Source organism: Copadichromis virginalis, linkage group LG22 (assembly GCF_057382275.1).
Source record: "Copadichromis virginalis isolate Kocher_CV1m ecotype Utaka linkage group LG22, C_Virginalis_male_GT1.1, whole genome shotgun sequence".
Classification (NCBI taxonomy): Eukaryota; Metazoa; Chordata; class Actinopteri; order Cichliformes; family Cichlidae; genus Copadichromis; species Copadichromis virginalis.
Window position 1 is genome coordinate 7,715,229 of NC_140638.1, and position 123,428 is coordinate 7,838,656.

The window sequence follows — 123,428 nt, forward strand, 5'->3', positions numbered from 1 at the left end:
TGTGATGGATCATGACACATCTAAAACCTGCAGGACACCGGCCTTCGAGGCCTGGAGTTCGAGACCTCTGCCATAGAGGGCAGATGGTTGTGGGTGGATGGCGGAGCACCAACTGGACACCAACAATTTAAATGGAACAAATAGTGAATATACTGGACTATGAACAGCTCATGGCCAGAAGTGTTGGTTTAAATCATCCTTCACAGAACTATTTGTGAAAAACCAGCAGTAACTGGACAACTTAAATCTATGTGCCTGAAACTGAGTTCAGCCTGTAAAATATGAGCAACATTTGCTTAACAAAGTACATATGGCTGCTGTGTGTGCTAAACGCAAACGCACACACATTACATTATCACACCAACATTCTCTTTGCGAAATATGTTCGTATGGCTATGTTTAGATATGTTTTCTCAAATTTAAGATCAATGTTTGTGTTGTTTTTCATCTAACAGTTATGTTAAAACACCAGCTCATCCAATCAACAGTTCTTTTTTTTCTGCCTCGACCTGCTCACTTCTTATTTGAAACACTTGTGTTGTTTTTTAATAGCAATCTGAGAGAACTCAGATGTTTTGTATGTGAGAAGGCAGCACACTAGACCACCGGGCACACATCTCAACAACAAATCAACAACTTTGCCTTAGTTAATAACAGCAGTTACTCTTGTAGGAGGAACAAGACGATCGATGATGCCTCCTCCATCCGCTTTAGTTTAGGGAAGTTGTTGTTTTTAAAAGCTGTGAAACATGAAGTTGTCATCTAGTACTTATTACAAGCCTACGGTAAGGTGTAAGGAAAGAATTAGAATGAGGACCAGTGATTATCTACATCTATATTAAATGCATAGCAATGGAATAAATAACAAAAAGAGTTTATCTGAGTAATTTATCAATATTTTGTTCTGTTTTTGTGATTCAGAGACATTTGGACGAACACTGCAGTCAGGATTTTGAAGCCTCAGCATGATGAGCCATCCACAGAGCTACATAGAAGGTAAGACCAGTAACCCCTTAAAATCGTATGAAATCATTGCCAGAAAGTTCATTTAACCATCTGACAAATTTGTTTAAAAAAAATTCCATGTATGATTTTTAATTTGCATCATATTTGCTATACCTCGCTAGCCGTGACAGAATAAGGTTTGTATACTGAAATAGAACAACATTAACTGTACATAACCTAAAAATATTCCAAGCCCACGTTAATTCTTTACTCATCCACTCATTCTCTTATAAGGTGAGGGACAAGGGGCGCCAGTCATTCTTTAATCATATCAATTTATTTTAGTCCTTGCAGTTATCAAAAATGTAAAGATTCGAAGTAATTGTTCTCAGAGAGGATGAATCAAAATTTACAAATATGCAAGAAAGAAAAAGACGATAAACTGTTAAGTGTTTAAAAGGTGTGAAAAAGGAAGTAACCAAGACCAAATACAAAGAGGAACTGACCATAAGGACGTGTGACATGTAAACATGTTTTAACATGGGTGATATTCACGTATGGGATGTTTCCTGTTGGAGGAAAGCATCTTAATCAACTTAACTGTTCTTGCATTGACAATCTACTATAATACAGTGTACTATTATAGTAGTACTATAGTATTATATTTTGAGAAAATTTTAAAAACTGTTATAACAGATGAATACACACTTTTCTGAAGGCTCACATCTGTTTCTCCTCTAAATGTTCATCAGGTGAAACTGACTCTTGGCATGCAAAATCAAGCACATGGTCAAAGGTCAAGGCAGAGAGAGTGGCACTGCTGGTTCTCTGTCTTCTGCTCACAGCTGCTGTTCTCATTATTTATCGTCTCAGTGAGTTTGCGAGTGAGTTTTTATTTTATTTTATTTTTTATTTTTACATTTTCTATGAATCAGGTGAGGTGCATATTGTACACTGGCCAAGCCATCATGTCACTTCAGTGTTTTAGCAGCAAATTAAAGATTATGTGTTTATCTTTTTCAGGGCTTTTGTTCTTTGTAATCCTTGTTAATTTACAAAATCTTTGTTTCTCTTATTTTTTAACTCAGCGTTTGAAAACACGAAAATCAGAGAATCACTGAAAAAACTGGAAGAGCTCAGAATGAACTGTCAAAATGTTCTTACAGGTAAGCAAATAAAGATGATATGCTGTGATATTTGGCTATGCTTGGATTGTTCTGCTGGCACATAGCTGAGTATGAGCCAAGCTTGCCTAGTTTGTTTTTTTTTTTTTTTTACCTGATACAAAGAATGTAGTTGTTTTTTTTTTACATTCAAGCATCAGAAAAAACTAGTCCTGATTAAATTAAAGTTAATTATTAGTTATCCTTTAGAGAGAGTCTCTGTTAGAATAATCATGCAGGACGGTGCACCCTACCTTTCCGAAATCCCAAATGATAAATACATTTGGATGAATTTGGTCTTTGACACATTTGCATCCTTATAGATATATATGAACAGTGATTTTTTTTTTGCCATGTGACTGAAATTGTTGCTGTAATCTCTTCGAAGATGGCTCATTTTATAAATGTGAAGAAGGCTGGGAGAAACATGGAGGAAAGTGCTATTACTTCTCCATCAGTCAATTATCCTGGAAACAGAGCAGAGATGAGTGTAGAGCTAAAGGAGGAGACCTGGTTAAGATAGACAGCAGGGAGGAGCAGGTATGAAACACTAGTCGTGTTTCCACATGTTTCAGCACAGAACTGTCAGATAAGGTAATTTTCTTCATCTTTTTGTGATCAGGCATTCCTGGAGAGAAGAGTGAGAGAACTAATGAAAGAAGGTGAGGACAAGTTCTGGATCGGACTGACAGACTCAGCAGTAGAGGGCAGATGGTTGTGGGTGGACGGATCACTACTGGATGAAAGGTTTGATTGTTGTGAAAAAATAAAAATAAAAAAATTCAATTTCCAGAATTAATATTCCCAGTTTTTACTTCTTTCTGTTCTTCATCTTTTAGTTTGAAGTTTTGGGCTGGCAAAGAGCCAAACAACGTGACAGAGGGAGATCCTGATGGAGAGAACTGTGTGAGGATGGGAGAAGAATTTGAAAATAAAGATCTGAAGTGTTGGTTTGATCAGTCCTGCTTAAAGCCTCAAAGAAGTATTTGTGAGAAAGCAGGAGTAACTGCAACTTAAATGTATATCTTTCTGAAATACAGTTCACCATGTTGAACACCAGAGTGGAGTGATGCAATTTTTTAAAAGAATTGTTGCAAACAGACAAACAGACAAAAAAAGAGTATGATTAAATAAATGAAAGTAAAAAAAATTGTATCTGGTATCTTCCTTACTGCTCTCATTATTTTTGTACAACGAATGTGAGAGCTCCTGTGAAATTTTCAATATTTTTTTCAATTATAAATTGTCCCAATTTTTACAACTTTTAAGCAATGAAAAAAAATCCACCACATTTTGGATTTCACTGAATATATAAATATGCAAAATAGCTATTGAAGGAATTATTAATTATTATAACATTTAAAGCAGAATGGAAGAAATGTTAAGTGTTAAAACGGAGTAAGTAATAGATATCATTGAAAAAGAAGTGGAATTGACCATTACAGTGTACATTACAGTTTTTTTTAACCATTTCAAACTATTTACAGAACAATCAGCTGTTCTGCATTCAATAAGATGCCACACAAATTATTTGTGCCACTCCAAAAAAATTATTTCTGTCCACTATAAAGGAGAACATCACAGCCTGATACCTGCAGGTCTGACAGCAGCAGGTGTATCATTCCTTTTTCTACCTGGAGACAGCAGTCGTCTCATTGTGCTGACACACAACACAAAACTATCCACAACACTACACAAGACAAAACATTAACTACACACTCCAAACACGCTAAACGTCTCAAATCTCTCACATCTCAATACTCGCTCTCTCTCTTTTTCTGCTGTCTCTCTCTCTCTCTCGCCGTCACTCCTAAAACTTCCCCCTCTACCTAAACAACCAAATGTTATGTTGCCATATCATTTTTCAATTTGTCGATATTGTACATTTTTCCACCAACACGAAAGGGTTTTTTTGTTTTTCTTTGTTATTTTTAATTTTCCTAGTATTTGCACTCATAAGAACCATGGGAACCCTCAGAAACCTTGAATTGAAGCTGGAAACTAAAAAAAAACCCTCTCCTATAGGTAAGAATATGGAGCTCATACACTGCAGCATTATATTAACCTTGAACTGTGTGACCATCAGTGAAATTTAATCTTCTGAGACACAGCTATTATTATTATTATTATTATTATTATTATTATTATTAAATGCACATTTTCACTCCTGCTGTCTCCAACTCCTAAAATATGAACAGTAAATTCTTATTTGCTGCAACCCCTCAAAGTTGAGCCCTTTCTAAGATGTGAAGAAGGCTGGGAGCAACACAGAGAAACCTGCTATTATTTATCGACCAGGAAGTTGTCCTGGAGCAAGAGCAGAGACGATTGCAGAGCTGAAAGGGGAGACCTGGTTAAGATAGACAGCACGGAGGAGCAGGTATAAAACGTTGCCGCAGGTTCATGTTTTCTGATTCTTACATTTTTGTCATCTTGGCACAGAAAACACAGAGTAATTTTAATCAAAATTTCCCTTTAGGAATTCCTGGTTGAAAAAATAAGATACAAAATGCTGGATTTGGAGGACAAGTTCTGGATCGGACTAACAGACTCAGCATCTTAGGGCACATGGTTGTGGACGGATGGCTCACTATGAATTCTGGGATAGGTTGGACCACGAAGGATATTTACCTCGCCTTGTTTCTTGTGTTTTGGTATCAGCCGCAATAAAGGCTCGTTTTTGGTTTATTCAAGTTACTTGCCACGTTCCATTTTGTCAGCATTTAAATCCATTATTCACTCTTCACAAAATCAGCTTCAGCCTGGCTGTTCAAATATTTTGTTTTTTTACTTCCTCACATGCATACCTAGACTGTAAAAACAAACAAACTGTACTGCCCTGCACACTGAAAACTAACAGCTAAGGAGGATCAAGTGACAGCAAGTGATCCTTACAGTGGCCTATGCAACAAGTTGGATGTGACACGGTTTCACAGCACTCTGAGAGTTTGGAGAAGGTGGCCAAACAAGACACCATAAGCAGATGTTCCAATTCGGACATATTATATAATCATGGGAGTTGAGCAGGTTGTGTGGCCAGTGTATTGTTGACATAAAGCTGATAAGTCAGCCTCTAAAACATCCTGAACAGCAGGTAACGTGGCGAGAGACAAGATCAAGCTACAGGTAAGAGTTTAGAACTGCTTCTTGCTTTCTGCTCAAATTAAAAGTCTACAGTGTAACGCTTTCCTTGTTCTAATCCAATCAGAATAACATGTGCTCTAAAATCCATTTGTGACCCTCTGATTTACTAAGATGGATCCAAACTCATAATTCCCAGATGAGTTAGATCATGTCGTTACTGTTTTTAGTTGTGCTAAATGTTTTATAATGTGAAGACAACAGAAAACATTTTGCTTTGAAAAATTGTAATGATGGTCAGTGTAATCAGGTAAAGACCCAAAAACTGGATAAAAAATGAATTCATGAAGAATATTTTCAATAGTCTTCAATTTATCACTTAGATCTATTTAAACAGTTAAATTGTTTCCCATATTTTTTGCTCCCACTGTATGTTTTAATAATAATCTGATCACATTATGTGGTGAATTAACCCTTTTCATTTGTAGTATTTCACATGACTGAGTTCATTTTATTACCACATCGCGTTAAACATTTTCCTTAAATTAATCTGCTGCCTTTTTATTTTCCTACATAAAATATTAATTACAAATACTATTTTAGACCCTGAACTGGTTAACGTTTTTTTTTTTTGTTGTTGTTGTTGTAATTTTTACATAGAGATTCTTGAGCTTTTCATCCTTTCATCAGTGTCGGTCACATTTATGGAAAAGATCCCATTCATGAAGCATGCAATAACACCAAAGTGAACAGAAACACAGTCCAAACAACACCAGCTGTTAGCACACGAATCTTTTCGCACACATTACCTTGAAACCTGAGGGCTCAGTCAGTGAATGATACTGTGAGCTTTTTGGCACCGACAGTAAGGACATGTATGTGCACAAAGTATTGCAGCTTTTGCCTGATGTTTGATCTGATGTTAGGTATTTGTGATTTTATATACTTTTTTGTTATGTTGACTGTAAAGGTTGTAAAGGTTGTAATGGTGGCTTATTTTGCTGTTTCCAGGCTAGTGGAAGTGGATCACTCAGTTTTACTTTTACCAATAGATGCATTTAATTTTAAGAGTGGAGTCTACTGTGAAGTAGTTATGAGAGAAGTAAAGGAGAAGAGAGTTGACATGGTTATAAAATCTGTGCAGGGAGGAGGGTTTGAGTAAACAGGTGGGATAACAATACAATGTGCTTGACAAACCACTCAATGACCCTGGAGCACTGCATTAAAAACATACAGTTGTTTAGTGAAAATGTCTGTACAGACTCGGGAACACCGTTCACTGCAATGTCCACAGAGAATATATATGTAGACAATGCTGAGGATTGCATAAATGTGTTCCAATATAAAATAGACCCTCATAAGGCTGACTGTGTCGATCCAGGTATCCTGGCTAAAATGTAAATCTACTTTTCCTTCTCCACAGCCTCCAGCAAAGCCATGGACTCTAGTGTGCCTCTCGTCCTTTTGCTGCTCATGTGCAGTTCAATCATGGTCGAAGCCCAACTCAAGGTGTATGATCTGCGAGCGACTGATCTTCCCACCGTTGTCCTGTTAACCACAGATGCCTATGTCAAGGTGTCCTCTGGTTTTACTTCTCTGGGTAAAACATCTGTTCGCTACAATGACGCGAACCCCTGGTGGGAAGAGGAATTCTCGTATTTCAACATTAAGGAAAATGACACACTGACCCTTAAGGTTTATGACTTGGACTTGGTCTTTGATGATTTGCTGGGAGTCTGCAAAAGGAAGCTGAAGGTGGGAACCTATCAGCATGACTGCTTCCTGACCAAAGGCGGGACTCTCCATTACACTTATACTCTTGGTTGAAACAGTCAGTAGGCATGCAGAGATTTGTATGACATCTGATGTCCATAGGCAGCCTTCATTTACCACAGCTTAACAATGTAGACTGTTATAGTAGATCTGAAATCCATTTTCAGGGTTTTGATCATCCTCACATTAACCCAAAATACTAAACCTCTTAAAACCTGTAAAGTTTTTCTACTACACTTCAGTCCTTGCTGCCCTGTTTCACCAATTGAAATAAAGTTTCTTGCAATGAAAACATGAAAAAATAAAAGAATGACTAAGCAAATATTCAGAGAATGTCTGACATGTATGATTTAATAAAAGAAACATATTGAGAATATTGTGACTGACAAACAGATTTTTGAAGAGATTAAATATTTCTATCCATTTGAATTAAAAAGAAGTTGTGTTGAAATTAATGTTTATATGAGAATAAGCCTATGGTTACTAGGATAAATTGAATGAAACATGAAGTGACTGTATGTTCATATACATACATGGAATTAATAATAAGTCACTTTAAGAATGCCTGACCATCGGTTTGTGCCTTGAAGCTCAAGCAAACTTGTGCAACAGGGAAATGATCAAAAACACAGCAACAAATCCACCTCTGAATGGTTAAAAAAAACAAATTCTGGAGTGAAACATCAAAGCCCCCAGTCCCCTCTGAGGTTCCAGAAACTGGGACAATCCTTTTTGTCCTTTTTATGGCTTTATAGTGGGAGTAAGGGCGCCCTCCGTTTGCGAGGTGCGCCTGCTGCTTGCGGCACAGGGAGGAGAGGGCGGGGCGGTCCAGAGGGAGTCTTCGCCCAGGGCGCCAAACAGGTTAGGACCGCCACTGCGTGACATTTCTTCTCATTGTGTTTGTTATTTTTCATATTCCAATGAAGGCTTTAAGTGTTTCAGAGTGATCACATACAAGAAAATAAACCTTCACAATAAAACAGGAAATGATAAGACACGCATACTAAACAGATACGGAAAGATGCACACTAAATCTATCTGTGATATCAGGATTCACCATGGTAACAGGTAAAAATAGAGCAGCACCATCGTTTTAATCCAGTGAATATGTTTCATTGTTGACTGTGATGTTTATCTTCAACAGAGAGATGAAAATAGTCATTGTCCTGTTGCATGACTTAAATTGGGCCAAGCTTTTATGTTGTAATAAAAAACAAAACGTCATGAATCGCAAAATGAAAAGCCAGCCAAGAAACACCAGAAACCATTAAATAGTAAAGACTGGCCCTGGATATGCAAGCTGTCCAGGCTGCCCAAGTTGCAAATGATACTCGTGATACCGAGGTTACAGTGAGGCTGGGGCTGCACGAGGCCCACATTCAACTCTGGAGGCTGGGGTTAAGGTTCTTGCCTGAGTGATGGGTGCAGGATGATCAGCATGCTCATGATGTTCTACATTTTGAGAATACACAGGATTTCCAAGGAACTCAAAATTCTCTCAAAATGATGATCTTGATTCTCAGCCAGCTGTGGAATGGGTTTCACTGACTGCTTCTGAACCAAATATCACAACCAAGCAACTATAAAACCCAGCAAGTCAAAGGGAAATTATTAAAAATACATATGTGTGGCAGTTTGGTCTGCAGCTCGGCTACAAGGGAGGGGCAGTCCAGTGTGTTCAGGGGCAGTGATAGGGGAGGCTGGCCGAGACAGCCGGGATCCATCATTTTAATCATGCCTGCCCTATTTCAGTATTTCAGTAGCTGCTGGGGCCCAGAGAAGGAGTTGGATTTTGAGCAGCTGACTGTGAGGGTGAAAAGTGACATCAGCAGCCAGTAAGAGGAAGAGTGAATGAGCAACAGAGACAGTGACAGTGATAGCAAGACACAGACTACCAGTCAAAGGTTTGGACACGCACTCATTTGATGGTTTTTCTTTATTTTCATGAATATTTACATTTTAGATTCTCACTGAAGGCATCAAAACTATAAATGATCACATATGTATTGAACAAAAAAGTGTGAAATAACTCAAAATGTTTCATATTTTAGATTCTTCAAAATAGTCACCCTTTGCTTTGATTCCTGCTTTGCGCACTCTTGGCATTCTCTCAGTGGTCACCTGAAATTGTTTCCCAGAGATGCTGAGCACCTGTTGGCCCTTTTCCTTCACTCTGCCGTCCATCTCATCCCAAAACATCTTGATTGGGTTTAGGTCAGGTGACTGTGGAGGCCAGGCCATCGGGTGCAGCACTCCATTACTTCTTGGTCAAATGCAGCCTGGGGGTGTGTTTGGGGTCATTGTCCTGTTGAAAAATAAACGATGGTCCAACTAAGCGCAAACCAGCTGGGCAGCTATTTGACCATGATTCACACAGTCCCCTCTGAACAGTTGATGTAGAGCTATGTCTGCTACTGTAACGCCGTGTGGCATTTATCTGGGCTCTAATCTGAGGTTCTGTTAACTTGGGATTTCTGAGGCTGGTGACTCAGATGAATTTATCCTCAGCAGCAGAGGTGATTCTTGGTCTTCCTTTCCTCATGTGAACCAGTTTCGTCCTAACACTTGATGAGTTTTGCAACTGCACTTGGGGACACATTCAAAGTTTTAGCAATTTTCTGGACTAACTGACCTTCAGTTCATAAAGTAATGAAGGACTGTTGTTTCTCTTTACATAGCTGATTGGTTCTTGCCATAATATGAATTCTAACAGTTGTCAAATAGGGCTGTCACCTCTGCTGCCCTAGTTCACAAACTGCAGCTTGTTTAAAATGCTGCTGCGCGTCTCTTAACTGGGACTGGTAGGTTTGAGTCTATTACTCCAGTTCTTTCCGACATGCACTGGCTCCCATTAAATATTGTATTGATTTTAAAATCTTATTGATCACTTTTAAAATCATAAATAATACCGTGCCCAGCTATCTTACTGATCTCCTCAGCCTTTATACCCCTAGGAGAGCGCTTAGATCAGTAGGCCAAATGCTCCTGGTGGGACCTAGATCTCTGCTTAAGACCAGAAGTGACCGCACATTCGCCTCTGTTGCACCCTACCTCTGGAATAATCTCCCTCGAGCTATTCGCGCGTCTGATCCAATTCAATCTTTTAAATCTCAATTAAAAACGTGTTTATTTAGCCTAGCCTTCCCGGCTGCCTAGAGCCCGCATTTGTAAGTGTACTGCATTTTATCGTTTTGCTCTGATTAATGTTTATAATGATTTAACCTTCAGCCTTTTGGCTTGTGCCTACTGTGTGCCTGCTGTGCCTGTTGTATTATTGGTTAGTTATGTCTCCCACCTGTCAGTGTATTTGTACCTGTTATTGCTCTTAATTGGTTCTGTGAAGCACTTTGGCATACCTCTTGTTTTTAAATGTGATATACAAATAAAATTGTATTGTTGTATTGTGTACTAGCTTGACTTTTTCCACAAGACAAGTGATGTTCCCAACCCCATTAAGAAGGCAAGAAATTCCACAAATGAACCCTGACAAGGCACACCTGTGAAGTGAAACCATTTCAGGTGACTACATCATGAAGCTCACTGAGAGAAGGCAAAGGGTTTGCAGCGCAGTCAACAAAGCAAAGGGTGTCTACATTCACGAATCTAAAATATAAAACACATTTAGACTTATTTATCATTTTTTTCTTTGCTACATAATTCCATATATCTTGCTTCATATATCTGATGTCTTCCGTTTGTTTCTACTATGTAGAAAGTAGTAAAAATATAGAAAAAACATTAAATGAGAAGCTGTGTTCAAACTTTTGGCTGTCAGTGTATATCTATATGGTAACGTGTGGATTTTAAATCATTTAATATGCATCTGTTAATCCTACAACTTCAGCTGCTTGAGTTGAATAGTAAGTAAGTAAGTAAAATTTATTTATGTAGCACTTTTTAAGACAAGAAACTATAACAAAGTGCTTCACATGAAAATGTAAAAGCATATCAAACAAACAATATAACAATATAAAGGTGGCACATGGTTGTGGACGGATGGCTCACTATGAATTCTGGGATAGGTTGGACCACGAAGGATATTTACCTCGCCTTGTTTCTTGTGTTTTGGTATCAGCTGCAATAAAGGCTCGTTTTTTGGTTTACTCAAGTTATTTTCCACGTCCCATTTTGTCAGCATTTAAATCCATTATTCACTCTTCACAAAATCAGCTTCTGCCTGGCTGTTACAAATTTTTGTCTTTTTTACTTCCTCACATGCATACCTAGACTGTAAAAACAAACAAACTGTACTGCCCTGCACACTGAAAACTAACAGCTAAGGAGGATCAAGTGACAACAGTGGCCTATGCAACAAGTTGGATGTGACACGGTTTCACAGCACTCAGAGTTTGGAGAAGGTGGCCAAACAAGACACCATAAGCAGATGTTCCAATTCGGACATATTATATAATCATGGGAGTTGAGCAGGTTGTGTGGCCAGTGTATTGTTGACATAAAGCTGATAAGTCAGCCTCTAAAACATCCTGAACAGCAGGTAACGTGGCGAGAGACAAGACCAAGCTACAGGTAAGAGTTTAGAACTGCTTCTTGCTTTCTGCTCAAATTAAAAGTCTACAGTGTAACGCTTTCCTTGTTCTAATCCAATCAGAATAACATGTGCTCTAAAAGCCATTTGTGACCCTCTGATTTACTAAGATGGATCCAAACTCATAATTTCCAGATGAGTTAGATCAGGAGTTCCCAACCCCCGGGCTGGTACCGGTCCGTGAGTAGTTTGGTACCGGGCCGCGAGAGTTGAGGCTCAGATGTGAAATGTATAGTTTTCAGGGTTTTTATCGGTTTTCAGCGTTATTTTGTTATCATTTTTATCGTTTACTTGGTTTTCCTGGGTCTTTTCACGTGTGTTATGAATAAATCTTCTTTTTTTTGGTACCAGTACTAGTTTTATTTTGTTGTATTTATCCGCGACACCTTAAAGGCCGGTCCGTGAAAATATTGTCGGGCATAAACCGGTCCGTGACGCAAAAAAGGTTGGAGACCGCTGAGTTAGATCATGTTGTTACTGTTTTTAGTTATGCTAAATGTTTTATAATGTGAAGACAACAGAAAACATTTTGCTTTGAAAAAGCTTTTTTCCTATAACACACAGAATTGACTGTGAATAGGCAATAAGACATGTTACACATAGCATGAAAAATCCTAAAGAACTTTCCTGAAACCCAAAGAATACCTGAACTGTGCCCATGGAAAATTCACTCAATATTCAAAATATTGTTTAATATTAAATAACAAAGGAATAAGCTTCTTTCTTTTGGGGGATCAGGACTATACATAGCATTTCTACAGGTCTCTGATTTGTCAAACCTTTTTTTCCTGTTTAATGTTAGGTATTTGTGATTTTATATACTTTTTTGTTATGTTGACTGTAAAGGTTGTAAAGGTTGTAATGGTGGCTTACTTTGCTGTTTCCAAACTACTGGCTAGTGGAAGTGGATCACTCAGTTTTACTGTTACCAATAGATGTGTGACGTATGCTATGCACAGATACACCCACACACAGGTTGTTATCATCAGATTCCACATTTATTGAGAGTGTCCACAGAATTATAACAGAACACCGTCTGACAGCGGTCGGTTCCCGCAGCGTCTTCCTCCTCCGCTCCTCTCCACCTCACTATATAAAAGGAAGGAAAACCACCATCAGTCCAAATCGCCATCAGCTGTTCTCACCAGCACCGCCCCGTTGAGCTCACTGCACCACTTCTCCCCTGCAGCCGCACCCCGGACCACACCTCCGCCACAAGATGCATTTAATTTTAAGAGTGGAGTCTACTGTGAAGTAGTTATGAGAGAAGTAAAGGAGAAGAGAGTTGATATGGAGCACTGCATTAAAAACATACACAGTTGTTTAGTGAAAATGTCTGTACAGACTCAGGAACACTGTTCACTGCAATGTCCACAGAGAATATATATGTAGACAATGCTGAGGATTGCATAAACGTGTTCCAATATAAAATAGACCCTCACAAGGCTGACTGTGTCGATCCAGGTATCCTGGTTAAAATGTAAATCTACTTTTCCTTCTCCACAGCCTCCAGCAAAGCCATGGACTCTAGCGTGCCCCTCGTCCTTTTGCTGCTCATGTGCAGTTCAATCATGGTCGAAGCCCAACTCAAGGTGTATGATCTGCGAGCGACTGATCTTCCCACCGTTGTCCTGTTAACCACAGATGCCTATGTCAAGGTGTCCTCTGGTTTTACTTCTCTGGGTAAAACATCTGTACGCTACAATGACGCGAACCCCTGGTGGGAAGAGGAATTCTCCTATTTCAACATTAAGGAAAATGACACGCTGACCCTCAAGGTTTATGACGTAGACTTGGTCTTTGATGATTTGCTGGGAGTCTGCAAAAGGAAGCTGAAGGTGGGAACCTATCAGCATGACTGCTTCCTGACCAAAGGCGGGACTCTCCATTACACTTATACGCTTGGTTGAAACAGTCAGTAGGCATGCAGAGATTTGTATGACATCTGATGTCCATAGGCAGCCTTCATTTACCACAGCTTAACAATGTAGACTGTTATAGTAGATCTGAAATCCATTTTCAAGGTTTTGATCATGCTCACATTAACCAAAAATATTAAACCTCTTAAAACCTGTAAAGTTTTTCTACTACACTTCAGTCCTTGCTGCCCTGTTTCACCAATTGAAATAAAGTTTCTTGCAATGAAAACATGAAAAAATAAAAGAATGACTAAGCAAATATTCAGAGAATGTCTGACATGTATGATTTAATAAAAGAAACATATTGAGAATATTGTGACTGACAAACAGATTTTTGAAGAGATTAAATATTTCTATCCATTTGAATTAAAAAGAAGTTGTGTTGAAATTAATGTTTATATGAAAATAAGCCTATGGTTACTAGGATAAATTGAATGAAACATGAAGTGACTGTATGTTCATATACATACATGGAATTAATAATAAGTCACTTTAAGAATGCCTGACCATCGGTTTGTGCCTTGAAGCTCAAGCAAACTTGTGCAACAGGGAAATGATCAAAAACACAGCAACAAATCCACCTCTGAATGGTTAAAAAAACAAATTCTGGAGTGAAACATCAAAGCCCCCAGTCCCCTCTGAGGTTCCAGAAACTGGGACAATCCTTTTTGTCCTTTTTATGGCTTTATAGTGGGAGTAAGGGCGCCCTCCGTTTGCGAGGTGCGCCTGCTGCTTGCGGCACAGGGAGGAGAGGGCGGGGCGGTCCAGAGGGAGTCTTCGCCCAGGGCGCCAAACAGGTTAGGACCGCCACTGCGTGACATTTCTTCTCATTGTGTTTGTTATTTTTCATATTCCAATGAAGGCTTTAAGTGTTTCAGAGTGATCACATACAAGAAAATAAACCTTCACAATAAAACAGGAAATGATAAGACACGCATACTAAACAGATACGGAAAGATGCACACTAAATCTATCTGTGATATCAGGATTCACCATGGTAACAGGTAAAAATAGAGCAGCACCATCGTTTTAATCCAGTGAATGTTTCATTGTTGACTGTGATGTTTATCTTCAACAGAGAGATGAAAATAGTCATTGTCCTGTTGCATGACTTAAATTGGGCCAAGCTTTTATGTTGTAATAAAAAACAAAACGTCATGAATCGCAAAATGAAAAGCCAGCCAAGAAACACCAGAAACCATTAAATAGTAAAGACTGGCCCTGGATATGCAAGCTGTCCAGGCTGCCCAAGTTGCAAATGATACTCGTGATACCGAGGTTACAGTGAGGCTGGGGCTGCACGAGGCCCACATTCAACTCTGGAGGCTGGGGTTAAGGTTCTTGCCTGAGTGATGGGTGCAGGATGATCAGCATGCTCATGATGTTCTACATTTTGAGAATACACAGGATTTCCAAGGAACTCAAAATTCTCTCAAAATGATGATCTTGATTCTCAGCCAGCTGTGGAATGGGTTTCACTGACTGCTTCTGAACCAAATATCACAACCAAACAACTATAAAACCCAGCAAGTCAAAGGGAAATTATTAAAAATACATATGTGTGGCAGTTTGGTCTGCAGCTCGGCTACAAGGGAGGGGCAGTCCAGTGTGTTCAGGGGCAGTGATAGGGGAGGCTGGCCGAGACAGCCGGGATCCATCATTTTAATCATGCCTGCCCTATTTCAGTATTTCAGTAGCTGCTGGGGCCCAAAGAAGGAGTTGGATTTTGAGCAGCTGACTGTGAGGGTGAAAAGTGACATCAGCAGCCAGTAAGAGGAAGAGTGAATGAGCAACAGAGACAGTGACAGTGATAGCAAGACACAGACTACCAGTCAAAGGTTTGGACACGCACTCATTTGATGGTTTTTCTTTATTTTCATGAATATTTACATTTTAGATTCTCACTGAAGGCATCAAAACTATAAATGATCACATATGTATTGAACAAAAAAGTGTGAAATAACTCAAAATGTTTCATATTTTAGATTCTTCAAAATAGTCACCCTTTGCTTTGATTCCTGCGTTGCACACTCTTGGCATTCTCTCAGTGGTCACCTGAAATGGTTTCCCAGAGATGCTGAGCACCTGTTGGCCCTTTTCCTTCACTCTGCCGTCCATCTCATCCCAAAACATCTTGATTGGGTTTAGGTCAGGTGACTGTGGAGGCCAGGCCATCGGGTGCAGCACTCCATTACTTCTTGGTCAAATGCACAGCCTGGGGGTGTGTTTGGGGTCATTGTCCTGTTGAAAAATAAATGATGGTCCAACTAAACGCAAACCAGCTGGGCAGCTATTTGACCATGATTCACACAGTCCCCTCTGAACAGTTGATGTAGAGCTATGTCTGCTACTGTAACGCCGTGTGGCATTTATCTGGGCTCTAATCTGAGGTTCTGTTAACTTGGGATTTCTGAGGCTGGTGACTCAGATGAATTTATCCTCAGCAGCAGAGGTGATTCTTGGTCTTCCTTTCCTCATGTGAACCAGTTTCGTCCTAACACTTGATGATTTTTGCAACTGTACTTGGGGACACATTCAAAGTTTTAGCAATTTTCTGGACTAACTGACCTTCAGTTCATAAAGCAATGAAGGACTGTTGTTTCTCTTTACATAGCTGATTGGTTCTTGCCATAATATGAATTCTAACAGTTGTCAAATAGGGCTGTCACCTCTGCTGCCCTAGTTCACAAACTGCAGCTTGTTCAAAATGCTGCTGCGCGTCTCTTAACTGGGACTGGTAGGTTTGAGTCTACTACTCCAGTTCTTTCTGACATGCACTGGCTATTAAATATTGTATTGATTTTAAAATCTTATTGATCACTTTTAAAATCATAAATAATACCGTGCCCAGCTATCTTACTGATCTCCTCAGCCTTTATACCCCTAGGAGAGCGCTTAGATCAGTAGGCCAAATGCTCCTGGTGGGACCTAGATCTCGGCTTAAGACCAGAAGTGACCGCACATTTGCCTCTGTTGCACCCTACCTCTCGAATAATCTCCCTCAAGCTATTCGAGTGTCTGATCCAATTCAATCTTTTAAATCTCAATTAAAAACGTGTTTATTTAGCCTAGCCTTCCCGGCTGCCTAGAGCCCGCATTTGTAAGTGTACTGCATTTTATCGTTTTGCTCTGATTAATGTTTATAATGATTTAACCTTCAGCCTTTTGGCTTGTGCCTACTGTGTCTGTTGTATTATTGGTTAGTTATGTCTCCCACCTGTCAGTGTATTTGTACCTGTTATTGCTCTTAATTGGTTCTATGAAGCACTTTGGCATACCTCTTGTTTTAAATGTGATATACAAATAAAATTGTATTGTATTGTGTACTAGCTTGACTTTTTCCACAAGACAAGTGATGGTCCCAACCCCATTAAGAAGGCAAGAAATTCCACAAATGAACCCTGACAAGGCACACCTGTGAAGTGAAAACCATTTCAGGTGACTACATCATGAAGCTCACTGAGAGAAGGCAAAGGGTGTCTACATTCACGAATCTAAAATATAAAACACATTTAGACTTATTTATCATTTTTTTCTTTGTTACATAATTCCATATATCTTGCTTCATATATCTGATGTCTTCCGTTTGTTTCTACTATGTAGAAAGTAGTAAAAATATAGAAAAAACATTAAATGAGAAGCTGTGTTCAAACTTTTGACTGTTAGTGTATATCTATATAAGGTAAGTTGTGGATTTTAAATCATTTAATATGCATCTGTTAATCCTACAACTTCAGCTGCTTGAGTTGAATAGTAAGTAAGTAAGTAAAATTTATTTATATAGCACTTTTTAAGACAAGAAACTATAACAAAGTGCTTCACATGAAAATGTAAAAGCATATCAAACAAACAATTTAACAATATAAAGGTGGCACATGGTTGTGGACGGATGGCTCACTATGAATTCTGGGATAGGTTGGACCACGAAGGATATTTACCTCGCCTTGTTTCTTGTGTTTTGGTATCAGCCACAATAAAGGCTCGTTTTTGGTTTACTCAAGTTATTTTCCACGTCCCATTTTGTCAGCATTTAAATCCATTATTCACTCTTCACAAAATCAGCTTCTGCCTGGCTGTTACAAATTTGTCTTTTTTACTTCCTCACATGCATACCTAGACTGTAAAAACAAACAAACTGTACTGCCCTGCACACTGAAAACTAACAGCTAAGGAGGATCAAGTGACAACAGTGGCCAGTGTCACGTCTAACAAGTTGGATGTGACACGGTTTCACAGCACTCAGAGTTTGGAGAAGGTGGCCAAACAAGACACCATAAGCAGATGTTCCAATTCGGACATATTATATAATCATGGGAGTTGAGCAGGTTGTGTGGCCAGTGTATTGTTGACATAAAGCTGATAAGTCAGCCTCTAAAACATCCTGAACAGCAGGTAACGTGGCGAGAGACAAGACCAAGCTACAGGTAAGAGTTTAGAACTGCTTCTTGCTTTCTGCTCAAATTAGAAGTCTACAGTGTAACGTTTTCCTTGTTCTAATCCAATCAGAATAACATGTGCTCTAAAAGCCATTTGTGACCCTCTGATTTACTAAGATGGATCTAAACTCATAATTCCCAGATGAGTTAGATCAGCAGTTCCCAACCCCCGGGCCGGTACCGGTCCGTGAGTAGTTTGGTACCGGGCCGCGAGAGTTGAGGCTCAGATGTGAAATGTATAGTTTTCAGGGTTTTTATCGGTTTTCAGCGTTATTTTGTTATCGTTTTTATCGTTTACTTGGTTTTCCTGGGTCTTTTCATGTGTGTTATGAATACATTTTCTTTTTTTCAGTACCGGTACTAGTTTTATTTTGTTGTATTTATCCGCGACACCTTAAAGGCCGGTCCATGAAAATATTGTCGGGCATAAACCGGTCTGTGGCGCAAAAAAGGTTGGAGACCGCTGAGTTAGATCATGTTGTTACTGTTTTTAGTTATGCTAAATGTTTTATAATGTGAAGACAACAGAAAACATTTTGCTTTGAAAAAGCTTTTTTCCTATAACACACAGAATTGACTGTGAATAGGCAAGAAGACATGTTACACATAGCATGAAAAATCCTAAAGAACTTTCCTGAAACCCAAAGAATACCTGAACTGTGCCCATGGAAAATTCACTCAATATTCAAAATATTGTTTAATATTAAATAACAAAGGAATAAGCTTCTTTCTTTGGGGGATCAGGACTATACATAGCATTTCTACAGGTCTCTGATTTGTCAAACCTTTTTTTCCTGTTTAATGTTAGGTATTTGTGATTTTATATACTTTTTTGTTATGTTGACTGTAAAGGTTGTAAAGGTTGTAATGGTGGCTTACTTTGCTGTTTCCAAACTACTGGCTAGTGGAAGTGGATCACTCAGTTTTACTGTTACCAATAGATGTATGACGTATGCTATGCACAGATACACCCACACACAGGTTGTTATCATCAGATTCCACATTTATTGAGAGTGTCCACGGAATTATAACAGAACACCGTCTGACAGCGGTCGGTTCCCGCAGCGTCTTCCTCCTCCGCTCCTCTCCACCTCACTATATAAAAGGAAGGAAAACCACCATCAGTCCAAATCGCCATCAGCTGTTCTCACCAGCACCGCCCCGTTGAGCTCACTGCACCACTTCTCCCCTGCAGCCGCGCCCCGGACCACACCTCCGCCACAAGATGCATTTAATTTTAAGAGTGGAGTCTACTGTGAAGTAGTTATGAGAGAAGTAAAGGAGAAGAGAGTTGATATGGAGCACTGCATTAAAAACATACACAGTTGTTTAGTGAAAATGTCTGTACAGACTCAGGAACACCGTTCACTGCAATGTCCACAGAGAATATATATCGTTAGCTTCATAGCATAATTGCCTAAGTCATTTGACTAAGTCAATGACTTAGGCACTTATGCTATGAAGCTAACGATATGTAGACAATGCTGAGGATTGCATAAATGTGTTCCAATATAAAATAGACCCTCACAAGGCTGACTGTGTCGATCCAGGTATCCTGGCTAAAATTTTAAAGCTCTATTGTTCCTTCTCCACAGCCTCCAGCAAAGCCATGGACTCTAGCGTGCCCCTCGTCCTTTTGCTGCTCATGTGCAGTTCAATCATGGTCGAAGCCCAACTCAAGGTGTATGATCTGCGAGCGACTGATCTTCCCACCGTTGTCCTGTTAACCACAGATGCCTATGTCACAGTGTCCTCTGGTTCTACTTCTCTGGGTAAAACATCTGTTCGCTACAATGACCCGAACCCCTGGTGGGAAGAGGAATTCTCCTATTTCTACACTGAGGAAAATGACACGCTGACCCTCGAGGTTTATGACGTAGACTTGGTCTTTGATGATCAGCTGGGAGTCTGCCAAAGGCAGCTCAAGGTGGGAACCTATCAGCATGACTGCTTCCTGACCAAAGGCGGGACTCTCCATTACACTTATACTCTTGGTTGAAACAGTCAGTAGGCATGCAGAGATTTGTATGACATCTGATGTCCATAGGTAGCCTTCATTTACCACAGCTTAACAATGTAGACTGTTATAGTAGAGCTGAAATCCATTTTCAGGGTTTTGATCATGCTCACATTAACCAAAAATATTAAACCTCTTAAAACCTGTAAAGCTTCTTTTACTACACTTCAGTCTTTGCTGCCTTGTTTCACCAATTGAAATAAAGTTTCTTGCAATGAAAACATAAAAACAATAAAAGAATGACTAAGCAAATATTCAGAGAATGTCTGACATGTCTCACCTGCTCTTGTTCCCTCTCTGCTCCTCTCTTACCCTCTTTGTGCTGACAATCAAGCCAAACACCAACATCATCAAATATACAGTTGAAACCAGATATTTACACACTCTTCAGATAAAAACACAAACACTTTTTTAATTGTAACATCACATCAGACTGTTTATTTTTTTTACATTAATAAATATTTTAAGAAATTGTTAAAATTAAGAGTAAAGAGAGAAATTGTCTGTATTACCCAAATTGTATTCACAATTGAGCCACACTTATGGAGCTCCACAATTCTTTTCCTGGTGTTTTGGTTGACATCTCTTGATTTTCCCATGTCAAAGAAACAGGCTCTGTGTTTTGCCTTATATGCATCCACAGGTGTGCCACCAATTTACTCACATGGACTCTACTAACCTATCAGAAGCTTCTTAAGCTCAGAATGGAATCGTCTGGAGTTTCTTATTAATTAACAATAAACTTATTGTAGATGTACTCCTAAATTTGATGAAAGTGATTAAAATAGACAGCTCTTTCTCTCGTTATTCTGACATTTAACTAATTCAAATGATATTTCAATATTTATTTATCTTAAAACAAAACAAGTTTACTCTAAATTGATGTTTAACAGTAACAGTAAAAAAAAAAGTGTATGTAAATATCTGGTTTCAACTGTGAATATACTGCTGTGTGCTGAAAATGCTCTTGTTTTGCATAGAAATATACTAAACAACATACAAAGCATAATATATAAAATAACATCTACCTGAGTTTTTTCTTGAAAGAAGCCCCTTATGTCCATTGTTGTGTTCATCAGTACATACCTGAAACCGATTTAGAGAGCTTTATTTAGCCGTGGAGGGTAATAACTGAAAATATGAAATAAACACACATGTAGGCCTAAGCTAAGACTCTCTAAAAAACAGTATTGTTGTTGTTCGGCTTTTCATTTCGCCATTTGTTGATTCACTCAAAGAGCAAGTAACGTAATATGGGTCAAGTGATCAGTTTGATATCAATCTTTTGTGATAAACCGTCGTATTTACATTATTTGTCCAGTACGGATGATTTGCTTCCTGGTCAAACTGAAGCTCTCCTCTGTCTCCCTGGCTGCACATTTCCAACAGCACACTCGCAGGCAGTAGCTCCCCCCGCCCCCTCGCTTAGTCGCCTAGTGCCCAAGCTCGGATCATACCAAAATTAGGGGGAATTTACGCACAGTCGTAAATTCCCATAGTGTGCGCAATGTGCTTCGAATATTGTGTGTAGTTTTCGTTTTATACAGTTGTCAGTCAGGCATCTAACTATGAAACAAATTACACTCCAAAACAGTCAGAGCTGAAGAGAAACTGAGGGTTGTTCTTATTTTCTTCAATCAGTGACGAATAGTGAGATGTTCTGGCTTTGTGGAGGGCTTTCTTATAAAGCAGCAAACTATTTCTCCAGGCTAAATGATGATCCTCTAAATTTGTGACACGCCATTTCCTCTCCAGCTTACGAGTCATCTGCTTTAGGGTACGTGTTTGAGAATTATACCACGGAGTCAGGTACTTCTGATTAGAGACCTTAGTTTTCACAGGAGCTACAGTATCCAGAGTCATACGTAGTGAGGAGGTGAAATTATTAACAAGATAATTGACCTCTGTTGGGGTAGCGTTCAGATAGCTGCTCTGCTCTATGTTGGTACAGGGCATTGAAGATGATAACAGTGGGTGGATTATATTCTTAAACTTAGTTACAGCGCTTTCAGAAAGACATCTACTTTGATAAAGTCTACTCTCCACTGCTGTGTAATCAATTATTGTAAATGTTATCAGGAAATGATCAGACAGGAGAGGGTTTTCAGGAAACACTGTTAAATGTTCAGTTTCTATGCCGTATGTTAACACAAGATCTAGAGTGTGATTAAAGTGGTGGGTGGGTTCTTTTACATTTTGAGAGAAACCAGTTGAGTCTAATAACAGATTAAATGCCATGTTGAGGCTGTCATTTTTAGAATCTACATGGATGTTAAAATCACCCACAATAATCATCCTGCTGCAACCAGGTTTCTGTAAGGCAGAGTGAATCGATTTGTTGATCAATTGATCACCTAATATTTAATAATCTACATTTCACTGTTTTACTCTTTGGTTCAGATGTGGATACTTTATTGTTCTTTCTTTGTAATTGTTTATGTTTAAGTTGTTTGTTGCTGGTTTTTAGTTTGTTTTTGTCTGTTTGGGAGCTGGCACAGTCTCTATGGAGATGGGTTTTTGGGGGGGTAGCAGGAAGAGAGAAGCTGCAGAGAGGCGTGTAAGACTGCAACTCTGCTTCATAGTATCTCTATGAACAATATTTTTCTGTCGCGGTCTCTAAGTACACATCCCTGTCTTATGGTGTGCCACAAGGTTCTGTGCTGGGGCCCTTATTGTTTTTAACATATCTACTTCCTCTCCAGCATGTTTTGAGCCCTTTGAGGACATTTGCTACTACTGCTACGCAGATGACATCCAGTTATATATTTCTTTTGAACCTGAAGATGTTTCTAAGCTGCAGATTCTAAATGTGTGCTTAGAATCCATCAAAGGCTGGATCGCTGACAACTTCCTCCAACTTAATGAAGAAAAGACTGAAGTCCTTGTATGTGCTCCGGACAGACATGTACCTAACATAATAAATGCTCTTGGTGTCATGGTCCTGGGTCGTGCGACCCGGTGTTTTGTGTTTAGTCTATTTTGATGTTTATTGATTGTTTAGGTTCATTAAGGTAGTCCAGCCATTTGTATATATCACCCTTGCATTACGTCTCCCTTGCCCTTCGTGTGTTTATGTCTGTGCGTCTTGTACTGTCAAGTTCATGCTGTCAGTATTGTCACCTCCCCCTGTACTACGTCTCCCCGGTTCGTGTCTCATGTTTCCTGTTTTACTTTGAAGGCCTGCATTCACTGTCAGTGTATTCAGTTTCACTCCTCCTGTCCTGTCGTTAAGTTCATGTGTGTCAGCTGCGTTCCCATGTGTGGCCACTTCCCCTGATCATCCCTCATGTGTATTTAGTCTCTGTGTTTCTTACAGTCTGTGTCGCGTCGTCTGTGTTCCCACCCTCCGTGTTTCCATGCCTGGTCTGTTGTCTTCCAAGCCATAGCCTCACCATCGTTTGTTCCCAGTTTAGGTTTCTGTTTAGCCACGTTATCCCTGCTGTATTTGTACACCTTGTTTTCAGCCATATTAAAGGCTCGCCTTCTGTTAAAGCTCACTCCCGTCTGCTCACTTGTGTACGCACCTGGGTCCATTACACGCATTCTCCACTCGGTCCGTCACAGCGGACCGTGACACTTAGTCCTCTTTCAACATTTGTGAAATCGTCTATCGGGAACCTCGGGGTAACCTTTGATTCTGCTCTTACTCTGGATGTTCACATCAAATCTCTGGTTCTTTCCTGCTTCTATCATTTAAGAAACATCTCTAAATTGAGCCCTATAGTATCTCATACTGAACTGGAGATTGTTATTCATGCATTCATTTCATCACGATTGGACTACTGTAATTCACTGTTTACATGTCTAAACAAAAACTCCCTGGAGCGTCTGCAGGTTGTCCAAAATGCTGCTGCAAGGCTTCTGACAAAAACATCTAAGTAGTCCAATGTGACACTGTTGCTTATACAGCTGCACTGGCTCCCCGTTGAATTTAGAGTCCATTTTAAGGTACTCGTTCTGACATTTAAAGCTCTTCAAGGACAAGCACAAGCGTACATCATTGAACTTTTACAGCCCTATGTCCCTAGTAGGTCCCTGAGGCCTTGTGAACAGGGCCTACTTGTTATTCAGCATACAAGGCTGTAAACCAAGGGTGGTAGAGCTTTTGCCACTGTGGCCGCCAGACTGTGGAACTCTCTTCCTCGGAATTCAAGATCTGCAGACTCAGTGGTCACTTATAAAAAAACAACTAAAAACACATCTTTTTAGAATTGCATTTTATTAACTTCTGTTTTTGTTTTATACTTTGGGAAGCAGTTTGAGATCTTTTATCTAGAAATGTGCTATATAAATAAAATTGTACTTACACCAGAAGAGGGCAGCATGCCCATCTGTTTTAAAGAAATATCTTACTATGAAACTTGACACATACCTCTTCATCAAAACTCAAGACACTGTAGTAGAAGATTTAGACATGACAATCTCTGACGAAACATGTGCCTCCATATTCAAACACGTAAACACAACATCATTATGTGCCCGCCCTGGTTTAATCCAGTTTGCAGTGGTGCAAAGAACCCATTTCTCAAAATCCAGATTAACTTGTATCTATCCTAAATTCTCTCCATATTGTTTGTGACAGATGCAAAACTGCTGAAGCCTCACTGATCCACATGTGCTGGTCTTGTCTCTTGTCCCAGTCTCTTTCAGTTTAGAGAAAGTGTGTGAATGTGGCATGTTGTACAGAGCACTTTGAGTAATCTGGGAAGACTAGAAAAGTGCTATATAAGAGTCAGTCCATTCATTGAGTTTCATCATGTTACTTTTGCATGTTCTGGCACATATTGTTATGACATGGCTTGATTAAAGTACACAATAGGCTTACATCTGGGCAGCACAGAACAGTGTGTCTACAACTGGTCCGTGGCTGCACACAACTTACACATGGCCCACATACCGCAAAGAATGACGGCCCTTTGGTGGCCAAGATTAGGTTTGCCAGAGGTAGTCCACACATGGGCCAACACAGAACCACCAGTGTGTCTGCAAGTGGCCTTGTGCTGGCCCATGTGTGGGGCCACATCTGGCAAACCAGATCTGGGCCACCAAAGGGCTGTCAATCTTTGCGGTATGTGGGCCTTGTGTAAGCACATTGTGTGGGCCAGATCTAGGCCATACCAATTTTGCTAAGTGGGAAGTGTTGGGCTAACTACCCCAAATGTACAGATCATATGTAACCCTTTTCTTCTCTTTCTGTTTATATGTATGAAGAAAAAACTCTTAATAAAAATACATTGTTTAAAGAAATATCTCACTATGGCTCTAAATACTACAAAAACTTTCTGCTGGTTGTCAAATGATTTATAAAAAGTTAATGTTTACAGGACTGCAGTTCTTACAATGGAGAGACAGTTTTAACATGGCGTCACGAACGGTCCACAGATCTGCATTTTAGGTTATTCTATTACTCTAAACTGCCTGCATTCTTATTTGTAGTGTAAGTAGACTGAGTGGTTTGTAAGATTAGAAAAGCTCTGTGTACATGCCAGTGTTATAACTTAAAATAACGTAAAACTAAAACCAATGATATCATTTGACTATAGAAAAAAAGAGAGAACTCAATTAGCTTTGAAAGTTTCAAGCATTTAAGGCAAAGGTCAACAGCAGAACAAACTGAGGAACTGTTGCTAACTATGTGTGTGTGTGTGTGTGTGTGTGTGTGTGTGTGTGTGTGTGTGTGTGTGTGTGTGTGTGTTTGTTTTTTTTAAATTTGTTATCGGATGCAACAAGTCTTGTGCTTCCTGTCTGGTTGGTTTTAATTTCTGTGTCTGGCAGCTTCATGTTGTAGAGTTATTTATGTTGTTGTGTCCACTTTCTGCACTTGAATATTGTAGAACATCTGACCAATGTTGTTCATTAATGCTGCTTTAATATACCTGTTCCGTATTAGTATGCTGCGCATGCACGCAGTGAGACGGGGCAAGAGAAAAGGGACCCGCCCCCTGGAATGTGATGACTAACGTGTAATGGTTGCTTTGTTTCGAAGTAAATGATGCTCGATGATATTCACGAACCCTGAGTCATTATTAAACAACAAACATGGTGTCAGAAGTTGTGGTTCGGTCATCTACTCCAGCACTGCTGACGGAGTGGTAAGACTAAAGTTTTCCCAACACTTTACGGACGAAGCAAGCAAGTAACCAGCTAGCGTTGCTAGGCTATCGTAGCAAGAGACTATTAAACGTCAACGACCATGTCGGACGGATTCCGTAGACCAGACCCATTGGTGTTTTGTGGAAACATCGCCGAGAAGTGGCGTATTTTGAGCAGGAATATGACATATTTATAGCCGCTGCTCATTCCGATAAGGATGCTCGGACCAGAGCGTTCATCCTGCTAAACCTAGCCGGCTCTGAAGCCATCGAGCGGGAGCGCGCATTCGTTTATACACCCGCTGCGCACGCGGGGGAAGGAGAACACAGACGACTGGTGACCGAAGCAGAATCGAGAGAAGACCCGGAATGTCTAAAGCGCAAATTTCGTGAACTCTGTAATCCCCAAACAAACATAACAATGGAAAGGCACAAGTTTAACACCAGAAACCAACGGCCAGATGAAACAATTGAGTCTTATGTGAGTGACTTAAAAAGTAAGGCAGGCAGTTGTAAATTTGGCCAGCTTAAAGACGAGCTCATCAGAGAGACTCGTTTGTGGCATAAACAGCGACAGCATGAGAAAGCAATTGCTGCGCGACAGCGACTTAACTTTGAGCAAAGCAATTGTAATGTGCCAGATATTCGAGCAGACAGATCGACATACGAAAGCTCTAGCGGCTCCAAAGCAAATGGCAGCAAAGGTCGACACTTTGCATCACACAATAAAGAAAAAACATCCACACAAAGTCAAGACAAAGACAGGCAATGTACGGCGTGCAACGCATCCAGAACATAGGCTCGCTCACGCAATCACAAACTGTAACAACTGCGGGGGCAGCCACGAGGCAAAAAGGGACAAATGCCCAGCATATGGCCAGCAATGCCATAAGTGCCAAAAATGGAATCATTTCCAGAAATGCTGCAAGTCATCACAAACACGGCAATTCAAAAAGAGACCCGTAAACCACATTGAAATGCAGGCGCACGGCAGCGATGAAGAAATGTTCTATGTGAATGGAATTGACATAGACACTATAAATCCCTGCTTTCCATACAAAAATGACATTTTCACCACGGTGCATATTAATGGAAAACCCTTAGAGCTCAAAGTGGACACTGGCGCCAAATGTAATGTCATGCCAGCTAACCTTTTTGAACAACTGAGACATGATGAAAAACTCATGCCATCACGAAACACTAAACTGGTGGCATATGGGGGAGAGGAAATCCAAACAGCTGGCACAGCAACACTCTCATGCCACTCTGCAGGCAAGGACTACCCTCTGCAGTTCTTCATAGTGAAACGAGACGTACAACCCCTACTTGGCTTACCAGACTCACTTCACTTACAATTAATCACACTAAACAAAGAAGTCCACCACGTGACTAAGGAAGTGGAAAGCACCTTTTCAGAACAGATCTTCTCAGAGTATTCAGACCTCTTCGAAGGTAAACTTCCGGTTACCTATTCCATGAAAATAGACCCAGAAGTCACACCAGTAATAAAGCCAGCACGCAAAATACCGGTTCCAATGCTAGGTTAGAGCAGAATTAACCCGTATGGTCGAGTTGGGTGTGATCACCCCTGTCACAGAGCCAACAGAATGGGTGTCGTCCATGGTGGCGACCCACAAGAAAAATTCAGATGAGATCAGACTCTGCATCGATCCAAGAGACTTGAATAAAGCACTAAAACGCCCACATCATCCTATGCGTACTATAGAGGAGATAGCCGCCCAAATGCCTAACTCCAAAGTCTTTTCCGTCTTGGATGCGAAATGCTCCTTTTGGCAGATAACACTTGACCACCAATCATCCATGCTCACAACTTTCAGCTCACCGTTTGGCAGATTCCGCTTTCTAAGAATGCCATATGGAATAAACTCAGCCAGTGAGGTGTTCCAGCGTGCAATGGAGCAGATCTTTGCTGGATACCCCTGTGCTATCATTGTCGACGACATACTCATCGGTGGAAGAGATATGAAAGAGCATGAACACAATCTCAGAAAAGTACTCGATCGTGCAAGGGAAGTCAAGCTGAGACTTAACCCCCTGAAGTGCAAATTCAGTCTCAAAGAAGCCTGCTACGTTGGCCACGTCTTCACAAGCGAGGGCTTGAAGCCGGACCCAGCAAAGACCAAAGCAATTGAAGAGATGCCCACACCTGAAAACGTCACAGCTCTCCAACGCTTCTTAGGGATGATTAATTACCTAGGAAAGTTCATTCCTAATTTCAGCGAGCTTTCAGCCCCACTTCGGGAGCTAACGTGCAAAGACGTACAGTGGTGTTGGCTCAAGCAGCATCAAGATGCATTCGATGCTTTAAAACGAAGCCTGACCAGTCCTCCTACCCTCAGATACTACGACGTAAAGAAACCCGTCACGCTAACGTGTGACGCATCGCAGTATGGACTCGGGGCTGCATGCCTCCAAGAAGGCGCCCCGATTGCCTACTCATCTCGTACTCTGACACAGACAGAAACGCGCTATGCACAGATTGAGAAGGAGCTTCTTGCAGTCGTATTTGGTTGTTCCAAGTTTAATGATTACATCTATGGGAAACAAATCCAAATTGAAACTGATCATCAGCCATTAGTCACTATCTTGAACAAGCCAATACATTCAGCTCCAGCCAGACTGCAACGCATGATGCTTAGGCTACAAAAGTACAACTTTCAGATAGTGTACAAAAAAGGCTCGCAGATGTACCTCGCCGACACTTTATCCCGTGCTCCCACACCCTCGACGGATCAGAACAGTGATGAAACAGCTGACTACGAGATCATGTCGATCCAGCAAATCTCTTCTTACAGGCTGATGCAGCTAAAGGAACACACTGCCTCAGATCCAGAGCTACAGAAACTGAGCACTGTCATAATGAGAGGATGGCCTTGCAGACAAACTCAGCTGCCCACAGAACTTCGTCAATACCACCCATATCGAGACGAACTCACTCTGGAAGATGGCATTGTCATGAAAGGGCTGAAAACAGTGATTCCCAAATCTTTGCAAAAAGATTATATCGTCATCCTCCACAGAGGGCACCCAGGCATGGAAGCTACCAAACGCAGGGCCCGTGGCATTGTGTTTTGGCCCACAATGACAGCAGATATTGAGCAAGAAACAGCTGCGTGTCCAGTGTGCAACAGCACAAGGCCACATCAACAGAAAGAGCCGTTAAAGCTACATCCAGTGCCGGACCTACCCTGGTCAACCGTCGCCACCGACATCTTCGAGTGGAACGGTCAACATCACCTGGTTGTAGTCGACTCTTACTCAGGTTGGGTCGAAGTAGACCTGCTTCCAGACCTAACCGCCAACACTGTCATCACAAAGCTCAAAAGACACTTTTCTGTCCATGGCAGCCCGCACAAAGTAATATCAGACAACGGCACTCAGTTCACCAGCCAACGCTTTGCAGACTTTGCTTCAGCATGGGACTTTGTTCATGTGACAAGTAGCCCAGAATACCTGCAGGCCAATGGATTGGCTGAACGTGCGGTTCGCAGTGCAAAGCAATTGATGGAAAGATCAAAGAGAGATGGAACGGATGTCTTCCTTAACCTACTCAATCTCCGCAACGTGCCACGTGACAACACACTAGGTTCCCCAGCTGAAAGGCTGATGTCAAGACAGACGCGCACGACCCTACCCGTGTGTAGACGTCTGCTCGTTCCCAGCCCCAAAAGCAACAAAACAGTTAAAACAAACCTACTTCACAAGCGCCAGGCACAAAAGAGATACTATGACAAGTCCAGCAGACCCCTCTGCCCCCTCATGCCAGGTGAGGTTGTGCGGATGCAAACGCGTCAAGGACATGACTCCTTAGGAACCATCAAGGAAGCCTGCAAAGAGCCCAGATCGTACATCGTCCAGTCAGGAGCTGGAGAGTACAGGCGAAACCGCAGACATATCCTCCCAGTCTCTGAACCGCCACCACCACACGGAGATTCCCGTGATGATTACACCGCAGCCCAACCACCAACCACTGACTCCCCACAGCACATCCAAGAACCCGTGACACACACCGACGAACAAACACATAGCCACACGCAACACTTCACACAAGCCCCAGTCCAGTCCCCCTGTCGCCCGGCACGTGATGCTTACATCACACGATATGGGAGAGTCTGCAAACCAAACCCCAAGTATGAACACTAAGGCATAAGAGATGGACTGTAACACGAAAGAAAAAAAAAAGTGGACAGTACACGTGATGTGATGTCAGCAAAGTTAAATGCTCACCGTGTCCTTACCAATGACACAGTTCAAGGTGTGAAGTAATTCGTTAATGTTTAGGCTAGAATGTTATGATATGGACATGTTGTTAATGTGTTATTGCTAAAGGTGTTGTTAGCAGTTTATACAGCCATAAGCTAAAGAGAGGGGATGTAGAACATCTGACCAATGTTGTTCATTAATGCTGCTTTAATATACCTGTTCCGTATTAGTATGCTGCGCATGCACGCAGTGAGACGGGGCAAGAGAAAAGGGACCCGCCCCCTGGAATGTGATGACTAACGTGTAATGGTTGCTTTGTTTCGAAGTAAATGATGCTCGATGATATTCACGAACCCTGAGTCATTATTAAACGACAAACAAATATGCTGGATTTTTGTGGCTGAATGGATCAGTGGGAGATTGTGTCAAGATACCAGTGTGTGTCAGACCATTTTGTTAGTAATGAAAGCTGAGCCCAAGATCAAGGTGGTGGACAGGACTCTTTCTGTTTCCATTAGACAGAGTCAGCCTGAAACGTCTGTGACACGAGACCAACACTGGACAATGTGAAAATTTCTTGTCATAGGAATTCATTTTGGATTATGTCTGTTTGTGAATTTAAGAGACCGGAAATCATTTTGTGGCAGGAGGTTTTTAAAGCCCTCCTCTTCTTTCTGTTTGACAGGAAATGCTTTCTATTTTGAATCTTGTGAAAAGTTTCTTTCAGACTCACTGAAAGTCACACAACAGTAAAATGTCTGAAGCTGGAGTACTATACTCTGATGTGAAGTTTACAAGAGAGAAGAAAGCTAATGGTGAGTTTATCTCATCATTGGAGAAAATCTCCTAAAAATTGTTATTTTTCTTTTTTTTGCCTGCATTTAATCACCAGGCTTCATCACTTTGAGCAGAAATCTGGTTTCATATTTTTGTTACAGTTGTCATTTCCTCGTTGCCTGACACCACTTACTCTGAAGTAACAATCTCAAAGACTCAGCGGTCCACAACAGAGTCACTTGGTAAGTATGGAGCAGTAATGATAGATTTTCTTGATTGCATAGTTATATCTTGTGTTATATAATACGCATATGCAGATTGCAGACTGTGTGTGTGTGTGTGTGTGTGTGTGTGTGTGTGTGTGTGTGTTTTTGCAGTATTGCACAGCAAATCCAGCATGTCCAAATTAACACTGTCGGATTTGATTTCAACACTATTAAAGTGTCTATATGGGTCCACACCAGAGAGTGTTAATTTAACTCTTTTTGGAGAGTTGGTACCTTAACTCTGATTTAGTGTTAAACACCAAATCTGTCTGGAGTTGATAATTTAACACTTGGTGTTAAGAGTTTATATATTAACTCTCAAAGAGTATTTTAGTTTAACTACGTAAGAGTTATCTTCTAATTAATTCTAAAAAGCGGGAATTTTACTGTTCTGAACTTCTAGAAATTTCTTTTGGAAATAAACATTTACTAAAAAGACGCAATGTTTTTTGAAAAACATTTATTCTGAACTGTGCACCACAATTTCAAAACATTTTCTGAAAGATGTAACAGTATACATGTTCTCACTTTCATTAGAATTGTGTTTATCAAAAGGTCTGACATAGATGAGCTGGTAAATGCAAATAACAGCATTCTCATCACTTATTTCTTCAATACAATATGCTTGTCCTTCATTCATCCCTTTGTGAAACTTCAACGTACTTCTGCTGTCCCCCATATTCCATCTTCACAAGCATATCCTGTGCGGAGATTGAATAAAAATTAGTTGACACTAATTAATGGCATAAATAATCCAGTAATCAATTGCAGCACAGTAAAAAAAAAAAAAAAGAAAAAGGAATCCTCTTTGAGCCATTACTTGTGTAAAGTATTTTCCCAAAAGACAAAGACACAGGCAACAGTTAATACTGAACTAAATGTAAAACCTCAACCTTTTTAATTTTTACCTAAACCGTGTGCACAAAACTCTGGAGGGATCTATGCTAACGTAGAATCCAGTCAGGACGTCTGCTACTGCTGTTTGCTAGTTTTTTGTTTTTTTTTTATGGGCGATCGTTTTCAGGCTTCAAGTAGCACCATTATACCAACATTTCACATTCTACACATTGTTTTAGGTGTATTTGACCAAAAGTTTGACTGAAAATTCACATGCAAGCTTTTTTCAAGGCTGTGGTATTTGCCCGCAAACAATACCTTTCAGCTAGCTAAAACAGAATATTATGCTATCACCGAGCAACATGGCTAATGCCTTTCACACAGCTTTGTCTCAACTCCAAAGAGCCACAGAAGTAAAAGGTAATAGAAATAATTGAAACAATCTTTGAAAAAATGACTTACCAAGCATGGCAAACAACTCAAATATGTAGAGCAAAATGTTCTGAAACGGCTTCACTTCAGCTTCGATTGGAGCCTATGGTGCTGTGGGCGGAGTCTGTGAATTTACTCTGTTGGTGTCATAGCTCCTGTAGGAGTTCAGAGTTAAGAGGTCAAGAGTTACCGTAATGTTTCCATTGTAACACCTCCAGATTTGACAGAGAAACACTCATTTTTAACACTCGATTTTAACTACTATCATTTTACACCTCAGAGTTACATTAAAAGAATGTGACTCTACTTAGAGTAAAATTAACTCTACTTTTGCAAGAAGACTATTAACACCAAAACATTTAACACTTTTGAATTTGCTGTGTGCTTTCAATCAGAGTTAATTAATAGAGTGAAGTAGTGTGACTTTACCGAAAAAAGAAACCCAGTCAAAATGTTTTTCACCTGTCAAAATACAATATCTCAGAAAAATATTGGTCAATCACTCTTTGAAAAATAAATAAAAATCTTTTTCACCACTAACACTAAGACATCAAATTCTTTCTACTTTCATCAAAACCTTGAGGACGGACTGTGTTCAGACACAATCATGAAATGTGGCTCTAAATAAATAAATAACTAGAACTGAAATTAAGAAAAGTAAAATGTGAGATATGATAATTCAATTCAATTCAATTTTATTTATATAGCGCCAAATCACAACAAAAGTCGCCTCAAGGCGCTTCATAATGGTGATAAATGTTAAACTACATGCATCAGACAACTGAACAAAGATAATGCAGTACAGTAAAGTCATACAACATATGTAGTGGTGAATTTCTATTCATATAGTTCATACTTGTTTCTAATTAGCAAGTGTGAAAGAGAAGTCGACATTTAAAAAAAGAAAAGAAGAGGAAATTGCTCTGAGGAGTGAGATCTGGCTTAGCGTGTGGGTGGGTGTCTCTGTGTGCCCATGTCTGCAATTTATTTTGCATTTTAAAAAATGTTGATCATATCTGCTTCACACTTGCTTATATTTTTTTTACTGAACCTAGAGACTTTCTTTAATAATCAGATTTCACAGTTTAATCTATTTTGCACTGACATTTGAACAAGGCTGTAAACATGGGGAATGGCTTTCTTTTGAAACAAGCCTCAAACAGTCATTTGAGGAACATTTTTGCTGTTCACTAATGTGTCAGCGGGTGACTTCTTGTTAAAGTGCCAAACCACTGTGGTCACTGTTCTTTTTCTCCTTATAGTAGCTGATGTTTACTTATAATTTTTCAAACATGTTGAAAGGTCATCGTTGTCTTAAATCAGTATGATTATTTTATATGTGTGGTTTGTATAAACTATACATTTATTAACTTTTTCCACATCTCTATAACATTTCTTTCTCTGCTAACTTTTCAGAGGGGTACCAACAAGATGTGTTGAGCAAAAGGTCAAAGGTCACCACAGAGAGATTGGCCTTGCTGGTTGTCAGTGGTCTACTGGCTGCTGCCGTCATTGGTCTTGTTGTTACTGGTGAGTGGATGCGATGCTAGTTCTTCTTACTAGTAAATACACATGGTGTATAATTTATAACTAGCCTTTATAATGTGGGTTTTTTTCCAACTTTTCTTTTTACTTTTTAAGAGCTGTTTTTGTAAAATTGTGAACATTTTGAAAGAATTCAAAAAGAATCTGTCTTATTTAAGTAAAACAAAAACAAAAATGACACAGAATAATTTGTATTTTTCTTTTTTAATCAGTGTTTGACAACATAAGATTGAAGCAAATGTTCAAAAAACAAGATGATCTCCAAAACAGAAATGAAAGTGGAAACACAAATGTCTCAGGTAAACGTATGTGAATGTTCTCAGTGATCTAGGCCATTGTAGTTGAAGGAGCTTGGATGTAAGCATTAGAGACTCCAACGTTGCAACGCTGGATTAAACTTTTGGACTGCTGATTGACTCGCCCTCTATAGTGTACACATTGTTTAAAAAGGTTGGCCTCCTGCTGCCTCCAAATCACACAAACATGAACAGTGATTTCATCCACCTGACTTAAGTCGTTGCTGTAATCTCTTCAAAGATCAAGCATGTTATAAATGTGAAGAAGGCTGGGAGCAACATGGAGGAAAGTGCTATTACTTCTCCATCAGTCAATCATCCTGGAACAAGAGCAGAGATGAGTGTAGAGCTAAAAGAGGAGACCTGGTTAAGATAGACAGCAGGGAGGAGCAGGTATGAAACACTTTTCACGTTCTCAAATGTTTTAGCACATCTTTATATTTCACCTTCTCATCACAGAAATTATAACAAGGTAATTTTAATCTTCTTTTACTGATCAGACTTTCCTGAACAGAAGACTGAGAGATGTAATGACTGAAGCTGAGGACAAGTTCTGGATCGGACTGACAGACTCAGCAGTAGAGGGCAGATGGTTGTGGGTGGATGGGTCACAACTAAATCAAAGGTTTGATTGTTGTGAAAATATATTTGTTAATTTCCTGTATTAAACTTTCACTGAACCAGTTCTGTCTGTTCTTCATATCTTAGTTTGACGTTTTGGAGGATGAAGGAGCCAGACAATTGGAACGGGACACATGGAGAACATCCTGATGGAGAGGACTGTGTGAGGATGGGAGAAAAAAGTGAAGCTGGTAGTCTGGAGTGGTGGTTTGATGCATTTTGCTCAAAGCCTCACAGAAGTATTTGTAAGAAAGCAGGAGTAAGGGGAAAGTTTAAAAAGGTATGTGACTGAAATTCAGTTCAGTCTAATAAACACCAGAGTGGAATGATGCGGTTTATTTTTAAGTTGTCTCACAAACAGAATAAAATCAACATATTAAAATAAAATTTGAGTAATATTTTGCATCTGATATTTTTCCTTTTTGAATTGTTTAATATATACAAGAAATGTGGGAGCACCTGCACAACTTGAAGGAATTATAACATCCCAAAACTTTTTTGATACCCCTGAAATATATGTTATAAGGAAATATATTTGTTGCAAGGAAATAATATTTAGATATTAACTATATACGTATTTTTATTTTGTTACTTTCTTTCTTGGAGTCCATTTTACAGTTAATCTATAGTAAGGGCTATAATTTTGGACAACTACACTGTTTTTCTGTTTGTTTGTTTGTTTGTTTTTTGCCTCCATACACCGCCACAATGAACTATTAAGATGTGAGCAAAGAAAAAGTCAAAAATCATAAATCCAAGTAGCGGGTCTACAATGTGATTATTTTCCTGGTAATTGTTGTGGAAAATTTAACAATAACCTGCAACACATCCAGTGAGCTTGATTTGAAGTGAGCTTAATAAACACATTGCAATGTGTTTATTAAACCACACCAGGACCATCTCTGAATTGTGGCTGAAGGATATAAAAAAAACAACAACAGCAATAGAATAATATTAAACACAAAGTGAACCCGTCTTCCTTCATTAAATAGGTTCTTTTAGATGTTAAGGAGGAATTGACTTAACCAGGCTGGCGGAGAATGAAGACAACCGGACACCTGCTGCAGATGGGGAATCAGTGAACTTTTATTGAGACAGAGACAATCTCTCAACACAGCTCACATCAGGAGATTCCTAATATTTGCTGTGAGGATGGGTATATATTCTCTAAAACTTACAGGAGGGGGTTGTGAGGAAAGTGCTGCATTAGCAGAAAAACAACTCCATAAAAGGAAATCGGCCTTGGGTGTTCTAGTCTCTTCGCTTGCAGATATCTTGCACCTGCAGGATGAGGCGATCGCTTCTTATCGCTCTCAAGGCCAAAGTCGTGAGCACATTTTTATTACACAGTTGCACAGTAACTTTAAAGCTGAACAATATTTAAAGCTGAATAATGTTTGATCAGATTATATTTTCTTCAAATCCCCCTTTTGACCCATCTTAAATGGGTCAACACACAAAAATAAGTAACATTCAAAGGAACACAGAGACGTGTCGAAGCCTGGCTCGAAAAACTCCTCGGGTCTTATCATTTGTCTTTATCTGTCATTGCAGATGAGGAGAAAAGAGTCCAGGCACCACCCTGCCCAGGGGTCGGCTGCAAGCAGTCTCGGTTCCCGACGAAAGCAGTAACAGCTGTCCTGCACACAAGGATACACGAGTCAGTGCAACCAGGGTAGTGACACAAAATTAACAGTACAGTTCCTGTAACCCAGCAACCAAAAAGCATAAGTAATGATAAAAATGTGGAGAGTACAGAGTATACTATAATAATGAGAGATGTAAACGTGAAAATGTGAAAGAATAAATCAACCGTAAAATAAACCCAGAACGGTAACTGCTAAGGACATTCAAAAGTGAATATGGTAAAACGTGAGGAAGGGGTGTGGAAAAAAACAATTTATATCCAGTGGTGGGAGTACACATTCGCTCAGGCTTAAGTCCGGAGACCCTGAGAACATCGCTTAACCCTCACAACCCGACCAGACACAGTTCAACCAGATATATCCTTCAAGAGGAGGTGGGTGAGGGAAACAATTAATAACAAGTCTAATACAAAACACCACAGAGAAACAACCATTCTAAAAGCATTTAAACAAGAGAAAGACGATAATGTTCGTCACCCTCACGATCAGAGTTTTCATCATCCGTTGGCGAGGAGGTGGGAAGTTGACTAGCCAATAAAGGCATCTGCCGGGCGAGATCCTTATCCTCAGGAGTGAGAGCTGTAACAATCAGTCTCTGGAAGAGGGATCGAATGCATGGAATACAACAGCAACCGCAGGTGACTAGGATAGCAACAAAAACTGAGATGGAAACTAGGATGGAAGCTACAAGGGCCTTATATTTGCCAAACATGTTAAGCCAAGAGTCCCACATGGCAGTATCAACGCCCGAGTGTGCCTTCATTTTAACAGTAAGAGCTGTGAGACCAGTAATAGCTTTAGTGAGGGAACCATCAGGAGCTGTGTTATTGGGGATATAGGTACAGCACTCCTGACCAAAAAGGCTGCAGACTCCGCCTCTTTCTGCGAGGAGAAAATCCGTTGCGACCCTGTTTTGGAAAGCCATTAGGGAAGTGGCAGATAACTGTGCATGCACAGCTTCAAAACCATCTCGAGTGTAATTAGCCAACAGTTGCACATTAAAGTGAATGTAGTTAATTCTGTCTACATTCGCATTTATTTCAACCATCCAAAGTATCGAGGCCCATCCTGCTTTCACCTGGTCTCGCAGTTTATATTCATCGGGGACCCCACGGGGTATACCTACAGCATCAATATAGGTTGGATTATGAGCTGAACCTGGGATTAGAGAACGTTTAGAGCGGCGTTCAGAGGAGGATGGGAGGCCAACTTCGTGTACTTCTATAGAGAGATCTACTGGAGTGACTAAAACAGGTAAAATAAGGGTTATGAGAGCGCAAAGACCTGACGCATCCCGAGGGAAACCATCATATAGCTTGTTATTGCCACACCACCACCACAAATCAGCCCTAGCCGTAGGTCGGCTCGTTTCTTTCTAAATGGATCGGGCGTGGGCAAAACTGGAGAGGAAGTGGTGGGCAAGACCCTAGGGGCTACATTTGTCAGATTGGGACTGTCAGAAGGGGGCGAAGCTTTTGAACTTGAAGGTGTCAGAAGTGTCGGGGGCCCTTCACAGATCAGGATTATGCCAATGGGAATGAGACCCAGGGCCAGGAAGCAAACAAAGACGCAACATCTTTGCCTGCCTGTCATTTCAGGGGGAAAGGGCCAAGACATGTTTACTTAGCTTGGATGTCTTCTAATAGAGGATGATGGGGCACAGAAAGGTGGTCCAGTTCCCCCCACCTCGCCAAGGGCGTGTTCTAGGAGTTAAAGAGCAACAAAAAGTATCAGTGACACAACTTTAAATGAGCTTTCAGCGGTTAAAACTATTGCAATGTAAAATGTAAATCTTAAAAACTCAAGCCAATATAAAAGCAAAGTCATAAAAGATGTTAAAAATAGAAAAAATAAAAATGTTTAGTTCAGTATGAAGAACACCCCCTTTTGTAACCAGCCGGCTTGTAGGTTGAGTTTTGGCTCCCTCAAGTGGTTGGTGATGCTGTTGCAGCTCCTTCTGACAGGTCCTTCTGCACCTCTCTCAAGGTTCTTCCTGGTTCGGTGGCAGCAGCGCACTGTGTGTAATGAAACCAGGTGTCACCTTTCCCTTCGAGCCTGACAGCGTGGGAGGTCCGCTCTGTTATGCGGTAAGGGCCTGTCCAGCGAGGCTCAGCCCACTTTCTCTTTGTGACTTTCAGGAGGACGTAGTCCATTCCAGGTGTAGCCGCCTCTTTCAGCTCTTGCTGGTTTCTTTCAGCGACCTGTGAGGAATACTGGGCAACAAAACTGCGGAGCATGTTATAATATGTCCTCGGATCGAGGTCTGAATCAGCTTCATCCGACATTAACAGGCGAGAGGAGGGGCCAGGAAAAGGCCTGCCATGCTCCAACTCAAATGGAGTGTAACCAGAGGTTTGATTTACTGAGCATCTTATGGACATTAATGCAAGAGGCAATGCCTTAACCCAATCTAATTTGGTCTGTGCACAGATTTTAGCCAATTTAGTTTTTAGAGTTTGATTCATCCTTTCCACTTTCCCCTGGGACTGGGGGTGGTAAACTGAGCCAAACTTATGTTTCAAACCTAATGCGGCTTCAACCCTCTGCAGATCGTGGTTCCTGAAATGTGAACCATTGTCCGACCTTATGACCTCGGGAAACCCATGCTGTGGTATATAATGATTAATCAGACACTTCACCACAGTTCTACTGTTTTCACTTGCTGTCGGCCAGGCTTCTGGCCAACCTGAAAATGCATCCACAGCCACCAGCAGGTACCTGTAACTACCTACTCTGTCCACCATGTCTGTGTAATCAATGATTATTTCTTTCCCTGGGCAAAGTGGGATGGGGAAGTACCCTGCTATTGGCTTGAAGGCGGGCTTGATTCCAAATTGGTTGCACTCCTTACAGGTTTTAACCATGTATTTTGTCATGTCTTTTAGATAAGGGTGCCACCAGGCGGCTAAGTTCCTCATCATTTGTGCAGGTCCCACATGCCCCACTCCATGTGCCTCTTCCATTGCTGTCTGTCTGACCCCTGGCGGTAGAATGGGCCTTCCATCTGGGCCACGCCAAACATCTGTGTTTGTGGCCCCTCTTGTTACCCATAATGATTTTTCCTGGGGGCTGGCTTTGTCCTGTAACTCTCTGATTGTGGCTAGGCCTAGTTGTATGGGTGGTCTTTCTGGAGGGGGTGTAGCTTCTGGGTCCATTACCACAATCAGGGAGGGTAAGTAACCAGCTGTCTGCTTAGCTACTAAGTCGGCCTGTTTGTTACCTAATGCCACTAAGTCCAATCCGGCACTGTGTCCTTTGCATTTTACCACTGCCACCTTAACAGGTAACAACAGTGCTTCCGCTAATTCCCTCATTTCTATCTCATGTTTAATAGGCTTTCCGCTGGCTGTCAAAAAACCAGCTCTTAGCCACTGCTTGAGCTCCACATGCACTGCTCCCACAGCATAAGCTGAATCACTGTATATATTCACTTTCTGTCCCTTTCCCATCCTTAAGGCTTCAATCACCGCTCTCAGTTCAGCTCTCTGTGCAGACTGTTGTCCTGTCAACTGCTCTGCTTTCACTGTTTTCCATCTCATGTCTGTCTGTTCCACTATTGCCCATGCAGCCTTCAACATTCCACTTTCAGTTCTGAAACAACATCCATCTGTGAACCAATCTTTTTCTGCATCCATTAGAGGTTCTGCCTGCAAATCTGGCCTGATTTTCTCCTGTACCTGCACAACCTCTTCACACATATGTGGTTCCCCCGATCCCATGTGATCAGCCATGTTTATGCCTTCATGTGAGTAGGTGATGTGTGGTGCTTCCAAAATGGTACTGAGGCGTCTCTGCCTGAGTGAAGTGAGTGTGAAGGCCTGTGAGGAGACGTAGGCCACCACACTGTGTGATGTCAAAATTTTTAGTGGGTGGTTCATCACTATGTGTGCTGTTTTCTGAATGATTTTTGCAAGTCCAGAAACGTGTTGTGTGCACGGTGGGTGGCGTTTTTCAGTGTTGTCAAGCATTACGCTTACATATGTCAACACTTTTCTCTCTCCCCCTTTTTTCTGGAACAGGATACCATTGATATGGGTTCCAGTTCCAGAAACATCAAGATGAAAAGGCAAAGCATAATCTGGCACAGCAAGGTCAGAGGCGACAGAAAGCTGTTGTTTTAACTTTATAAACGCCTGTTCTGTTTCTGTAGTCCATGAGAGGGGAGCAGAGAGGTTTCTCATGCCTTGTTCATTTACCAAAGCGCGCAAAGGGGAAGTAAGGCCAACATAGTCTGGGACATAGGTCCTGCTGTAACCAGTCAGGCCCAAAAATGACAACATGTCTTTTACAGTTAGAGGTTTTGGATGGTGCAAAATGGAGTTCCTGTGTTCTGGGGACAAGGAAATACCGGACTGTGAGACCATGCGGCCTAGAAAAGAAACCTGTTTTCTTGCAATCTGTAGTTTGTTTTTGCTCACTTTAAAACCTGTGTTGGCCAGGTGGTGAAGTACCACTCTGGTGGCCTCCAAACAGATGTCAGCCGTGGGGGCAGACAGCAAAAGGTCATCCACATATTGTATTAACATACAGTCAGATGGTAGTGGGCTGGTTTGTAAAAGTTCTTTCAAACACTGATTAAACAGTCCTGGGGAGAGGGCAAATCCCTGTGGTAAGCGAGTGTAACGCCATTGTCGGCCTCTAAATGTAAATGAGAAAATGTCACGCAGTGACTCACGAAGTGGGAGGCAGAAAAAGGCATTAGCCAAGTCAATGCAGGTGAACCAGGCATGAGATGGTGGGAGGTTGGTCAAGGCAACATAAGGATTAGGCACAGGCAAAGTAGGAGTGCCAAGTAAGGCATTAATCCTTCTCAAATCATGTGCCATTCTGAACTTCCCCGTGCCTTTTTTCTCAACGGGTAGGATGGGCGTGTTCCACTTAGAGCAGGAGGGCTCCAAGACACCGGCAGTGACCAAACCAGAAATTGTTTCTGCAATCCCAGCCTCAGCCTCCGGTCTGTGTGGGTACTGAGGCTGCCACAAAGGGGTAGCAGATGACAGTTGAAAAGAGACTGGCTCCACATCAACTAAACCTACATCTGTGGGTCCAAGGGACCACAAACAATCTGGAAGAGAGTCGAGTAAAGGCGCAGCATCACAGTGGTCTGTGTGTTCTCTGCCATGTGACCCGCTGACCACTCTATGTTGCAGTGTTGAGGAATTAAAGCAATCATTTAAAATTTGGTATGTGTTGGTAGATGGAGAAAACAAAACCTGTGGGAGTTTTGTAGGTGTCCAGTCAGTGGCCGCAAGGGAACGTTTAACCATTCCACCCAGCTCCTTAGCCTGGTGTCCAGGATGTAAGGCCAGTGACACATGGGGAGCTGCCTCATCAGACATCATGTACCACTGTAATTGATCTGTTGTAAAAGTAACCGCTGCTGCCACTCCCTCCGGTGCCGCAAAAATGCACGACATGTTCAGAGACCAAGCCCGCCCCTCACACTGCTCTTGGAACATGTGCTGGTACCAGGTGGTGTCATGCCTGTCATAAAACAGTGTAACATGAGGTGGGTCAGGGGGAGGGACATAAGGATGTAGGAGTGAGAGCCACGGCCGCCATTGCTGAAAAGCAGTACAAACTCCTGGTTCAGCAGGTGTTTCAACTTCCAATAATGCCCAGTAGATGTCAGCAGAGTCCGTCAAACAGGAGGAGGGTTGCAGCAGAAACTGACCACCTCCCTCTGGCCCATCAGAGCAGGGAATTACAACCCCACTAGGGAGAGTCACAGTTAGGCCTTGTGAAGAGCAGAGTATTGTGGCTCCTAATTTAATCAACAAGTCTCTTCCCAGTAAATTCACAGGCGCCTGTTTTGAACAAACATAGCTGTGTAACAAGGTCTGATCTCCAACCTTTGTGGGTAGGGGCACGGTGTAAGGCAGAGTTTTAGGTTCCCCAGATATGCCCACCACTGTAATCACTCTGTCAGTAAGTCTTTCACGAGCAACATCCTTAATGGTGGAGTACGTAGCTCCAGTGTCCACTAAAAAGCTGCTTCTTCTTCTATCTACAGTTATGGACAGCATAGGGTCCGCCGTTGTCCCTTCACCGTCCTGGGCAGTCTGTGGGGTGTCCTATAGCTGGGGACCACCCTCGTAGTACTCCCACCCCATCACAGGCATCTGTGGGGCCGGGGGCACTTCAACTAAAGCACCACGAGGTCCACCTCTGTGGCCAGGATGCTGATAGGGCCCACCACGGGCTCCCCTGCCTCTTCCAGCAGCCGGGTTCAAAGGGCACGCTTTAGCCCAGTGTCCAGGTTGTCCACACCGGAAACAAACATACATCTGGCCTCCCCTACCACCTCCCATCTGACCCCTTCCCCTGAAACCACCTCTGTTTCCTCCAAATGGGGAACCTCTCTGCCCATAAGGGGCCGGGGAGTGATAAGCACCATACTGGGGGGGCTGTGGATCAGTTGGCCATGGGTTCGGATACAAATCAGGGGCAACTGGACCAGGAGGGGGAGCCGCAGCGGCCACAAGCTGCTTTTTAGGCTTGTCACCTTTTCCACCCAGGTCGTTTTTAGCTTTCTGCAGCTGAACCTTCAACAGTTGCAACTGTAAATCTTCGACGCTCTCCGCTTTATCATCAGACTTAATCTGCACTTTGTTAAGATTAAAAATCAAATGTTTCTTCCAGATTGCAAAGTCACAGTCCTGCAAATCAGGATTATCCTCCATTTTCTGGCTTACTGACTCCGGAATGCCCCTCAGCACCGCCCTTCTAAACCACATGCTCTGTGAACAAGTCCTACTGGGGTGATGACCTGTATGGTTCACCCAGTCTTCAACAGCCTGATTTAGATAATGGGTGGGATTTTGCTTTCCCTCCCATTTAAATTTCTGTAAGGTGCCTTGATTTTTGGGTGGGAATTGTTTGCGCAGGGCCGGTCCAATAAACCTCAAGGCCTGCATTAGTGGCACCTCGTTCTCATGCGTGGTAGTACCCGCATTTTGTTCCAGGTCCGCTGCCTGAGATCGGGATGTGCACCTAGTTATAATAGCTCTAAAATCTCCCAGTGCGAGGTCCTGTCCAGCTGTGTATTTATCCAAACCAGCCAACCAGGCATTCCCTCCCTCCATTATGTCAGGGAGTTTGTCCACTAGGGCCTGGACATCTCCGAATGAATAAGGTTGATACACTGGTCTACGTTGCGCTTTAGTCTGGACCAGGGGAAACATGCCTGGAGGCTGAGGCACAGGGCCCTTAGATCTAGTCTGATATCTTAAACTGGGAGGGGTAGAGGGGGGTGTATTGTTAAGGTCACTGAGTTCATCATCAGTATCCTCAGTTTTTCCCCCGCCTGGTGGGGTAGCAGTGTCAGCAAAAACGTGGGCTAAACTCATCTGTGTTTCCGGATCCTGACGGCCCACCAAAGACATGGTAACTGTGACATTTGGTGAAGTGCCAGGCTCAGTTTTTGCAGTAGCGGTCAGATCTCCCTTAACAGCGACAGGAGTGCTGGCAAAGGGGTTGGACCGGGAAAGAGGGGCTGACGCAACACGATTATTCACCTGGACCACTGACCTATGTTCATTTAAGCAGCTGCGTAATGCTGCTTCTAGATCAGTTAATTGTTGTTCAGTGGGTTCCTGTCTGTTCATTCGAACCGCAAATGGTGCGCTCGCAAATGGGTCAGTTAGGCCCTCAGATCCGGTTCCAAAACAATGGGACATAGAAGAGGGGGCTCTACTACTAGCTGAGGATGTCGCCGACAGAGAGGAGCTTCCTGGGCAAAAATGCTTGGTATCTATGGGAGTTGGAGCTACGGGCGGTTCTTCTCCAATAGTCATTATTCCACCAGAGATATTAAGTACCGGATATATGCCTGCTGAGGGAGGAGTTGAGGCAGAATAGGGAGGTGGCTGAGACCTATTTTTCTTCATGTGTGGTTTTGCAGTTTCCCATAAACACACCCAGTGATTAAATTTAGCTTTGCGGCCTGCGTGCTTATCTGCTTCCTTTCTGTGTCTCACCCCGCTCATCACACCTGCACCTGCTGCTGCTGAGTTGGCTTCTTCCTCTTTCTCTTTTGCCTGCATAGCCTTATTCTGCCAAATTATTCCCCGATTACCACTACTCCCCTCGTCCTTTCCCTTTTCTTTCATTAACCTTTCAGCTGTTTTCCTCAATGACTCTTTCTGCTTTTTTGCTTCTTTAGGCTGGTGTGTGGAGTTGATGACTGTCTCAACACATGTTAATTGTTCTCCCAATGTGCTAAGAATAACACCGGGACCCCAACCATCATCATTAGTTTCTCGATCTAATTCTCCATCCATTTTACTGTCAATGGAGGAGTGTTCTTTTATTGATTTTAAAGGAGAATTTGGGCCAGCTGGGTTTCTGCCTCTGTTAGGCACTAACAGCTGGGGCGCTGCTTTAAAGGTGAGTCAGCACTGAAATATCCCTTCAGGTGTTACCAAGCTTCTACCAAACCGGAGTCTGGCGGGTAACCTTGCCTAGAGCTTCCTGATAGGGGTGCTAGTTGGTTGTCACCTTGTTCACACGTCTCATTCACACTTCATACATTACCTGCAGTCACTCATTACCCTCCTTATGTATGTAATAAATGTGTAAAAAAAAATTCTATGTGTGGTGTATTATTTTAACCAAAAGAGGAACCTAGTTCCTTTAATTGTGTAATCTGTGAACAACGGAGAACCAAACTGTCCTGCCCAGTGTTCCACAGCAAGCATTCAGCGTGTATTTATGTGTGTCCAATATCAAACAGAACATCAAAACATTTAAAACACTAAAATCATCGGGGTTTTAAGAAGAGATCCGTTTTCTCCTATTGATCAAAGGGACCCCTCCTTTGGACTCCAACCAGTACTTCTCCTTTTTAAGTTTTAGAGGATCTTTTCTAATAAAGTCCTCTGGGCCTTCCTAACCCTTCTGTAGTTTAGAGAATATTACTAAAAAATATTCTCAAGGCCTTTAACCTTTTAATTTGTTTAGAAAGGCGTTACTAATAAACCCTTTCAAGGTCCCAGACCTGCACTGAGGTATTTATCCGACACCGGAGAGCAACCCGTCGGCTGCAACCGTGGTCAGACCTCAGTTCACTCTTATCTTTATTCACTTATTCACTTATTTCTTATTCACTTATCTCTTATTCACTTGTCTGATTCTCAACAAGCCTTAAGTAAGCCAGACAATTTTGGTTATGAATTACTAGGAGTTTGGACACTAAGTATTTTTATAATGTTCAATATAGCAGAAATAAAAGGTCTGCTTACCTTGTTTTTGTGTGCACACAGCTTTTGTCCAAACTCCGTTCACTCAGACCACGGCCGATGTCCTCCCATCCGTTCCAGTTGACCTGGAGCGGATCCTGTTCCGTGACGCCAATTGAAGGATATAAAAAAAACAACAACAGCAATAGAATAATATTAAACACAAAGTGAACCCGTCTTCCTTCATTAAATAGGTTCTTTTAGATGTTAAGGAGGAATTGACTTAACCAGGCTGGCGGAGAATGAAGACAACCGGACACCTGCTGCAGATGGGGAATCAGTGAACTTTTATTGAGACAGAGACAATCTCTCAACACAGCTCACATCAGGAGATTCCTAATATTTGCTGTGAGGATGGGTATATATTCTCTAAAACTTACAGGAGGGGGTTGTGAGGAAAGTGCTGCATTAGCAGAAAAACAACTCCATAAAAGGAAATCGGCCTTGGGTGTTCTAGTCTCTTCGCTTGCAGATATCTTGCACCTGCAGGATGAGGCGATCGCTTCTTATCGCTCTCAAGGCCAAAGTCGTGAGCACATTTTTATTACACAGTTGCACAGTAACTTTAAAGCTGAACAATATTTAAAGCTGAATAATGTTTGATCAGATTATATTTTCTTCATGGCCACCGCCCTTACATCTTATATACGCAGACACAGACACTCTTAAACAAAGAACATTCCACAGCAGATCAACTATTAGCAGATCCTTAACTGTTCAGTCTAAGAAAAGCTCCGACCAACCATCACCTCATCTGCAACAGGATGTCCAGAGCCCTGAGTCTGATGTGGAGGTGCAATAAAACTTGAGCCCCACTTACGATCACATTCCACATGCATACAAACTGGTGACAGGAGTGCTCTTACTATACTAAAGTGATATGGTTGAAATATGTGATTAATACATGAGAAAAGAAATCTGCCACGACATTACTTTCTTGGTTGCCAGAACTGAATCTTCAGATGATTTCTTCTGCACATTGAAAAAACCAGAGGAAGAAATAAACTGAATATTCCTATGCACCCGTCTCTCCTCCTCTCTGGACATCCAATAACCATTGCTGACCTGATGTCCAGCCACATCTTATCATACCTCACTTTTTCTCGTCAAAACTGTGTTTGTCAGCCACTGTATACTCAATGTAATTTCTCTTATTAAGTCACACATTTGCTTAGTCATGCTCTTTTGTTGCAAGAAACTTTATTTCAATTGGTGAAACAGGCAGCAAGTACTGAAGTCTAGTAGAAAGAGTTTACAGACTTTAAGACGTTTGATTTTTTGGTTAATGTGAGCATGATCAAAACCCTGAAAATGGATTTCAGCTCTACTATAACAGTCTACATTGTTAAGCTGTGGTAAATGAAGGCTGCCTATGGACATCAGATGTCATACAAATCTCTGCATGCCTACTGATTGTTTCAACCAAGAGTATAAGTGTAATGGAGAGTCCCGCCTTTGGTCAGGAAGCAGTCATGCTGATAGGTTCCCACCTTGAGCTGCCTTTGGCAGACTCCCAGCTGATCATCAAAGACCAAGTCCAAGTCATAAACCTCGAGAGTCAGCGTGTCATTTTCCTCAGCATAGAAGTAGGAGAATTCCTCATTCCACCAGGGGTTCGCGTCATTGTAGCGAACAGATGTTTTACCCAGAGAAGTAGAACCACAGGACACCGTGACATAGGCATCTGTGGTTAATAGGATAACGGTGGGAAGATTGCTGGCTCGCAGATCATACACCTTGAGTTGGGCTTCGACCATGATTGAACTGCACATCAGCAGCAAAAGGACGAGGGGCACACTAGAGTCCATGGCTTTGCTGGAGGCTGTGGAGAAGGAAAAGTAGATTTACATTTTAGCCAGGATACCTGGATCGACACAGTCAGCCTTGTGAGGATCTATTTTATATTGGATGGAACACATTTATGCAATCCTCAGCATTGTCTACATATCCTCTGTGGATATTGCAGTGAACGGTGTTCCTGAGTCTGTACAGATTTTTTCACTACACAACTTAAATTGCTAAGCTCATCTGCTTAGCAATTTAATTAAAAACTTTTAAATACATTATTTTTTCATAGTATAATCTTCACGTGCTTTATCCGAAGCACACTTTCTGTGTACTCACTACCTAATTTATAGCCAAAGTATTCACTCACTGTGTTTAGCTTAGCTTAGCTTGTAGCCGACTCGTTAACACCATGGCTACTTCACCTGTCCCTCCTGCACATTGTGTCAGATGTTTAGTTACTCCTCAACCTCCTTTAACAGTAATGATACTTGTAACAAATGTAGCATATTTGCAGCTCTGGAGGCCAGGATTACTGAATTGGAGACTCGGCTTCGCACCCTTCATTCACCCGTAGCTAGCCAGGCCCCTGTAGCTGGTGCAGCCGAAGATAGCATAGGCCCCGCTAGCTGTTCCCCGGCAGACCTCAAGCAGCTGGGGAAAGAGGGTGGCTGGGTGACGGTGAGGAGGAACATAGTCCTAAACAGAAGCCCCAGGTACACCACCAACTTGTTCATGTGTCTAACTGTTTTTCCCCACTCGGCAACACACCCGCCGGGGGTCAAACTCTGGTAATTGGGGATTCTGTTCTCAGACATGTGAAGCTAGAGACACTGGCAACCATAGTCAATTGTCTTCCAGGGGCCAGAGCAGGCGACATTGAAGGAAATGTAAAACTGCTGGCTAAGGGTAAACGTAAATTCGGTAAAATCATAATTCACGTCGGCAGTAATGACACCCGGTTACGCCAATCGGAGGTCACTAAAATCAATATTGAATCGGTGTGCAACTTTGCCAAAACAATGTCGGACTCTGTAGTTTTCTCTGGTCCCCTCCCCAATCAGACCAGGAGTGACATGTTTAGCCGCATGTTCTCCTTAAATTGCTGGCTGTCTGAGTGGTGTCCCAGAAACGATGTGGGCTTCATAGATAATTGGCAAACCTTCTAGAGGAAACCTGGTCTTGTTAGGAGAGACGACATCCATCCCACTTTGGATGGAGCAGCTCTCATTTCTAGAAATATGGACAAATTTATTAAACCCCCCAAAATATGACTATCCAGAGTTGGGACCAGGAAGCAGAGTTGCAGTCTTACACGCCTCTCTGCAGCTTCTCTCCTCCTGCTACCCCCCCAAAAACCCATCTCCATAGAGACTGTGTCAGCTCCCAAACAGACAGAAAACAAACTAAAAACCAGCAACAAACAACTTAAACATAAACAATTACAAAGAAAGAACAATACAGTATCCACATCTGAACCAAAGAGTAAAACAGTGAAATGTGGATTATTAAATATTAGGTCTCTCTCCTCCAAGTCTCTGTTAGTACATGACTTAATAATTGATCAACAAATTGATTTACTCTGCCTTACAGAAACCTGGTTGCAGCAGGATGATTATGTTAGTTTAAATGAATCAACACCCACGAGTCATTCTAACTACCAGAAACCTCGATGCACAGGCCGAGGGGGCGGTGTGGCAGCAATTTTTCACACCAGCCTATTAATTAACGAAAGACCAAGACAGGCTTTTAATTCATTTGAAAGCCTGATGCTTAACCTTGTCCACCCCAGCTGTAAAACTCATTGTCAAAATTGACTGAATTTTCCATGTGCATATGTGTAACATGTCATCGGCTTTGTGTGCTATATGGAAAAAACAACAACAACAGTATTGGACAAAGTATTCCAGGACAAAAGCTGGAATACTTTGTGCATCTACAGGTCATCATTGTTAGTGCCAAAAAGTTCACAGTATCATTTGCTGAGCCCTCAGGTTTCAAGGAAATGTGTGTGAAAAGATTAGTCTGCTAACAGCTGGTGTTGTTTGGACGGTGTTTCTGTTCACCTTGGTGTTATCACATGCTTTATTAATGGGGTCTTTTCCATAAATGTGACCAACACTGATGACAAGCATCTCTATGCTCTAAAACAAACAAACAAAAAAAAAAAAAACAGTTAACCAGTTCAGGGTTGCAAGGGTCTCAAACATAATATTTTCTATTAGAATGCTGAGTTTAAAAAGAACAAGGCAGCAGATTATCTTTTATATTTTCCTCAAATTAATGTGGTAACAAAATGAACTCAGGCATATGAAATAGTACAAATGAAAAGAGTTGATTCACCACACAATGTGATCAGATTATTATTAAAACACAGGAAGTGTGAGCAAAATTATGGGAAACAAATTTAAAGGTTTAAATAGATCTAGATGATAAATTGAAGACAAAAAGATCTTCATTTTATAATATTCTACTATCATTACAATTTAATAAAATTAAAAAACATTTTTCAAAGCGACATTTTTTGTTGTCTTCACATTATAAAACATCTAGCTTAGGCAACAACAGTAACAGCATGATCTTTTTTTTCTTTTTTATTCTCTTTTATCTTTTCTTTCAAAAGAGAGCTGTTTAAAGGTTTAAAGTTTTTCTCCTAAATAGAAATCATTACAGAATGCCTAGTCCTACTTAAAATCCCATTCATTTTTCTTTTCTTTTATCATCTACTCGAACTAAGGAAAACGTTTGACTAACTCAAAGACAATTTCCACGCCTCCCCTGCCTGTCTGCAGAGGCAGTTTTGAATTTAGGAGCGGCAAGATGGCAGCGGCAAACCCTGGCGATTCTCCGGTAAGTATATTGTTTTTTTTATCTTCAAGTTTGTCTTTTGAAACGTTAATTTTATTTAAATCCGTTGCTCACGTATAAAGTACACAGACGGGGTCTTTGCTCAACTCGTCTGAGGCGTGTCTCACTAAGCGCTACATGCTAGCATCTCGCTAACCGAGCTACCCTTTACATGCTGTGCTTTAGAAAATAGGATACTCGGTACAAAACCATACTCCGCAGATATTGATAGATAGACGAACACTGCAAATATAATGTTGGAAACGAGAACGGCCAGACCATCTTGATTGAATGTAACTTCGCTCCACACAAGTTTTGTGGTGGACATATTCATATTGGTATCTAATAAATGATTAATTCTTAGATTTTATTGAATGTTAATTTATAAATTGTTTCTGTCTTTATGTGTTTGTTTCCGATTATGCAAGATGAAATTATTCAGTCAGCAAGACACTTGCTGCAGTTGCTGACATTCCAACCGAACTGCTGCTGTGATGAATCAGAATACAAGGTACTTTAGCAAGACTTATGAGTTAATGCTACATTTAACTAAAATGCTATATTTTTTGTGTCCAATATTGTCTCCATATGATTTTGTTTTTTTGCAACATCTTGCAGAGAACAGAGTCAAGGTGGCCAGGGTACCAGCTTGGTCAACCCTGAAAGACCATCCGTTCATCAAGAAATGACCAGGTGAAAAAGTCATAAACTAAACGCATGAGCATGGAATTTAGGATGCAACTTTATATCTTACCTGCTCTACACTCAGGGCTTGAATTACAACAACAGTCAATCACATTAAAAAAAAAATACTTTTGGTAGTTCTGTGTCTCTGTCTCTCTCCTCCAAACCCAGATGGCTGCTGGTACTGAACCGGGTTCTGGTTCTGCTGGAGGTTTCTTCTTGTTAAAGGGGAGTTTTTCCTCTGCACTGTCACTTCATGCTGCTCAGTGTGAGGGATTGTTGAGGTTGAGTCCATATGTCCTGGGAACAACTGCTGGGCAATGACACCATGCAGTCTTCTGGGATTCCTTAGATACAAAACCTGTGAACTGCACTTGTCCTTGGTCTCCACAGCTCACCTTTATACAGTTTTTTTTTTTTTTTTTTTTTTTTTTTTTTTTTTGCAGAGGGAAGAAATTTTCCTTTTTGACTGAAGTGTGTGGCTTGTGTATTGTGTTTTTGTGATGTTAAAGACTTGTTGCTGTCTACAACATAGAAAGTGGAGTTACAATCTCACCAGCGATTAGAGCATTGTCTGTATGAGATGGTTGTGTGCTAAAATCGTAGTAGATCATCAGTGTGTGAAATAGTTATTCCCCGTTCTGGTGCTCAGTGTCAACGTCAGCGGGTTGTTTTGAGTTGCTGCTGTGTGACTGGCTAATTAGATTTTTGCTTTAACATACAGCTATACCTAATAAAGTGGCTACTAAGTCAATCAGTCAATGGCCACAAAGTCATCAGATCTGACAGATGTGTAGTAGAAAAACAAGCAGTTGACATTTTAGAAGAATAAATACATTTACATATTACAGAAGTATAAAAAAAAGAAAACTATTAATGCTCCCGAACCTTGTCAGTAAATGCAACATTTGTTTTAAACATTACTGCACTGTAAGTGTGTCCTATGGCACGTGTGTACTCATGTACTTACGTCCTTGTAGCCGTCTGCAGATGGACCTTTGTTGTACACGATTTTTCTTATTATTTTTTTCTATTTTTAGTTTTCTAATATATAATATCTCAATTTCACATTTGTGCTGCTGTAATAAGTGAATTTCCCCAATGTGGGATTAAATAAAGTCCATGTCTATGTAACAGCATGATCTAACTCATCTGATTATTATTAGTTTGGATCCATCTTATCTTTGATGCACAAACTTCTTTTACAGCGCAGGCTACTCTGATTGGATTAGAACAATGAAAACCTTGTAATGTACACTTTTAATTTGAGAAAAAAGCAATAAGGCAGTTCTAAACTCTTACCTGTAGCTCGATCTTGTCTCTCACCACATTACCTGCTGTTAGGGACGTTTTAGAGGCTGACTTATCAGCTTTATGTCAACAATACAATGGCCACACAACCTGCTCCACTCTCACCATTATATAATATGAATCTTACAGGAATAAAAAAAAATTATATTCTCATATTTTTGAGCACTTCTTTGTATTTTTTTCCAGTACAGAAGTGTCATAATTCTGCTTCCTTTTGACCCAGCATTTTGAGTTTGTTATATCCTAGTGATGTTTTGGTTTATGTTCACGTGTATTTATAGTCTTATTCTATTTTTGCATTTCTTTTAGTCCCTGTTCAGTTCTTGGATTATTAGGTTTTATTATTATCATGTTCTCCTGTTTACATGTTTGCTGTGTCTAGTTGTGTTTCCCCTGTGGCGTCATGATAATTTGCTTCAGCTGTGTTCTTATAATTTCCCAGTCTAGTTTTGATATTCCTGGAGAGAAGACTAAGAGACATAATATATTGTGTGGAAGTGTAGAAGCAACACACATCCATCCAAGGTACAGTCTGAAAAAAAGAGCAATGAAGATTATGAATAAAACCACTTCAAGAGAACCATCAAATCTGCTTTTTTAGTAAAATTAATATTTTCAAATTTAAGGATTTGGTCAACCTCAAAACTGCACAATGTACAAAACAGCAAACATCTTTTCAGTAAATGACACTTCCATTTTTTTGTTGTTGCGCCCTCTCATATATACGAGGGGCAGTTGAAGATATTGACATTGATGTGGTGGTAATTCAACTGCAAGGTGAAGAGAAGAGAGCTTTAAATAGATCTGAGTGATCATTATCAAACAATAACAAGACTGCAAAATGAACCTGCATGTGTTTTTACACACACAGTGTGGAGGAGGTTTAGTCACTTTGTGGTTTCAGTAGAAGTTGTGACGAAGGAAACCACAGATAGAAAAAAAAAAAAAAGACAACAGCTCTCTAAGGTTGAAGTGTGGCAAATTTGCTTCTCTTTTGTGAAACGTTTCCCTTCATTAAAAAAAAGAAAAAGGAAATTGCCACCACAAAGGTTTAAGCAACGACACAGTATGTACTTTTAAAGCTGAAAAAAGTGGAAAAGGAAATACTTATGAGTGTAGACATTAATTAAATAGCTCTCAATACTACAAAGATATATTTTTTATGTTTATCCGAACTGTTATGGGAAGCAGGGCACTGATTACTGTTAATCTCCACAGACTCAAGAAGTCAATTTTCACAGCTATAGGCCAATTATGAGTTGATACTGTTGATATTTTTATTCATTGATTTAGCACACAACTAGGCTAGGTTATGTAGATCCTTTTCTCTTTACTTATGTTGGTAAAATGATCATTGAAGCTACTGCAGTTTTGCCTGACAACATTTTTATGACAGCTATATTTGCCTGTACTTTCATATATATCATAATACATTGACACTCAATTCTCTGTCTAGAGAACACTGGTTAGCTAATGCTGTTGTCAAGTACCCTATCACTAGCAAACAAACAGCAAGCCAAACGATTAATTCATATATGAAATTCCAATGTTACATGAAAATATGTATAATGCTTACCGGCTATTAAAGAAAAGTATCTTGAAATCCAAAGAATTCAAATTGCTGGATCAGCGGATAGAGGCGGTTTCTCACAAGTGCAGTAGTTTTTTAGTTTTTTTTTTCTTTTAAGGCGTTTTTTTCCCGAAGTTGCAAAAGTTTGACGTCACAACAATGAGCTCCATCACTTGCAATGTTGAATCTGGAACAACATTAATTATGACGATGTGGGAACAACACCAACATGAGGATATCAGATCATGTGGTAACTTCAGGTTTAACCCTTTTTTCTGTGTGAAGGTAGTTAACTTCTTCCTGGAATAGATTTAATTGTAATTGCGGTTTTCTTTTGTTCTGCTTTTTAGCTTAAAAGAGGAATGTTTGAATACTCAAAAGATTTTTTTAATCAAGTTCTGAATACAGCCAAGAAGAATATGCTACTAATGCAAATTCAGCTACAACCTTTGTGAGGCATCTGCTCACAGCAGTCTTCCCTGTGGAAATACTGCTAGTGAGCAATCTTCGAGGGGGAAAACGAGGCAGAGGAGATGCACGTTTACCGCTCGACAAAAATAAATTGGATGCCATCTACAGTAAGTTTTTAGCTTTTTATGGCATGTTTTCGCAGTTGTCCACACTTCTGGCATTTAAAGATAACAAAGGACCAATGAAAAACAAGGGCCACACATATGAAGAATATCTTCTTAACATTTATGCATATATTATTGTTGATGAAGAAAGGCCTCCACCAAATAGAGGATTCTAGTTGATCTTTTTTGAGTTATATCCAGATGAATGAATGGTCTTTTCGTGACATACTATTGTAGGCCTTAGATTTCTCTGGTGTTTCATTTCCTTTATGGTGCATTTTGTTTGTCCAACTTCAAAGTAACAAATGATGGTAGATAAGTATTTTACATTCTGAATGTTCTTGCATTGGATGTATTTCAGTGACTGCGTTTACATGCAGCCGATAACCCATTCAAAACTGGAATGTTAGCAATAACCCGGTCACACATGGCTTTAAAATACTGGCAAAAATCCAAATATAAGTTTTGGAGTTACCAAATATTTTGGTGAGAAAAGGGTCATGTAAAACCTCTATCGGCATATCGCCATCAAAATGAAAATGGATTTGTGTTTTGCACATGTTCTATTCCCACGGAATCCTGGTCTTTTGAGTAGAGGAACTTTGCGTATGTGCCGTCTGGCTCTCTGTGACTCTCTCATCTCATGCATGTGAATGAGTTATTCCGAATGTTTCAGAAACCTGAATAGTGAGCCTCACTCAACCATAACCTGAATATTGGCTGTATGTAAATGTAGTCAATGTAGTGAACCTCTCCATGCATCGTCTGCAAATTTCAAAGCTGGCACCATTAGATATTAAGACTGATTAATGCAGGATCATTGCACTATTGTTTAAGATCATTGGGTTCTTTTACACTACTAATTCAGTTCTTGTCATCACCCCCCCCCTGCATTTTTGTACATATACAGTGGGGCAAAAAAGTATTTAGTCAGCCACCGGTTGTGCAAGTTCCCCCACTTAAAATGATGACAGAGGTCAGTAATTTGCACCAAAGGTACACTTCAACTGTGAGAGACAGAATGTGAAAAAAAAATCCATGAATCCACATGGTAGGATTTGTAAAGAATTTATTCGTAAATTAGGGTGGAAAATAAGTATTTGGTCACCTCAAACAAGGAAAATCTCTGGCTCTCACAGACCTGTAACGTCTTCTGTAAGAAGCTTTTCTGTCCCCCACTTGTTACCTGTATGAATGGCACCTGTTTGAACCCATCATCTGTATAAAAGACACCTGTCCACAGCCTCAAACAGTCAGACTCCAAACTCCGCCATGGCCAAGACCAAAGAGCTTTCGAAGGACACCAGGAAAAGTATTGTAGACCTGCACCAGACTGGGAAGAGTGAATCTACAATAGGCAAGCAGCTTGGTGTGAAAAAATCAACTGTGGGAGCAATCATCAGAAAATGGAAGACATACAAGACCACTGATAATCTCCCTCGATCTGGGGCTCCACGCAAGATCTCATCCCGTGGGGTCAGAATGATCATGAGAACGGTGAGCAAAGATCCCAGAACCACACGGGGGGACCTGGTGAATGACCTGCAGAGAGCTGGGACCAAAGTAACAAAGGTCACCATCAGTAACACACTACAACGGCAGGGAATCAAATCCCGCAGTGCCAGACGTGTTCCGCTGCTGAAGCCAGTGCATGTCCAGGCCCGTCTGAAGTTTGCCAGAGAGCACATGGATGATACAGCAGAGGATTGGGAGAATGTCATGTGGTCAGATGAAACCAAAGTAGAACTTTTTGGTATAAACTCAACTCGTCGTGTTTGGAGGAAGAAGAATACTGAGTTGCATCCCAAGAACACCATACCTACTGTGAAGCATGGGGGTGGAAACATCATGCTATGGGGCTGTTTTTCTGCCAAGGGGACAGGACGACTGATCCGTGTTAAGGACAGAATGAATGGGGCCATGTATCGTGAGATTTTGAGCCAAAACCTCCTTCCATCAGTGAGAACTTTGAAGATGAAACGAGGCTGGCTCTTCCAACATGACAATGATCCAAAACACACCACCCGGGCAACAAAGGAGTGGCTCCGTAAGAAGCATTTGAAAGTCCTGGAGTGGCCTAGCAAGTCTCCAGACCTCAACCCCATAGAAAATCTGTGGCGGGAGTTGAAAGTCCGTGTTGCTCGGCGACAGCCCCAAAACATCACTGCTCTCGAGAAGATCTGCATGGAGGAATGGGCCAAAATACCAGCTACTGTGTGTGCAAACCTGGTAAAGACCTATAGTAAACGTTTGACCTCTGTTATTGCCAACAAAGGTTATGTTACAAAGTATTGAGTTGTATTTTTGTTATTGACCAAATACTTATTTTCCACCCTGATTTACGAATAAATTCTTTACAAATCCTACCATGTGGATTCATGGATTTTTTTTTTTCCACATTCTGTCTCTCACAGTTGAAGTGTACCTCTGGTGCAAATTACTGACCTCTGTCATCATTTTAGGTGGGGGAACTTGCACAATCGGTGGCTGACTAAATACTTTTTTGCCCCACTGTATATAGGTGCAACCCTTGAGAAGTGGCCTGGGACCCATCCTTCCAGCATTGGTACTACAATCAATGCCAAGATCACAGAACTCCGGGCCAGAAATAAAAATGTCTCTGTCACAGCATCCCCATAACTTGACTTTCAATGTCTCGTTTGGCATGTTATTATAATGCCAATTCATGTTTTATCTATTAAAGATAGATTGTTTGTTTTGTTTTTTAAGTGGGCAGGTTTTTTGCCCTCCAAAGTTTTACTTATGTTAGCAGGTAAAAGTTCCACAAATTTGCAGCAAAAAGGTATGCAGCTTAGCATGCTCTTTAAACAATAGAGCTTAGATTTGGTTAAATATTTCTGTGAAATATCAGTATGTGACTGTTATATCAGAATAATAAAAGTTAATTGAATTTAAAGATTGCCCAGTATTCATGTTTTTTGTTTTTGTTTTCTTCAGTATTACAATACATTGACTGCCGACCTGTCAAAGAAAGTTATGTTGGCTTACGAGTTTGTCTTTGCATTGCTAGTTTTTAACTGATGTTGGTCAAGCAGGGGCAAATGATACTGTTGTCTTTTTCATATGTGAGATTTTTTTTTCTAGTAATGTTAATTTGTATAAAATTAATAATTAAGTTTATAGGTTTTTTATGAGATGAGATTTAAGAATTCTTAGAAGAAAAATGTAAAAAAAAAAAAAAAAATAGTTTACCATAAAAATGTATTGAAAAGAGAAAACATATGTAATCTAACATATTCTTAGAATATATGTATTAAAAGCATTTAAAAAAAAAGAGATTATTGCCCTGCAAACTACATTTACTTTACATATAAAAAAAATGTATCTAACAGATTTTGTTCATATATGTAAAGCATATGTCTTTATGACAAATGTACTAAAAAACTATGCAAAAAATTATATGGAACATCTATGGAATACATACTTTGACATGTACTTTCCTTATATAACTTATGTGATCCTCTTTATTATCATGTATGAAAGTAATCCGAAAGTGGCCACTTTCAGGAGTAAATCATACAAACCTTATATGATTCACTATATATGGAGCAAATTAAAGCTGATGCAAATCTTTTCTAAGTTTTTTCTATTTCTTTAACATATGGGTATGTTCCGACAGTGACAGTTCAGCAGAAAGTACAAGTATGAGAAAAAGTAAGAGGAAATTACACAACTAAAAATATAAACCCATCTCTCAGGAACATACAAAGAGAAGCTGTCTTAAAAGGCACTCTCAGAGAACGGATGCAAGTTCTATAACAGCAACTACTACTAGAGATAGTTTTGAATCACGTGATTTTGAAGAGCCCTTGTCTGGGTTAAATAAACCTGGAGAAACCATCTCAGCTGTAGATCTGTTATGGTCATGACACTTCAACAAAAAAAACCCAAACAAAAAACATGGTGGTGGACTGTACAAGAAAAACATTTTATTGTTGTTTTTGCTTTAAACCATAGATCAAAATGGCACGCCATTTGGGATCCAAACAAAGATAAACCCAAAGTGTTGAGAGCAATCAAATTCCCCAAGGAATCCAAAGAGCCAAGATTGCAGTTTACTTTACTGACTAACAAAGGTAACCGGGCCCATAATAATCGTGTGCTTGAAAAAGGAAAAGGTCTAGTGATACCACCTCAACAATGTTGTGCATTAGTGAAGGCCAGTGACTACCTAACTGAGAATTACCTGAAGAGAAAATCCCTTTGGAGGTATATGTAAAGATGTCATCTGAACGAAATAATCAAAGCCATGAAGCCTGGAACATCCAGGGTACAGTCTATTTGTTAATATGCTGAACCACTCCCAAGTGGTGTAAATGAATGGTTTTGGAAACTGGTCCTTGATAAGACTGGCGATGAGATCACCAATGTTGTCCACAGTGAGAAAAACATACTGAAACTTGGGGAACACCTCTTCAGTAAGCTTTGACACGATGTTGCAAAACATGAATCACAGGGCGACCGAGGCTCAGGGGATAGTAAAGGTATAGTAATCATTCCCAACTATTTTCAGTTGAAGATGATAAAGGATTCAGAAAGTTTATTCATGCAGGCCTATATGACAGAGAATGTGCATCTTCTTTTTGTTTTCATATTTTAATTTATATTTAAAATATTTTTTGTGTTCACTGTAAATTTGTTTAAAAGGAAAAAGCTGAAAATTTAAAAAGTTATAATGTGAAATGTAAATAGTTGGTTTTTGTATTGTATGATTTACTTATTACATTTTATGTGGAGTGAATAAATAAAAGTATATTTACGGTGGCCCCTAGAGACAAAGCACATACAAACTCCAAAGCACGTGAAAACTCTATAGCACGTACAAACCACAACATTAGTGCTCCAGGATGCTAGGATGCTAGGATGCTTTTTAATTATTTGAATATATAGGACTGCTTGTGTATAAGTACACAAACAATACACATATGCTTTCAATTGTGTAATTTAAGTGATCTAGGTAGCTCTGTTTTGGAAGTTCAGTTAACTCTAGAAATATATTTTGGACTTTGTACGTGCTTTGTCTCTAGGTGCAACCGTAAATATTTATATATAAACATATATAAATAAAACTCCTTTTTTACATTAGTAATTCCTGTTGTGCATAATTTTATATTGTTGTTAATAATAAATTAATTAAAGTAACAAAACAACCCGAAGAGCTGGTTGGGAGCCGAAAGAGCGGGCTCTTTTTAGTGAGCCGAGCCGAAAGAGCCGGTCTTCTAAAAAGAGCCGGAAATCCCATCACTAATGTGGACGGAGATATTTTTTTCAAAACTCCACTTGTGGACAGAATGTTTTTTTATTTTAACTAAAACGGACAATCTGTTTTCAAAAATACCCGTGTACGTGTGGACGTAGCCTTAAATAACAGAAAAACAAACTATCTTTATGGCGTGATTATTTTACACGGTTTTTTCCCCCTGTGTAATAATATTCAACATTGCTATCAATACATTTTTCAAAAAAAATGCCTCTGTGCAAAATGGGTTTAAAAACATAACTGTGGGATACTGTTTGTCCGTGATTTGGACAGCCCACGAACTGATGCCAAGAGTGTGCAAAGCAGTAATCAGAGGAAAAAGGTATCCATTTTGAAGAATCTAAAATATTAAATGTGTTTTGAGTCATTTCAGACTTGTTTACTACAGAATTCCATATTTCATTCGTTCATCTACAATGAACATAGGCATGAAAATAAAGAAAAACAATTAAATGTGAAGGTGTGTCCAAACCTTTGACTGGTAGTGTATGTGTATGATTCCTGATACATCAGAGATAAGAATGAACTGTTTTAGTTTGCTTTTAAAAACACAAATAGCAAATATTAGTTTTAAAGTCATCTGAAAAATTGGTTTACAGGTGAATCTCTGGATTACAGAAGAAATGCACTAATGTTGGAGAGCAAAAGGACCCACATCCAGTTGATGGTAATCTGTTAAATTAGGGGAAATATGTCTGGGGACATTCTGCAGGTTTTAGATCTCACCCTGGGTCAACACACCTGAATCAAATCATTAGTTCGTTACCAGGCCTCTGGAGAACTTCAAGACATTTTGAGAAGGTAATTTAGTCATTTAAATCAGCTGTGTTGGTCAAGGACAAATCTAAAACCTGCTGCTTAGTTTTCTGTCTTCATTTATGTTGGAAGTGATAGCAGAGCTGTACGTTTTAATTTTTTCAGATTGGACCTAGATTACTCCACGAGGCTCCTGACTACGGTAGCCATAATGCTCCGACAATCCATCAAGTGCAGCTTTGTAGCTTACCAAAGTCCTACTAAAAGATTTGACAGATTTGAGCGCCATATACCTCATAAAATCGGTTCGAGGTCAGTAAGCACAACTAATTCATACATAAAGCGTACAAGATTATAAGGCACACTGTAGATTTTTTTTTGAAAATTAAAAGGATTTTAAGTGCGCCTTGTAATGGGAAAAATACGGTACTTAAATTTACAACACAGCAGAATCAAATGGTTGAATCACCTCTTAAGCATGCCATCAAGTTTGGCAAAGGCCCAGCAACAGGCCATTTATTTGATCAGGTGTGTCAGAACAAGGATGCATCTAAAAGCTGTAGGACATTAGAGCAGGGTTTTCCAGCTCCAGTACTCTAGAGGTTGTGGTCTTCCAAACAAAAGGATTCTCATTCAAACATCAAGGTTGCGATGTGTCTTAAAGGTCTAAGTGCTTGCTAGTGATGTGTGGATCGATACTGAAATATCGATTCCTCCGATACCAGTCATTTATGTTCTAGAATCAATTCTCACATTAAAATATCAATATTTTAATAATTTAGGGTAAAATTGTAGTTTATCATTAACAGGAACACAGTGGAAAGAAGGGTTAGGATCAACCCTAAGTAAAGTCTCTGTGGTCTCAAATTGTAAAAATTCCAAAAAATAATTTAGAATTCTTAAAGACTGCAAAGCTTTTCTTCATTCAGTGATGTAGTTTTGTGCTGTTAGGGTTGAAGTTTTAGTTGGCTACACAAGTGAAAAAGTCTCACTCAGGTACATGGTTATAATAAAAATAATAATAAAAAGTAGGCCTTTCAACATAGTTTTTTATCCTGTTTTCCCCATTAGGTATGCTGGATTAAAAGACACCACTGATGGCAGAGGGTGAGGTGAATCACAGAGACTCACGGGTAAACTCCTCAATGATTTTTACATATTTCCTATAAATCATAAAACAGTCTCTCTGAGATGAACTACACTGCCAAAAGTATTCAGTCACACATCTAAATAATTGAATTCAGGTGTTTCAGTCACTTCCATGGCCAAAGGTTTTATAAAATCAAGCACAGGTATGCAAACTGCTTCTACAAACAGTGGTGAAAGAATGGATTGCTCTCAGGAGCTCAGTGAAGTCCAGTTTGGTTCTGTGATAACTCCTTACGCTTTCCATATGCCCCTGTCACGTGGCGTGTGCTAACCATTTCAAAGCAAGAGCCATAAAAAGCATGTAGCAAATTTGTTGTGGAAGAACTTGGGAAGCCTGTACAGGATTGTAATATGATCTGATACAACACTTTTCAGGTGAATTGGGGGACAGACTGCAAGCCAGGCCTTTTTGTCCAACGTTAGTGTGTGATCTCACAAATGTGAGAAAAGTGAATGCGTTTGGCATATAGTGTACGTAGTCCTAGCAGAACATGAAATGAAATGCTTTTAATTTGTTCTCTAAGAACAAACAGACCCCAGGGTGAATTTTGAAAATAATCTATTTATTCACTGCTATCTGGCATTTACGTGACATGAACACCAGGGCCTTGTTTAAGAAAAACTTCAAAATCAGAGTAACTATCCGAACATGTAAATCAAAACCAGCACCTCCATTTTGGCGCTGATCTATTCGTCTTGGGCTAAAGAATATGAATGTATATATGTTAGTACTGACCAAGAAGGTCATTTTAAGGAAGAGCAAATAAAGAGCGATTTTAATGTCATTGCTCCACATGTGCATCTGCTAAAAACCTAAAAGTTCAAATCTGTGAATTTGTTCACAGATTTGTTTTTTGTTTAAAATAGCAACATTAAGCTAAACAGGAAACTCACAGAAACATACAACCAGACACACAGACGACCCAATACTGAATAGAGGAAGACAAAGGACTTAAATAAACAAAAGGATAATGAGAGGCTGAGGAACAGATGGGAACACAGCTGGGACAAATCAGACCTAAGGAGACAAGGGGAAGCAAAATTAGACATACTGCACACAGGACAGGGACTTTCACAATAAAACAGGAAACAATGTGGAACATAGACATGACAACACAAGCTTGACAATTAGAACATGGAACACGCAGACATGAAATACCTGAGGAGACAAAGAACACAGGAAGAGACTGAAGCATGGGCATAATAGAAAGTAAAATACAGAGGAAAAGACAGACTATATAGGCGACAGGAAAAGACTCGTAAATCGTGGAGACATGGATGAAACAAAATCCTAATTAAATAATACTGCAAGAACTATATATTATGTTAAACTAACGTAAGAAAAATTAAAAAAAAACTAAATAAACTCAAAACACTGGGTCACAGACCCAGGATTATGACAATTCCAGCATTAGATGACTACAATGACTCTATCTACTGTTTTAAGCTAAACATAATGGTTTAAATTGACTCAGAGTTTCTTTCCTCATCTCTGAATTAACAGGTAGGCATAATTTGTTAAGTGAAAGTGCCAGGTTCATGTGAATCATCTTTAGATTCATCCTGTGTGGGTCTGCTATCATGTGTCCCATCCTCTCCAGATGCTGCCGCCATCTGTTTTAAGAGAAGACAACAATATGTCTATCAATTTTTGATAGATTGTGGAAGCACTGAAACTGAGGATGAATTTCACCTCTCTTTGTGGCACAGGACGCCCAGATTTGTTTTTCATGGCTACCTTAGGACTCCTTTCACATTCTTGTTCTTCCTCCTCTTCTGAATAGCCTTCAGATTCATCCTGTGTGGGTTTCCAGTCATCTGTCCCATCATCTTCAGATGAGCTCACAGACTGCTTTTAGAGCAGAAAAATATATATTTTGCTCATTTTCCATGGATTTGTGAAAACAACATATTTACATCGTTAACTACAGGAGAAGAAACTTAGCTGGATTTTTCTTGCCCCCTTAGGAACCCATTCTCTTGCTTCATTCTCCTCCACACCTGTCCTATCGCTTTTAGAAAAGATCACCATCTGTTTTTAGAAAAGTAACAAAACAAAACATAAAAAATAAAATAATTTCCAACAGTGCATTTTGAGGTCTAAGCATCCCAGAAACTGCACAGACATATGTCAGACATAACTTAAAACCACCAGTATAGGTTTATAAAGGCCCTGAGGGGAAAAACTACGTTTCCCACGGAATATTACGTTACTTCCGGTTTTGGCAGGCAATGGCAGACATGCATCCTTTTTGTTTGTTTTTCTTTTGTTTTTGTTTTTTTAATTTTGGTCGCCAATGGAGAGTGTTTGGTAGCGCTGTCCTCAGAAAACACCGTTTGTACTGTTTCTTTTGTTTTGAATCATAACTCTGGCCTATTAACACAATTAAGAAAATATCATTTGAAGTCCGCACTTTCAACACAAGTTGAAATGGAGACTGGGGCTGTCTCCCAATTCAGAGACCACACGCTTGAAGTATGCATTTTGAGTGCAATTACGTCACCGCCACGTGACGACTGTCCCAACTCGAAGTGTACTTCAAATGCGTACTCCAAATGCGGTGTCGAATTCCCCAAATATCAAGCGTGGTCCGGTGCACGCTTCGTGGTCCCATATATCCCACAATTCATAGCGCGGCGGTGGGTGTGGATAATTTTGCTGCAAAATACGGCAGAAGGGAGCGCCGAAGAGTGAACTGTCAAAAGTAAGTACTGAATACTATGTCACTTATTTATGTGCGAATGTTTAATAATGAAGAACATTAAAACATTACTGTTGGCCACATGTCGGCAAAGTTATGTAACATTAGTGATGTTTGTACTTTCAGCGTTAACTTGGTTTTAAAGCCTCTACTTCTAAATATATATATATATATATATATATATATATATATATATATATATAGTCGACCTTAATCTTACAGAGAATGTGAGGATTTGATACACGATTTTGCATAAAATGAGAATCACGATTTTTTTGGCTTAGAATTGAGATCACGATTCTCTCACGATTTTCTTTTCCAGTATAAATATTTATTGCGCTTATTAACTGCACATCAACTTCGTAACAGTTGAGACTGAACATAAAAACAATAAATAAACATAAAAACAACAAATGTCTCACATTTTGTCGTTGCCGCAAAATGTTGTACTGCTTGAAATTCCGTCTCCACCGTTGCTCGACGCTGCGTGTATAGAGCAGGTAGTGCAACAATAGAAAAATAGTTGCAGGACAGCACTGTGTAGCGTTTGTCTAGGGTGTTGATCATTTTCCTAAATCCCTCGTTTTGCACAGTGTTGATGGGAGCCATATCTTTGGTCAGGTGATAAGTAATAGCCTCCGTAATTTCTTTGTGCCTGCGGGAGTTCGACGGGTATAGGGAAGCGCTGTATAAGGTTCCCGTTATTGATGTTTGGGTGGTTGACCGGGACGGATTTTGTCCAGTCACTTTCTCATCATCCCTGACGTGCTCTCCGTTGTTTTTTCCCTGCCAATTTTAGCAGCCAGCTTCTGTATCACGTGGTATAAGGCTCTGCCCTTGTCATTTGTTGAGCAGGAAGAGTGAGCGATTGTTTTCATGCAGATTTAGTCCTGGAGCAAAATGCGGTACAATCGTCATCTTTTTTTTTTTTTTTTTTTTTTAGCAGTGTACATCAGTCTTTCTCACTGACTGACACTGGGACTTTGATTTTATGGACGTTTGAATTCTTGTTTGTGTTTTCATCGGTGTTTGATATTTAGGTTTTGGTTTTGTTTGCGTCATTAACTCTTGTTGTATTTTAGTGCAAGTTGGTATTTATAGTCCGGTCAGTGTTTTCTGTCTCATCTTCCATTGTCTTTTTCTTTTTCTATTTTTACTTCCTTCTCGTCTTCCACGATCTCCTTTTGTTTATAAATTGTCCTGTCCTTGCTCTCAGTAACTGTCTCAGCGTCTTTTCACCTTCTCTTGTGTGCTACTTGTTGCTCCCTTGAAGTCTACAGATTTGCTAATCTTTGCTGTTTGGTGCCATTTTGGATTTGCATGAACTGAAATAATTATTATTACATTCTGTTTGTTTCTTGGAATCCTTTTTTACAGTAAATATACAGTTCAGGCCATAATTGTTTGGAAAAGACAGTTTATGTATTTTGGCTCCATATACCGCCACACTGAAATATTAAGATGTGAGCAGAGAAAGCATTGGTTGCTATAATTTCAAAGCTCAATCTTCAGATGATTTCTTCTGCACATTACAAGCACTAGAGGAATTGACAACCCAAATAAGCACCCCTCTCTCCTCCTCTTCTCCTTCTCTCTGGACATCCAATCACCATTGTTGACACACAATAAGCTGATGTCCAGTCACACTTTATCATACCTCACTTTTACTCTTCAAAACTCTGTGTTTGTCAATCACTGTAATCTCAATATAATTAATTTTATTAAATCATACATGTCAAACATTGTCTGAATATTTACTTAGTCATTGTTTTTTTGTTGCAAGAAACTTTATTTTGATTGGTGAAACAGAGCAGCAGTACTGAAGTGTAGTAGAAAGAGTTTACAGACTTTAAGAGGTTTAACATTTTTGGTTAATGTGAGCATGATGAAAACCCTGAAAATGGATTTCAGATCTCATATAACAGTCTACATTACTGTGGAGAAGGAACAATAGAGCTTTACATTTTAGCCAGGATACCTGGATTCAGCCCTAGTGAAGGTCTTAATATTATGTTATTATTATATATTATATTGGATGAAGCACATTTATGCAATCCTCAGTGATGTCTGTATATCCTCTGTGTATATAGCAATGGACTGTGTTCCTGAGTCTGTTCAGGCTTTTTCACTACACAACTGTGTCTGTTTTTAATGCAGTGCTCCAGGGTTATTAAGTGGCTTATCGGTTGTATTTTTATCCTACCTGTTTACTCAAAACCTCCTCCCTGTACAGACTTTATAACCATGTCAACTTTCTTCTCCTTTACTTTTCTCATAACTACTACACAATAGACTCCACTCTCAAAATTAAATGCATCTGTGGGTTGCAATAACCTGCAAGTTTTAAGATCTTGAGCTCATCAAAATGAGAATATTTAATTTCTTTTAATTTTCTTTTTTGCTTTTCCTAACAGTAAAACTGAGTGATCCACTTCCACTATTCAGTAGTTTGGAAACTGAGCAGTAGGCCATTATAACATGAACCTTTAGAGTAAAAATAGCAAAGAAGTATGTAAAATCATAAATATCTAAAATTTAGAACAGGAAACTTAGTAAACCGGTTTTACAAATAGGAGACCTGTAGAAATGCTACATATTAGCCTCCTGATCCCAGAAAGAAAGCTTTTTTGTTCTGTTAATTGATATTACAATTATATTTTGAATATTGACTGAATTTTCCATGTGCATATTCTGAATTAGCTTATTTTTTTTTAAATTAAAGAAGGCCTAAGATTTTATAGTTCAGGTATTCTTTGGGTTTCAGGAAGGTTCGTGGGTTAGGGTTTTTAATGCTGTGTGTAACATGTCTTCACAGTCAGCTCTGTGACCTATACCCAAAAAACAAGAAGGTATCCCAGGACAAAAGCTGGAATACTTTGTGCACATACATGTCGTCACTGTCGGTGCTAAAAAGCTCACAGTATGATTCGCTGAGCCCTCAGGTTTCAAGGTAATGTGTGTGAAAAGATTAGTGTGCTAACAGCTGGTGTTTGGACTGTGTTTCTGTTCACTTTGTTGTTATCACATGCTTTATTAATGGGGTCTTTTCCATAAATGTTACCAACACTGATGAAAGGATGAAAAGCTCAAGCATCTATACATCAAATTTTCAACCACTTAACCAGTTCAGGGATGTGAGGGGCTCAAAAAAGGCAGCAGATTATTTTAATTAATTTTAAAATATAAAAGAAAGTGTTGTAATAAAATGAACTCAGACATGTGAGATAGTACAAATGAACGTGGGTTTACTCACCACACAAATCAGTTCTGTGATCAGATTATTATTAAAACATAGGGAGCAGGAGCAAAAATACAGGAAACAAATGTAACTGTTTAAATAGATATAAATGATAAATTGAAGACAAAAAGATTTAAATTTTGTAACATTCTTCATTAATTTTCAAGTTTTTCAAAGCAAATGTTTTCTGCTGTGTGCAACATGTCTTCATATATCTAACATAACCAACAACAGTAACAACATGATCTAACTCATGTGATTGTTATGAGTTTGGATCCATCTTAGTAAATCAGAGGGACACAAATGGCTTTTACAGCACAGGCTATTCTGACTGGATTAGAACAAGGAAAACTTCCTTGTACACTTTTAATTTGAGCAGAAAGCAAGAAGGCAGTTCTAAACTCTTACCTGTAGCTTGGTCTTGTCTCTAATAATAATAATAATAATAATAATAATAATGGATTGCATGAACTGGAAACACTTGTGGAAAAAAAAATATTAATTAGGTTTAAAAGAATAACACATAGCATATAAGGTAAGAACTGTCACGGTTCTGGGTCCGTTGGACCCAGTGTTTTGAGTTTATTATGTTTTGGTTTAATTTTGCATCATGGATTGTTTTCTTGTTCTCTTGTTGTGCTGGTGTTGATGATGATGATTATGATGATGTTTATTATTAGAGTTTCATGTTTCTGTTTATCCATGTTTTAGGAATTGTGGTCTTATGTATTGTTTGAGTTTCATGTATTATTTTCTGTGTCGAGTCTGTGTCTTTGAGTAGTGATTCATGTTTCCTGTTTTATTGTGAAAGTCTTTGTCTTATGTTAGTGTGTGCAGCTTTGTTCCCCCTGTCTCGTTAGCCCTGATCTCTCCCAGCTGTGTCTCCCTCCTGTTGCCCTTTCCCTCATTACTACCCTGTGTATATAAGCCCTGTGTTTTCCCATGCTCTGTGTCATGTCGTACCCTCAGATTTTGCCTGTGTGTTTTTGTGTCAGTGGTTCACGTTCATTGCCATTGCTCAGTTTATGTTTTGTTTTATGCCAGCAATAAAGCTGAGGTTTTGAGTTACAGTTCAGTGTCTGAGTCCTGCGCTTGGATCCTCCTCTCCGCCTGCCCGCACACAGAGCCCTGACAAGAACATCAATGTGATGATAAAGGAGCAGGAAAGTGAAGCAGAAGCTAGAGATTTAGTCCGATCTGAGCGGTCATCAGACAAACTACCACCCGTCACTTACTGAACAAACACTTATAGAACATAACATTTGATATAAAACAAAATCAGAATCAGAATCAGAATACTTTATTGATCCCTGGGGGAAATTATTTTTTGTTACAGTGCTCCATTTTAAACCAACATTAAGACAAGACAGACAATACGCTAACTAAGAATAGTACATACATACATACATACATACATACATACATACATACATACATACATACATACATACATACATACATACATACATACATACATACATACATACATACATACATACATACATACATACATACATACATACATACATACATAAGTCACTTATAAATAAATATTTGGAAAAGAAACATGTGTAGCTGTAGCAGCAAACAGTGTGTTAAGTGGATGCGTTGTACAGGGAGATGGCCACAGGCAGGAATGATTTCCTGTGTCGTTCAGTGGTGCTTTTCGGTAATCTCAGTCTCTCACTGAACGAGCTCCTGTGACTGACCAACATGTCATGGAGTGGGTGGGAGGTGTTATCCAACATTGTCTTTATCTTGGACAGCGTCCGCCTCTCCGACACCACCTTGAGGGAGTCCAGCTCCATCCCCACAACATTGCTGGCCTTACGGATCAGTTTATTAAGTCTGTTGGCATCTGCGACCCTCAGCCTGCTCCCCCAGCATGCAACAGCATAGAGGATCGCACTGGCCACCACAGACTCATAGAAAATCCTCAGCATTTTCTGGCAGATGTTGAAGGACCTCAGTCGCCTCAAAAAATAGAGACGACTCTGGCCCTTCCTGTAAAGTGCTGTGGTGTTTTTAGCCCAGTCCAGTTTATTGTCAATGTGTACTCCAAGGTATTTATAGTCCTCCACAATGTCAACACTGACCCCCTGAATTGAAACAGGGGTCAAGTGTTTCCTGGTCTTCCTGAAGTCCACGATCAGTTCCTTGGTCTTTGCCACGTTGAGCTGCAGATGATTCTGCTCACACCACGTGATCTGAATATGACTAAAGCATCATGGTGGTGGTTAGCACTGTCACCTCACAGAATGACGGCTCTGTTTAATCTTATCTGGAGTCTGGACAGATTGCATCTTCTCTTTGTGCCTGTATGGGATTCCTCCCACAGATTGTTTTAGTTTCTCAAAGTTTCCAGCGTGTGAACCTTTTTCAGTACTCATACTGCTAACTGTGATGACTGTCAGACCAACAGAAAGCATGAAAGCATGTTATTTTAGGTAACCACATGTTAAAATATCACACACCTTTGGGGACTGGCTGACTCCAAAGCTCCTTTTTCTGTAACGTTTAGATGGTGGAGAGGCATGCTGGAAAATATATTACTTATATTTCCTGATTAAATGTTGACTACACTACTAATAAGCAGTGCTGGCAAAACTTTGTTGAGCAGATGTTTTGATGAGTAAGTAGTTTGTTTTTGTGAAGCTCTGAAATATTGTTATACTTTGAAAATGTGCACCCCTACTGTAATATGTGTGTACAATTCATCCAGCAGCTCGTCCTTTGGAAATGATTGTTTAATGTGGAATTCTATAAATGACTGTGCTTGTTTGCTACAGTGACCCATCCAGTGTGTGAAGGCCTGTGGTTAATAGACTTCTCTCTTTTGTTGCATGCTTATACACATTACAGTTGTCTTTATTTCACTTTAGTAAGGTTAAATCTGAAAATCTGGTGATTTAGCATGAACTTAATTAAATATAAGCTGTCTTCCTCTGACGTCTGACTGTGGTTGCTGTCCATGGTGCTGATCAAAAGCTGTGTGTGTGTGTGTGTGTGTGTGTGTGTGTGTGTGTGAGACACTTTGGGCACTCATATTGAAGTACAAAGATGTTATATAACATATCCAGTGAAAAAGATTCATAAGTGTGAATTGTCAGATGAAAAATATGTTGTTGAATTTCCAGAGAATTCCAAAGACACATGGAAAATCTACCAGAGGAGAGCAAAACATCCAAAAAGGTTTAAATTTCAGGTCAAATTTATTAAAATAAATCAAATTATTACTTAAAATAATGAATTGATCGAATCTTCTAGAAATGAAAACTATTATTTGCTAGCGTTGTTGTCTCACAGCAACAAGGTTCTATGTCCAGTCTTTAATACAGCTGTGGTCCTCAACAGCTGTAAATGTTCATCTACCTGTATAAAACTACACTGTTGTGTTACTGAAAACTTACATGTCCACTTTATGTCTTCTCTTAACGTTTATCGAGTGAAACTGACTCTCAACATGCAGAGTGAGTTTGCATAAGTTTTCTTAAAGATATGCTGGATGTGGTGTGATAAAGATGAAAATAATACTACTTAAAACTACCATGTTTCTCTTGTGCCTTTGTCAGGTTCATGTGTCATACCCTGTGTTTCCTGTTTTATTGTGATAGTCTCTTGTCCTAAGTGCATCATGTTCAGTTTTGCTTCCCCTTGTGTCATTAAGTGCATTCAGTTCAGCTGTTTCTCCACAGGTATCTCCACTTTGCCCATTTCCTTCTTATGTATTTATGTAACCTTAGCATTAGGTTTCCTAGTTCCTAACTGTAATAAAGTGCTTTCATGTTATGTCTCCTGCATCCTGCACTTTGGCACATGAGACGTTGGTGTAATACAGCTGTGGAAAGCATGTAGAACTGTGACAAATATACATGAAGTAACAGATACATGTTCTTGTATCTGCATTCAACTACAGTGTATGTTACAACCATCTATTAAATACTTACTGCCAATAAAGCCATTTTCTACATGCAAAACTGAAAAGACTAATATTGATGCAGTCCAGAACCGCAATATTTCATCCCTGCTTTACTGGCCATTTTCTCTGTCTGGAACTCAAAGTCCTACTTAATACTTTTTTTTGAGGCAGTAACCCCCCTTGCCGTTCCAACAGAGGGCAGCATGTCCACATCTATGAAAATAAAACCAATCTTTAAATCAAATAAATGAAAACACAGCAGTTCAAGTCAAAAGAAATTATTTGTTAATCTGAATAAAATGAGAAATCAAAATGCAGGACCCAGGCTGTAGTAAAAAGCCTGCTCATCTCCACATTTCCACAGGAAGTGTTGTAAGTGTTGCAATTCTCTTTTCTTCTTCTTTTTTTTTCCTGAAAGCCCAAACCAGTGAGGTGCAGAGGACATTCAGTATGTGTCTTGATGCTCACAAGGTTATTTGATGTTCTGACTCTGCAAACTGAATCAGTAAAGATACAGGAGAAATAACACCAGGCTGTTGTATTTTTGTGATTCAGAGATAGTGACTAAGTCTGAAGTCAGGATCTCAGCATGACGAGCCGTCCACAGAGCTACATAGAAGGTAAGAACATTAAATCTGGTGGTAAATCAGTTAATCAGATCCGAGTGGTCCTTTCATATAAATTGAACCCAAACTGGAGACTACGTATGTTTTAATACATTAACTTTAACATTAACTGAGTAAGAGATGCAAAGAAACCTTCATGAAGGTTTATGAAAGAACAAAAAAAGAGTCATATTTCCTGTTGGTCTAATGTAGCTGTGGTTCTCTGCACTAGAGTTGTGGTATATGCACCTAACTGTATTACAATGTATGTCAACCATGAATTAAATATCTATAAATACTAATAGGATCTGGCCATTCATACTAATAATACATTTACAAAATATAAATTCATACCTTGTATACATATTACTACAGGCTGGAGGAAAAAATATGTAGCCTGTATTTATTTTCAGGGTAAACTGACACTTTAAGGTGAAGTATTGCCAGAAATAATAGATAAACACACAGTTAAAGACATCAAATGATTTCAAGGTGCTTAAGGAGGGGGACAGGATGTGTGATGTGACTGCTATGAGCACATTGTCATTTACTGAACTGTGGTTTTCCTTTCCTTGTAAGAAAGATTGTTTAAGCAACTTTTAAACCACATTAGAAACTTTGTGTAAAACTGAAATCCAAATATATTACAGAATACAGACAGATATATTGATGTGACGTCAGTGGAGCTGTTTGGAGTCTGGCGGGATCATGTGTCACAGTTGTGTTTTTATATAATTATTCTTTTGTACAGCACTTTGGTTCATTGTGGTTGTTTAGTACTTTACAAAAAAGCTGGTATAATAGTTGGTTATTGTTTTGTCTAACTTCTGCACATCTATTTCCTCTAAATCTTCATCAGGTGAAGATCCTGACTCTCAACATGCAAAATCAAAAAGAGGGTCAAAGGTCACAACAGAGAAAGTTGCCCTGCTGGTTCTTGGTTCCCTCCTGGCAGTTGCTTTCATTGTGATTTATCGTCTCTGTGAGTGTCGTTTCACTTCAACAGAATGACCTGATTTACTGTAGATTTAATGATGATGAAAGTTTCAGTTGGTTGAGCTGTTTTAGTCCAGCTGATGTGTTTTACTCTTTCTTAGCAGAGTTGTCGACTAACATGAACTTTTGATTTCCTTTAATCAGCTTTTGAACACATTAGAACAAAGGAAATGCTAAAAAATCTGCAAGGTCTCAAAAAGGAGTGTGAACGTGTCATCAAAAATCAAAATCTCACAGGTAAGCAGAGGGACTAGGACTCTCTTAACTCTGTTAAGAGTTCTCTCAGCTGGATGTTAATCCAGCCTTGCTTAAAGAAGTCCAGACGCTGTTCTTTCCAAGCTCCTTGGACAACTGATACAGTTGTTACTGTTATGCAAGGCTGGAACTTGGTACTTACAATAGGCAGCATCTGAGGAGTGTTAGAAAACAGTGATAAAGGTCTCCAGGAAGGGAAGAGGAAAGGAATGTACCGCCCATTCATTTTTACTGTGACTTATGAGCACATAACTTTCTTCCTTAAGTCTGAACTACCAAACATTCAGTATTGTTGCCTCTAAATCTGGACTACCTATAATCATACACAAATAAATTTATATACATAAATAAATGTGTCTAAGTGACTTTACTCCAATAGAGGTATTTTTCAGCCAAGCGGTCAGAGTATACAAAGGAACTCACGGTGACTGCAAAGCGATTTAATGTTCTAACTAAGGCCTGTAGAGTCTAACATATAGCATAAAGCTTCTGCTTTTACACAGGTGATCCCACGTGTTGATGATCAAATATTCAGGTGCATTTGATTAGCACCTCCTGCCTCTCACACTCTTGATTCTTAAACGAATAATAACGACTTGTTAATCTTTCTTTTATTATTGAAGATTATTTTTATATGTGCTGTGTATGTCAGGGGGAGATTTCTACAGCACTCTGCACTTGTTCACATTATGTTCTGTAAAGTCAATTTAAAATGAACTGTGGGTGGAAATATAAATGGGAACCCCCTTAGGAGACAGGCTTGACCTGCTTCTTTCAGGCTCCCTGACCGGTGACTTGCTACACTTTGACTTTCACAATTTGCAAGATTAAGAAAAGAGAGACGGTGTGTCATTGTAAAACAGGCCAGACTGCCAATATTGTTCTTCTGCAACAGAAAAACAAACCAGCCCATCCCCTCTCTGACCACCTTTGGACTTTGTGTTTGAACATTTTCATCATGACATTTGACCATTTTTTTTCGTCTGGTTTCCTCCTCAGTTACTTTTCTGTGCATCCACCAAGTGTCCAGCTGCGGTAAGGATTGATCTCGCTTTTATTTCAGGTGTCAGTGTCTGGTGAACGAAATAAGCAGTTAAATTGCAAAGTGCACATTATTTTTTTTTTTATCTACAAGAAAATCTGTAATAAATTACGAAAAAATAACAACATGGTGAGTGTTGGCAGCATTTCGGTTTGATATTAATTGTGCCGTCTCATACATTTAATGTGTTTCTTACAGATTCTAGCTGCACAAACAATCCTGTGTTTACTCCACCTGCACTGATAGTGAAGTATGGTGACCCAGCCAATGCTACATGTGTTGTATGTGAGGTGGGATGCCATGGAAATCTTTCTGGTTTGGAGCACGCTGTGGGAAAAGTCACAGAATATATAACCACCTTGTTCTGGACAGTTGACAAACTGACTGAATGGGAAACATATGTCATGTGCTATTATAACACTGATGCTGGTGATCAGTGTTATAATAGCACTCTCAGTATAAATGTGTATCGTAAGTATGTTCATGTGACACTTGCTGGTGAGTTTTATATTTATAATCGGAATTTGATTTCTGTTGTATGTGTAAATATAAAGTCATTCTGCTGATGTTTTCAAGCCTCTAGCTTACATGTTGTTCTTTACATTTTTGTTTCTTTCCCTGTCGTCTCAGAGTCTCCAGAAAGTGCCTCCATCAGCTTTGTAAACCACACTGAGATGATGTTTGAGAATCAGCAGTACACCCTGCAGTGTAGCGTACAGAACGTAGCTCCTGTTCAAAGCCTCACTGTGACCTTCTACAGAGGAAACACAGCACTGGGTCACCTACAGTCCAACAGTGAACAGAAGAAACCCGTGAATGAAACCTTCACTCTGAACATCACCTCCAATAGAGAAGATGATGGAGCCCAGTACTGGTGCGAAACCAAGCTGGAGCTGAGACCAGCTGGACCACAGCCCCCTCCAGTGGTGACATCAGAAAGTGTCAATGTTACAGCCTACTGTGAGCATAAAAGAATGAACATTTCTTTTAGATTATATTTGTGTTATTTTTGTTTTTTGCTTTTATTTAAAAAAGACATTTCCATCATAAAGCCTTGTCCTGTGTTTTTGTTTTGCTTCAGGACACTTGCTTCAGTTCCCTCGCCTCACCGTCATTCAGTTCAGTTGGTTTTATGTCTATATTCAGTTCCTCTGGAAATATTGCTGTTAATAATTCATGTGTTTTATATTATATACAGTCAGACTTCATTGAAACAGTAAGATTGATCTTATTCACTCTTTGGGGATCCTGTTCTAACTCCTGTCCCTGCTAGGATCTCCTTCCTCTATGATGGGTCATCAGATACTTTTTCTTACTGTGGACCCATTGTCATTTTTTTATAGTATAGTATTTTATAGTAGTAAATAAAGAGAACTTTTCTGTCATTTAGTTGTTTTTCTTTCACTTAATTACTTTGCGAAAGCATGAACAGCCATAAGAGAAGTTCATGCTGTAACACTTAAGAAACAGTTAAAAGTCCAAAATGTTTCTCTCCTTGCATTCAACAGCTGTCAAACCTTTTTGTAAACCTCAAAGTCTTTTTCATGTTTATTCGCATTTCTGCTCTTATTCACAAACACTTTGTTATTTGACCTCCATCAGTTTGCACTTCCAGTACATATATTCTACACAAATGTTTATCAGTTGAAGAATCAGACTCCCTTTAAACATTATATTTGTACTAAATGTGTATGTAAATATGGTGTCTGTATATTTAATGCCTATATTTGTGACTGTGTTTCTGTTGTAGTTTATTCCTGTATGAATATTAAATACTTGACTGAAAGTATTAAAAATGTATTTGCATTGCTTTACAGAAAAAGGGAAAAATCGTAGGACTGTGGGGGAAAAGAGTGATTACCTCAGTTAAACAACTCGTGTAATTATATTAGGTTCATCTTTAAGGAACTCTGCATGTCTCCAAATAGCTTTGAATGTCTTTGAAATGAGAATAATACAAATAGAAAAAGAAAAAAAGTGGACACATGCAGACAAAGTAAAGAGATGAATATTCAGTAAGCTATAAAGATTCAAAGGTCTCTCAGTTTTTCTCAAATGTGTGTGAGGACTGCTTGTTTGTATTCTTGGATGCACTTAGTAAATCCAACAGCTCAGCTATTTGTTGTTTGTGGTTTGTAAAAGTTGCAGGAAGAACAAACTTCTTAAATAGTAAATGAAACAAAGCACAAATTCAAAGTTTTTATTTTTATTTTTATTAATTTTTTTTGTTTTGTTTGTTTTTTAACTCAAAATGTCCTGTTGTAACTGGACTTTTTGAGTTAAGAAACAGACCAAATCCCAACAACACTTCCCTCATGGTCAAGTCAAGACCCTACAATAATGCACAAAGACTCCAATCCCCTAGAGCAAGCACTTTGGCGACAGTGGGAAGGAAAAACTCACTTTTAAAAGAGAGAAACCTCCGGCAGACCCAGGCTCTAGGATGGGGTGGCCATCTGCCTCGGCCAGTTGGTGATGAGGGAAGGAAGTTGGGAGAAGAAGAGTAGTGATTTTTAACCACTCTGGTTTCAAAATTAAATTTAGAAAGCCCAATTGAAATGAATATTCACATGCACGTGTTGGTTCGATTTTAGCGTGCACATGAGAAAGCCCTAAAGATGATGTTTTGGCTCCTCAATTTTGCATGTTTTTTGAAGCTGCTGACGATTGCTTCATCCATTACTGGGTTTCTTGACCACATTAAGAGTATTGGAGAATCCCACCTGTCATGGAGTTCATTGTATATTGTCAGGGCGAGTTCTCCAATGTTCTCCAAGGACATTTTGTACTTTTTTGACAAAATTTTGTCCCAGATCTTCTGGAAAAGCCTCTCTACAATAAACTCGGATGCTACTGGATTCAGTGTCATCGTCTCATTTCCTTCGCTCATGGCGTGCATTACCAGATCTTTGGTCACATTTTTTACAACTTCCTTGTACTCTTGCCTGTCTTTAGAGACGCTGAGTACTCTTGCTGGTAATGCCAAGAGGTGTTTGGTGAAGATTGAGACGGTAATATTGTCAAGCTCTTCCCTCAGATTAAAAATCAAAAGGTTTTCTTTGCAGTTGTGTGTTTTGCAAAGGTCCTTGAGAATGGCCTTGCCCACTTTGAAAATGCTGTCGTGGGATAAATTCAAGTGTTTCTCCTCAACTTCAGGCCAGATTTTCTCAATCAGACGATGGCTGATGCAGTTAGGAGTGAGGCGCTCTGTGAAGATCTTGTATTTGGAGGAGACTTTTTCTTTGGCCAGTAAAACCACCAACTGAATAACCCAGTTGACGCGCACCTTTTTCTGCAGCTTCAGTGTCTTTTCCAAAGCTGAAGCTGAAGCCCGATTGGTCTCATCTTTGAATACAAACTGCACTTCTTCTAACACTTGTTTTTCCTGTTCAGTTTGTCTCTTTGCGTCCTCTACCATTGTCTTCTCCTCTGACAGTGCTGCCTGTGCTTCATTCACTGCTTTTTTGGCCTCTTCACACTCTTTCTTTGCCAGTTTGGTCGTTTCTTCGAGTGCATTTTTCACTTGGTTCAGTTCAGCTTTTTCTGTGGCGTTTGAAACCATCAACTGAACAGCTTTGTTGACACACAACTTTGAGGAGGAATCTGGGGTTGCCGTGTCTTTTTTCTCTGTCTCAGCCTCGGCTAATGGTTCTGTCTGCTCGTCCACTTTGTTCTGCATTTCTTTTGTGTCCTTCACCATTTTCTGCTCTTCCAGGACTTTTTTTAAATTTTCTTCCTCCTCGACCTCCAGGTCGCCCAGTGTACTCTCTGGCAGAGTGCACACTAATTCTGGTTTTGCTTGTTGGTCACTCGTTTTTGACATTTAAGCTACGATGTTACAATGAATCAAACATTCAAATATGACTGAGGGTAGCCGAACAAAATCTCATCCAGTGAATCGCTCGTGACTGTAAGAAACGTGCTGGTCCAGTGTGGGTTTCACCTGCAATTTATAGACTTGGGTTGACTGTGACGTCACGGCCTGGTTCTCTTGCCTTTCATCTTTGAACCAGGCCCCGCCCACAACAACGTTCCATATTGGCTCATTGAAAATAGGTAACGCCCACAAAGAACGGGCTGTCAGAGTTTCTGACGTCATGGCCTGATTCTCTCTTTCCTTTAATGTTTGAAAAAGGCCCGAAAACCATTTTCACCACTTACGCAAAAGCTCTTCTCTGTGGTAGAAAACCTTTAGTTTCCACGCTCTCTTCACTTCTATCCGCCTCTATCACGTCTTTTTGCCCACTCCCAGATTATTGCCTGTGGTCCTGTGGCTTACTCATAATATTTCAAACAAGCGGGCGCACTGATCTATTAATGTTTCCGACACACAGTTTACTTGAAACTGCGCTGATTTTCAACAATGAATAAATGACGTCTTCGTTTTCTGTGTTATAATGAAAAAAGCTGAACTCTCCTCTGTTTAGAAAAGAACGCAATTTTTTAAATCAGCCTTAAAACCAACCACACCGATAAAATATATTTGCTGTTTTAATAACGTTTAATTGCCACTGTATGAGCTCATCTTGTGTTACATCCTTAAGAGAGAGACCTGCGGCTGCCTCCTTCCTTTGGCTCCTTGGGTGTCTTTATCTGAGCATCACTTTTGCTTCCACTATGACGCCCCTGGTAGCAACATTTAACTTTCAAGGCTGTTTACAATCAGAAAAAAAAAGTCTCCGTTTTGAGCGCAATCAGCTCTTAGTTATTCTGACCTCACCACAGCGCCATCGACACGACGTCTGTGTGCAGACTCATGACCGTCATGTCACACGTAGTAGAACACATGAGAGAGATGCTGGTTCATCACAGCCATAAATATGTTAAAAATGAAGATATTTCACTATGTTCAGATACCGGATTTAGTGCTACATGAGGTATTTTAATAGAAAAGGCTGCGAGACAGTGTTTGGATCCCCGTTTTTTCATGTCTGCAAATCTCAAAAGTGAGTGTTAAACTTTAACCTTACCTATTCGCTGCAATAAAAATACAGATTTGTCAAAAAGTTATGTTTGTTATAACAGTAAGAATATGCTTACCTAGTTTTGCTATGAAAATTTGTAATTGTCATGGTCCTGGGTTGCTGAATCAGTGTTTTGAGTTTATTGTTTTTATTTTCTAGTTTCTTCTGTTTTTGTATTCGTTCTTAGGGGCTGGGTCTTGTGTTTAGTGTTTCTGTTATCCCTACCTGCTTCCTTTCCTGGTGTTTTTACTTTGAATGGTAAATGGCCTGTATTTGTATAGCGCTTTACTTATAGTCCCTAAGGACCCCAAAACGCTATTCAGACATCCGCCCATTCACACACACATTCACGCTGATGGAAGGTCTGTGTCTCGTTATAGCCATTAGTTTCAGCTGTGTCCACCCCTGCGTGTCTTTTCCTAATCACCTGGTGTGTATTTCTACTGTGTGTTTGCTTCTGCTCGTCGTCGCTCTGTCTGTGTTGTTTGGTAATCGCGTCTCTCTCTCCAGTCTCCGCTCTCATCCCCATATCAACTCCATATGTTTTCCCCCTGTGTCTTATTCCGTGAGTTATGGTTTCCTCAGTTTAGGTTTATGTTTAGTTCTGTCCTCGCTTTTGTTATTTTCACCGTCCACAATAAAGCTCCCATGCATCACAGCAAGTGCCTGCATTTTGGGTCCTTCTTTGCAACACCACACGACTGCTGCCCCAGCCATTAATTTTACTTTTGGAAAAGGTTTGTAAAAGTGATGAGTTTGTTTACTTCTGGACCCTCTCATTAATTAAGGGATTAAGAGCACCCTGGAGGGTGTGGTGGAAAAGTTTTATTTACCAAATATCAGCTGGGACGACGGGAGGGTTTAAAATTATTTTATTTAATTTTAGCCACTTTTTGAACTTCTCAAATCAGATTAAGTTAACTTTCGTTTATGTTTGAAATTATTGGATTGATTTTTGTTTATATTTTTCAACGAAATAAACGCCAGAACTTAAAAGGCCGTGACACTGGTACTCATCTCTTCTCGTCTCACTGCCCTCGTTCTTTTCGCCTCCGTGCTACCCTGGTTCATCTTCGCTCACTTCATCTGCACTTGGCTAGTTTTATTCTTCGCTTGCACAGCCAAGACGAACTTCATGGAAAGTCCTTGTGGAGAATGGCTTCATCGAGCCACTGTTGGCCTCATTTGGTATTTCGACTGGTTTCATTTTGCCGAGGTGAAGACGCGGTACAGGACTGCGCCGTTTCACCTGTTTATACTGAGTGATATTTGCATCCTCTGTGCTGTGTGGTGCTGGAAGATGAGCACACATCCTCCTGATTTTGTGAAAGAGCCCATGTCAGCTTTAATTATTGCTGCCAGAATCTCCTCCAATGATTACATCCCGCGGTTAAAGGATTTTTCTGTTGTTTATTGTTTAGTTTAACTGTTGTTAGCTTGCCACATTCTTGCCTTAGTACTAGCAACTGGGAAGATATGTGCTATTTAGCCAACCTCTGGTCTTACAGCGACCCCTTGTGGAACCTACCAATTATAGTATTACCTGTTTCTGTTTCCAGACAACCATGCTTATAGTCACCTATACTGCATCTGCCACGATTATAAGTGCATACCTGGCTGTATCACGGTTGGATTAATCATGGCAAGCCCTGCTGTAACCATTTCTTCTGTGAAGCTTCATTAAAGACGGTGAACTAAACTCCTGGACTGCTGCAGTCTTTCTGACCGAAGACTTAGGCCAGACTTGTATACCCAGCACTTCCAGTACATATATATTCTACACAAATGTTTATCAGTTGAAGAATCAGACTCCCTTTAAACATTATATTTGTACTAAATGTGTATGTAAATATGGTGTCTGTATATTTAATGCCTATATTTGTGACTGTTTCTGTTGTAGTTTATTCCTGTATGAATATTAAATACTTGACTGAAAGTATTAAAAATGTATTTGCATTGCTTTACAGAAAAAGGGAAAAATCGTAGGACTGTGGGGGAAAGAGTGATTACCTCAGTTAAACAACTCGTGTAATTATATTAGGTTCATCTTTAAGGAACATTTTTAACCATCATGAAGATTTTTATAACTTTAGTGGATTTGGAAAAAAAAAAACCCAAGACAAATAAAAAACAGATGACCCTGTTGAAAAATTGATAAAAGCATTTCTTTTTCTTTTTCCTAACAGAATCAAAGCCATGTTCCCAACCTGAAGTAAAAATAAGTAAGCTATGGATTTTGTTTTGACATGTGTGTATCCTCTGATGCAGTCCTGGATTCACCCTGCTTTAGGCTGAGTAGGTTATAGATGTGCTATACTGATCAGTAGGTTGTTGGTCTGAGTCCCTGTTTTGATGATTTCTGAGATTATTGTTTTTACACAATCTCCAACAAAAAAAACATATAGTGAATAAAAACTTCACCCAAATAATATTTATATTATACAATTTTTTACTGATTTATTGGGTCCACATATTGTAGCTGTACAATTTGGGTGTCTGTAGCTCAGGAGGTAATGCAGGTTATCTGCTCATTGGAAGGTTGGTGGTTTGATCACTGGCTTCTCCAGTCTGCACACCAAAGGTATCACACAAGATGCTGAACCCCAGTATGTGGATGTTAGATAGAATGCACTAGGTGTAGAAAAATGTGCTGATATGAATGGGTGAATCAGGCATGTTGTATAAAGTGCTCTGAGTGTTCCAACAGTTCAAAATAAGAATATATATATATATATATATATTTACATACACACATACGTGTGTGTGTGTGTGTGTGTGTGTGTGTGTGTGTGTGTGTGTGTGTGTGTGTATTATCAGAAACACAGTTAAGAGACAAAGATGAAGGCTCTCTGCACAGTGTGTTACTTCTTTGAAAAGAAGTTCAAATACTGCTGGAATGAATGTGGTCACAGTCAAGCAATTTTTTTTTCATTGTTTCACAAGCAGTAGGGCTGTGTGTGCACGTGCGTGCGTGTGTGTGTGTGTGTGCGTGCATGTGTGCGTGCGTGCGTGCGGCATTTACTTCTTCCTGTGAGTTCTGAGTTAGCACCACTTCAGATTGGTGGTCTCTTCTTTTTCTGATCTCACCTCAGATTTCACCTCTGTTCATGTAAAGAGAGTGGGTAGTAGAAAACACTGAACCAGGCACACCAAACCACATCTTAGAAACAGTACTCGTGTTTTCTGTCTAATTTTTTTTCTGCTTATCACTTTTTTCAGTTTTTATTAATACAGATTTTTTTTTCTTTTTATTAGACTGGGTGGGCAAAATGACCTGAGTGGGTTGGCTAGGCCCACCCCTGTTCATACCTTTAACCAGCCTAGCATTGATGACTGAAGTAGTTAGATTGTAATCGCAGAACAGAAATCATTTCCTGTCACATCTAAGGCTACGTTCACAATGCAGGCGAAAGCGCATCAAATCCAACTTTTTTGACCCTATGCGACCCATATTAGATGTTTTAGAATGCAACTGCTATTTAAATGGTCATGTCGCACTAAATCCGTCTTTTACGTCACTGACACAAGACAGACGCCAACAATCAGCGCCCGAGAAGACATCGCAAACGCTTGCTGGCCATCCCGTGTAGATGTTAGTGAAACTGTTGGGAAGACAACGTGAACATTTTATTTGTACTGTATAATCTGCAGATTCTGACAGAAATCTGCAACTATCCTTTGAAGCACCGCTCCAATAAGGATCATTATTAGACCACATCTAAATAACAAAATAACTTTATAACTTAAAGGAAAATTGGGAAACGTAAAGTCCGAAACAAGTCTTTGTATTAAGGCCATCAGTCAAACAATACTGTTTGGTCTGGGTCTAAACAGAGCGTGTTGTGTGTGACGTCTTCTTGTGCGCATGCGGGCCGCTTTGAGGGTTCACACTAGAGCGCGTTTGCAGTCACATTTTATTTGTAGTGTGAACAACCAAACAAAAAAAATTGGATTTGTTAAAAAAAAAAAAATCGGAATTGAGCATTAAGACCTGCAGTGTGAACGTAGTCTAAATCACACAAACATGCACAGTTCTTTCTTCCACCTAAATGAAATTTTGTGCTCTAACATCTTCAAAGATGAGCCATGTTCTAAATGTGGAGAAGGCTGGGAGCACCATGGAGGAAAGTGCTATTATTTCTCTGTCAGTAAATCATCCTGGACTGTGAGCAGAGGTGAATGTAGATCTAAAGAAGAAAGAAAGAAAGAAAGAAAGAAAGTGTACTTTATTGGTCCCCGTGGGGAAAATCCCTCTCTGCATTTAACCCATTCACTCAGTGAAGCAGTAAAGGAGGAGACCTGGTTAAGATAGACAGCAGGGAGGAGCAGGTACAAGAAGCTGTTGCAGGTTTATGTTCTTACGTCTATTTTATCACATATTTAGAAGTCTTGTAAGGTAATTTTCATCTGAATTTCCTATTCAGAAATTCCTGGATCAAAGACTGAAAGACATAATGAATTATCCTCAGGATAAGTTCTGGTTTGGACTGACTGACTCAGCAGAAGAGGGTAGATGGTTGTGGGTGGATGGCTCGCTACTGGACAAAAGGTTTGATTATTGGGAATATTTTTGTTCATTTACAGCATCAAACTTATCAGTTTTCACTTGAACACCTCTTTCTGTTCTTTTTTTTAGTTTGACTTATTGGGGCTACGACGAGCCAGACGTTTGGAAAGGGGATTATCCTGATGGAGAGGATTGTGCAAGAATGGGGGTAAAAGATGAAACCTCTGATCTGAACAGTTGGTTTGATAAATAAAGATAAAATCATTAGTTACAGTTATGTTTCCCTTTGTAACATTTATAAAATGTTTCCTTTAAAAAAGTTCCAGTGATACAGTTTAATAATGTAGAAGAACATTTGCTTACTGGATTTAAAAAAAGGTATGCTGTGTTTACTTGAAATAACGACTCCATAAAGGCAGACAGCAGCAGAATGGGACTGCTCATGTTGCAAAATATACATTTATATTATCAGAATCTTTATTGTAATTGTGCTTTCAATCTTACATTTGATTATGTTTGATTATTGATATTTTAATCAGGTTGGTACAAATGCTGTTGGGTTAGTTCTTAGTTGCCCTGTGGCATGTGACAATTAAAAGCCTTAGCTATTAGCACTGGTCATTGTCAAAGTATCCATTGAATCCTTGAATCTCTCTGTTGCGGTCCTGGGTCAGTGATCCAGTGTTTTGTCTTTTGAATTATTATTATTATTATTATTATTATTATTATTATTATTATGCTAAATACTCCACCTCAGAGTCCTGCATTTGGGTCACAGTGACACTCCCTTCCTAATTATGTCCCTCCATCTAATTTCTAACCACAATAATTTCACCTTCCTCCATATCTTTCTCACTTCTCCACAGCTGGTTCTAGTAGTAGCAGCTGCCTGTGGCAGTGAGGCCTGGTTACTCTTGTTGATGGCTTCACGGTGCAGAAGCCCCAGAAGCATGTTTTCACCACTTCTTCCACACCAAACTTTTTCTTTTTACAAGCCACATGAGCGCACAGCATCGTTTGAGGAAGGGGCGGTTCCCAGTGGCCCTTCAGGTCGGCCCATCAGAAACATGCCCAATATGCCAGATTATCAGTACAGCCCTGCATGTAAATGCAAATGAAGAACATGGTGAGGAGATGGAAGAAGCATCCTGTAATCATGTTATGATGCTGCATAGTTTGTCACCTGGAGAGCACTCTCCACTTCTAATTTGTTCATAGCATCTTCATATTTGTTTCCACTTTATTAACCGTAGTTTCTGCTCCCTTTATACATCATTACATAAGCATTAATCTAATGTTACTAAATACAGTTGATTTCAAGCTATTGCTCTGTTATTATTTTTGGAAATTGCACAATCATCCATCTTTACCTCTTTATTTCCACATTATTGTCCTGATTAGGGCTGGGTATCGTTTAGGTTTTATCCGATGCCGGTGCTTAAACGGTGCTCAAACCGGTGCTTAAAGAATGGAGAACACAAAATTGGTCAAAAAACCTCTCATGTTCAGCTGTTTTTTTGTAAAAAGATAACAATGTTAGCCTTTTCTGCAGCTATGGGGCATATATGGTATCACTCTTGGCTGGAAGCAGTGCTTAAACAATGGAAAAAACACAAACTTTGTCCAAAAACCCCTCATGTTTAACTGTTTTCCACTTTTTCTTTGGTCATTTTAGCCTTTTTGGCCAGGGTGAAGGGAGCATCTGCCATCAAACAAGAAGACAGCCGCGTGTAGCTATGATGATGTTTGCTAGTTCACCTTACTGCATTAATGTAATGATGTGGTTAGCCTACTCAACGTAAATTACACACGAACAACATTAAGCTACTCACGCAGAGAAGAACGGCTGCTGCTGCATCATCATCCGTCATCATGGAGATAACGAGCGATCGTGGCTTAAGAGTTGGGAGTTCGCCTTGTAATCGGAAGGTTGCCGGTTCGAGCCCCGGCTTGGACAGTCTCGGTCGTTGTGTCCTTGGGCAAGACACTTCACCCGTTGCCTACTGGTGGTGGTCAGAGGGCCCGGTGGCGCCAGTGTCCGGCAGCCTCGCCTCTGTCAGTGCGCCCCAGGGTGGCTGTGGCTACAATGTAGCTTGCCATCACCAGTGTGTGAATGTGTGTGTGAATGGGTGGATGACTGGATGTGTAAAGCGCTTTGGGGTCGTTAGGGACTAGTAAAGCGCTATATAAATACAGGCCATTTACCATTTACCATCATTTCTGCTGCACTGGCAGGGCTAGGGGCCAGGACTCTACTCTTCGGGTTTTTGGGGGATGTTGCTAACTCCGGGTCCGATAACAGGCACCACACCCGCAGTAGATGTGCACGGTGTGAGGTCTCGCAGCAAGCTATCAAATACGGCGCATATCTCGGCTTTTAAAAAAAACGCTATGCGTCGCCAGGTGTGTAATCGGATTTGAGGTGTTACCTCCTTTGACAGTATCACAGTATCAGCTTAAAGCACTTGTTGCAGGCAGCTGAGTTTGCATATTTTGCTGTGAAGTACAGCCAGACTTTTGACCGCTTCGCCTTGGGTGTTTTTAATCTGTAGCTCTGCTCTAAAAGAACGTACGTACCTGGACCCGCCTACTATCCTCGGAAACGTAAAATGATTGGCTAGAATCTAAAGTGTATCACATCTCAGGAAAAAAAAAAGCACCGAAATAAAGCACTGAAATATGCGCTGCTTTTCGGTCTGGTTACTATCGTTTATGTCAGAACCGGTGCCATCATGGCACCGGACACCGGTACCCATCCCTAGTCCTGATTCTGCCATGTTATTACTGAGCAATAATATGTTACCAAAATTCATTTATTTACATGTTTCTACACAAACTACAGATTGTATTTGTGTTTGAGACAAATTAATCTTTTTTTCTGCAGCACAATTGATTACAACAAAACTAAAAATTAATACAATACAAAGTTTGATATTTTTTTTATGTATTACTTTTATCAAAAACCATGCACATGAGTAAAATACTGAGTGGAAAAAATGCAGTCCTAATTCGACAAACATAAACTAAACCACAGGAGGGCAGCCCACGCTTATCTGTTGGAAATTTTTGATCTATGAAGACAAAATCAAACATTTAAACAATTACAATATTGTCTTTGACCTCAATAACTCACTTTTTCTGAACTCTGTATCTGTATCCCCTGTATCTCACAGATCATATAAAGCCCCTGATACTAAAAACAAAATAAACAGGTTAAAGAATGATAAGAAGATCAAAACTGCTTACTAGACTTTAGCTCCTGATGTAGAATTCACATGAATTAAATAACTCAGGGAGAAAGATACTAAAATTAAACAATACAAACATAAAAGGTACACAGCACATACAGATCTCTGTTTCCTTCATAAAAGGAAGGTCATGTTCAAGATGGCGGCGCACACTGTTGCAGTGGCTTACGGCTCTCAGTCTCGGTACTCCTTTTGTTTAGTTTGTACGTCCTGTTTGACCCACAACAACAATCTCATCATCAAGTTTGCTGATGACACCATGGTAGTCAGACTCATCTCAAACGGAGACGAGGCAGCCTACAGAGAGGAAGTCCTGAATTTGGCAGCATGGTGTTCAGAGAACAACCTGGCACTGAACACCAAGAAAACCCGAGGTCATTGTCAACTTCAGGGGGCACAGCACTGACTTAGCCTCCTTATACATCAACGGGGAGTGTGTGGAGAGGGTCCGCACCTTCGGGTTCCTTGGTGTCCTCATCTCCTCTGACATCTCCTGGACAGACAACATTACAGTGGTCATCACGAAGACCCAACAGGGGCCTTCTCCTGAGGGTCCTCAGAAAGAACAAACTGAACTTCAACCTGTTGCTGACCTTCTACCATTCGTCCATTGAGAGCCTGCTGACATACTACATCACAGTATGGTACGGCAGCTGCACTAAGGCAGATAAAGCGAGGTTTCAGAGTGTAGTCAAGGTAGCACAGAAGATCATCACCTGCCCTCTCCCCTCCCTGATGTACATTTATTCCTCCCACTGCCTCAACAGAGTAACAAACATCATCAAAGACAGTCAAAGGAGCTTGCAAAGAAAAGCGTCTGGACTTCTTTAAGTTGCTTGAAGACGTTTCACCTCTCATCCGAGAAGCTTCTTCAGTTCTAAGGTCAAATGGTGGGGAGTCCCAGATTTAAACCTAGTGGGAGTTTCCCCCCGCAGAGGGACAAAAGGACCCCTGATGATCCTCTAATCGCCTGAGCCAAGGTGTGAAACTGGGTGTGGGTCCCAATCAGCCAGGGTTTCGGGTGAGCTCATTGTGAAACCTGGCCCCACCTTATCATGCGAATTCCTGAGGTCAGATGGCACTGTGCAGCAGCATACAGGTGTATGCTGTACAGTGCAGCGAGGAATGCCCAGACCTCTACATTGGAGAGACCAAACAGCCACTTCACAAGCGCATGGCACAACACAGAAGAGCCACCTCCACAGGACAAGACTCAGCAGTCCATCTGCATCTTAAGGATAAAGGACACTCTTTCGAGGATGCCAATGTTCACATTTTGGACAGAGAGGACAGACGGTTTGAAAGAGGAGTGAAAGAAGCCATCTATGTCCACTGTGAGCGACCATCTTTGAACAGAGGCGGTGGTTTACGACACCAACTCTCTGCCATCTATAATCCAGTTTTGAGATCCCTCCCCAGACGCCTTAACGCCCACTCACATCCTGGGCCATCTGACCTCAGGAATTCGCATGATAAGATGGGGCCAGGTTTCACAATGAGCTCACCCGAAACCCTGGCTGATTGGGACCCACACCCAGTTTCCCACCTTGGCTCAGGCGATTCGAGAATCATCAGGGGGTCCTTTTGTCCCTCTGTGGGGGGAAACTCCCACTAGGTTTAAATCTGGGACTCCCCACCATTTGACCTTAGAACTGAAGAAGCTTCTTGGATGAGAGGTGAAACGTCTTCAAGCAACTTAAAGAAGTCCAGACACTTTTCTTTGCAAGCTCCTTTGACTACGATGACCTGGATGACTGAGAACCTTCACAGACATCATCAAAGACAGTTCCCAACTTTTTCAACCTGCTCCCCTCAGTTATCAGCACAAAGACCCACAGACTCAAGAACAGTTTCTTTCCAAAAGCCGTAACCACCCTCAACTCACACGTGCACTGATAAACACAGTGCCACTCTCCCTCAATCCAAGGATTCCCTCTATAAACCAACAAGTGCAATAATCCAAACTGTATATACTATTTATTTAGATATTTCATTTCCTTTTTTTAACCCAATTGTACACTTGCACATTTTATATTTTTCTTTCCGTAAATACTGTCCATATGCATATAGAGCTGCAGAAACTGTGCCCCCCCCAACACCCCACCCCACCATGTTTGCTGTGTATCTCATTGTACATCTGTATAGTGACAATAAAGGAGGCATTCTATTGCAAAATAAATTAGATTATCCTCAGTGTTACTGAGTGAAATGAAGTGAAAACAGTTGAAGTAGTACACTGTAGATGAAGCCCACCCCCCCCCCCCTCATTATTTAAACTGAACAGGAAGTTTCTGACAAATGTGTGAGTCATGCAAGTGTTGTATAGTAGCTCTTTCAAAGAAGTCTCAGCAAATAGTAGCAAGCAAGCGTATACAGTGAGTCTCAGTGCTTATCTAGCTAACAAAAACATTTCTTTACAAATTACGAAGATATATTTTTCTGTTGTATGTTAAAGCTTGAGCAGATGTTAATATTTATAGAGTAAAAGGGTTTGTTTGTGTTGCAGAGACACTTGTAGTAATTCTGAAGTTGAGATCTTGAAGCCTCAGTGTGATGAGCCGTCCACAGAGCTACACAGAAGGTAAGAACTTGATCATGTAAATACTGTTAGCATGCAGCAAAACTTTTCTTGGGTCTTGAAATATGTTAAAGTTTTGGTTAAGTTTTATGTATAATGGAGGTAACTGTAAATAAATTGCTCATCTCTGGGAACCTGAAATGTCTGCCGAGTCTGCTTACCTACCACCTTTTTCAACACTCTTCTACACTGAGACACTTTGAGATCCACTACATAAGAACACTGAGCTACGTAGACAGTAAAAGCATTAATGTGGGTAAATCAACAGAAAAGTAAAGAAAAGGGGAGCTTCAGTTATAGCTGAGTACTCATTATAACACATCTGGTACTTAACTTACATGTGTGCTTTTTATACAGACAGGACATGTAGGAGAGGTTTAGTCGTTGTGTGGTTTGACAAGTTTCAGTGGACATTTGCATGTTAGCAAACCACAGGTAGAAAAAAAACAACCACAGCTCATTTAGCAACTTATTCATATCTGCCTGAGTTCCAAAATGAAATGAAGGATAAAATAAATAAAATGCATCAAAATATTATGTGTAACTCCAGGTTAAAATTGAAGAAAGTAATGATTTGGTTTATCTGTTATCAAGAAAAATACAAGGAAAGAAAAACATTTCATTAAACATAAAGTGGGCTGTAGATAAAGTCTCTTCTCCATTTTTAAATCTAACAGGAAGAGGTTTTTTCTAACACGATGGTGTGAAACATGAAGATGACATAGAGTATTTATTTTGAGAAGATGGGAGGAGGAAAATATTATATTTAGTGCTAGTATCTTTGTACCAGCTCTAAGCACTACAAACAGTTCTTAAGCTGTTATCAAACCTTGAGTAAAATATGAATAGTCACAAAATAAATGTTTTTATGATTCAGTTGGACTAACTTGACACTTTGAGCTGTCCACAGAACAACACAGAAAAAGCATTTTGTCTTGTGTATATATTTGTTTCCTCTGGGTACTCCAGCTTCTCCCTTCAGTCCAAAAACACACCTTTTAGGTCAACTGGTGAAACTCAGTTGGTCTTGGTTGTAGATGCAACAAAACAGAAGGTAGACAGAAATTAAAGCCCAATTTGAATCTGTACATAAAAAAGATCGTTGTAAGTTTTAGTCTTTATTGGCAGGAAGGAGCCTTCGATTAGGATGGTTTGAAAGAGGAGTGAAAGAAGCCATCTATGTCCACTGTGAGCGACCATCTTTGAACAGAGGCAGTGGTTTACGACAGCGGTCCCCAACCTTTTTTGCACCACAGACCGGTTTATGCCCGACAATATTTTCACGGACCGGCCTTCAAGGTGTCGCGGATAAATACAACAAAATAAAACTAGTACCGGTACTGAAAAAAAGAAGATTTATTCATAACACATGTGAAAAGACCCAGGAAAACCGAGTTAACGATAAAAACGATAACAAAATAACGCTGAAAACCGATAAAAACCCTGAAAACCATACATTTCACACCTGAGCCTCAACTCTCACGGTACCAAACGACTCACGGACCGGTACCGGTCCGAGGCCCGGGGGTTGGGGACCGCTGGTTTACGACACCAACTGTCTGACATCTATAATCCAGTTTTGAGATCCCTCCCCAGACGCCTTAACGCCCACTCACATCCTGGGCCATCTGACCTCAGGAATTCGCATGATAAGGTGGGGCCAGGTTTCACAATGAGCTCACCCAAAACTCTGGCTGATTGGGACCCACACCCAGTTTCCCACCTTGGCTCAGGCGATTAGAGGATCATCAGGGGGTCCTTTTGTCCCTCTGCGGGGGGATACTCTCACTAGGTTTATATCTGGGACTCCCCACCATTTGACCTTAGAACTGAAGAAGCTTCTCGGATGAGAGGTGAAACGTCTTCAAGCAACTTAAAGAAGTCCAGACACTTTTCTTTACAAGCTCCTTTGACTATAAATATAGTGTAACTAACTAACATCATATATTAGATGTGCTGTGTTTTTGAGTAATAAACACTTTCAGTCTGTTGACTTCTTGTTGATGTTACTTTCACACATTGTTCCACACAAACAGTGCAGACGAAGATTATGTACTGTGTGGTTTCAGGGCACACTCTCATACTTTTCTCAGTAAAAGATTCCCGCTCTGTCTTATAAATTTAAGCTAAATATACCAGATGTCTAAAAGATATCAGCTTATTGACCAACAAATTGTCTGTATCCTAAAAATGACAGAATACAAATGTTTCATTGATCTGAATTTAAGGAAAATATTTAAGCATGATGAACTCTCAGTCCTTTAAATTCAACAACACGAAGGTGAAGAAAAACAGAGCTTCAGTGAGACGTGAGTGTTCATCATCAAACAACCACCAGTCTGAACAAAACTTCCCAGAATAGAAGAAAAACATGTAATATTTTTACCTGCATAAAACTTAGTTGACATGGTGGTGCAGTGTTTAGCACTGTTGCCTCACATCAAGAGCGTTCTGGGTTCAAACTTTCCTGTGGCTCTCACTTTGAAATTTGCATTTTCTCTGCCTCCACAATCCAAAGACATGTACATAGGTTAACCATTGATTCATGAATTTGATTTCTTTATATTTTTTTTGACAGTGAGACTAGCAAGTTTTATTTATATGCCAGCAAATTGGACGGCCCTGTAGTGTTTTAAGAATACATTCTGAAATGTAAAGAAAGATTAGAACAGTCACATGTTAATAATGAGGCAAAAAGCAGCAGTGAAGGGACTGACTTTTTCTCATGTCTTTATCTGAGTCACATGATCACAGGAGCGGTCCTAGCCTGTTTCGTGCCCTGGGCAAACACTCCCTCCCTTTGACCTTTTCATGCCTATCTTCCATTGGTGTTAATTTTGCACTCCAGTGTCAACACCCATCCCCTAACAGACCTACACCTTAGTGCACCGATTCGGTTTGTATGGGTTTATTTCTTTTCTGGGATTTCACACAACCCAGGGAAAATCATTCATACATAATCTTCTTGATGCATTCTCAATCATCCAGGAAAGTAAATTTCCAAAAGTTGATTCTGATCATCTGGACGTAGCGTTTTGTGGGAGAAACGTTTCGTCTCTCATCCAAGTGACTTCTTCAGCCTCAGCTGACTGCAGGTTTCCCCAAATCTTATAAACAGTACATTTGCATAATGACTGAAACCAGCCCACTGAAGGAACAATGGGCTTCTCATGACCATTGATCAACAACCATTGACCAAAACCCCCTGATCAAAGACCACTGATCAATGGCCATGACTACCATTCACAGAGAGTTGGGGAATGGCTGCAATCACAGCATTGTAAGATGGCGAACGATGTACCCTTAGGCCTCCTCCTCGATTCAGAGATGGTCTTTCCCTTTTCACATAAATGGCCTCCTTGACTCCACGCTCAAATCAGCGTTCCTCCCTGTCCAAGATGTGAACATCCTCATCATTGAAAGAGTGTCCACTGGCCTGTAGGTGTAAATAGACTGCAAAGACACACATCTTGGCCAGGGAGGAACGCTGTCTGGTCATTTTTCTCTCACCAACCAAGACAGATGGCAAAATAAATGAAATTAATTTAAAAAATACTGAAAATTAGTAATTATTTTATCAGGGAAAATGAAGGAACTCAAACATAGACATCAAATAATAAAAGAGTTAAAAGAATAAACAGTGTTAAAAACAATGTGTTTTTTAATCACAAACAAATGCACATGAATAAAATATTCAGTGATGGCAAACATGTGTGCAGCATTTCCACACACAAGAAAACTTTGTCTCAGTCAAAATGAAAACAGTACGAACTGTAGTTGAAGTCTCCTCCTTCTTCTTTAATTCTGTCAGGGTCCTGGGTCTCCTGACCCAGCATTTTAGTTCATTGTGATTTTTTGTATTATTGTACTTGGTGTGAGTTTCTATGGTTTCTAGTTTCGATCCCTTGCCCTTCATGTTTCTCTATGTCCCCTCTGTTCTGTGTAAGTCTGTGTCTGCATGTTTGAGTTCCCCTCTGTGTCTCTCGGTTCTTAGAGTCCTCTGCCTTATGGTTTATGTCTCTGTTTTTCTTAGTTGCTGTCTCCACTGTGTCAAGTTCGCGTCTCTGTGTGATCCTTCCTGTTTTACTTTGTAGGTCCGTGTCTTATGTGAATGTGTCCTGCTTTGCTTGTCTCGTCAGTTCTAATTTCTAAAAAAAATCACAAAAATGAGAAAAGCACAAATAGTTTTAGTTTTTGTTATTTAGATTTTGTGATTTAGAGACAGCTGGACTAATTCTGAAGTCAGAACCTTGAAGACTGCAAGATGAACAGTCCACAGAGCTGCACAGAGGGTAAGAATATTATGTTAATTCAACAGAAAGGAGAAGGGTAGAACCAGCAGTTTGAAGTTAACTGGAATAAACCCACACTGATATATAAACTAACTTGATATATAAAAGTAGACTTCAAGTCAGAATTAAAATGAGGATCTGAAAATGTGTCACATTTCACATGCATCTTGTCTAATCTAACTGTGGTTCTCAGAGTTGGCAGCTTGATGAACCAGACAAACCAGCCTTTACCAGACAAAGGCTGAACATTCGTAAACAGTTAAATGTTTCTCTATTTGCCCTTAACTACACTACGTAGACTTTGTTAGAACCATTTATTATGTGTCCACTTTCTGTCTTCTTTATGTGATTCATCAGATGAAGCTCCTGACGCTCAACATGCAAAATCAACCAAAGGGTCAAAGGTCACCTCAGAGAGAATAGCCCTGTCCGTTTTCAGTGTTCTCCTGGCAGCAGCTGTCATTGTTATTTACCGTCTCTGTAAGTTTTTTTGTGTGTGCACAAGGGGTGGAATGTTTTTTTGGTTCATTTTGGTAAATCTATTGGTATCAGGTAATATATATTAGGACATGTATACAGGTCATCTGCTAATCGTAAGGTTGGTAGTTCGATCCCTCCAGTCTGCTTGCCAAATACATAGAACAAAGAAAAAAGTGCTTGCATGAATGGGTGAATGAGGGAAGTTGTGTAAAGTGCTTTGAGTGCTCAGAGTAGAAACGTGCAATATAAGAAGCCATTCATATACCATTTATAGTGTTTAAAATGCAAGGACGCATACTGAGGACGTGCCATGTAGTCATGCAAAACTGAAAGAATGAAGCAGCCTGGAATGGACGTCATTGTCACATTCTTATGTTAAAGTTACGTTAAAGTAAAACTGGAGACACTGATGCTTTAAAAATGCTTTTCATTTGTTTGTCAAATTTTTTTAAAGGGTTTACTTAAATTATGCAAGTGCATAACTAATAATCCACCATCGCGTTTTAACTAAAAGACTGTTTTTTCTTGATGCTAAAAATGCAATGATCCTGCCGTCCTCAAGACCTTTCTGCATGTTCAAAACATAATGACTAAAATGACTGACTCTGTCACCTCTACTATGACATAAGCCTGGATATCTTTATCTATGAAACCTGCCAGTCCTTTTGTTTTACATTTTCACTGAGAGACTGTTTAAAAGTTGAGACATTGGGGTGACATCTCTATAGATATTGGACTTGTTGCAGCTGGCATAAGCAACATGCACAGTGCTTGCACACTTTTGGATTTTAATTAATCAATTTCTTACTGCCATCATCTTAGGTAGCACTAACTCCAAAGCGGGCCCAAACAGGAGATGGAAATGATGCTGCTACTGGCACATCCTGTATCGCTGGGCCTGCTTTGTCTTTACCGTTTTTCATTTTTCCCATGACTTGGTTGCTGCAGTAGACACTCGACCTTTCTGCCCTTCATTACTGGTGCAAGGCTTTTTTGTGTATGTCCTGAATCGAACAACACACACATCTGAAACCGAGATAAACAAACCAAAAGGGACAGTCTTTTTTTTCATGAACTGTTTCAGCTATTGTGTGCACAGGTGTATATATATATATATAAGTTTGACTTTAAAAAAGAAATGTTCCCTTGATGTTTTCCTCCATTTTTTTTACTTCAAAGGCATTGTTTTAAGATCTTGTCATGAAAAGATCTGAAAGGACAAATCTTTGTCCCATTTTAGTGAAACCAAAAAGTGTTACTCTAACTACTTTTCTCTTGTTATGAAATCAGCTGTTGAAAACTGGCTTAGCAGAAAAAATCTCCAAACACTGAATGAAGAGAATGCAGCTTTGAGGAAAACTCTCACGGGTGAGAGAAACTCTAAAAGATTCAATGTTATTCAGCTGCTCTGAAAATAGTATTCAACCTAACTATTGTTTGAAGAACTAGCATTAGTGCTTCTTCTTATTTGACATTGTTAGGGCAATGTGAGACTAAAGTAAGAGAAGCATTTAAGTGCATATCATCATGTCTTTCAGTTGTATATTTTTCTTCCATTGGCTGTTGCTTTAGTTGCTCATTTCAAAGTTGAGATATATTTAACTTCTAGCCCCATACCAAACCTCTGATTTCTCATTTCTGCATAGCTGCTCGTCCCTTCCTGTGTGAATTCCTCTTTATGCTGCTGACAGTAGCAGACTGACAGGAGCCTCTTCAACTGAGTTTTGCATTAATGTACACAAACAAACAAAACGGGAAACAAATCTTTCCTAGTAACACAACTTAATAGAATATATTCTGTGACCATTCAAACTGCTTTTCTTAAATCAAAGACACATCAGATGATATATATATTATTTTTTTATAGAAGTAAAATCATGCAGCAATAAGAATCTCACGTGTCCTGAAATTCCTAAAGTAAATATAAGTAAGTTATGGATTTTGTGTTTCTCTAATTGATATCCACTAATGACTGTAAAGTTGGAATTGTACAATATTTTCCACTTGACTAAAGTCTTTTCTGTAATTCTTCAAAGACGGGCCATGTGCATGTGATGAAGGCTGGGATGAACATGGAGGAAAGTGTTATTACTTCTCCACCAATAAATCATCCTGGACAGAGAGCAGAGATGAATGTAGGGCTAAAGGAGGCGACCTGGTTAAGATAGATAACTGGTGTGAGCAGGTATAAATCACATAATTTTCATTTCATTCATCATTCATTTGTTTCACATCTTTAAATTTTAAAATGTGCTTTAGAAGATCTTTCTCTCAAAACAGATCAGTGTTATATCAATAACACTCAAACATCTCCTTTTCAGATTTTTCTAAGAACCAGATTGAATGGAAAAATGGAGAACTTTGACGACATGTTCTGGATTGGCCTGACAGATGCAGTGGAAGAGGGCAGATGGTTGTGGTTGGATGGCTCACCACTAAACACAAGGTTTGATTATCATAAACATTTTTTTTTCCATTTACAATATGCTGTTTGGAAGTTAACGTGATCATTTCTTTTCGGCCTTCATCCAATAGTTTGTCTTTTTGGGCTGACCATGAGCCGGATAACTGGACTCATGAAAATCCTGATGGAGAGCATTGTGTAAGGCTGGGGGAAGAAGAAGGAGAAGAACCCCTGAAGACTTGGTATGATAAGTTTTGCAAAGCTCCTAATAAGAGCATATGCGAAAAATGGGTAAAAACAGATTGACTGACTGTTTTATTTCAAACATATAAATATAACTGAACTAACAAGAGAATGCATTGTAAAAGATATTGAGTGGTCATGAATATCTGTGTGTACCACTCAATTTAGATGCTCAAAAAGTAGTAGGATGAAATTTACACCATTTGATCCTAGTCTATTCACATGCAAAATACACACATAAAACAATATAAGTTTACAAACTAACTACATTTTTACTTTGAACTATACACCCTGTTATTAACACACTTCTAAATCTCTGTGCCTTGTAATAAAAAAAAACTTTATTCTCTGTTTAAAAACTGAGTTCTGGTTGTACATGTTTAATATGAAAGTGTATTTCTGTAACACATATCCTAATGAATACTTTCAGCTTGGGTTACTCTCGCTCTAATCAACAAAAATGAAGACAGGGCTTCATTAGAATACAGTGAGACTTCTCAATGACTATATTCATGGAATTTATTGTTTTGTTTTGTTTTTAAAAAAAAGGTATGAAGTTATGCATCGATGTACTTTTTTTTTTTTTAAATTCCTCTATAGAGTTCTTCCACAAACTAACTCCTGTGACTGTAATGCTGGTATTTTATATTTGTCCTTATTACTGGCTTGCTGAACAGCCAGTAATAAGGACAATTAAGATGATTTGGTTTTAAATGGCACAAGTTCTGAAAGTTGTGAGGCAAAGATGTTTTTGCGGCCTTAAGCATTATTTGTGCAGTTCTGAGGTCAACCAAATCTTAAACTTAAGAATACCAAATTTAATTTTCAAAAAAGGATTTGATGGTTCTTTTGAAGTGGCTTTATTTACTTTACTTTATTTACTATCCTTATCAAACTTTTTTTGCAGAATATATAATGGATGGGTGTTTGTTTTATACCTAGAGCAGGGCTGTCAAATGTACGGTGGCCCGCAGTACAACTGCATCTGGTGTCCTAACATCATGTTGGTCATGTGTGTTCATGTGTCCGCCTCCTCCGACCAGAGGATGGTTGTGGGTTTTTCTCTCTGTTCCCTCCTTGTGTGTCTTGATCGAGTCAAAGGCTTGCTGAGTGGTTGGGTTGAATTTATTCCTGTTCCAGGATTAGATAATTGGTTGGACAGCAAGCTGTGAACTACCAGATGACAGCCACCTCGCCCCTCTGTCCTGGGCTTCACCACCCAATAAACAGCCTGTGGTTCTGCTCATTGCTTTTAGTGTTTCTGTGTGAAAATCTTAGCCAAACATTGCGTTATTGAATATAAATCGAGTTGTGTTTCTGGTTCTAAGATGAGACCTAGCGATGGCCCAATGAAGCGTTCTCATGCATTGAAGCTTGTACTGAAAAAGGGTTTAACTGATACACTGGGGTCCTATGCCAGCCATCTCTCTTATACCGTTAGAAATCTTGAAGTTGTCCTTGACAGCTCTCTCAAATTAGACAAACAAGTGTCCTCAGTTCCCTATACAAAATCCTTTTGTATACTTTTAAAATTTTAAATAACTTTGCACCCAGTTACCTAACAGACCTTCTTGACGTGTATAGCCCCAAGAGAGCGCTCAGATCCTCTAACCAACTGCTCTTGGTGTAACAAAGGCCCCGACGAAAGACTAGAGGGGACCGAGCTTTTGCAATTGCCGCACCTAAACTCTGGAATAATCGTCCTATAAATGTCCGCATGTCAGAATCCATTCAATCGTTCAAATCACACTTAAACCTCACTTGTTCCATCTTGCCTTTGAAGCAAATTAGTTCAGACTTCCACCTGGTCTGCATTTGTGCTGTTTAACTGTCACTGTAATTGTTTTAAACTGTTATTGTTGCCTTTTGTTGTAATCTGCTTTGCTACCTTATATGAAGCACTTGCATGGACACTGTCCTTTTTAAATGTGCTATAGAAATAAATATTGATTGATTAATTGATTAGTTTAACTGGTTTTTATTTAGGAATAAGCAGAGCGTCCTCTCTTCCGGTCACATTTCTTGTTATGCCCAAATTACCCCTAGGCTGAGGACGTTATACTAGCCTCCCAGATAATTTCATATGTTGGTTATTATTGGCCCGTGGCTATGTGGGAGCCAAATCTTCAGCTCTGCCGAGAATTCATAAAGGCAGGGATTGGACTTAATGGGAACAGCAAATGACATACAAAGAGAGACGGGTATCATAGCAGAGACAGGGGACTCGGTTTAAATGCAAGCATGTTGGGAAAGAGTGAACAAACAAGCGAAAATGTAAAATGAGTATCTTGTGTCTTCATTTTAATGATATTGGGTGTCTGAGTGTCTGAATGAGTCTCACAGGCCAGAATATGCGCTTATTACATGCAAAACATGTGAAGAAGGTGAAGAAATGACAAAAAAAGAATCTTCAGGATATCACAAGCTGGTGGCATCCTTGTGGTGATACCAAAGCCGGATACATGGTAGGGTTGCATCAGGAAGGTCATCTACATAACAAAAAGTCAAAAGTACCTTTATATAGCTTTTGATTACTTTTAGACTTCTAAACTCAACTTTTACAAGACTAAGCATGAAGACACTCACAAAGCCCAGTCTTGTTGAATTTGTCTCTAAATGTTCTTACCGGTTGGTGGCCATCTTGAAAATGGTTGCCATTTTTTAAATTTAGCCTGACTAATGGATTTCATGAAAAGAGTATGATGAATGGTTGTAAAAATTGATTTGGTACTTGTATCCACACGATTTTACTGCTAACATTTTCTGCTGCACTATCACTGCACAACACATATATCATGATCCCGGGGTGATAACACGTCTTTTTTTGGCACTTTGAATTCTTTTCTTTAAAAAGAAAAATGTTTACTGTTCACAGATACAGCCACCTAGAATTGCCACTGGTATGCACTTTCCACGGCACATACGTCACTTTAATGCAATTGCAGAGTGTCATCTACAGATGGCGCTTTGTTCACAAAAACTTTGACTTTTATAGTTTCACATTCTTTTAACACATTTCATTATTAAATATTTTCACCTGTTAAAATATAAAAACTTTTGAAAATGTAAAATAAATGAATGAAACTTTACAGTCAGTTTGACCATTTATACATTTTGTACTGCAAATCACCAAATTTATTTAAAGTAACAGATGACAGCAAACATATAAAGAAGCGCTTTGAATGTCATTTAAGAAGCCTGGAGAACTGGTCCTGGAGACTACTTAAAGAAATAACATGAAAGCGTTTCACGAGAGTTCAGCCTTTGTTGAAGAACAAAGACTGTAATGCCAAATGTTGACTTTAAAGCTCTGTTTAAATTGCGTGGTTGCAAGATTAAAAGTGTATCACACCAGCATTCACTTGATGGATTTGGGTGGGTGTATAAGTGTTATCACTATTTGGGTGTTTGGGTGTGAGTTTTGTTGGGGGTGGGATGTTGTCTTTGGAGACGCAACAGGACTGAGTTCAGCACTCAAGTGAACCACATGGTGCCTTCCAGAAAATAAAACGGTGACAAGTGCCCGATACACACACAGAGGCGTTGCAGGGCGAGTGTCCATTTACTCATGACAACAGAGACAACATTCATTTAGACTCTAGTGCTTTTGCAACTGATTGCGGCCTTGACTCTTTGTTTTGCTCTTGTACTTAATTTAGATTATTTAATTTTAAGATGGGTCAGTCTGACCTGCAACAAAACAGAAGAGTCATTCTGACCCACCATGAGGTTCTTGTTCTTGTTCTTCTTTTTCTTCTGTGTCCCTGAAACCACTTGCTCTCTATCCACCTACCTACACACCAACTTACAATGCTTACCTGCCTAGACCCAGCTTGCACACGTGGGACAGTACAGCACAGTACAACCCCTACATATGTACTTGCTGCACCTTCCGACACACGTTTTGTGTCCTTCAGTCCTCGGTCCTACTCCTGCTGATGTTGTTGGCGACACTGCCGATGGTGCCGATGACAACAATGATGATGATGATGCCACTGATGCATTTGGGTTGGTCGCAGAGGACCACGTCCTCATCGAGAGACAGTGCACTTGGGACACCACGGTTCAAGCGCACTCATTCGAGGGACTTTTTTCCCTGACACAAATGAGCAAAGCTACGAGCACCTTACCCAGCAGCTTGAGGAATGCTTGTTTCATGTGCCAGTGCCAAAAAGTGATCGCTTGCCAAAAGTGATTTGTGGTACTTAAAAAATTATGGCAGGAATTTAAGCTGCTATAAATGACTTGTTGACCTCAAACCATCAAAAATAGGTCAAAAATGGAGGTGGGGTGTGCTCAAAATGCTTTGCCTTCCCAAAATGTGAAAGGATATGCATGCAGAAGTTTCATTACCAGCAGGGGGAGAGAATATTTAAAGCCAAGAATTTGCTAGTGAATAAAAAAAAAAACATATGAAGTACATTCCCAGGTGCTGTAGATGCTAATATGTAAATGTGTTAATAATGTCTGTTTAATCACTTTCCGGTGATTATTTTTATGTTGCCTTGAAATAAAATATCTGTATCTGTTGTTACTGCAACTTCTGCATGTGTGTGCTTTTCATGCTTTGGAGAGGCAAAGCCTGAAATGGACATGATGGGCTGTCTGTTGCAGGTTTTGCCACGAGTTACACTTGCTAAATAAAAAGAATTAAAAGATTTTACAGCTTATTTTATGTAATAACAAATTATCTGTTTGCCTAGAACAGGAAAGTGTTACTTTGCCTAGTGGTCTAGGGGTACCCTCGACATAACGTGACGCACAACTCCTCACTCCTGCCACTCCCAGAAAAGGCTAGCAACACAGAACAGCTGAAGATGCTAAGCAGCAGTTTATCTGCTTTGGAGGTTAGCAGTGCCATGTCAACAAATAAAAGTATCCAGTGATCCCTACTGTTCTCTAAGCGAAAATAAAAGGAAAACAAAAAACAATTATTGAACCAATGTTTCTAACCAATAACCAAAATGGATTTCAACACAAACACTCGTCTCACTCCTGCTACTGCTGCAGTGCTCAATATATGCAGTGGATAAGTATTTACATTTCTCTACAAAACACTCTTAACTAACAGCATATCAGAAACACAACTTAGCTCACAAAATTCCCTAATGGACTTCTGTTCAGGCTTCTCATACAACTACTTGGTGCTACTTGCAACTGCTTGGTTCTTTGTTCTTTGTAGACGCGACAAGGAGTGGACAGAGGTGGCTGTCAGCTGGAGTTTAAGATGCTCAGGTCCATTCAATTATCCAGTCCAGCCACAGGAACCTTTACAAACCAATCAGCAGCTCCACCAACACACACACACCTTCGAGGCAACAGATTATCTTAGGTCATAACAAAAGACATTTCGACATTTTAAGATCTTAACTTTTAAAGGAAAGCATTGCACACTGATTGATTCATTACACATGAAGAGAATTATTTACAACTTCTTTGTGCTTACGAACAGTTATTCGGTCTGGTCATCTCAATTACCTCTTCGTTTTTTATATATTTATTATTTATTTATTTTATCCACACAAAAAATGGATGTGAAACATTTCTTTTGAAAATGACATGAGATTGAAAAAGTCAGATATTGTGGAGTTGTGGTTTATAAAGCCCTCCCCTTTCTTCCGTTTTACAGGAAGTTGTTTTTCATGTTGTCTGTGTGTTGTGTAACTTCTCTTTCAGTCTCACTGATGGTAGCACAAAGCATTAAAATGCCTGAAGAAGAAGTGCTTTATTCTAATGTGAGGTTTATAAAAGCAAAGAGGGAGACCAATGGTGAGTCTGTATATTCATCTTTCTAATAAGTAATAAGATTTCTCAGAAAAAAAACTCTCAAAATAGCAGTTTCTTGTGGTTTTCTTGTTTTATTTTTTAAGTACAACCTTGTAGGGAATTTTTAAAATAAAATTTATCAACAGACAAGAATTTCTAACTAACTAAGAGTCTGGTTTCATGTTTTGTGTTGTAGAAAGAGCTTCTCCAGCGGCTAATCCCACTTTCTCTCAAGTCAATATTTCAAGGACTCAGCCGTCCACGACAGATGTGTCTGGTAGGTACAGACGAGGTTTTATTTAACAGGAGGATGAACTTTGAACAGCACTCAGTATCGATCAGGAAGCAAACAGCCATCAGATAAATCTATTTGTATTTTTTACTTAAAAATAAAAACATGTTCTTAAGTCACACAGAGCGCTGACTTTGGAAACTAGTTTATTTATATGGCAGCATTTCACAAAAACAGCCCCAACAATCAATAAAGACTCTACAAGGAAGAACCCAGAAGAAGGGAGCAATCTGCCGTGACCGGCTTCAAACATTAAAAGTAGTACTGAAAAAACAGAAAGTTTTTTTTAATCTAAAGTATAATAAGGTAATAGAAGGTAATAAATATCCTTATTAAGTTAAAGAGAAATTACATGGACAGAATTTTATTTAATGGACAGCGTTCCCGTAAAAGGGAAAGAAAGATGTGCATTTGTTCACTAACAAACTTACGGTGGTGTCGTAGACTGTCAGTGTTAAAATGATGGAAATAAAATTGATATTGATATTGTCTACATGTAATTATAAACATACATATATATATATATATATATATATATATATATATATATATATATATATGTGTGTGTGTGTGTGTGTGTGTGTGTGTGTGTGTGTGTGTGTGTGTGTGTGTGTGTGTATAGCATCGAGATATACTGGTGTCTAATTTTCATTTAAGTGGATGCTGGTTTAGCTCACTGGAATGAGCTGCCAATCGTCTGCTCATCACAGGCCTTGCCACATGTCTTACCCTCTCTCTCCCTCCACTTTCCTGTCACTCTTCACTTCGCCTATTTTATAAAGCCAGAAAAAGGCCAGAAAAAAGGAAGCTGAGAAAGTATCTTTAAAGGAGTTTCATCTCACTTCAAGCAGTGAGTAAAGGTAAAATATAAATATACAGGAGCTTTCAGGATCAAAATCACAAAGTGGATCATAAAAATATTAAAAACATAAAATCAAACATTTACTCAGAGGTTTTCTTGTGTTCTTTTAACATTTCTCAATAACTCTTAATCTGATGCTAAAGTAGGAGCAATGCTGGAAACCACAGGAAGTGAAGCGTTGTGTTTGAGGTTGTTTGGTTGAGGAGTTCTCAGCTAAAGCTATTTCATGTCTTCCTGGGTGGTACTTAGAGAACCAGTAAACTGCAGCTCAATGAAAGTCCACATGAAGGACTACAGTCTTTATATCTAATATCAGCGACATAAAATTACCTGGGTTATTGTGTTTTATTTTCTAAACTGCCAGCTGTAAGAAGCATCTTATTTGTGACTCTTCTGAGTCAGAAATTCTTGATCACACCTTGTATATTCTAAACTCACGTTGTTGTGACAGCAATCTGTACACGTTTATCTCTCATATCTGTGACATCTCTGTCTTTGCTAACTCTTCAGAGCTTCCTCAACAAGCAGAGCTGAGCGGACATTCGAAGCTACTCTCAGAGAGAGCGGTCCTGCTGGTTGTCATTGCTCTCCTGGCTGCTGCTGTCATTGCTCTGTGTGTTACCTGTGAGCGCTACAATTTTAATTTTCTTTCATAATATTTACAAGGATAGTGTTCTAAAAAAAATTAAATGAGGGCAAAGTGATAATCTTTCTGTTTAACATTTCTCAAGTGGATGTGTTTACTTGTTTTAACTTTTTAGGGCTCATGTCATAAAATACTTTTTTTAATTTAAGGAATTCAAACATCTACATGTCTTTTAGTTTGCTGTTGACTGATTTCTTTGTTTTTTGTCTTACACTTTTTTAAATCAGCATTCAAGCAAGGACATCACAGAGAGGGAAGAAACAAACAGAAAGGTAAGCATGTGAAACTCCAAAGCTGCAATGCTGGATCGAAGGTGGATTTTTTCAGACATCTAAACTCTCATTTACAACGTTCACAACAGCTGATCTTACATGAATATCCAAACCCTGTTGTATAAGACTTTTGTTAATTTCTGTTCAGTATTTGAAAAACAGAGACATTCTTGATGAACAAGAGATTAATTTAAAAAAAAATTGTGCTAAGATGCTATACAATACAGTATAGTCCACATGTCCACAGTCTCCTGAAATGAAAAGTAAGTTTTGAATTTTGTCTTTGACATATTTGTACCCTCTGATGATGATTAAATAAACATTGATGGACTGACAGAAAGAGGAAGTTAGAATATAAACGGAGGACAGAAGAAGCCTCCTGCTGCTCCCAAACCACACGAAGACGAGTTTAAATCAGACGGATGACAGTCCGATCCCCTTTTTTCCCCAAAATAGAACCAAAACCATGGAGCACGGTGCAGCCTACATGTTCACAATGTCCTGATGCAAAAGGTAAATTTTCAAGTATTTTTTACATTTATATTTTTATATTTTCTTTTTATTACTTTTATCCTCTGATGATGCTTAAAGAAACATTGACTGTTGGAGTGACAGAAAGAGGACAAAACATGAACAATGACGTTTTCCGCCAGACTGAAGTTGTTGTTGTAATCTCTTCAAAGATCAGACGGGTTGTAAATGTGAAGATGGCTGGGAGAAACATAAAGGAAAGTGCTATTATTTCTCCATCGCTAAAACCTCCTGGAACGAGAGCAGAGATGAATGTGGAGCTAAAAAAGGAGATCTGGTTAAGATAAACAGCAAGGAGGAGCAGGTATAACACACTGCTGCAGATTCATGTTCTCATGTATTTTATCACATCCTGCTGTTTCATCATCTCATAACAGAAACATCTCAGAATAATTTGAATACAAATTCTTTCAGGAATTCCTGGAGAGTAAAATAAAAGGAACCAATAACTCTGATGATAAGTTCTGGATCGGACTGATATACTTAGCTAAAAACAACACATGGGTTTGGACGGACGGATCACCGCTGAACACAAGGTTCAATTATTGTGAAAATATTTGTATTCATTTCCAGAATGAAAGTCACCATTTTTTACTGAACATCTTCTGTTTTGTTTTAATTCTTAGTTTGACCTTTTGGAAAAACAAAGATCAAGACTTAAAGAATGGGACAAAAGGGGCAAATCCTGATGAGCAAAGCTGTTTAAGGCTGGAGGCAAAAGGTGGAGCTAAGCTTTTGTCCTGCAAAACGCGTCATAGAAGTATTTGTGAGAAACAAACAGTGACTGAACATTGTAAATGTGCAACTGTCTAAAGTTCAGTCAGTCTATAAAAGAGTGTCAGTAAAAGATACAGACGTTGGAGTTGCGATTTGTTTACAAAGTTAATATCTAAACTGTATATCTCTTCTAGATTTGCTTTTAGTAAAAAATAAAATATACTTGAATAAATCTGAATAACATATTTTGGTGATTTGTTTTTATTAACAGTATTGTTGTGGTGTACAGCGGCGTTGCTGCTGTGGAAATGAAAAATTTGCCTCATTTTTTCATTAAGAAATTTATAAAAAAATACAAAAACTTCAGTTTAATGGAAGAGTTTGGTTACCATTTATCCAAGTTTTATGCTTTATAAATATAATATAACTAACTCATATAATATATATTAGTTGTACTGTATTTTTGAGTAATAAATACTTTCATCTTGTTGGTGTTACTCTCACACGTTTCCAGAACAGTTCATACGAAGATGATTTACTGTGTGGTTTCAGTGAACACTGTCATACTTTTCTCAGTAAACGATCCCTGCTCTAAATCTAAGCTAAATATACCAGATGTCTAAAAGATATCAGCTTATTGACCAACAAATTATCTATATCCTAAAATGACAGAATGTTTCATTGATGTGAATTTAAGGAAAATTTAACTATTTAAGCACGAGGAACTCTCAGTCCTTTAAATTCATCAACACGAAGGTGAAGAAAAACAGAGCTCCAGTGAGACGTGAGTGTTGATCATCAAACAACCACCAGTCTGAACAAAACTTCCCAGAATAGAAGAAAAACATATATCCTGGAGTAAAATATTTTTATCTGCATAAAACTTAGTTGGCATGGTGGTGCAGTGTTTAGCACTGTTGCCTCACATCAACAACATTCTGGGCTCAAACCTTCCTGGGCCTTTCACTGTGAAATTTGCATTTTCTCTTCCTCCACAATCCTAAAACATGTACGAGGATTAGCCACTGATTCTATGAATTTGCTTTCTGTACAATTTTATTTAAATTTTTTTGTCAGTGAGACTAGGAAGTTTTATTTAAGTACCAGCAAACTTGAGGCCACTTTCAGTGTTTTAAGAATACTTGGTGAAATTTAAAGAAAGAATAGAACCAGTCAAGTGTTAATAATGAGGCGAAAAGTGAACTGAACTGAATTTCCCGGAGTAACCCACCCGAGGGATTAATAAAGTTTTATCTAAACTAAAAGCAGCAGTGAAGGGACTGACTTTTTCTCACGTCACATGATCAGATAACAAAATGTTTCCATTACACATTTGTGGTAAATGTTTCCAGACCATGAAACCCAGAGCAGATAAATGTTTACTATCAATGTAAAACTTGACACGTATACTATTCATGTATCACGCAGTATTGCTTTAGTAGCAAAAAATGTCAGTATTTAAAGTTTTGAAAATCAAATTCCCGATATCTTATAGCTAACTGCAGTTGTATCTTTTAGATGAGGGATGCAAAGCTTCACTTATCTTTTCTCTGTAAAGCCTCAAATTAACTTTCATTGATTAAATATTAGGGAAACCGACATTGACATGAATTTCATCTTTGAGTTCAAAATAAACTAATATTATTTCTAAGATGAGAGAAATGAATGCAATATAAAACATTACTTACAGGTTTGTATTCTTACATTATCATAATTAACATTAACAAAAAGAAACGCCGTGCTATTAGGTCAAGCTGTCCCAAGTGGTCGTGGCAGCCTCTCAGCAATTGACATTTATTAATTCTGTCTTTTTTTCGGTTCGATCCCAAACTTCTTCACCAAACATCAGCCCAGCTGTTCATCCCTGGAAGTATCTTCCATTTGTATGTAATGTCCGAGTTCCTGGTCGAACTGGTTTACAAAGATCCTCTTTTATCATGATGAATATCTACTGAGTAAATTTCAATTACTTTATTTTGGCTAAATTTACCACACTGCCTGTGCTAGCTTGCCACAAATTTCTCCCAACTTTCCAAACTGTTGAATCCACTAAAACATAAACATGCGGCCAAATTTAAGCTAACACCTGAGTGTAAGATTACTTTTGAAGATCTCCAGACTCATCTGCTCTTTTCACCCATTCTAGGACACCTACAATTAGACCTTCCCTTTGTTTACACCTACACCTGTGATGTGGGCCTGGGATTCACATTCATTCAGAAAATAACAAAACAAAACTGGAAGTAAAAAAGTCCTGATGACTTGAATATGTCAAACTATACTGTTCCAGATTAGCAGATTAGCAGCAAAGATTATCACCTTTAGAAGCAATAACCTCATTATTAGTAGTATATTAGCAGTAGTAGAAGCAGCAGTATGACCATCAGTCTCACTCCGCTCATTAATCTCTCACCACAGTACCACAAGCTGAGCAGGCACGTGCAGAGGGGGGGGCTAGAGGGGCTTGAGCACCCGCCCCTTTCCTGATGGGTGCCCAAAGTGCCCTTTTGTTGAGGCAACTTTTAAAAAAAAAAAAAAAAATTTAATGTGTGTGTGCGTGCGGAGTCCTGTCTGTGCCCCTCAACAATAATATTTAACTATATTAATCACAGTTTTGCTAAATAAAAGGATCTGGCTTGCATCAGTCACATGATCATATTTAACCAATGATCGCCCTTGACGGCAGAACGCGCTGGTTACGAGCCGGGAACGAGCTCACAAAGAGCACGAACATTTTTAGCGGTCCGGAGTGTCGTGGTTTTCGGTAGGGAAAGAGACGACACCTTGTAGAGCAAACAACTTCAACCTTTATTTTCTCACTTCCGGTACCCAACACACTTCCACCATAAAACCGGATATACTTAGACAGATAACACCACATCCTCCTTTCGCAGAAAACAACAACTTATTGAAACATTTACTGCATATGGGAAACTGTACTTTCGTTACTTCTTAGAACCTACTGCAGAAACATAGCTACTCTATGACAGTCCCTTCACGCCTAGTGTCTGTAATCCACACTGGTTGCCCCGGTGCGAGTGGAGGAAGTTCAGTCGCCCGATGTCCCTCGCCCTTCTCTCTCTCGCTTTTGCCAACACTGTATTCTTATTGGGCAGGCTGGGATTGAGCAGGGAAGGAAGCTGGGGAACTGGCGTGCGCAGTCTCCGTCCCATCAGTAGTTGCGCCGGGCTATATCCGTTAGCCAATGGTGTTGCTCTGTAAGCTAGAAGTGCAAGATATGGGTCTTTTGCCTTCTTTAGCAGGTTTTTCACAGTTTGGACATGACGCTCAGCCTCGCCATTGCTCTGTGCAAATCTAGGACTGCTTGTTACATGTCTGAACCCATACGTTGCTGCAAAGTCTTTGAACTGTTGTCCTGAAAACTGAGGTCCGTTGTCAGTGTAGAAAAGCTCTGGAATTCCATGTCTGGAAAAGACAGATTTTAGGTGTACTATAACATCTTCCAATCTGGTGGGGGTAAGTTTGGCTACTTCCACAAATTTCGAGTAGTAGTCCACCAAAAGCACATAGTTGCTGTCATTGAGTGTAAAAAGGTCTGCACCAACTTTTTGCCATGGCCTCTCCGGGAGTTGGCTTGGCATTAAAGGTTGTACTGGGTTAGTACGCTCTTTGATGCAAATGGTGCAGTTTTTCACAAGTTCGTTTATTTGCCCACTCAGACCAGGCCACCACACTGCCTCTCTGGCTCTCTCTCTGCATCTAGACATTCCCTGGTGCCCCTCATGTAGGGCACTTAGGACAGAGTGGCGCATAGCAGTGGGGATTACTAGTCTGGTGCCTTTCAGTAGCAGATTGTCATGTACAGTTAAGGTCTCTCTGTGTGGCCAATATGCTTTGATTGGGCCTACGAGATGGCTGTATTCTGGCCAGCTGCTCTGACAAAAAGTCATGACCTCTGAACATATGCTGTCGGTTTTTAGCTGTTCTTTTACCTGTGTGATGTATGTCGAGGTAGCAGGCATGCATTTGACAATTTCATCCACATAAATATTTGTGTCTTCCAGAAATTCAGCTGTAGCTTTTGAATCAGGGTCTTGGTTAACAGGTGCACGTGACAACGCATCTGCCGTATGGAGTGCTTTACCAGGAGTGTGTGAGATGGTGTAGCTGTACCTCATAAGTCTTAGGCGGAATCGTTGGATCCTGGGTGGAAGCTCGGTTAGGGCTTGCTGGCCTAACAGGCTGATGAGTGGCTTGTGGTCAGTCTCTAAGGAGAAGTGTCTCCCGATGAGGAAATCTTTGAATCTTTCACAACCCCATGTTAGTCCAAGCGCCTCCTTCTCCACCTGTGCATACCTCTGTTCTGTTTCCGTTAAAGAACGAGACGCATATGCAACAGGTCTCCATTGCTCTCCCTCTTTTTGAAATAGGACTGCTCCCAGTCCATAGGAGGAAGCATCTGCAGACAGTTTTAACTCTTTGTTTGGGTCATAGAGTGCAAGAATGGGAGTTGACGTCAGATCGCCTTTCAGCTGCCTGAATGCTTTTTGCTGTGCGCAGCTCCAAACCTACTGATTTTTCTTCGAGAGCAGGTCTCTTAGGGGCTTATCTTTTTCAGCAAGTCCTGGGATAAATTTGCCTAATTGGTTTACCATCCCAAGAAAGCTGTGCATTTCACTGACATTTGATGGCTCTTTCATTTCTGAAATTGCTCTAATTTTGTCTGGGTCTGGCTGTACTCCGTCCGCAGACAAGATGTGTCCAAGAAACTTCACTTCCTGTTTGCTCAGGTCACATTTCTCCAGGTTTAGTGTGACACCGGCCTCTTGTAGTTTATTGAGCACTGTGTGCAGTCTGGCGTTGTGCTCCTGCTGATCCTGTCCCCAAATGAGAATATCATCCATGTGACAGACCACGCCTGGCAGCCCATTAAGGATTACTGACATTCTACGCTGAAAATGTTCTGGGGCAGACGCTATTCCAAAAGGAAGTCTGTTGAAGTAGAAGCGCCCAAAGGGTGTAATGAATGTCGTGTAGTGTGCTGACTCTGGTGACAATGGGACCTGCCAGAAGCCTCTGTTTGCATCCAACTTGCTGAAGACTTTAGCTCCCGCCAGAGAACCTAGAGTCTGTTCAACCGAAGGCAGGATGTACTTTTCTCTGCACACTGCTTCATTGAGGTGAGTGAGGTCAACACAAATACGCACAGAGTCGTTTTTTGTTGGCACTGGGACCATACCTGCACACCATTCTGTTGGTTCTTCAACTCTGCTGATTACTCCCATGGACTCCATTCTTTCCAGTTCCCGTTTCACCTTTCCTAACAAAGGGATGGGGACCCGTCTTGGTGTGGCCAGGGAAAAAGGCACAGCCTCAGGCTTCAACTTGATTGAATAAGGTTGTTGCATTAAGCCTAAACCCTGACACAGTTTCGGGTATTTTCCGTGCAGCACATTCATGTCGATACTGTCGGCTCTACACACTAGGTTCAGCTTGACGCTTGCCGGCCTGCTTAACAGTGCTACGTGCAAATCTTTGATAATGTACACATTTTCCTGTATTCCCTGTTCACCTTTGCAAAGTGTTTCTCTGCTCATACCCAACACGTCAAGTGGGGAACCACTCGGACCAAACAACGGTCTATCTGGTTTGCATAACCCTGTCTCATTCTGGTTTATGCTGTAAAACGTCTGGGCAGGGATAACAGATACGTCAGCTCCTGTGTCTATCTTAAATCTGACCTTGTGGTTTCTGATAGTGAGATCTGCATACCAAGGATCTGAGCCTACGTCTACAGAACCAAGAAACACGGGTGTAACATCGCTTTCTTCGGCTTCTATCACATGCACAGACTTAACAGATTTACACACTTTACTGAAATGACCTCTTTTACCACATGAGTGACAAGATACATCTTTCGCTCGGCATTGATCTTTACCATGTGCAGGGGTTTTCCCACACCTGTAGCATGATCTCCCATTAGATGTTTTGTCCTTTGATGTGTATTTGCGATCTCCACGGGGTTTGAACGTTGAATGCCTTTGTTCCTTGTGCTTAGCTGACACAGCATCTATTTCCATTTTATTTTCCCCTCTGATGTCCGACTGCTGCTTCTTGATGGCTTCTGACTGCCTGGCTTGGTTAACCGCTTTCTCTAACGTCAAATCTTTGTCCATTTGAAGTCTCTCCGCTAGGCTGATGTCCTTCAGACCCACGACGAGGCGATCTCTTATTAACTCATCGTGCAGCGCACCATAACTGCAGTTTTCAGCTAAAGCGTAAAGTGCAGTGACAAACGAGTCTACAGTCTCATTAGCTTGCTGTGTTCTCTGATTAAAGCGGGCTCTCTCATAGATAATGTTTTTCCTGGGAACAAAGTACATCTCCAAAGTGTCTCTTACTGCTTGATACTGCTGTCTCTGTATGTCAGATAACGCTTGTCCTCGGAGGATATCATCTGCTTCATCCCCCATGCAGTAGATGAGAGTGTTCACCTGGTTAGCCTCGGAGCTAAGGTGTAGGTTGCTTGCGAGTCGAAACCTTTCAAACCTCCGTATCCATTTTTCCCAATGCTGTGGCTTCGAGAAATCGAACATCTCGGGGGGCTGGATGGTGAAAGTGGCATTCGGGGGTAGGTTAGCGTTAGCATTGTAGCCGCCGTTAGCTCGCTGGTGGGGCGGTGGCGTGCGAGGCCGCATAACTGTTGCGCTAGCTCCCGCTTCTTCGTCCGACATCTTTCGTCTCGAGAAAACTCTTTACCACTCCCAAAGTCGCTTGCTGTCACTCCCCGATGATAAGGCACTTACAACGATCCCACTTCTGACACCATGTCGTGGTTTTCGGTAGGGAAAGAGACGACACCTTGTAGAGCAAACAACTTCAACCTTTATTTTCTCACTTCCGGTACCCAACACACTTCCACCATAAAACCGGATATACTTAAACAGATAACACCACACGGAGCTGTAGGAGAAACACAAGTTAACTCAGAGACACAGACTGATGCGACAAAACCAGTAAGTAGGTGTACAGCGTACACTGTAGTGTGTAGCACACAGGGGTATTGGCTTATTACGTACACGTTGGTAAGTTGTCTTGTTGCAACTGATGAACTGAAACAAACGAGCGTGCTGTGTGTGCAACAGCGCGACAAACATTACCTGTCCTTTTATTAACTGCACAAGTAGTGCTGGTCATAGCTGCTGGCTACCTGTGTAAGGCTGTCATGGGTCTGTAGCTCTGTCACTGTTTTAGGAGCATATTTAGTTTTAAAGTAAGTTTCCGGGCTTTTCCGGCCTTTCTGGAGGGATTATATTTCACTAAAAAATGATCTAATATGCATGTCCACATAATTATGCATTATTATAATTATAATATATTAAAAACACACGCTGTATTTTAAAGAACATACATTAAGAAGCAGATTATATTAGATTTATATTTTAAATAAGACAAAATTTGGATTTTACAGCAGTAAAATTATTGTATCTCTACAGTTTAAATATGTAATAAGCTTTGTGTGAAACAAATGGAATCATCATAAATACATTATTTCATATTTATTACTTCCCCCTCCTCATTGCTTTATTATTGTAGCTCTAGTAATAAATAATAATAAAAAAAAGATTCTGGATCAGCACCATGATGCCCATAGTATATACAGTATTCTGAAGAAGGTCTAAAATGTCCCTGTGTGTGCGTGCATGTGTGTGTTTTATTTAGATGGATTTTTAAAAAAAAATATTACTCATGATATAACATTGTCCAGACATGCCTGGTAAGGACATGAGGAGGAAACAGCAGGAGCTGTGTGAGGCTACTAAAGGCAGTGCTATAACATTTTTCTGTCATCATTTTATTATAGATTAAGTGCTGGAGTTGTTAAGTGTGGATAATTAAATTATAGTTTATTGCAATAGCAAGTTGTGCCTTGTTCTCACATAGACAGCAAGTGGAGAGTGATATATGAAATGATGGGATGGAAGGAAGAAGAGAAGCAAAGAGTGATTCACAGCAGAGCCTAATTTATTTCTCACAGTTTTTTGTTGCCTTATGGTTCCAAGCGCTGTCACCAATCTTTGCATTTTGTTATTATCTCATGATACTTGTTTAATCAGCTACCATCTCTCCTATGGACTTTTTACTGTCTACAGTCTCAGATCAACACAGCCCTGCCCTCCAGCACTATCAGCAGCAACCCCTCAACAGCTAAAACATTGGCTACGTTTGCTTTGCCTTGTTGCCCATATTAGATTCTTGATGAATGTGTGTTGTTGTTATTCAGCCTGGTTCAATGTGCCCCTTTTTAACTTTGAGCACCTTTAAACCTCTCTGCACGGCCCTGCTGAAGTGTGTAGTTTGGCTGGGCCATTGCAACATGTTGACTATTTTCCTTTTCAGAATTGTTTTGCAGATTTGCTGCTGTTCCTGGGATCATTGTTCTCCCTGCGTTACATTTGACTCTTGAATACTTTGGTGTACAGAGAAGTTCATGGTTTAAACAATGACTGCAAGGTGCTCAGGTCCTATGGCTGGAAAACAAGTGACTTACACTTTGGATAACTGTCCTGCTACATCTCTGTGCTGTATTGTTTTAGTTTTTCTTATGTTTTGCTTTCTGTTAATCTTGGTGAATAAAAGCCTGGTTAGTCTGCACCTTATCTCTGCCTCTAGCCTCCTATTTTAATCCAGCAGATGGTCTTGATTCAGTTATTAAAGCTCCATCTAGAGGACAGAGGCAGCTACAGTTTGTACATTAATGGGATTGTTTTTTCAGGAGCTGGGCCCGGGCCCTTAGTTCTAGTGAAAGGAACTCTTAACGTTTCAGCATACCAAGATATTTTGTACAATTTAATGCTCTTTGTGGGAAGAGTTTGTGGCTGGCCCTTCCTGTTCCAACATGACTGCTGCCAGTGCACAAAGCAAGGTCCATATAGACATTTATAAGTGAGTTTGGTGTGGAAGACTGACAGAGTCTTGACCTGAACTCAATAAAACACCTTTCAGATGAAAATGGGATGTCACTCAAGTTCATTGTTGTCATACGCAGACAACAATGTAATGGTAAAAAGAAAACTTTGGAGAGCAGTTTTGACTTCATGACTACAGGATGCAGTGTGAGTGAGATTGACAGCTAGTAGTGAAAGAGGAAAGACAAGAGTTCAGAATACTCTGTCTCTCTTGAGCTTTCGCTGAGACCACAAGACCAGTAAAGGTAGAAGATGACCTGAAGAAGATAGTGGGTTATCAACCATGCATGCATGTATAGTTGATTAAAATGTAAAATCCACAAGTTAAAAGAGAGTCCTCTCTGGAAAATGATTATATGGTTTTTGTCTTCTGAGTTTTTCCTGTTTTATTTTGAAGGCTACTTTTTCTTTTTGTTCCTTATCCACTGTGAGGTTATATTTTGGATTTAGTAGCTCTCTGCCTAATTCCTGGTGATGTCAGTTTTTTGTCTGAGCTCTTGGTGCTGAACAACTGGAAAGAGGAAGGGGAAAAGAGATGAAGGTTGTGAGTCCTGCAATCAAACTCTGGAGAAGATTGCAGCGCCTGCAGGGCTGTGGTCCTTGTGCTATTTTTATTAATTTACAAAAGAACAGTAGTTTCCATGAAATGTATAAAAATGGATTTTGTGAAAAGTGTTATTCAAATATGAGGAAGTAGACTGTGGTGAAAGTCTCCTCCCTGTTATCATGATTCATGAAAAAGTTGTGAAACATGAAAATTAGGTACAGTGTTTCTTTTGAACATTCTAAAGAGAGGTAAGAGCAAACATAGCTTCAGGAGAAATATCGCCAAGTACTTGTGTTTTTCTGCTTTTGTCAAAAGCTTCAGTAAAACATAAATCTTTATTAAAGTACTTCTATTATTCAGAGACAGCTGGACTAACGCTGAACTCAGGATCTTTAAGCCTGAAACGATGAGCCATTCAGACAGCGATATGGGGGAAGGTAAAGACGACTCTTCTTTTGTTCTGTATAAAAGCTATTTGAACATAATATGTTTATTCTGGAATAAAAACAGGATCATCTGCACATATCTTAAAATCTATCATCATGCTGCAAGTCTAGATGATGATATTTACTTTGCACATTTGCAAAATACAAGCATTCAGACTTTGTTAAGCTTTATTGATAGGAGAAAATGCCAAGACAGACATTTAATTGTAAGTTTAAAGTAACTTAGAAAATGATAAAAAGAGGAACGATTGGGGCTTGTGATGTATTCAACATGTAGTTATCCCTTATTTAGCATGTCAGTGTTTCTTTGCAGCTGTGGTCCTGCAACCTTTAAACGCTATAACTCATAAATACTAGATCATTACTAATAAATATTACAGTCCTTTTACCTGTACACAGCTACACTATTTTGTGTTATTTAATTATTCCACCCTCTGTCTCCTCTAAATATTCAACAGACGAAGTTTTTGAACCTCAACATGAACAAGTAAACAGAGGGTCAATGGTCACCACAAAAATAGGGGCGGTGGTGGTTGTCTGTGTTCTCCTGGCAACTGCTGTCTTTTTGACGTTCTACTTCTGTGAGTTTAAACACTTTTATTCATAAACTTTATTTAAAATCAATAACATTTCTGATCTGCTTTAAATTACCAAAGAAACAGAATTTATATGTGCTGTCAGCTCACAAATGCACTGGCCATCTTCTGACTTCAGCACTTTATTGCAGCCACAGGAAGTCTGTGAAGAGACGATTTCACGCTCATCAAATACAAAATCACATCTGACATGAAAGATACTTGAAAGTCAATACACAAGACAATTCACACACACACAAGACATGAAAACATTGGCAAGAGTGTAGGCTTGCAGCTCACATTTAATTAAAACTAGCAACAAAAATTGTTATAGACAATATATGTGACTCTCTACATTTTTCTTTTTTTTTCATTGTGGCATTTTAAAATGCTGTTTCATCTCCCTGAAGAACACCTACTTCCTCAAAATGTCTTGCTTACCTCATGGCACACCCGTTAAGAACCACTGGGCCAACATACAATAAAGCTTAATGTCATTTGGTGTTAGTGTTGATAAGCTTACAGGTGAATGAGGGATCGCTTGGAATAACGTTTGGTTGGTGCTACATGATCTCAGTTTGAGTCACATCATTTGGAGACAGACCTGCTGCTGCTTCACTCTCTCTGGCTCTTTTTGAAATTAAAGGATTTGATGGTGTTAAGCTGTGCTGAGTTATTTCGATTGTGTCACTGATTCTGCTTATAGCTAAATCATTCTTAACCTGTTCATTGTGTCTGCGCACATTTCTTTTGACAGAAAGTTGCTAATGCAGTTATTCTGTGTAGGTGACTGAGTCCAAGTGCAGGGTGGGCATAACCATTTTGCATCATTTGTCTCAGTTATGACACATATTACAAGAAATTTTTTAAAAAAATGCAAAAAAACAAAAACACCTTTTCATTCAAGGCTTGCAATTGCCCCTCCTGGGGACTCAGTCCTACCTTCCCCTGCACCCCTGCAGTATATTATAAAAACAGCATGAATCAGTCTCCACACTTAAAACATCTACTGATCTGGATAAAAGTGATATACTACCACGATGGGTTTTTCATTTGTTCTGATGATTGCATTAATGCACAATGGTCTCTATCTGTAACATGAACTTCTGTCACTATCTGTGAAATTGTAAACTACTGTACATTAGTGCTGTGAAGTACTAATGGTGGAATTGAAATTGCTGTGAGGCAGCAATGCTAACCAATACTTGTGCATAATAAAAGTTGGATTGTACCAGCTGAGGTGACACTTAAGTCTATATTAGTGTTTAGAAAAGAACACTTAACTACAAAAGAGGGTGCATGGTTGTGGGTGAGCAGCTCATCACTAATAAATAAGTTTCACTGTTATTAAAATAGTTTTTTATTCCCGGAATTAAAAATACCAGTTTTTACTGAAGCTATTATTGTTTGTTTGTTTGTTTTTATCTCTTAGGGTGATTTACTGGAACAACAAAGAACCAGACAACTGGTTCCTCATACCAGCAACTGGTATGAGGAAAATCCTGATGGAGAAGTCTGTGACAGGACGGAGGTAAAAGGTGGCGCTCCTGGCCTGAAGTGTTGGTTTGATAAATGGTGCACTATACCTCAAAGAAATAACTTAACTGGACAGTTTGTATTCAGTTTACATCAAGTTCAGCGTACAAAACAATCTAAGTACAGGGTAAAGATAGTGAAATGACACTTTTCAACTCTGATGTCACCAACTCTTAAAAGAAACTACAAGGACAAACTTAAAGAGAAGTGTTGAATAATATAACATGGAAAACCTATCCTTCTAATTGCTTTACCTGCTTAATCAGGTTAAACATTTTGGTGGGGGGAGAAGGAGGGGGAGGGGTGTAGTCCCAAGTGTCAGAAGGCGAGCGGAGGAGTACGCCCTCAACCGGTCACCAGTTACATTCCAGATATATACTTGAATAATATTTCGTGTCTTATATCTTTTGTCTTCATTCACATTGTTATTATGAGCCGCTGTTCTCGTGATTTCTGTGAAACAGTTTCCAACCATTTATTTTGTTTTTTTCTATTTTTTTAAGCTTTTGCAAAAACTATTTCCTGGAAGAGTTTGAATGACACTGATCCAGAAAAAACTATTGTGCTTGATGGAAATAAACACCTCCAGTCTGCTGACTTCTTGTCATTGTGTTTTCAATATTTGAAAATAATGTGGTTACTGATTGCTGTCAGACCTGTTGAATCAAGAAAATCACTTAAAGCCATTGACATCTATCAGTCTGGAAATGGTTACAAAGCCACTTCTTCGGCTTTGGGACTCCAGTGACCACAGTGAGAGTCATTATACACAAATGAAGAAAGCAGTGGGGAATCTTTCAATTAGGGGCCAACTTACCAAAATTACTCCAAGAAGACATCAACGACTCATGCATGAGCTCACAAAAGAAGCCAGAACAACATCTAAAGAAAAATGAACTGACGAGACAAAGGCTGAATTTTTCACACAGGGCCAAGTATTTGGCACAAAGTTTTTAAAAAATAAAGTATTTTTTTAACACGTCCATGTAAAACATAAATTTTGAACCATTTGCAGCATTTTAAATGAGGACAATATTAACTAACATTTCAATAAGCAGAGATCATTAGAAGCAACTGAACATGATTTATTGATATACAGAAATTAATTAAACTATTTGGTGATTAGATTCAGATGGGCCATGACAGCAAAATTGAATCCCAGTGGTGATAAGAATTAGGGAAGTACTTCCCACAGTCTAGACGCTAGTGATGGCGATGAAGATGGAGGTTTGGATGGAGCCTGAGTAACATGGGAGAGGAGGTGGGTTGCAGGGAGGCGACTGCAAGGGATAGTGACAGATGAGCAGTGAGATTTAAAGCATGCCAAGTGGAGGCTGATTGGCCTGAAGAAGGCAGGCAGAAAGATGATTGGATGTGAGCTTAACAGCATGAAAGTGATGCAAAGCATCCAAATCATCCAGGAAGCAGATCGATGTGTGACTACAGATCTTCCTTAATGAACTTACGTATAAGCTTCGTTTTTGTCTGGTAAGACAGTGAAATTGCCATGTCACATCAATGACCCGTCTACAAATTGAACAATTTCAGAGTTCCTCAGTGAAAAATTGAGAAGATTTTCAATATCTTATCTACAGTACATAAATCAAACGATTCAGACAATCTTGAACAAACTCTGTCCACAAGTGGCAAACCTGAAAATCCATGCATGGACTCAGGAACCCTTCCAGAAATCACTGTCTGTAAAAACAGCTAACTGTGCTATCCGCAAATGCAGGTCAAAGCTCTGTCATGTAGAGATGATGCCATGATGATGGCACCAGAAACCAGAAACACCACCATCTTCTTTGGGTTAAAGCCCATTTAAAGTTGACTGAGGCAAAGTGGAAAACTGTTCTATAATCAGACAAACTGAAATCTAAAGTTATATTTGGAAAACATGAACCCCACATCCTTTGGACTAAAGATGAGAGCGATCATCCAGCTTGTCTTGAATGTGTATGTACATCTGGAAAGCCACCAACAATGCTAAAGGTAGATACAGGTCATTGTTCACAAACACTGATACATTTTGAAAAGTTAAGAAAAAGCTAAGTCATGCTCCATAGATAGTGAACAATTGTATTTTGGCCACTAAGTTCCTCTTTTATGCTGCACAATGACTGTTTACATTTATGCACCTAAAGCCTGTTAAAAATAAGGGAAAAAAACATATATACTTAAAAAATAATCCACAAAAAAGAAATCAATCTTCACTTGATGCTTCTGCAATTCACATTAGATGTTATATATTGTACATATATTTATTAGTTTCAGATGTAGCCATTCTTGTATTTTGCTTGTTTACATTATTGTATTTTGCACAACTCTGTTGCTTGTGACGCTCGCACACAAGAATTTCACTCACATGTGCTGTACCAATGTACCTGCACATGTGATGTGCAACACCAGAGGACCTGAAAGCCCACAGAAGATAACTAAAGTGGATGATGACAGAATAATTTAGTAAGTAAGAAAAACACTCTCATAACATCTAACAAAATCACATTCAGGGAATCAGGCTCATCATTGTTCATTTACTGTGGGTGTATACGCAGCTGTTCAGAGAAGGGACATTAAATGACATGTTTACTAAAATACATCAGTTTAGCAACATATTTGTGTTTATTATTTCACTGGCTTCAACTCTTTCAGTATAATTGACAAGAGGTCATGATCACAGTCTGTAAAAAAGAAAAGTTTTCTCTCTTCTTCTTTTTATGTTAGACTGAGGCCAGACTGGACACTACATTGACCCACTATTACTTTCATAATGCCATAGAAGAAGAAATTGTCTGCCTCTTTGTGAATTAAAGCACAATTGCATAATACTGCCACAAGATGGTGCCCCCTTCCTTTTAGTTGTGTTAAGCTGGAGCATAAGGCTGTACTACTAAAAGAGATTAATGGGTTAGCATGCTATTTTGCTAATGTTCCTTTGCACTCTCCGCTAGTCGGGAACATTCCCATAACATTGGCAAATGCAGAGGTGGCAAAAGACCAGGCATTCTTTACTTAGGTAGCAGTACAGATACCTGTGTAAAATTGGCTCAGTTGGTGGTTTGAGGCATGATATAAATCAGGGCACACAGTTAGTGGGTGTTCTCCATTGCCACCTAGTGGGCATAAGAGGTGTTCACTCTGCTGACCCACAGCACACCCAAGCTGCAAGTCAAGTCGACCACAGCACAGAACAACCTAAGCGGGTCTGGTAGTGCAGGGGCCCTCTCATCGCTGTTTACAGCTTCAATTTTTTTTAAATCCCCTCTCACCCTGCAGGCGGTCTTTTATCCTTCAAGCTCAGGTCCTCTACCAGAGGCCTGGGAGAGACTCCTAGGACTGTGCTCTTCTGGACAGAGACAGTTCAAGCTCTTCTCTCAGCCCTTGGTACTTCTTGAGCTCTTGTGCTCCTTTTACCTGATGTTGCTATCACTTGGTATAGCTACATCTATCACTGTGGTCGTGTTCTTTGTCCGGTTGGTTAGTCACCATCGGTTTGTCCATCTGTCTGGAAGTCATTCTCAACAACCCTAGGGGGTGCGCCTAAGGGTGGGTTTAAAAAATTTATTTTCCGATTAAAATCAATTTTAGCTTAAATAACGTGATATTGATTCATTAAATCCTGAATCGATTTTTAAATATAAATGTATTTTGCCACAAACCCCAGAATCTCAGGTTAAAACTCACAAAACCATTTCAACAACCACCAAACAGCTAAAACAGCAAATGAGAGCAAGTAAACAGATTCTCCACAAAGATGTGAACACAGACACAAACACATCCCTCCGTTCACCCGACGACACGTACATATACATGCCGTTGGGTGTTGGAATCCGACATCTCACAGATTCTGAAGCTGTAGGTTTCGTCACTCTCCAACCAGAATTCACTGAACCAGCAGCAAAAGAGGATGAAAAGTACACTTCCTACTTTGTCTGTTTTGTGATTTTATTGTTTTCACCACAATAAAATGGCACTTCCTGCACAGCTCTCTCTCTCTCGCCCTCTCCCTCTCTCTCTCAGTGTACTTCAAGAACAGTTTCCCATCTCAAATCTCTGTTTTCTGAATTATTTGCTTGCTTATTGCGCACCAGTCTACCATTGTTTACAGCGCTGTAGGCCACTGTTTAGGGGTTGTTGTTTTTTTTTCAAAAATGACCTCTGACAAGAAAGCCTAATTTCTGCTGTTCAGTATGAAGAAAACTTTTACAAACTATACCAAATTGCAAAACACTTAGCTGGGTCTCCAACAAAACCTCTGTAAATTTGCTCTCAGCAGCATCAGGTAATGTTCATATGTTGTTTCATGGTTTTCTTCCATTTTTTAACAACTGCAGAATATTTTTAAGTAACATTTTATCTGCTATAAAAAAAACAGGCCAGGAAAATCTCCTTCATGTTTTTCTGTTTTCTCCTCAGTTACGTTGACACAAAGGTGTCTGCTGTGATGCTCACACCTCTGATGAAGTCTCACAAGTGTCAGCTTTGTTTTTATATAAAAATATGGATATGTACTGATAAATGATCAAAATTATAATATTTCTGACTGTCTGAGTCAAAACTGAATTAGAATCAAATCAGTAAAATCCAATGTGAAAAGATACAAACAAAGGTTTATTCTGCAGCTTGTAAAATACCCTTTAAAGCAAACGTATTCACAGTTTTACTTTACCAAGTCAACACAAATGCAATAAAATAAATTTTGATAAAGTTTGATTATGCCAGCTAAATATAAGCTTTATCACTTCCACTTTGCCACACTGTCAAGCTCTTTGTGTCATCACTGGTCTAGTCCAATCACCTTATCCCGGCCTTTTCCAGGCCAATCAGCACTCATGCCACGTACTTTATATCTCACTGCGCATCTGTCTTTCTCCTTTGCAGATGCTTTTGTGCAACCCACCTCCTCCCCATCTCCACCTCTCATCTCTCAAGCCACCTTCATCATCACCATCAATCAGCGTATAGGCTCCCTTTCACAGCTGGGGTTCCGTTCATTTATCTATATTTTGTTCATCAATGAAT

At 39.8% G+C, this 123,428-nt stretch overlaps 9 protein-coding genes, 2 long non-coding RNA genes and 1 pseudogene across 15 annotated transcripts; 9 read left to right on the forward strand and 3 right to left on the reverse strand.

Annotated features, from left to right (window-relative positions):
• Positions 1–729: 729 nt before the first annotated feature.
• On the forward strand, positions 730–3,167 carry LOC146682604 (type-2 ice-structuring protein-like). Its single transcript, XM_085446133.1, has 7 exons — positions 730–785; positions 922–996; positions 1,698–1,829; positions 2,034–2,111; positions 2,497–2,648; positions 2,731–2,855; positions 2,948–3,167. The coding sequence occupies exons 2-7, from the start codon at positions 966–968 to the stop codon at positions 3,123–3,125; spliced, it is 696 nt and encodes a 231-aa protein (XP_085302259.1). The 5' UTR covers positions 730–785; positions 922–965; the 3' UTR covers positions 3,126–3,167.
• A 1,987-nt stretch (positions 3,168–5,154) lies between these two features.
• On the forward strand, positions 5,155–7,341 carry LOC146682605 (uncharacterized). The gene is made up of 2 exons (XM_085446053.1): positions 5,155–5,234; positions 6,613–7,341. The coding sequence occupies exon 2, from the start codon at positions 6,627–6,629 to the stop codon at positions 7,014–7,016; it is 390 nt and encodes a 129-aa protein (XP_085302179.1). The 5' UTR covers positions 5,155–5,234; positions 6,613–6,626; the 3' UTR covers positions 7,017–7,341.
• A 4,065-nt stretch (positions 7,342–11,406) lies between these two features.
• LOC146682606 (uncharacterized) lies at positions 11,407–13,688 on the forward strand. Its single transcript, XM_085446054.1, has 2 exons — positions 11,407–11,489; positions 13,015–13,688. The coding sequence occupies exon 2, from the start codon at positions 13,029–13,031 to the stop codon at positions 13,416–13,418; it is 390 nt and encodes a 129-aa protein (XP_085302180.1). The 5' UTR covers positions 11,407–11,489; positions 13,015–13,028; the 3' UTR covers positions 13,419–13,688.
• A 4,081-nt stretch (positions 13,689–17,769) lies between these two features.
• LOC146682607 (uncharacterized) lies at positions 17,770–20,134 on the forward strand. Its single transcript, XM_085446052.1, has 2 exons — positions 17,770–17,851; positions 19,459–20,134. Exon 2 carries the CDS (start codon positions 19,473–19,475, stop codon positions 19,860–19,862), a length of 390 nt encoding a protein of 129 aa, XP_085302178.1. The 5' UTR covers positions 17,770–17,851; positions 19,459–19,472; the 3' UTR covers positions 19,863–20,134.
• A 10,816-nt stretch (positions 20,135–30,950) lies between these two features.
• Positions 30,951–35,361, forward strand: LOC146682608 (CD209 antigen-like protein C). 2 transcript variants are annotated; one of them, XM_085446050.1, is made up of 7 exons: positions 30,951–31,011; positions 31,135–31,215; positions 33,925–34,038; positions 34,266–34,352; positions 34,591–34,742; positions 34,850–34,974; positions 35,058–35,361. In XM_085446050.1, the coding sequence occupies exons 1-7, from the start codon at positions 30,951–30,953 to the stop codon at positions 35,260–35,262; spliced, it is 825 nt and encodes a 274-aa protein (XP_085302176.1). In that variant the 3' UTR covers positions 35,263–35,361. The 2 variants fall into 2 exon arrangements, with proteins under 2 accessions (XP_085302176.1, XP_085302177.1); XM_085446051.1 differs by having other exon boundaries at positions 34,266–34,331; positions 34,597–34,742.
• A 677-nt stretch (positions 35,362–36,038) lies between these two features.
• LOC146682609 (uncharacterized) lies at positions 36,039–46,470 on the reverse strand. The gene is made up of 2 exons (XR_014917439.1): positions 45,859–46,470; positions 36,039–36,610 (listed from the first exon to the last, which is right to left on the reverse strand). It is a non-coding gene; the product is annotated as an uncharacterized LOC146682609 (long non-coding RNA).
• LOC146682610 (uncharacterized) lies at positions 37,987–44,898 on the reverse strand (annotated as a pseudogene).
• Positions 46,471–47,039: 569 nt separating the features above from the next.
• Positions 47,040–68,176, reverse strand: LOC146682611 (uncharacterized). Of its 3 annotated transcripts, none has more exons than XM_085446443.1 (2): positions 68,162–68,176; positions 47,040–47,677 (listed from the first exon to the last, which is right to left on the reverse strand). In XM_085446443.1, the coding sequence occupies exon 2, from the start codon at positions 47,661–47,663 to the stop codon at positions 47,274–47,276; it is 390 nt and encodes a 129-aa protein (XP_085302569.1). In that variant the 5' UTR covers positions 47,664–47,677; positions 68,162–68,176; the 3' UTR covers positions 47,040–47,273. The 3 variants fall into 3 exon arrangements, with proteins under 3 accessions (XP_085302569.1, XP_085302568.1, XP_085302570.1); XM_085446442.1 differs by lacking the exon at positions 68,162–68,176 and adding an exon at positions 52,474–52,552; XM_085446444.1 differs by lacking the exon at positions 68,162–68,176 and adding an exon at positions 52,474–52,511 and having other exon boundaries at positions 47,040–47,670.
• Positions 68,177–73,437: 5,261 nt separating this feature from the next.
• LOC146682612 (intercellular adhesion molecule 1-like) lies at positions 73,438–76,360 on the forward strand. Its single transcript, XM_085445970.1, has 4 exons — positions 73,438–73,510; positions 74,528–74,563; positions 74,769–75,041; positions 75,201–76,360. The coding sequence occupies exons 1-4, from the start codon at positions 73,444–73,446 to the stop codon at positions 75,788–75,790; spliced, it is 966 nt and encodes a 321-aa protein (XP_085302096.1). The 5' UTR covers positions 73,438–73,443; the 3' UTR covers positions 75,791–76,360.
• An 11,068-nt stretch (positions 76,361–87,428) lies between these two features.
• Positions 87,429–97,424, forward strand: LOC146682613 (uncharacterized). The gene is made up of 8 exons (XM_085446961.1): positions 87,429–87,683; positions 87,791–87,985; positions 94,468–94,639; positions 95,930–96,007; positions 96,507–96,566; positions 96,676–96,824; positions 96,961–97,085; positions 97,175–97,424. The coding sequence occupies exons 1-8, from the start codon at positions 87,429–87,431 to the stop codon at positions 97,347–97,349; spliced, it is 1,209 nt and encodes a 402-aa protein (XP_085303087.1). The 3' UTR covers positions 97,350–97,424.
• A 5,546-nt stretch (positions 97,425–102,970) lies between these two features.
• LOC146682614 (natural killer cells antigen CD94-like) lies at positions 102,971–106,686 on the forward strand. 2 transcript variants are annotated; one of them, XM_085446115.1, is made up of 8 exons: positions 102,972–103,055; positions 103,249–103,329; positions 104,717–104,830; positions 105,080–105,124; positions 105,581–105,637; positions 105,808–105,959; positions 106,070–106,191; positions 106,282–106,686. In XM_085446115.1, the coding sequence occupies exons 1-8, from the start codon at positions 102,992–102,994 to the stop codon at positions 106,466–106,468; spliced, it is 822 nt and encodes a 273-aa protein (XP_085302241.1). In that variant the 5' UTR covers positions 102,972–102,991; the 3' UTR covers positions 106,469–106,686. The 2 variants fall into 2 exon arrangements, with proteins under 2 accessions (XP_085302242.1, XP_085302241.1); XM_085446116.1 differs by lacking the exon at positions 105,581–105,637 and having other exon boundaries at positions 102,971–103,055.
• Positions 106,687–116,215: 9,529 nt separating this feature from the next.
• Positions 116,216–119,003, forward strand: LOC146682615 (uncharacterized). Its single transcript, XR_014917578.1, has 3 exons — positions 116,216–116,286; positions 116,754–116,876; positions 118,303–119,003. It is a non-coding gene; the product is annotated as an uncharacterized LOC146682615 (long non-coding RNA).
• Positions 119,004–123,428: the final 4,425 nt, after the last annotated feature.

Bases quoted from the DNA above. Each gene is read 5' to 3' on its own strand.
- LOC146682604 (XM_085446133.1), top strand. From the start codon at position 966: ATGATGAGCCATCCACAGAGCTACATAGAAG. The intron at 1,830-2,033 runs GTGAGTTTTTAT...TTTTTAACTCAG, and splicing joins TCGTCTCAGTGAGTTTGCGA to CGTTTGAAAACACGAAAATC. The intron at 2,649-2,730 runs GTATGAAACACT...TTTTGTGATCAG, and splicing joins TAGACAGCAGGGAGGAGCAG to GCATTCCTGGAGAGAAGAGT.
- LOC146682605 (XM_085446053.1), top strand. From the start codon at position 6,627: ATGGACTCTAGTGTGCCTCTCGTCCTTTTGCTGCTCATGTGCAGTTCA.
- LOC146682606 (XM_085446054.1), top strand. From the start codon at position 13,029: ATGGACTCTAGCGTGCCCCTCGTCCTTTTGCTGCTCATGTGCAGTTCA.
- LOC146682607 (XM_085446052.1), top strand. From the start codon at position 19,473: ATGGACTCTAGCGTGCCCCTCGTCCTTTTGCTGCTCATGTGCAGTTCA.
- LOC146682608 (XM_085446050.1), top strand. From the start codon at position 30,951: ATGTCTGAAGCTGGAGTACTATACTCTGATGTGAAGTTTACAAGAGAG. The intron at 31,216-33,924 runs GTAAGTATGGAG...CTAACTTTTCAG, and splicing joins GTCCACAACAGAGTCACTTG to AGGGGTACCAACAAGATGTG. The intron at 34,975-35,057 runs GTTTGATTGTTG...TTCATATCTTAG, and splicing joins GGGTCACAACTAAATCAAAG to TTTGACGTTTTGGAGGATGA.
- LOC146682611 (XM_085446443.1), bottom strand. From the start codon at position 47,663: ATGGACTCTAGTGTGCCCCTCGTCCTTTTGCTGCTGATGTGCAGTTCA.
- LOC146682612 (XM_085445970.1), top strand. From the start codon at position 73,444: ATGCTAAAAAATCTGCAAGGTCTCAAAAAGGAGTGTGAACGTGTCATC. The intron at 73,511-74,527 runs GTAAGCAGAGGG...TTTCCTCCTCAG, and splicing joins CAAAAATCAAAATCTCACAG to TTACTTTTCTGTGCATCCAC. The intron at 74,564-74,768 runs GTAAGGATTGAT...TGTTTCTTACAG, and splicing joins CCACCAAGTGTCCAGCTGCG to ATTCTAGCTGCACAAACAAT.
- LOC146682613 (XM_085446961.1), top strand. From the start codon at position 87,429: ATGGCGGCGCACACTGTTGCAGTGGCTTACGGCTCTCAGTCTCGGTAC. The intron at 87,986-94,467 runs GTAGCACAGAAG...AGACTTTGTTAG, and splicing joins GGTTTCAGAGTGTAGTCAAG to AACCATTTATTATGTGTCCA. The intron at 96,567-96,675 runs GTAAGTTATGGA...AATTCTTCAAAG, and splicing joins AATTCCTAAAGTAAATATAA to ACGGGCCATGTGCATGTGAT.
- LOC146682614 (XM_085446115.1), top strand. From the start codon at position 102,992: ATGCCTGAAGAAGAAGTGCTTTATTCTAATGTGAGGTTTATAAAAGCA. The intron at 104,831-105,079 runs GTGAGCGCTACA...TTTTTAAATCAG, and splicing joins CATTGCTCTGTGTGTTACCT to CATTCAAGCAAGGACATCAC. The intron at 105,638-105,807 runs GTAAATTTTCAA...ATCTCTTCAAAG, and splicing joins ACAATGTCCTGATGCAAAAG to ATCAGACGGGTTGTAAATGT.